The sequence below is a fragment of the Zingiber officinale genome, chromosome 8A, assembly GCF_018446385.1.
Source record: "Zingiber officinale cultivar Zhangliang chromosome 8A, Zo_v1.1, whole genome shotgun sequence".
NCBI classification, from domain to species: domain Eukaryota; kingdom Viridiplantae; phylum Streptophyta; class Magnoliopsida; order Zingiberales; family Zingiberaceae; genus Zingiber; species Zingiber officinale.
In genome coordinates this window covers 3,278,062-3,416,509 of record NC_056000.1, presented here as the reverse complement: position 1 = coordinate 3,416,509, position 138,448 = coordinate 3,278,062, and the positions used below count along the sequence as shown (strand labels likewise).

The window sequence follows — 138,448 nt, the reverse complement described above, 5'->3', positions numbered from 1 at the left end:
TGCACTCGCTTTACAGAAGAGCTGACAAGAAAGCATAACTGCCTGCAAAACATCAATCTTCATGGCAATTCTCTCAAAAGATTTTTTAAATTGATTGTTCTTTCAGTGAGGATTTTGTTTCATTAAATACTTCATTAAAAATTATCTGAGCGTTAACATAGTGGACCTTGTGATTCTTCCAGACGATATGGATTTTAAAATTTATATAAAAATAAAATTGTAATTTTAAAAAATTTATTACGATTTTTTATAAAATATTTTCTGGTACTCCGTCCATGTTTAGCCAATTTCAACCGGACTGTGACCGGAAGAGAATCCGAAAAAAGGGAATAGAAAAGGCTGCCTGCTTTTGAGGGAGGTTCCTTTGTCCTCTTGCCGGATTCCAAATCCACGCCCTTTTTCTTCCTCCCATGCCTAGAACAACATAGGAACCCCACCGTTCTACTATAATCCTATAAATATGCTGTTAACTATCCAAGTCCATCGTAGTGAAGTAAAAACGCATCTTGCTTGAAACAAGGTTCTTTCTGTAGAGGTGAGTATCCAAGCCTGTCTGTGTTCTTGTCTTGGTAATTTGTTGCTTTGAATGATTGAATCTGATAAACTATAGGGGAAAATGTAGTCGAAAACCCTACAAAGACAAAGCCATTCCAATTTTGCTTGCATGTGCTAATGCTAGTGCTTCTCGTTCCTAACGTTCACTGTCATCCTCTGCTCACTCGTGTACTAATTTAATGTCCGCTGCTACTGTCCGCGCTGCCTCATCCTCCAGAGTTTGAAATTTGAAGGAGGTCTTTGAAATCTGTGCTCTTTACTGGCCGCTGCTTCTTCCTCTCTGCAGCTATTTATTTTGACCGTTGATCGTCCACCACATGGGCAGGGTGGAGACAGACAGCCTTGGGAAGGAGAGGAGGAGCCATTAAAAGCTGGGGTGACTGCAACGCCTGGGTCCTGGTGAGGGGGACTTTTCGTCGAACGCCCTGTCTGTTGCGCTGCTGTTTGATGCGGAGTTGAGCGAGCGAGGAAGGAGTTTTGATGGGAAGTAGGGGATCGTCGGACGCGCCACAGAGGCCGTCTCCCCGCGCGCCGCTGCACCTGCGGAGCACCGCCTGCTCCGAGGCCAACAGCGCGCGCCGCCGGGCGGTTACGGCCGTCGACGGCGGCGCAAAGGTGTCCCCTCGCGGGGGACCACAGGAGGTAAGCGAGGAGGAAGGTTGATCCTTGCTCTGCGTTTGCCGTTTTCTGACGTAGCTGTTGTTGTTTGCAGCAGAGGAAGCGGACCACGAGGGCGGCGGAACTGGAGACGAAGCTGAGCAAAGCGCAGGTGGAGCTCAAGAAGCTGAGGGAGCAGCTTGCCGAGGCGGAAGCTGCCAAGCGCGAAGCGGAGCGAGCCCTTGCGAAGGCCAAGAAGCGTGTCCCTGCTGCTACCTTGGCCAAGAAAAGAAAAGAGGAGCAGCTTGCTCTTTCTCGGGATTCTCAACCGGAAGGTGTTCGAAAAAATGACACAGTAGAGGAGAGCGTCACTTCGCCGGCGACGATGGATGTGTTTGAAGTGGTAGTGCCGTCTGAGTCCGTTCTCACAGAGGATGAAGCTGACAGCGAGCAAAAGAAAGAGGGGGAGAAGAAGGAGAAGAAGGCAATGATCGACAAAACAGAGAGAAGCGAGAACAATGGAAGTGCTGCTGCAGCAGTGGAGGAAGCAGAAGAGCGGAAGAAAGAGGATGAGAAGAAGAACGAGGAGGATGAAATCGGCATCTGGAAAGCCAAGCTTTTGGAGAAGGAAAAGGAAGTGGCAATCCTGCTGGAAGAAAACGCAATCTTTAAGACCAGAGCAGAGGAGGAAGCCAAGCAAATTGCAGACTCTGCTCGATCCAAACAAGAAGAAATCACGGCAAAGCTGAATTCAATGGCGGAACAACTCAAAGAAAGTAAAACCAAAGAGAAGCAGCTGGCGGCTCAACTGGAGACGGCTGAAGGAGCCAAAGCAACACTGGAGATGGAACTGAAGCGGCTGAAGGTGCAAACCGAACAATGGCGGAAGGCGGCCGAAGCCGCGGCAGAAGCTCTGGCAACTGGAGATGCGGTCGGAGGTGATGAAATGGGTGGGAGGAAGGTGGCGGAGCGCTGCAGGTCTATGGACAAACACGTCGGAGGTGGCGGCTACGGCATCTGGGGATCACCGTTGACAGATGGAGATGACGTGGACGACGAGGATGGCGGCGGTGGGAGAAAGAAGGGTACGGGCGTGCGGATGTTCGGAAACCTTTGGAAGAAGAACCAGCAAAAGTGAGGCGACACCAGTTTGTATCATCAGTCCCTTACTCCCTCGCTCTGTTCTTCCCTATCAGTTCGTTTGCTGTTTGTGTTACAGAATGTTTTTTTTAAGGGATTGCCAATGTGTTGTTGGCCTTTGGAACTCATGGATCACATTTGGAGCTTGTTTGTAGTATGTAAGATGAGGATCTTTGGATTCGGTTCCATTGGTAGCATGTATCAGTTTCCAACTTTGTGAATTCATCAGCAAAGTGATATGTACTTTAATCTCATGATGTGTGTAAACAATTTGCTTCAGCACTAGGAATTGAGTTCAAATAAAGCAGGTTTCCAACCATTGCAGATTTCTTAATCTACTCATCGCAATTGCCTTTTCTTCTAAGAAAGTATGCGAAAAAAGAACTGCAAGTCAAAAAAAAAGATAAACCATATGCTGCATTTTGTAAGTTGGACCTCTATTCAATAAATATATAAGTATGATTGTCCTAAGGACTTAAAGGTAGGTCTAAGATGTGCAGGTTTAACCTTTACTTCCAGGACTGTGAGTTTCCATTTTGGCATGTACAACCATTAGGACTCGAATACACGCCCTGATTTAGGTGATAATTTAGGATTCAGTGTAAGCAATGAAATGTACTAGAGATTTGGAAACCTTGGTGTTGTACTCTTATCGGAATCTCATCTGCAAGTTTCCTTAATCATCAAAAAGAGTGGAGAAAAGTAGGTCTTGCACAAATGTTGCTCGAACTGTGGCCTGTTTTCGCCTTTGTTCCTTTTGCTCGTGTGTTAATGAAGAGTTCAAACTGTTAAGAAAATTTTTCAATGAGAACTAATGATAACATTTGTTAGCATTGTGCTGCATAATAAAATCTTCTCGATAAGGACAAGCTAACAATATACTTTGTAGTTTCTATGAATAAGAATCAGAATACAAATGAATAACGTTATATAGCACTACATATTCTCATCCTCGTTCAACTATTTATAGTGTTTCAGGAGAGAAACGCTTCCTCTGTTACCTAACAATGTTATGTAGCACATCTCTAACACAAACGGTTCAAAATCTATCTGTACAAACATCTACAATCTTATATTTGAACCACACATTAATAATGTCAATATATGCCTTCTATGATGTTGAAACTCAATATGCTCGTCAACTTTTTATGCAAATTCTCTATTCCTCAATTTCATCAAAAACCAATCTATAAGAAGTGAACAAAAGAATATTCATTTTATCATGAATTATGGGTAAACTAAAATAAGAATCATAATATAGACTTGAATCGTTATGCAGTTGTTTTTCCAATCAAGAACAGAAAGATGGAACTCATTTCAAGTTGAAGTACCATCCCTGAGATTTGCAATCCAAATAGTATTAATTGACAAATAAATTTCACAACAGGATCTAAGCTAAACCATTATTTTGACCAACCTCACATTTATTTGCAATAGTATTTAAATGTCCACCTTTCCACTATAATTAGACCATATGCCACTAAGAATTAATTTGGAGATAAAGAAGTGAAACTTAAATCAGACATAAAAACTACAACAGATAAATGTAATAATTACCCGGATATGAAAGAGGGTAGATCTGATTCCGTTTTCAGAAATGCATTGTCATCAGTGGATGGCTTTGATGATTCTTCTACCTCAGATGTTGGAAAGTTCATAAAAAGTGATGAAAGAAATGAATCAGAAGCTATGTTGGACTCCTCATTGTTGTTTGTTCTACGACCAGCATTTCCCAAAAGAATCTGCAGATGAGCCTCACGAAGGTCCCTCCCCAAAAGAGAAAGTGTCTGATTGCTAGGGATGGCAAATCTGCGTAACCTTCGACGTCTCTGCAAGTAATCCTTTGTTAAGAGAAACAAATGCAAAATCTTTATGATAAAATGCCACAGATGCAATCAAACAGGAAGGATATCTTGAATATGTGCCCATGTTGAAGAGTGATATGATTCAGCATGTCTTTTGCAACCTTAATAGAGCAGATCGGGCAAACCTGTAAAACGGAACAGATATAAACAATTAAATACTTCAGATCAGACCCTCGAAGCATAAGCTGCAACATCTACAAAAGTGAAACAATAACCAACATAATTGCCCAGTAGTTATTTATTTATTTATTCAAACATTGAGTTGACAACCACATTTAGACTTGTAACAAGAATTTATTGGGCATAATATATACCAGATAAAGCATTTCTACTTGAAAAAGTTACAAGCAAACACTAAATGCATATAGAAATCTATCAACTCAATTTAACATTACCTCTTTTCTACTTTTTTTTCTCCTTGGTATTTTCACTAACAACGTGCATACAATCAATTTTTGCAATAATATCTAATTTCTGATTATAAATGACTGGAATGGTTTTGTTGAACCCTATAATAAATTGCATTTAAATGCTTATTTGCAGCATCACAAAAATGCACAAAAAAAAAAGGTCTTTACTGATCTGCAGGCTAGTCTTTTTTTGTCTTTTGATGCTTACCACAGCAATAGAGGCAAAAACAAGTTCTTCAAGAAAGGAGCAGGAAAGATGGTGTGAGGTTGACAAAGGCACTGGGATTTATCAGGCAAAATATGCGGTAGACAAATCATTTGTAAGGTCAAACATACAATAAAAAGCTCATATCATAAGAGCAAACCAGAAATTACATAATCTGACATCCCATACCATATCCATTCATTTTTTTCTTCCTACAAAAGTGTTGTCAGCTAACATCTGCATATGACCAAATCCTGCAGTTATATATCAAGGGAGTACTAATTCCAGATGTCTCATAAAGTTTTATGTATCCAACTATTGCATAAATCGCCTATGATTATTGCCTATCCACAGCATGCTTGCGAAAATGGATAAGCATTCAAGGGAAACTGAAAAAGAATAGCTTCTCTGTTCAAAGGCTATGGCTTTCGATGCTCACAGCAGCAGTAGATTCGAACGCGTGCTCCTCTTCAATATGGGAACACAGGGACGAGATGTCGTGATCCTCGTAGCAATACGGGCAGGTGAAATCGGGACGGAGCTCCTCCTCCATCTCAAATTCGTCGATGCTCAAACGATCTATCAAAATCAAATTTGGATTTCTCAGGAGGGACAAAAACAAATACATCAAAGAAGAAAAAACCCCCATCAGACAAACAATTTCTACCCCAATCCGATGAAGAAAAGTAAACAATAAAAAGCAAGAGCAAGGAAGAACGATCCGATGATACCTGATTGAACATTCTGTTGATGCTGGGTCGAGTAATGCCTCTTTGCGGCTGCAAGGCGAGAGATCCAGAGATCGGAATCCATCGTTTTGGGAAAACCGGAATAGTTTTGATTACAAAGGCGTCGGACCTCAAAACCAAACACCCAGCAATCGATTTCTCCCTTCCTCCCGACAAAACCCCTCCCAACTCAGATTTGCTCGCTACCTCTGCTACGGATTCGTTGGCGGAGAGAGAGAGAGAGAGAGAGGGGAAGAGGTTGGAGAAGGAAGACGCAGGGGAGGGGAGAGGCGACGATAGAAATGGGACCATTTCTTTATTTTATTTGACCACGTGTCCCGAGGAGGGCGTCAGGACGCGCGTTCCCATTTGTCCCTCTGTTGGACGGTAAGCACAAAGCCTTTCAAGATTTCAAAAGCTGCTGAGCCCAATTTCCGATCCGATCTCGGCGTCGATTTAATCCGACGCAGACAAACGTTAGCGAAGACAACCAATCAAAACTCGACAAGTCAATGGATTGGAGGACGCTGTTTCAGACGCTCACAGTTTATCGCCACGTTTCGTTTCTGGGAAGAAACAGCGTGGAAAAACTTCCATGAGTCAGCCAAGCTCGCGTCGCCTGGTCCTTCATCGTTTCAACACATTTTGGGTCCAAATGTAGAGAAATCTTTTAGAAAACAAATAGTACAACCTACCAAGAGGAATCTACGAAGAGGAAGATGTAAAGGTCCATATAATATGATATCAACATACAAACAAGATGTTTTTTAAGATTAAAAAAAAATAATAAAGTTTCATGTTGAAAATGATACAAGTTGGAAAGACTTAACATCAAGCAGACCCTGGGAAGGTCTTAACATGATACATAAGTTGCAGGATTTTGTGTTGAGTTGGCATCAGGATACATATTACAAGTGCACCTTTAACAACACAGATGCTATGTTCATTAGTATAAGTCTCAGCAGCAAGCCAATCGTACCAAATCCAAGATAATGTGCACTCCTTATTTAGAGGAAGTTAAAAATGGATTGGTCGTGTACTTCATCAAAAAAGAAAAATTCTCAATTGGAAGACTCCGCATTAAGAAGTTACTGATCACTGCCATCGTTATTGTCATTCGCTCCCTCGGAAGCAGCATTATCTCCATCTGAAAGAGGATGTTATCAGTTACAAGATTGCAGCTGGACAGCAAAAAATAATGAGATAGACCAAAACACATACCTTCAGTTTCACTTGAGGCATAAACTGGGCGTCGGGAACGTACCTGCTGCTGAGGTGTGGGCTAGAGATTGGAGAAAATTACACAAATAAGAAAATAGAACTATTGATTAAATATCAGTTGCTAGTTCAATGATCAGAGCATCCTCCAATGTAAAATTTTATTCATTTCTTGACAAGGAAGAGTCAGACCAACTTGAAGACTTAGTATTACAGTCTTTGGTAATATGGGTACCTGCAGCTTGGGTCGAAGTGCCTCAAGGGGACCTTTGGGTTTCTGAGCATGCCCTCCCTGCTGTTGTGAAGCACAAGTAAAAGATGAAAATCAATATCACATGGATGAGCAGTGAGGACATCGATATCAGAATGGCTGACCGCTGATGTTCCTCTCTTAGAAAATGAAAATTCAAGATGATAATAATACCTTCCCTAATGCCCAATCAGCAGAGTCAAAGAAAGCTCGCTCGTGATCCTACAAAAAGAAATCTTTATTTTGTTGAATTGTTATCCACAGGAAAATTTAAAAAATAATGTGTACTGTTAAGCAGGTTAATTCAGATTGTGTTCACTTGAAACATTTAGTTGTGCTCCCTCAATGCCACCTAGAAGAAAGGCTATAAGGAAGAAGGGGAGGAAAAGAGAGATTTGTAAAATTTCATATCAAGCAGACAAGCAGTACATTTTTTTTGTAATTTCCTCTTCCCTTTGTTCCCCTTGGATTTTTCCACCCAAGTAAAACCAGCCTAGTATTCAGATCAATTTTTGACACCTAGAATTCTTAGTTGAACCATCTTGTAGTAGTTGGTCTTACAAACTTTTTCAAAGATTGGAGTGTAACATTTCAGATCTCAAAGCAAACTTATAAATGGCTTAAACTTCAAACCAGGAAGAAATTTCCAAGCATCAACATGCAGTAACTTTTTCTTAATCTGCAATAAAGATTTGTTTTTCTTATTTCTACTGTGAACTATAGTCAGAACCAGTATCAGCCACAATGATAACTATTAATGGACTCAAAACTCGAGTCATATTAACAATACCAAATTTACTCATCATTTTAAAAATAAAGAGATCATACCTTGGATATCAATGGTGGCTTTTTGGGTACAATTCCTCCATATTTTTTCTTTATCACTTGCTCCTGCAAACAAACAAAGCATTTAAGCAACACAATAATGTCACATTTTAACAGCTAAATGCCACTTCAGTAATAAAAATAATAGCAAATAAGTCCTCAGGGTTTAATAATATGCATAATCTCATCCATCATTTTAGGCACTAAAAAGGAACAAAATGTGAGCATAATATCACCTCTTGTTCTGCAGAAGGCATGGTATTGACCTCCTCATTTTGGTTTAATTCAGTATCCTTGGAAACATCATCAACCTTTATGTCTGACATGATGCCCTTGGAAGTCTTTTGCCTGCAAGGGATGAAGGTTTAATTAGAACATATAAAGTCAAATAAAAAAGGCTAAAACAATAGAAATGTAAGATAGAGATAAAGGAAATATCATGGAAACGAGTACAGCGAATCACAGTGAACTGGTCTGGAATGTTAAAATATGAGAAAAATCACTGTCAGGAAAATGTGCAGCTACTATATATAATCTCTTTTATCAATCAACTCCAGAAACAGACACTTAAAGAAAGAAATAAGCTGAGTATATATTTTTATAAAATATATTTATAGTCTTGCAGATGCCTGCATAAGAAGATTTTCATCAGTTTATAAGGCATAGTGAATGACTGTGAAACCTAAATTTTTAAAAATATTCAGATGGCAAGAGGTCAACACACTACATAGTCCATATGCAATATGTGGAGGCATATGCAATCAGCACAAAAATAATATTTAAGCTTAAAAGTTACAATGACTATATTTGATCAATCAAACTAACTTCACAAGTAATTAGTTGATGAGTAAATTTTGACACATACAATTTCATCATTCACAATACAAGAAATCACATAACATAACAACTATAACAATTATTTTAGCAGCAATTTTGAAGGAAAACAATTGTAATGTTTAGAAGATTTGAGAACTAGAAAAGAGAAAAAAGATGGAGATTTATCTCGGAGAGCAGAATATTTTTGTAAACTCTAGCAACTATTAGCAGCTGATTTTAAAAGGAGTTGTAAATATGAGAGGAGATGGAAAAAAAAAAGATGGAAGACATTGCCGTGACAGACAAAGAAATCACAGCAGTAGAAGGAGAATGAAGATGAAGAAACCTGCTACAGGTTATCTGCAGCCTAACTGCACGAGAGAGAATGAAGGTTTTCATGTGAGAAAGGGATGAAGGGATAGAAAGGGGTTTTGGTATAAGAGAAATCAATTTTTATTTTAGAAAAAGAAGAAGAAAAAAAAAAAAAAAAACAAATTTGGTTTATTTCACTCGTTTAAATTGGCTATGCTCTACATATATTCGCCTAACCCACATATATTGTACACATGGATTGATTGAATGGCTAAATATAGGAACTATGTATGGGATAGAAAAAGTGGTCCCTTGGCCAAACCTCCTAAACAGCCAGATAGACTTCTTTTTAGACCATGGTTGAAACAAATTCAGACAGTTATTCAAGAAGCTAGTAAAATTAAATATTTTTAGTTTAATGGGTTCCCTGAGATTTGAATTTATTTCCTGTTACTTACCAATACTTAATGTACTATGAATTTAAAGGATATCCTAACAGGAATAAATGTGCTAGTAATAGGGATATTAATCTACTAGAAAAATTATACATGATCTTACCTCCGGATTACATCTTCCAATTCTGAGGGGTTTGGTAAACATACTGGTACGAGACATGAAGTTGAGGTTCTGAGCTGAATAAGGCAACTAACTCATTTTGACAATCATGGGGAAAACAAGACATGGAACACATGGGTGGAGAGATCATGAAGGAGAGAAGTCAGATGTCCGCCATGAGATCAGTGAGTTTTCTTTGACGAGCTCACAAAACCCCAATGCCACACATGAAATGCATCCTTTGTCCATAATAAGTATCAAGGATGAACCATGAGTACTTATCTCAATAACAGATATCTCCTTCCTTCGAAGTATGATGAAGGCGTGTGTGCAAGACTTGCTCATGTGTGAGCACTTTTGAGTCAAATATATATATATATATATAAGATCTAATTCTCGTGTGCGGCTAGAAGAACAAAACCATTTATGTCTATGGTTAGCGGGGTTGCTGAGGAACATTGTTTAAAAAACAACGACAGCTGCAATTCCAATTTGCAACTTCCCCTGCGTTACTGACATAAATGCATCCAATTTGCAACGGCTATAGGCATTGCTAGCATCTAAGTGAAAAATCAAGCAAACTAGTCAGTAAGGAGTGATCCGGATTGGAGGTATCATTCAACAGAAGCTGTGGAACTTCATATTTGCCCTTGACATTCTGTCAATCTATAATGAATGGTTAACGTCAGGCAAAATATTATTTGACACAGTGTAGCGTAAATCAAGACAAAAAAATAAAAATAAAAATTAAAAATAAAATCAGATACACAAGAAAAAGCATATTCAAAATCAGTACTAAAGGAACTTCCATTTGACTTCATCGTGCTCCAAATAAAACTCAGGTGTAAGCAGACGCCACCAGGTAATTCCGCAAATCGCAACAAGTAATCAGACGAATGAACAAAAAACAAGGAGAAAAAAAACAGCAAGCTTGAATTCCATCAAAAGAATCATAGAAAGCGGAAGAGCAAATGAACACGAATACCCGGTGTCGCCTCCCTCCGGCGTCGAGGTTTGCGTGGCGATCTCGATTTCCTCGGCCATGTTTGCCCGCCGAGATTCCCACCGGATTAAAATTTGGGGATCCAATCGCAGAACTAGGGCTCGAAATGGGCTTGTTTTATATCTGTCTCAGCGAATCGGAATAACTCTTCACATGGCGATGGGCCCCTGACAAGACTTTGATTCAAACATAAGCGTGAAGAGACAATTTGGGGGTCTCTTTGCGTTCCAATATATAACGCCTTGGCTGCTACAAAGTCCATAACGCCTTTCTATGAACACACTTTCATGCTGGAGACTGGAGTAGTTGTTTCTCTCGTGGCGATACGTTACTAAACCATAATCACATTACATTAGTCACATTATTTGCGACTTAGTCACGTGTCTCTCTTCGCAGCTCACGTGGTGAGGGTGTCGACCTTGGCAATGATCTCGATAGCCATCGCAGTCGATTCTGTTATTCGTATTCGTTAGATTTGCAGGAGTTATTACGTGGCAACATCCTGCAGGCTTTCGGTGCAGCTTGCGTTCGCAATTTGATGCGGGAAAAAAATGACGAGCGTAAGGCAACAACGATTTCCGATGCCCGCGCTCAAATGATGGTGGATCCTCTCCAAATGTGATATTATTATGCATGTTCCAATGCTTCCATCTGTGGTCTTGAGTGGGATAATTTAAATACGGACGGTCAGAACTGAATCTAGCTACGGAACAATTGCATAGGATCCTGAACCCATTATGGGAAGCACCTAACCAGACGGAACGTCTGTCGTTGCGTCAATGGACGGCTCTCGCTCTATATAAGTGCGTGAAGATCTGATGGTCTTCTGAGAACTTCGGAGGGTTGAAAGATCGAGAAGCTTTTTCTCTTTGCGGAGCCGATCTCTTCGTCTCGCTAGCCTCAGCGATTTCTCTCATCTATTTCGATCCTTTCTTCGATCGGTAAAGGTGTGTATTATTCTGGCGTACGAATCTCGTTTTGCATTTTCTTTTTGTTCTTTTCGTTTTTGTTTTTTTGCCACTATATCTATCGAGGATATTTTCTTAGGGATGGTGTTTTAGTTTCGATTCCGCTTAAAAATCGAAGTTTCTTTGATAAATTCTAAGGTTTATCCATTATATTTGGATCTGTTGTTGGGATTCGTCAGCAATAATGGGGATTGTGCGTGGTGGCCTTGCGATTCCTTTGATGCTATCGATCATTTCGCTGCATCTGAGTTCCCCGGTCTCGTCCGCCTCCGATGGATTGGTTCGAATTGATCTGCGGAAGAAACCATTGGATGAAAATAGCAGGCTTGCGACGCGGTTTTCGAAGAACGAAATAAAGGGTTTGATGTGGCAGAGATTTGGAGTGAGGAGTAGTGTTGTGAGTAACGGAGATGAGGATATTATTTCGCTCAAGAATTATATGAACGCGCAATACTTCGGGGAGATTGGCATTGGTACTCCTCCGCAGAAGTTCACTGTGATCTTCGATACCGGTAGCTCGAATCTATGGGTTCCATCTTCTCGGTGCTACTTTTCGGTGAGAGTTGTCCTACTTCGGTTGATTTTTTATTTTTGTTTGTTTTTCTTGCGGTTCTTGAAACAATCCAAATTTCATGGTAATCCAGCTCGCTTGCTACTTTCATCCGAAGTACAAGTCAGAACTATCGAGCACTTATCAGAGGAATGGTATGTCGTTAGCATGAAAAACATTTCTCTTGAACCATCATGCTTTCTTAGTTGCTTATGGCATTTTGCATCGCTCCACTGCATATCTGCTTAGTTATTCTAGCGTAACTACAATTGGCTGCTGTGGAAATGAAAATGATATACTGTGTAGTTCATGCATATGAAGAAACAAGTGGAATTTGATTTTTTTTTTTTTTTTTCATATATTAAACTGATTATAGCTTCAAGAATTATTATTCTGGGCATTGTAGTCGAGGAGCACACTAAACGAGAATTCTTTCCAGATGGATAATGTACAATAGCACATATTGACTGCATACTAGAAATCATCTTCACTGTGTGTTTGGAATAGCCTGGCTCAAAATAAGTCTTTTAAGAGTTAACTTCATAGTATTTGGAAGCATTATCGTGGTTTAATTTGTTTTTTCCAATATGGAATAAGCATCCTATGATGCCAGAGCTGATTCTATCCTTTCCTTATCTCTCCTGAAGTCACCTGTGACAGCACTGTAAAATTTGTCTACCTTTTCCTCCTCTTCTTCTTTTAATTTATTCAATTTTGTTATCATCTGCATGCATCGGCTGGTTGGTACAATTTGGTTTGGATCTTGAAGAGATTCTAATTCTACATTGCTTTCCATGAATAGGTAAATCTGCAGACATCCATTATGGAACAGGAGCAATATCAGGTTTTTTTAGTGAAGATCATGTTTCAATCGGTGATCTAATTGTTAAAGATCAGGTTCATAACCTTTCTGTATTTTCTTTAACCGTTGCTTTCTGTGGCTATTTTTCATAGATTGTGGACTGTGATATTATTCATCCAGGAATTTATTGAAGCCACAAAGGAGCCAGGTCTCACATTCCTGGTTGCAAAATTTGATGGCATACTAGGACTTGGATTTAAGGAAATATCAGTCGGAGATGCTGTGCCTGTGTGGTATTTTGCCTATAACTCACTTCCTGCTCCCAATTACAGTGTTTGGTGATTATTGGTTGGCATGGAGTTCATTTTTCTCGTTAACTATTTCTAAATTCTGATATTTGTTTCTGATCAAACCAGATAAAATATTGAAACAATTTTTTTATAATTAAAATCAATTAGCACAATCAACTTTAGTTCACTGTTCTATTTTATAGTAGTTTTAATCAAAATTACTCTACTTGCAATACTTTTGGTAAAAAAAATTACTCTACTTTTAATTTTTTTGCCATATTTTGTTTGTTAATTTTATAATGCAAATGTTTTATTTGATCACTTTTTGCTGGCAATGCAAGGCTATGCCTAAATTTGTTTAATTGCCCATTCTATTGGCAGGTATAATATGGTTGAACAGAAACTTATCAGAGAACCTGTCTTCTCATTCTGGTTTAACCGAAATGCTGAGGATGGTGAGGGAGGTGAAATTGTGTTCGGGGGAGTAGATCCAAATCATTATAAGGGTGAACATGTGTATGCTCCTGTTACTCAGAAAGGTTATTGGCAGGTGCATATCTCAAACTCTTCTCCGTTCAGTTAGCTTTGTATTGAGTCGGAATTATGACATCAAATAGTGCAAGTATAGTTATATGATGCATTACATAACTCTTGGCAGTTTAAAATGGGAGACCTACTTATTGATGATGAATCTACTGGTACAGCAAATCAATTGAGTTATCTTATTGTTAATGGGTATTGTAATATCAACGGCTTATTTATCATGAAGTGCCTTTTGTTGGTCAGGCTATTGTGCCGGTGGTTGCGCTGCAATTGCAGATTCTGGAACTTCTTTGATCGCTGGGCCAACGGTATGATAGCAATAAAATGCTTGTTGAGTCAATTTTGTCCATCAATTATCAACCATTAATTTCTGTTCTTTGCGTTCATATTTCCTTGATTACTGACGGAAAGAATGATTGATTATGATGATACCATTTTTTATGCAGACTGCCGTGGCAGAAATTAATCAACAAATTGGAGCTTCTGGTGTTGCTTCTCAAGAGTGCAAAACAGTAGTTACACAATACGGGAAACAAATTATTAAACTGCTGATGTTACAGGTCTGATAGGATTAACCGAGTTGCATGATCGAGTTATCTTGTGTCTCGTATTAATACTTATCTGTTTGGCAGACAAAGCCAAACAAAGTTTGCTCTCAGATTGGTCTGTGTGCATTTGATGGAACTCATGGAGTTAGGTTAGTGGTTATTCCTTGGCGATTTTGTATTCTAATAATGCATAATATTGTTCACTTTCCCATTGTTATTCACATAAAATCTTGTATTTTATGTACATTCTTTACGCAGCACTGTCATTGAGAGTGTAGCCAGTGAGAATGCAGATGCTTCAGCACATTTCAACAATGAAGCTATGTGCAATTCTTGCGAGATGGCAGTCGTATGGATGCAGAACCAGCTACTGCGAAACCAGACAGAAGAAGGAATCTTGAATTATGTCAATGAGGTCAGGTTCTCTCTTTCATCCATGTGAGCCTCAATTTTAAAGTTGTTTGTTGTATTCATGTGTTCAAGCAACGTTCAGCTCTGCGAACGCCTGCCTAGTCCCATGGGAGAATCATCAGTGGATTGCACCGCTTTAGATTCCATGCCTGTCATCTCTTTCACTATCGGTGCCAAGACATTTGATCTCACACCAGAGCAGGTATAGTCATTCTCAATGGTTCCACACAAATTTCAGTTATGGTCATTCTCATTCTTATGGTCACTCATCATGCTGCAGTACATTCTCAAGATTGGCGAGGGGGCTCAGGCACAGTGCATCAGCGGGTTCACAGCCTTGGACGTTCCTCCACCACGAGGCCCTCTCTGGTACATTCTTTTGCATTTATGGCTCAAGTTTTGGGTGTCATGGGTTCTCTGACCTGCGACTGCTGCAGGATTTTGGGAGACGTCTTCATGGGAGTCTATCACACAGTGTTCGACTACGGCAACTCGAGGGTCGGATTCGCACCTGCTGCGTAGTCAGCAAGTTATCGTTTGGCACCATCACCCCATGAAAACAGTGTATTTAACTTTTAAAATTCTGTGATCCAATGTTTCGATATCCAGACGAAGAGAAACTTTCGTGAAAGACTATATTTATTTGCTAAATCCAAAGCTAAAACAATACACACGCTCGCACGACTACTTGAAGTAGATGAAGGGCCTCTCAGAGTTGGGCTCCCACGTCCCACCCTCCTTCAAGTACTCCAAATACCTCAAGAACTCCGGCCTCGACGTTGCCTTCTTCGATGGCGCCTCCAGAATTCTAATCACAGGGTGTGCGTCGATCTCCTTGCTGCCCTTCCTTACCCTCTCTGCCTCGTCCTTTCCATCCTCCTGCTGTATCTCCTTCGTCTTCGAGGGGGAGTATCGCCGCGAGAGGAGGCGACGGTACCCTCCTCTTAGCCGCCACCTCTTTTGCTTCTTAGAGGCTTCTTCTTCCATGGAGCGTATTCGTATGGCTGCCAATGCCACGGAAGATGATGGATTATATAGAGTTTTAATACAGTTGAAATCTTCAAAATAAGACTCAGCACGTTTTTTTTATGTTTCCCCTCCAACCACTCCAGTGATTTAATGCGTCAGAACTGATGCGAGCACCCTGTCATGAATGGTGAATCCTGAGCAGAGTTGACTTTTCGAATTAGTTGCACAATATAAGGGTAGAGGAGGAACGGTCGGAATACGTTTCCGGGACTTCGAAACTTTCAACCGGCATTGTTTCAACGGGAAAATTTTTAAAATAGATATAAACAGTAAAGTTATTACAAAAATAGGTAAAATTAAAATTTTTTACAAATATAGGTGAGAGGGGGTCATATCCAGGATTTAAATCCCGGTTCTTTTTTTAAAATTTATTTTATTAAATTTCGGGATTTAAATCCCGGATATGATGAATATCCGGGATTTAAATCCCGGATATGATGAATTACCGGGATTTAAATCCCGGTAATTTTTTTTAATGTCATTTGCTTAAATTTTATTTTTTTAAAAAAATTATAATTATTAATTTTATATTGTGCCGCATCTGGTTTCGCACTCCGCTTGTGGACAAGTTTAATTTGCATGACGCGGCTACATGCAAAGAGAAATCAAATCGAATCTTAATCGCGGAAATTTCGCTGACATACAGCGCGTGGAAATTTCGCTGACATATTACGGGAATCCTGCTGATTGATTAAATGAGCCGGAATCAAATTGGCAGGACAAATTGATTAATTGAGGAACAGTGATTAATTAACATGCGTAGTGCATCAATTCTCTTTATAAATGTGAAGCGAGGCTCTGAAGCGAAAGCTTTCAAAGCAATTGAGGCTGCGAACAAGCTAGGAAGAGCAAAATCATGATAAAACAGGTAATTTTTTTATCTCGAGAGCATTTCTACAAGTAAATTAAAAATTTATTTATCTTCCGGTATCGGTTGCTTAAATTTTAAATAAATGAATTAAGAACCGGTAAGGATGTTTCATGTGCAATATCCGTAAGCAGATGAGTTCTCAATAATTGTTGCTATTTTTCGCTATGCAAAGGCATGATTCTTATAAACCTAACTCAGAGGGTATAATGATGTAGCAATTTTAGTGAGGAGAACTTGCTTCATGTCTTAATTGATTCTACGGTCTGTTGAGTGATTGAGCAACGTTGTTTTCATAATTGGCATGATGGATTTTTCTGTTGAATAGTTAATTTCATAAATTGTGCTAATCAGTTATGCAAGGATGCTAATAATTTTATAAGTCTTTTTTTTTGTTTTATTTTATAATCGTTTATTATAAATTCTTTATAATGTTCTGTTCGTTCTTACTTTTCCTTTTTGGCTTCCTATAACAAGATCAAAAGTATTTAATAAATGCTTATGACAATAATAACAAAAAGAAATAAAAAAGGATGAAACGAACATGATAATTGTGATCATGAGCTTCTTGTTATATTAAAATTTAGCAAAAAAAAAAACCAGAAAATCATAAGTTGTAAAAAAAAATTGTATTCATATCGAATAACGTTTCCCTTATAACTCAATTAAAACAAGCTGTGTAATAAACAAATGTTATTTTACCTTGGACGAATGCCTCTTTCTTAACATATAATGGGTTCAAAATTAGGAAATTTCTCAGGATCTATCAAATAATCTCAGTTGAATAGGATTTAAAATAATCTTGATCAAGAAAATCATTGCCTTTCAAAAAAGTCTTGTTCAAGAACATCCATAAAGCTCAGAAAAAACATATTAAATAATGTAGTGAAAATATATAGTGTTTGTATCCTATGTAGTTTTTATATTAGATTTGTATTATAACTCGTTAGTAATTTAGTTGTATAGGTTTTTACTTTTTTTTTTTAAGTATTATTAAGCATAATGTAATTAGTACATTTAGTTTATTATTAAATAAAATTTTGATGTGTTTAAAATAACCTTATCTTGACAATAAATTTGAATTTTAAATTAATGAAAAATATTAATTGAAGAGATGTGAAAATAAAAAATAATGTATTTCATTAGTTTAATTAAAAAAACGTGTTATGATATTTTGTTTGTTGAGAATTTCTTTATGTTTATAAATTATAGTTTATTTAAAATTCGGTGTACCATTACTTATTTATTGTAGAATGAATTCAAGAATAAAAGTCCTTGTTAGCTATGGAGGCAGGATCGTTGAGGGTGAGCACGGTGCAGATTATGAAGGAGGGTCGCATCGGTAGTGTTTTTGCAAGAGAATTTTGAGTATAGTGACCTTGTTGAGTCCATAAGCCAGAAATTGGAGCTCCGATCAGATGATATTATATCTGATATAATATACAGATTGCCTTGTATGTCAAATGGAGTCATCCATTATTATTGTATGGAGGTCAAAGATGGTGATGATATACGTGCCCTTGTTGATAGTATTGCTGTTGTTGAAAGTACAAGTTATCCTCAGCTATATGTGAAAACTAGAAAATATCGAGTTAAGGGTAGGAGAAGTGTATGTACTCAGGAGGCAGAGCTGGGTGGTAGACGAAGTTTTTGTGATCGTAGTTTGGGTCTTCTGCATGAACCTGTTATGCAAAGTGGTAGGCATAGTGTATATGCTCCTACTTCAGAGCTAATTGGTGATCCTTTTATACTGCCTAGTCGTCACAGTGTATGTGCTCCAAGTTCTCAACCGTTTGGTGATTCAACTCTACAATGTGATCGACAAAGTGTGTATGTTCCGAATCAGGCATTGTCTGAAGCTCCATTCGAACCAAGTCTCGGCGCAAGTATTTATGATGAGGCTGGTCCATCACATGAAGTTATGGAGTCTTTTCGTGTATTGAGTCATTCAGATGTCCCACTACCTGAAAGCATTGACATACCGATAGCAACAAATGATTGTCAGTCCAACCCTTCAGAAGAGGAAGATAGTGATGGGCTACTCGGTCAAGACGATTGTGAGGAAGAGGCAATGATCGAAGTGCCTGAAGCATTTCAGTTTACTGTGGGAGCCAACTACCCTGTTTCAGCAGATTGGATCGGATCAGTGGGTAACACAGTTGGAATGGTAGGTGGTACAGAATTTAATACAATATTGGAGTTTCAAGAGAAGGAAGATGTAATTAATGCAGTTAAACAGTATTCTTTGAATTGCAGTCGAGAATATGAAGTTGCTGAGTCAAGTTCGCGTGTTTGGTCAGTCGTATGTAGGAACACTAAATATGGGTGTAGTTGGCAGTTACGCGCGGCAAGGCTAAAGAAACTTGGTGGAGGATGGGGCATAACACGATATAAAGGTCCACACACATGGGTTGCGAGGGCTATATCGCTTGATCATAGACAATTGGACTCAAACTTTATATGCAACTGCATATTGGAAGGGGTGAAGAAAGATCCATCCAAGTCAGTTGGAAGTATTATTGTTGAAATTCACAATTGGTTGCATTTCAAACCCTCCTATAGGAAAGCATGGGAGGCTAAACAGAAGGCTATTGCTAGAATTTGGGGTGATTGGGATGAATCATACCAACGTCTACCAAATTTCTTTGCAGCTCTGCAACAGACAAATCCTGGAAGTGTTGTATGGTGGACATTCGATGATCAGACTCATGTCAGGCATCATGCAATTGAATTCAACAAAAAAATTTTGCGTCGACTATTTTGGTCATTCAAACCAGCTATCGACAGTATCGAGTTCACAAAGCCAGTGATCCAAATTGATGGAACTTTCCTTTATGGTAAGTATAAACATTCACTCCTAATTACAATAACCATTGATGGAGATAACTCTGTGATTCCACTGGCTTACGCGCTGGTAGAATCGGAGAATGTGGACAGTTGGGGATGGTTCATGATGCTCCTTCGAACACATGTAGTAAGGTGTGATGGTATATGTGTCTTTTCCGATAGACATATTGGAATTATGCAGACAATGAATAACTAATATCTCGGTTGGGATGAAACTCATGCAAAACATCGCTATTGCCTCCGTCATGTGGCCAACAATTTTAACACACACTTCAAAAATGTTGGACTCAAGAATTTACTCATAAAGGCTGGTACGGTTACAAAACTTCGCAATGCTATTAATACTTATGCATACATGTTTTATATACAACATCTAACCGATGTCACATTATAGGGAGGACGTGTCAAGTAAGAAAGTGTGAGCGAGTTTTGGAGCGGCTAAAAGAGAGGAATGATGAGGCATGGAATTGGATTACATCGCTCCCAATAGAAAAATGGTCAATGTTCCATGATGGGGGTCACAAATATGGGCATGCGAATACAAATGTAGCTGAGTGTGTTAATTCAGTTTTGAAAGATGCACGTCGTTTACCTGTTGCTGCCCTTATCGAGCACACATTTTATAACATGGTCAAGTACTTTGATAACAGAAGAAATGTGTACTCTGATCAGATGGCCAATGACAAAGTGTACACTTCGCAGTGCCTCAAATTGCTTGATAGACGTTTGAAAGTTGCGTACACCCATCAGGTAACCTCTTTTAATCGTGAAGATGGAGTTTTTGAAGTGAAGACTGGATACTCCCGTGAAATGCGAAAAGGAGGTAATAAGCAAATGGTACATCTTCGGCTTCAACATTGTAGTTGTGGAAAATTTCAGGGGACGAAGATACCTTGTTCGCATGCAATAGCAGCATGTATGGCAACTGGAAGAGATTATTTTATCTATATAGATGCTGTGTATTTATTGTCAACTGCGATCAAATGCTATAGAAGTAGTTTTCATCCCTTGGGTAATGAGGTCTATTGGCCAATTGTGGAAGGTGATGATGGTCGATGCCTAATACCTGACCCAGACACGAAGAGAAAAAAGGGTAAGCCGGCGGGAAGAAGGAGAAATGAGATGGACGTTGGACCATCCACAAGCGGAGTGCAACATTGTCGACGGTGTGGGCAACTTGGACATAATAGAAAAACTTGTCCACGTGTTTAATTCTTTTTGTGCGTGTGTAACTTAAAATATTTTATAACTTTGTAAGACATGTGGTTTTTAATTAACTTTGTAAGACATTATTGATATTATGTATGCCGTACTTATATTTATAAAGATTATGTGTGTAAGTATGATATAATATTTGATATATATATATTCATTTGTATCTGTGTATATATATGGACCGCAGGCCTGGACGTGCCGATTACCTTAGACATCCAGGTCCAGTTGATGGCGAGTTATTACATCTGCAGACGTCGCATAGATCCGAAACAGTATGGGATAATGTGGTAATAAAATAAATTGTGTCGTTATTTTTTTTGTTATTGTATTGTTCACATATGTTATGGTTATGATAAAATTAATTTGTTGTACAATGTTTCTTCAGGTTAGAGCAAGTCGCGGAGAGTCATATGACACCAGTTACCTTGAACCTTTACTTGTGAAGCGAACCAGTCTACATCAAAATGAGTATAATATTCAAAATGATCGTTTTATTTATTGGATGAGCGTAGCGGGATTCTTAGGGGTTTTCCAGGTTGGATATCGTCGTATTGATGGAGCACTTATTACTGCTCTTCTTGAGAGATGGAGGTCGGAAACACATTCATTTCACATGTCCGAAGGAGAGATGACAGTAACTTTGCAAGATGTTGCAGTTCTGTTGGGTCTACCTATACATGGGTCAGCGATATCTGGTAGAGCGAATGTTGACATATATGACTATTGTTTAAGATTCCTTGATCAAGTTCTACACCCCTCTAATATGAAGCCGAGACGTCTTTCAATTGGGTGGCTGGCTAAAACCTTCGATCTAACGAAACTTCCCACCAATGCAACCGACGAAACTATACAGTGTTATGTTCGCGCCACTATATTGCGAATGATAGGTGGTGATCTGATGGGCTCTAAAACAGAGGGTTATGTGCACGACATGTTCTTTCAATTTGTTGAGGATTTACATCGCATGCAAGAGTATAGTTGGGTAGCGCATGCCTTGCATACTTATACCGCAATTTGTGTAATGCCGTTGACCCATATATTAGTCAGATATCGGGTCCCTTATTGCTTCTGCAGCTATGGGCATGGGAGCGATTCACTCAATGTCGTCCTATTATTAGGGGTGGGATAGAGCACACACCCATGCTTCCGCTCGGGACTAGGTGCAATAGTTATTTGTTCATATTATTTTAGATTAAAGTATTATATGCTCATTCACTTAATAAAATTATGATTTCAGGTGGGCAGGTAAGAAAGAAGCGCGACAATCACCGCGATTCACGTTGCAAGGATGGAGATACGAATTCGACGTTCAAACACACCACCAAGTAAGATCTTTGTTATTTTAACTTTTGTCGTTTATAATGTTAGCTATATTAATGTAAAGACTAATTGTTATGACCTTATGTAGATCTCTTGGGAGCCATATGCTCAATTTATTCACCAGTTAGATCCTATTTGTCTATCCAGGCAGGACATTTGGACAGCTCGAGTACCCTTGATATGCTTCAATGTCGTCGAATGGTATTATCCAGATAGGGTACGACGGCAATTCGGCTGGCTCCAGTTTATCCCTGTTCCTCCTTTTCGTCATTGTGGTTATCATTCAACCAGTCAAAAGGGAAAGTATGAGGTTGATTGGAGAGTTGAATGGGCAAAAGAGATTAACATCTGGAATAACCGCCAACAATTTGTGGTTCACAGTAATACTAGTTTATTGACCCAACACTATCATAGTCAATATGGAGACTGGTACAGGCGAGTAACACGAAGATTTATGACAATCGAGGGGGCCACTCATGTAGGAAGTGTAAGATATTACAAAATTCTCTAATTGTTTCATAAATTAATATTCAATTGTACTTTAACAACCATTATATTTATTTATTTTTTTTTTCTGCTAGATTGATACTCACGAGAGAGCATAGATCTCATCATGCTCAGATAATGCTCCGATCGGACGACAGCATAACCGGATGGCTGGGGCTATTCTTGGAGCTTTTGGAGAGCAACGAAGATACATGGACTACCCAAGTGAATATATCATTCAGGATGATATGCATATTCCTGATTATTGGTTCACTCCTACCGCTAATGCACCATCAGGTAGAGGTCCGAGAACTCGTCAACCAAGGCAAAGGTATGTCGATCCTCCTCGTATGAGCTGTGATACTATTTATGAACCGCCAGTCTGGAGAGACCTATCAATGCAAGCTGGCTCATCTTCATTCACACAAGCCCGAACAAGTTTTGGTGGTTATCCCACATCAGGTGGGTTTGGCCACTACTCCGATTCTCAATCATCTTCAGAGCCATTTCCGAGTTCATCATCGTTGCCAACCGATAGAGATTTTGGCCACCCGACCACTTTAGATTTTTCAATGTTTGAATCAGGCTCTCACTTTCAGGGTAGTTTGGGACCTGATTATTTTACTCTTTCTACAAATATTTTTGCTCCATTTCAAATGAAACGCATGTCCACAATGTCTAACCTCCAATCAGTAGATATATCTAGTATGCGTTCCCATTTATCTGAAGCTAATGATGATGATCCACAAGAGGGCAATCATGAGGATGACGAAGAGGCTGGAAATGATGCACATAACGACGCTATAGTCCAACAATCACATGAGCAGAATATGGGTGGTAGAATTCCTTTTCTCAGACGATTCCTTCCACACCGAAATCGTCGACGTCCGAGATGTGGTACCGATTGAATATAATTTGTAACATAAATGTTTTTATATTTAGACGTGACAATCTTTCTACCAATAATATAAATGTCGATTTTTCTTATATTTAGATGTGATAATCTTATATATATTTGCTAAATCTCATAATATCTTTTATTTTCAGTTTATTGAAATTATTTTCTAATATAACTTATAATATATTTAATAAATATAATTATAATTTATTATTATTATTTAAACATTTGTTAATAAAATAAATTAGTTTTGTAAAAGAAATTATAAACAATTATTACGAATTTAAATTTTTTTACAAAATAAAACTTAAGCATGAAAAAAGCAATAAGGTGTTCAAAAAATTAAAAAAAAATACCGGGATTTAAATTTTTTTACAAAATAAAACTTAAGCATGAAAAAAGCAATATGTTCAAAAAATTTAAAAAAAATTACCGTGATTTAAATTTTTTTACAAAATAAAACTTAAGCATGAAAAAAGCAATATGTTCAAAAAATTAAAAAAAATTTACCGGGATTTAAATTCCGGTAATTCATCATATCCGGGATTTAAATCTCGGAATTTAAAAAGAACCGGGATTTAAATCCCGGATATGAGCACCTCTCACCTATATTTGTAAAAAGTTTTAATTTTACCTATTTTTGTAATAACTTTACTGTTTATACTTATTTTAAAAATTTCCCCTGTTTCAACATCGCATTTACTTTGTAAAACAAGGCCGGTGACGATCTCTTTTTTGTTAAAAGAAAGTCTGAACTTAAAATTATATTTATAACATCCTAAATAAATAAACTATACCAACTATGCACTTAAAATTGAAGACTATAATTTTTTAAAAAAAATCTTAATTCTTAAAAAAAATTATAAATTTATTATAACTGAATCCTTAGATTTTAAAATCTTAAACCTTAAATATATATCCAACATCTAAAATTTTTAATCTTAAATATTATAATTTAAGATGAAAATCTGAATTCCAGAAAAAAAAAATTTATTGACTCAAACTCAGTTATAACACAATTCTTATATCTTAAAATTTTACCTTAAATACATATAATATATTTCTAAAATAAAAAAAATATAAAAAATTAAGAGAAAAATCTAAATGTCTAGATTCATTCTAGACGTCTGGACTAATTCACAACAACAACACGTGGATCAATTTCGGGTACCCCAATTTCAGTCTGAGACTAGTTCAGAACGACACCTAGATCAATTCCATTACCTCAATTCTAGTCTGGACGATTGACAAGTTAAGATCCGCACGATAATAACTGCAGTTCAATTTTTAAAAAAATTATATTTGTTTGAATTCTTTTCCACTTAAATTCTTATTTCAATGTCTCCCTCATGTTAATAATGGTGGATAAATTCCTCATTTTATTTTTATTCGATTGACAAAAAAAAAAATAATAAAAAAAATAATTTAAAAGAATTTTCAAATCAATGATGTTTATTTCATACCCATCTTAAATATTCTAAATATTTCTTCAAATATCCCCTCCTCTTAAATATCCCTAATAAAAAAATATTTTAAAACATATTCAAAATAAAATTAGATATTTATTTAAAAATATAGATAAATAATAGATGAAATAGGTTAAATTGAAGAATTAAAAAATATAATTAATTAATTTGAATATAAAATTAGATATAAATTAATAAAATGATACTTATAACCATTTTGTTAATAAAATATTTAATTATAAAATTAGAGATATTTGAAAATAGAATATTTAATGAATAGAATCTATAAATATTTGATTGATTAAATATTTAATTATAAGATTTAAAATATTTGAAAAATGAAATATTTAAAAAGTGACGTGGAAGTGAACACAAATATTATCTACTGTGGATATGGATGATATTTAAAAAGTGACGTGGAAGTGAACACAAATATTAGCTCTTGTGGATATGGATGCTCTAAGAAGTAATAACCCAGGGAAGAAAAAATATTAAAAAAATATTTAAAATGGACTCCTACGTATTGCCAGCAGAATATTTTCATCACTCAGGATTAACGCTTCAATGTAGACAGATCAACAAATAAGTCCATGGACAGTAGTCAAACAAATCTTGTCCAGTAAATTTTTTCTTAAATCGTTAACGACTGATCAACATCAGATAGGAACACCAATAACTGATACAAAATGATATTATGTGTAATTTATCTTTTATGGTTCACCGTTATATTCTCAATTTCCCATGACAAGGATTTAGATGCATACTGGAAAGAAATAACACAACTGAACAAAAACTAGAAGTCGATCAAATAAATTATGCATTGCTTCTTTATCCAAAAAAAACATAATTATTCCTTGACAACATAAAAAAAAAAAAAAATAGCATCTGAATCCACAGTTCGACATTTGGAAGGATCTGCAAACTCTACAGATGGCTCCATGCATGACTAGTTTTCATGACTATAATCTTGCTCCCTAATATCTCAAGAACAACCTTTCTTTAGGCTGATGCAATTTTCTTAAGGCAAAGTTCGTCACTCAAGTTTAAATTTTAATGTTTAAATTTTAATATTTGAATTTTAATATTAGATAATATATGAAAATTATAGGTATAATTGTCCATATGAAATATTGACAGTAAAAAATTGATCAGCAGAGTCAAGTAGATTAAAATTGATCGGATACTTATGGAAAATCCTAACTGGAGGTTAGACAAGGACACAACCAACGAGAAGGTTAGAAGAAGAAAGAAAATCTAAGTGATTCACCGAACATTTGATGTGAAAAGTTCTGGTGAATGAAGCCAGGTGAAAAATACTAGTGAGTGAAATTAGGCAGAAAGAAATCTTGGTGAGTGAAGCCAGGTGGTGAAAAGCTCTGATGAGTGAAGCCACATGAAGAAATCTAGGTGGATCAAGGCTGACCGAACATCTGGTGTTTGAAAGTCCAAGTGAGTCATAGAGGATTAGACACTTAGCACGAGACGATAAGTCCAAGAGGGTCAAGGTTGACCAAACACTTAGTACGAGACGGTAAGTCCAAGAGGGTCAAGGTTGACCAGACACTAAGAGGAAAGTCCAAATGGATTAAAGGATTGACCGGACACTTGGTGACGAAGTTTCAACAGGTCAAGGTTGACCAGATGCTAGACACAAGGAAGTCCTAACAGGTCACGGTTGACCGTATGTTGGGCGTAAGAACCCTAGACTTGATTAAAGCAAGTTAGGGTTGCTCGCCAAACAATCGATTAGCAGTGCTTTTGACGCAAGGAGCTCAATCGATCAACTGATCGATTGAGAGGAAATCGTGTGAGCACATAAAGCCTCTCAAAATTGATCGATTGGGACTACTCCAATCAATTAGTCAATTGATTGGAGCTGATTTTCTCGCAATGACGCAAGGCAACCGGAATCAATTGGTTAATCGATTCCAGGATCTTCTGCAAGAGCAGAGAAGACATCTGGATCGATCAATTAATCAATCTAGCCGTCCCAATTGATCAGTCGATGATTGGGATATGACCGCTACACAAGTTGCGAGCCTTGGGCGGTTGGGATCGGCTGGATCTGACGTGACAATCAATTGGGGAGTAAGCTCAATCAACTGGAAGCCCTAAATCGTGGAGTATAAAGGCGACAACGAGGTTCAAACACAATAACTCTTCACACGATTCTTCTCCAACACATACTGTCAGTTCTGGAAGGTTCTTAGAGCAAAGTACTCCTGCATTTCCAAATATCAAGAGATGTTTCCAAACAAGAAAAGAGCAAGTTTGGATTTATTGTTGTAAATCTTGTAAGATTCCATTGTATTAGCTTTTCCTTTTTTTCTTGTTGTATGTGAGCTTGTACGAGATTTCTCCGTCTCCGGATTATTCCGAGAATGATTGTTTTCATAATGAAGAGTGTGCTAAGGTATATATCCTTGAATTAGTCACCTCTTCTTAAGATGGATATCAAGTAAATTCTTGTGCTAGAGTTGAGGAGTTCGCTTCGAATATTTCTGCTGCAAAAGATCATCACCAACGAAGCGAGCGAGCTATTCATCCCCCCACCCCCTCTAGCTCCCGGAGTATCCCAACCCTCTGCTCCTAGCTCCCCCCACCCTCTCTAGCTCCCGGAGTATGCCAACCCTCTGCTCCTAGCTCCCGGAGTGTCCCAACCCTTTGCTCCTAGAATCTTAACATGCTACACTCAGCACAAAGATGTGCTATACCCCAGCGATAACAATGGCCCATTGGTCCACAATACTACTCACATGATTCTGGTCAGAGTACCACTAACTGTAATTGAAGTCTCCAACAGGATCTAATACCATTATTCTGCACCGGCATTATTCCGTGTGCATGTGCAATTTGATGTAATACATACTACTTAGGGAATTGATTGAATCGCCTAAAGTGGCCATTGTGTTTGTAACATTTTTAAGAAACTGTCTACAATGATCTCCTCGTTCTCTTTGGTAGTAGATTTAGTAACTTCCATGTCAGAGCCTTCGCAGGAGTGATCCAAAATACTTAAGCCACAGAACTTGACCAATCTAGCTTCAAAAAACTATGCTAAACAGAAGTAAAATAATTTGAGACGTTTTAATTCTACAGAAAACAAATTAACAATGAAGGTGTATTAAAGTTATGGAATGGGCATAGGCTAGCCATTGCAAGAAAAACAATATTAGTAACATAAGATATTGCCAGATGATAAAGCACAACAAGGAGGCAATCAAAAGGCAATTGCTAAATTCGTACAATACATACACAGACAATGATAAAGTCACAAGATCATTAAGTAGACAATGCATGTCTACTTGCATTGTTGGATAAATCATCTATGCAATAAATGCTAGCCAAAGTGTAGTCAAATTATAAAAAAAGAAGTAAATCAAGTCAATAAAAATGTCAAACAGCGACAACTTGTACAAATTTAATAAGAATAATCATTAAACTGAATGCTACAATGAGGATGAGAAATGTATTATGCACAATCAACATCCTTTAAGAAAACAACAAGAAACATGACATGGCATAGTGAGTAGAAGGAGATGTAGTTCATCAAAGAAATAATGGGATGTACTGGAATGATACCTACAACCTTCAAGAAAACACTTCAACCAAGCATTTAGTTCACCATGGAAGGCCAAATTAGCTGCCAATGGAAATGTTATAGGCACCAAGAAAGGCTAATTATAGTTACTTGATATCAAATCCATTTTCTGATACACAGATTTTTACTCGATGTGGTTGCTATTCAGAGATGAATCAAAGTGTTTGCTCATCATTTATTATAATAAAAAACATTAGTGGAGATAACGAAGTTGAGGTTCAAGTGGTACTGATAACAGATTCAGTTAACACTATTCTGACTTTGTAATGAAACTATAGATGCACATTTTGTTCATATTAAAGTATGAATAAATGTGCTCACTCGTGATTATTGTTTTATAAAAATTTAAAATGCAAAGCATCAATGGGTTCATCTTGGAATAGGATTTGGTAGTCACAGTCTCATGATAGTCTCGTCTTTGTTTTGGATGGACAAATATAGAACAAAAACTTGTGCATTGTTGAGACTTGAATGCTAGATGAACATGAATGATTATATCCATGATAATCAATTAATTACAATTGAAGTGTTGACCTATGAGTACAGAGACTGGCAGTAACATAGCATTGGCATGAAAGGTCAACCTATAAGAACTCCAAGAACAAGGTGGTGCAGCATGTTGAGTCAATGAGCAAACATAACATGTGTACGACATAAATTACAGAACCAAAAAGGAATGCGTTTTGGCACTGACAACAGCTCATTAGATGTAGAAACTAGGAACGTAGTAAGCTAGCTCTTTTTCTAATAAGCTAGCTTTAGGCGAAAATCTGAAACATTACCAGTTGGAAGCGTATGGCTTTCATCCAAGACTAGGAAGTATCTGAATTGGATCAATTAACTGTGGCTGCGATATTGTTCCTCCTCCCACGGAAGTGAAATCAAGGGCACCATCTTCAGCGTTTGATGAAGCCAAAGGGGGTGCACCCTTGACCTCCCCAAGCCTCCACATGTACCAAGACCCAACAGAACGATACGGTCTCCACCGTTCACAAAGCTGCTCCATCTGTGAAGGCCGTGGGACCTCCTCGAGACCATACAACAATTGCACCCCCTTGCGAACACCAAGGTCGCCGACGGGGAGTACATCAGGTCGGTGGAGCGAGAAGATCATGAACATATGAACGGACCATGCACCAATGCCTTTGACCATGGTGAGCATAGTGGAGAGCGACTTGTCGTCCATAGCAACGATGGCGGCATCAGAGAGTATGCCGCTGTGGTACTTCCGGGCTAGGTCGTGGAGGTAGGAAGCCTTGCGGCCAGAGACACCGATCTGGCGGAGTTGATGAGGGGTAAGGTCGAGGACAACCTCAGGAACAACGCCGGACTCGCCACCACAAAGAGAGATGAATCGGGCATAGACGGCAGCGCCGGCCTTCATGGCCAGTTGCTGGTAGAGGATGCTGCGGGCGAGGGCGTGGAAAGGTGGGTGGAGACACTGGAAAGTGGGAAGCTCGTGTGCGTCGATCACGCGGGCGAGATATGGGTCAGCGGCGCGGAGGTAGCGAAGTGCAGCGACAATCTCCCCATCAGAGGAAAGAGGGCGGGGGATCACGCGGACGGCGAGGCCGCCGGCGGCAGAGGCGACCCTCTTGGAAGCGTCCGAGGAGGAGGAAACCTTTCTGTTCTTTCTGGGTCGAATTGAGACTGCGGAGGCAGCGGTGAGGGTGGCGATAGGTAGGGCAGAGGAGGAGGAGGAGGAGGCGACGGAGGGGTCGGGAATCAGAAGATGTTTAGGGGAGGAGGAAGAAGATGTAGATTGAATAGGGTGGAGGGTCTTCCCATCCATGGAAATGATGATAGATCTGGGAAGAAAGCAAGCAGCGGCGGCGGCGGCAAGCTGACCTCAGGGACAACGGCGGCGGCGGGGGTAGGCTCGGGTTGCGGGAGGCGGTCAGGGATCACACCTCGTTCAGTTTAGGGGTGAGAAAAATAATTGGAGAAAATAGATGTGTAGAATTGTGAACGACGTCGGCCGTCGAAATCCCGCTCCGAGATTCGTGAAAACACTGCCAGATCGATACCGAGAGGATTATTGTACATCCGTCCATTTGCCGCCACGTATATTTCGAGATCAGGAACCCAGCGGATTCAAATCCGTTTTCCAGCTGGTGCCCGAATTCGGTTTCCTCCGCGTGTCTTCGTTCTGCCGAATCCGAATCCAAAGTTCATTTTGCTTTATAAGGAGGAGCTTCGTATTAAATTTTTTATAAATATGCCAGCCAAAATCTCTATTATTGTGAGGTTTTGGCAAGCGATTGTCCATCAATATCTGAGTCTTTGATTCTTAAAAATGGAAAGTTCAGGTAGCTTAGTGCAATTGTTGATGATCATCCGGTTATCGTCAGCGCCAAGTGTTAAAAAGATATATATCAATGATTAGAGCAGCAAATAATTAATCGTTGAATTCCTGTTTGAGGATTATTTTTCCTCTCGATTGCGCACGTTCCTCCCTCTCCGATCGCTTGATTTCTCCTCTTCTCTATTTCTTCTGGTCCGCGGCAGATAGGCAGCCAGCGGAGGGGCAACGGCAGGGCAAGATGAGCTTTAGAGGTGAGGAGAGCGGCAGCGAAGATGGGCGGGGCAGCGACCTCAAGAAGCCGTTCCTCCACACCGGGAGCTGGTACCGGATGGCCGGCACGATGGGGTCGCGGCAGTCTAGCATGATGAATTCCTCCACTTACGCCATTCGCGACTCCGCCATCTCCGTCGTCCTCTGCACCTTAATCGTTGCCCTCGGTCCCATACAGTTCGGCTTCACTGGGGGCTACTCCTCGCCCACCCAGGACGGCATCATCGCCGACCTCAACCTCTCCCTTTCCGAGGTTAGTCTATCATTATCCTTCTCCTCCCTCCCCCTGTTTTTGGACTGATTCCTGTGATCTGTGCTTGCTTGTTGGTGCCAGTTCTCGATCTTTGGTTCCCTGTCCAACGTTGGAGCCATGGTGGGCGCGATCGCAAGTGGGCAGATCGCCGAGTACATTGGGCGCAAAGGGGTGAGGCAGATCTGTCATTTTCCTGTTTCCCTTCTCCGTGTTACCATAAAAGAAATCTGATCTGGATAAGCATTTGAGCTGATTGAACTATTTGCCTTCGCGTAGTCGCTGATGATCGCTTCAATCCCTAACATAATTGGCTGGCTGGCAATTTCCTTTGCAAGAGTGAGTATTTTTGGTCTCTTGCCTAGTACGTTTGTTTCTCCTTTCGGAATTAATCTTCTTCTTGTTCTTCTTCTCTATGAAAATTTCGAGATTTGTGATGGATTGTATTGTTGAAGGACTCTTCGTTCCTATATATGGGTCGGCTACTGGCAGGATTCGGCGTCGGTGTGATCTCATATACAGTTTGTTATCGCACTCTTCAGCAATTTGATGCTAATCGTTAAAATCTTATAAAGTCTGACTCCGCTGATCTTATGTTACCTTAGGTGCCTGTCTATATAGCAGAGATATCACCTCAAAACTTAAGAGGAGCGCTCGGCTCTGTGAATCAGGTCAGTTCATGGTTCGATGCCCCAAGTTTCTCTTATTTCTATTTAATGGTCATAGACTGTTTTTCCCCCTTTGATGTCTCATTGTGGCCTCCTTATTTGGTAGCTTTCTGTGACTACTGGCATTTTGATGGCTTATCTATTGGGTATGTTTATCCGTTGGAGGATGCTTGCAGTGATAGGTAAGCTTCATCCATCAAGTAGGGTATATATCACAATTCTTTTTTCTTCTTGGACAAAACTTCATAAAATTCTCTTGTTATTCATTACACAATTGCTATCTTCCCTTTAAATAGTCAATTAAATATCATTGAGTTGCATATATGTAGTGATTCATCTGACATCAATTTTTGTTCCACTTCAATATGCCATGGCTATTAGGAATCTTGCCTTGTACAGTCCTCATTCCTGCTCTGTTCTTCATTCCGGAGTCTCCAAGATGGCTGGTAACTTTGTTGGGATAATTGCACAATCAACAAAACATCAAAGTAATAATTCAGCTTTTCCCCCTTCCCCTGCAGGCAAAAATGGGGATGACAGAAGATTTTGAAGCTTCACTACAAGTTTTGAGAGGTTTTGATACAGATATTTCTGCTGAAGTAAATGAAATCAAGGTTCAAACTTATTTAAAGTCTCAAGATTGTTTTCTTAAGAGTTAGTTATTCATTTGCATTTTTCTTTAAGTAAATAGACATGTATAATCGGAAAACGTACTACGGTTTGGTTTTAGCTTCAAGTTTTCACCATTGTAATGGTTAGCTTGCTTTAATTTCTTGCAGAGGTCTGTGGCATCATCGACCAGAAGGACAGCAATCAGATTTACACAACTAAAACAAAAAAGATACTCACTTCCTCTTATGGTAAAACAATATAAAAACTGATGATTGATTATATGTTCAAAAAATCAATCACATTCTTCTCATCCTGAGCATGTTGGCACTTGCAGATAGGTATTGGTCTACTGGTACTGCAGCAGTTAACTGGAATCAATGGCATCCTATTTTATGCCAGCAACATTTTCAAATCAGCTGGTAATGATAGTTGAACCTTGAAAGTGGTTGCTTATCTTACCTTACAACCTCTATTTATTTTCAATGTTCTCCTCTGCATGTGATATATTTATTGATCTACAATATCTTGGATCTTCAGATGCATTTTATTTTCAGCTTTTTACCGAATCACGTAGGTAAGTTTATGAAATTATCAAATCGCGTAGGTTAGTTTTAAAATTACCAAATCACGTATTCATTTTCCATTTTACTCCTATCAGTCAACTGATATTTTTGATCAGTCGAATCGATTTTGTTCTATGTGAATTTTTTAGTAAATCAGTCGACTGATTTGTTTTTTTTAATCAAAGTTGATTTTAGGTAAAATCGGTTGATGGAACAAACAACCTTGTATTGACAAGAAACTAGTTTCTATGTATTCGTCTACCTCTCTTGATTTTAGTCATATCCTCAAACGTAAATTTGACTCATTGAGAGCAATAATTTTTTGAACACGAATTGATAGTGTTCAAAAAATTAGTGCTCTCAATATATTGGGTTAAATTGATATTTGAAGGCATGGATATAATCAGGAGAGGTAGATGAACACATACGAACTAGTTCATATCAATCCGAGGTCATTTAGTCCATCAACCGATTTTGCCCAAAATCGGATGATGGATCAAATAACCTCGGATTGACATGAAATTAGTTCCTATCTATTCGTCTACTTCTCCTGATTATATTCATGCCATCAAATACCAATTTAACCCAATATATTGAAAGCACTAATTTTTTGAACACGAATTAAATTTTTCAAATGTTTTTGTGTTCAAAAAATCATTGCTCTCAATATATTGGGTCAAATTGACATTTGAGGGCATGAATATAATCAGGAGAGGTAGACGAACACTTAGAAACTAGTTTCGTATCAATCAGAGGTCATTGGTCCATCAGTTGATTTTGGGCAAAATCGATTGACAGACCAAATAACCTCGAATTGACATGAAACTAGTTCTTATGTGTTCGTCTACCTCTCCTGATTATATCCATGCTCTTAAATACCAATTTGACCCAATATATTGAGAGCAATGATTTTTTGAACACGAATTGAATTTTTCAAATATATTCATGTTCAAAATTTTATTGCTCTCAATATATTGAGTCAAATTGACGTTTGAGGGCATGAATATAATCAGGACAGGTAGATGAACACATAGGAACTAGTTTCGTGTCAATCCGAGATCATTTGGTCCATCAGTCGGTTTTGGATAAAATCATGGATTAAATGACCTCAGATTGACATGAAATTAGTTCTTATGTGTTTATCTACTTCTTATGATTATATCCATGCCCTCAAATACCAATTTGACCCAATATATTGAGAGCAATGATTTTTTGAACATGAATTGAATTTTTTAAACATATCTGTGTTCAAAAAATCATTGTTTTTAATATATTGGGTCAAATTGACATTTGAGGGCATGTATATAATCAAGAGAACAAGTCAAACACATAGGAATTAGTTTCATGTCAATCTAGGGTCGTTTGGTCATTTTACCTAAAATCAACTTTGATAAAAAAACAAATCAGTCAACTAATTTAAAAATTCAATTCAGTTGACTGATTTGCTCGAAATTTTGACATTAAAAAAATTTTCAAACACATCTGTGTTCAAAAAATCATTGCTCTCAATATATTAGGTCAAATTGATATTGAGGGCATGCATATAATCAGGAGAAGTAGATGAACACATAAGAGCTAGTTTCATATCAATTTGAGGTCATTTGGTCACATCAACCGATTTTGAGTATTCGTGTTCAACAAATCATTGCTCTCAACATATTTGGTCAAATTGATATTTGAGGGCATGGATATAATCAGAAGAGGTAGATGAACACATAAGAGTTGGTTTCATGTCAATCCGAAGTTGTTTGGTCCATCAGCCGATTTATGAATTGAATTTTTCGAACACATTCGTGTTTTAAAAATCATTGCTCTTAATATATTGAATCAAATTGATGTTTGAGAGCATGGATATAATCAGGAGAGGTAGTTAGACACATAGGAACTAGTTTCATGTTAATCCGAGGTCGTTTGTGCATCAGCCGACAATAATTTTTTTGAAAACGAATTGAATTTTTCAAACATATTCATATTCAGAAAGTTATTGCTCGCAATATATTAAATCAAATTGACGTGAATGGATATAATAAGAAGAGGTAGACGAACACATAAGAATTAGTTTCATGTCAAACCGAGGTCGTTTGGTCCATCAATCGATTTTACCTAAAATCGGCTTTAATAAAAAAAAATAAAATTCAGTCGACTGATTTGCTCAAAAATTCGACGTTTTGGCACAAAACAAAATCTGATTTGACTGATAAAAAAGTCAATCGATTGATAGGGGTAAAATGGAAAATGGGTACGTGATTTGATAATTTTGAAACTACCCTACGTGATTTGATAATTTCATAAACTTACTTACGTGGTTCGGTAAAAAGCTGTTTTATTTTGTCATATTGTTGGCTAATTATACTTTCAAATTAAAGATAAATATTATCTAATTACTTTTCTGAATTAATCTGGTATTCTATCCAAATCAGATGTATCTACCATAAGATTTGTTTAATTTAACTTTCACGATTTTATCACATGTAGATCAGCACATCAATTCGTACATATTTGTGCACAGCATGCAAACAGTTTCTTGTAAATGTATAAGCCCTTGAGATTTCAGTATTTAGGACTGACCTACCTAGACATGATCTTTTACTTCCTACATAAGTTTAGTTGTTTCTATGTGCCCACCCCAGAACTGTCTCATGCAATACCTGTGTTCTTTTCTCCTGGTCACTAATGCAAAAATTATGGCATAATATATATGAAAGGCAAAGGAAATACTGGTAAGATACTGGAATGAAAATAAGATGGCAAGTGATGCAACACCAAATCGAATCAAACTCAAATAATTGATATTGAAATTGATGAAATTTTATTAATTGAAAGGTATTCAATTTATTAAAATGAAAACTTTTATAGACTTAATTTTAACTAAACTAAAAGAGAAAATACAACCTGGGAAACAAAATAAACCCATTAAACTACTACCAAATTGATAGATACTTATACCAAATTAAGAGATACCAACATAGAACAATTATCAAATTCAATTACAGTTCAAAATTTGCATTGATGCTTTTTCTCCTTGTTTGCACTAGCAAGTGAAAGGAAAAAATAAACTATGATAACCTGAAGATCAAGGATGTCAGGAACAACCTAGCCTAGGAAGGAGGAGAGGTCCTTAGCTTTCGATCATGGGATCAAAGTGTAGGAAAATAAGAATCTATGGTTTAATTAAAATATTCTACAAATAGTATTCACAGTTATATGAATCATATATATTAAGTTTCAATATATAATGTATTAATATAAACATTTTAAACACTATCATTCCAATTTCATGAAAGATAATTAATATAGTAATACAGTATTATTTTTAAAATTGTTCCATGTTTATATAATAAGTCACAGCTGCTATCAGTTGAATGATAATTATAAGATGGACCACGATGACAATAATCAAAAGGATTCTTCTACTGGCTGTTTTCTCAGATGGTATGAGATGAAAACAATAATCTTCTTTAATAAATGTCAACATTTAAAATTCTAACTGAATGTAAATTTATTTTGACTACCATGATCAAGATGGTAGGTCAAACAATGCTTAAATATAATGTCATAGTCTATTTATGTTGAAGCAACAGATTGTATGTGTATAGATGGTACTCTAGAAATAGTTTCCCTTTCAGCTGGAACACTTCTTGTTGTCTACTCAGGCTGACCTTTGAGCACTTTTCAACTTAATGAAAGTATTCTCAAGCAACTTCTGATTTGTAAATTTTCCAGTTTATCCCTTTGATACTAACGTAGCTGCAGCCTTTTACGATTCAGTTTCACTGTGAGGGTGCTGTTAAACCATAGATCTATAAAATTTCCATTTCATAATAGCTTGAACTTTGACAGTAAATGGCCATCCAATTAGATTGTAGTCAACAAAAGTATAACACTTGGATTTTTAGACCTCACCTGCTGCATCTTGCATTACTTATCTCTTAAAAAGAGGGAAGTTAGATTGAATATAGACTGGATGTATTTACATACTTTAATTTGGAGAAGGAATGATATTAATAATCTGTTAAATGCAGTCTTGCACCGGAAATACTGCCTGTGAATACTTTTTCTCTTGATCAGTTATTATTGAGTTCATTCAAATTTAGATTAACTGTTCTATCTTAAACAGGACTTACAAATGGTGATTTGCCAACATTTGGTCTTGGAGTTATACAGGTAGTGATAACACATCTTGGGCAATATATGTTAGTTTTGACCTAAAATTACACCCCGTAAATACAAATATGCTCATTATCATTCAGGTTCTTGCTACTGGAGTTACTACTTGGTTACTCGATAGAGCTGGTCGAAGAATTCTTCTCATAGTGAGCAATAACTAGATTATTTTCTTTACACATTAAAAGGTTATATAATAATTAAAGATAAATTATATTTGACTTGTTTTTTCCTGTTTCACAGGTCTCTTCTGTTGTAATGTCTCTCAGTCTTCTTTTAGTCTCCGTTGCATTTTTTCTGGAGGTTAGCTCATTGCAGTGATTTTTTTGCCTCTTCCTTGCTTATTTTTTTGGTTTTCTGTATCAACTAAAATTTGCCAATTTCCATTTCTCTGTTTAAATTTTGTTCGGTTACACCTAATCTGTTTTGCTGACATACTGGAGTCAGGGTACTTTTTCTGCAGACTCTAATTCTTTCCACATAATGAGCATTCTCTCATTGGTTGGACTGGTGGTATGTACCAATTATGAAATTGCGATTTTCTTGATAAATGTTCACTTTTTCAAAGTGTTGAGCTATCATATTTGTTTAGGGTTATGTGATTGGCTTCTCTCTTGGAATGGGAGCTATTCCATGGATCATTATGTCTGAGGTATGTAGTTTTTTCGTCTTGTTTTTTTCCTATGCAAGCTACAAAGTTGAAACAACTTTTAGAGTTCTCATGTGAATAGATCAATCCTAGCCCAAGCATGTTATTAACTATTTTAATTTATCAATCATTAGATGAGAACTTGTATGACAAGATTGGTTTGTCGAAGTGTATATATCACCTTCTACTTTTATCAGTCACTGTGTGTTATCCCATTTATACCTTGTTGCTATTTGATATGTAAGCTTTCTTTATTATGCAGATTCTTCCCGTCAACATTAAGAGTCTTGCAGGTAGTGTGGCAACATTGGCTAACTGGTTGACATCTTTTATAGTAACAATGAGTGCCAACTTACTTTTGAACTGGAGCACTGGAGGTTGGATTCTCTTTCTCAGTATGTTACCTATTTTCTTTTCCATAACATCCTTTTTGTGTCTAATTTCTCATCTTCACCAGGGACCTTTGCCATCTACACTGTTGTGAGTGCTTTGACTCTGGTGTTTGTGATCATATGGGTGCCTGAGACCAAGGGAAGAACTCTTGAAGAAATACAGTGGTCCTTCAGATGAGATCTCTGATACTATGATTGATATTGTCGCATTTGTCTGTGTCGAATAACATCTCTTTCATTCATATTGCTTCAAAATATCCTGAAGAATTTCCTCCCCGAGCAAGATCCAAATCGTGACATTTAAATTGAAGAGTAGCAATAAGCGACTTGAACACCTGTTCCACAGTAAAAATAGGTACACATATTTAATAAGCTATTGGTTGTTCGTGTCTTTATGTTGGAGTTTTCATCCGAAATGTAAACTAGAAAGAAGCGGAATGTGGTTTGTTAAATTTGATGACAATGAATTTGTTTATTCCTTGAGAGTGCAGGGAATTTTTTATTCAATTTGATAACGATGACATGGACAACTTAACAAACCACTCAATCGAGTGAAGGGTAATTTGAAAGGAAAAAAACAATAGTACGAAATGTTGTTTGATATTTTTTAAAAATAGTGTTGAGACTCTCTGGCCGCGGTATGCAGAGCGCCCACGGTAACAGCACAAGGAGCCAAGCATTGATGCGCTGATGTTCAAAAAGTGAAGCCAAGTACAGATAGTACTCCCACACATAAATATGATGACCACTACTTGTTAACAGATGATAGCAGACGTGAAGTCAGTGTACTGGCTGATTCGATCATCACTGCGATACAGATTATCGGATCGTCCAAAAGTCACTCATCAGCAAAACTCAATTGAAACTCTCAAGCAAACAAAAACCACGAAGCAATTGAAAACCATCATGCATGCATGCCACCATGCATGCACGGAAACGTGATTTACTTTCCTCGTGATGATCTGAGATCGGTTGCGACAGGAGCGATGAGGCTAGCGATGACAGAGAAAGTGAGCAGCCTGTTTTTCCGCCCCGCCCCTCTCGCTTTCCAATTCCCTGCTTAACATGGCAGCCCGTACGTACTCCCCAATACAAAACACTGGGGACACCAATCCAGCGAACCAGATGCAGTCCCTGCTGCCACTCCTATTGAGGGCAAGCAAAGCCACAAAACTACACATTGCACACCTCCATTTTAAAAGAAAAACAATTAAAATACATATAGTATTATTGGAAGGAGAGGAGACATGGTATAAAATAATGAAGAAAACAATAGACAGTGAGAAAGATTGATTAGTGCACGAAATCATGGGGTTCACGAGACTACCAGCAATCACGAGCCCTACAGCCAACGCTAGCGGACGTCTTCTGTGTCTTCCAATCCTCGCAGAAGCCCAAGGAGGGGAAGCCGTGGAAGAAATGTTAAAATAATTGTTAAAACAAGACAAAACAAATTTGCATGATGAATATTAATATAATTTACAGCCTTTTTCTAAAATAAATCTAAACCAGATTGTGATATGATATCATCATACAAGACAAATTCTTGATTGCCTTCTTCCACTTGTCATTAACGAACCATATAATACACATGGCTTAACGATGCATTGAGTGAACCATAAGAAACTCTGAGATTTAACAGTGGTGCTTAATTATATATCCTTGTCATGCAATTGCTATTTCGTCAAGAGAACAAAAACAACCTACTGAGTTTCTCGATTCCTTGGAGTCATTGCCATGCTGACCATTCAGTGAGAGTAACTAGCTAGAATTTCTGCCCTTTGGGCCCAACTTTTGTTTTCTCTCCATCGATGGGTCCCCTCAAAAACTAAGCCAGTGAATGTTTGTAAAATTTTCTTGAAGAATTGGGTTGTGGCAGCAATACTGCAATCAGACTAGAAGAACAGAAGTGTACTTGAAGAGTTGTATCTTTTATTTTCTTGAGAGTAAAACGAAAGAGGAAAAGTTTCACCTGAGTTCATTCATGATTCAAGTTACTGAGATCGACTGATCAAACAAACAAGAGAGTGCGCATGACATGCAAGCAAGAATGTACCCGCACAACGTACAAAAGTAATTGAGAGAGGTTTCGATTAGATGAGAAACTTCATCTTAAGCAAGATTTGGCGCCATTTGATAATTCACCAAAAGGACCATAGAAGATGAGGAAGGAATCTGATGAACCTATAATTACGTGTGCTCTGTCTGTTATGTTAATTTGATTTGTCCCTGAAATTTGTTACTGAATTCATCCACCGCCAGCGTTATCAGAAACGATACAAAAGAAATGCACAATAATAAAACTTTATATCTACTTTTCATCCCACGTAAATCCAGAAAAACTCCGGGAGGAATGTAAAGAGGCATTAATTATAGGGAGAGAAGAGGGGTCATTTGGTTTTTGTTTTGTTCCTCTACTTTATCAGGCGGTTTGGAGTGGACAAAGCAGCATATTTGAAGCCCGTGACCGAGCTGCATGTGAAGAAGAGGGAGAGCTGCTAAGCTCGCTGCCTGCTCACCTCGTCCATTAGGCTCATTCACGTGTTGAGAGCCAAAGGCCTTGGCTTTTGCTCCCTTCGAGCTACCATCCACGTACCGCAGATTAAAACTAATAAGAAAGGTACCGATAAGACAGCGAATGAGAAGAGAGTGTGGTTGGTGACAAAGGTGCATGCAAAAAAGCTTGAAGAGGACATTTTAATTCTCTCTTCTTCATTTTTTTTTTTTTACTGATTACCAATATATTCAAGGCACATCTCTGCTATTTAAACCTAAGCTTCCCTCCTCGCTCTTGTCCCAACTAGCTAAGCGAGTGTGGTTAGAATGAGGTGCTTCGGGTTGCTCCTTTTCCTTGTCCTGTTCTTGTTGTGCTCAAATTTTGATGGTTGTGAAGGGAAGAGAGGAAGGCATTGGAAACAGAGGAAGACTCCTCCATCCTTGGTCAGGAAAAAAGAAAGAGCAAAGAATGGTAGTCGACATGGACATAGTGGTGGTGGAGGTCTTGGAGGAGGAGGAGGAGGAAGTGGTCACTTGAGTCCTCCACCGGCGCCTAGCCCAAGCCCGAGCCCGAGCCCGAAAACAGGGTCTCCAGTGCCGGCGCCTGCATCGCCGAAGAGTGCTGGCGTCTTCGACGTGCTTGACTTTGGAGCGAAGGGAGATGGTGTCACAGATGACACGAAGGTTGCCGTCGTTGTCTTCTGCTCTTGTTTGCCCATGGAACGCCTGCATTGCTCTCTGTTTTCTAGCAATTCTGAAACTCGAAATTAAACTTGCTTCTTTTTCTTCTCTCCTCCATTTCGTTCGCGTGAATTCTCAGACACTCCAAGAAAATGTTTCTGAAAGTGACAATGATTTCCGTCCTCGTTCATGAATGCTGACTTACGAGCAAATTAAACGCAGGCTTTTGAGGCTGCATGGGCTGCTGCTTGCAAAGCTGGTGACTCAGTCATGGCTGTTCCAGCAGAATTCGAGTTCCTTGTGGGTCCCATCTCCTTCTCTGGGCCTTACTGCCAGCCCAACATTGTTTTCCAGGTAAAAAAAAATACAATTTTTTTGATGGAAAGACTAAAATTTAGAAACACAAATTTCTCAAAACATTCAAATCTGCAGCTAGATGGTATGATTATTGCTCCAACAAATGCCAAGTACTGGGCGTCTGGACTTCTATGGTGGATTGAGTTCACAAAACTGAAAGGCATAGTAATTCGAGGGAGTGGAGTAATCGAAGGGCGAGGAAGTGTCTGGTGGACGGACACTGACTCTGATGTCGATCCAGTAAGTGTTTCATCTTCTTTCAATCTCTCTCAAATCCATCAGCTCAAACAGATTGCCCATCTTTGACAGACACATGATGAGCTGAGCTCCAACCTGCCTCAGATTAAGCCTACTGTGAGATCTCCTTCCTCATGATCCGCAAAGCAAAGCTGCAATCTCGTTCTAACATTTCTGCTTCGCAGGCCTTGAGGTTCTACGGGAGCTACAATGTGTCAGTGACTGGCATCACAATTCAGAACAGCCAGCAATGCCATCTTAAGTTCGACAACTGCGAAGCTGTTCAGGTCTACAACATCACGATTGCTTCGCCAGGCAACAGCCTCAACACGGACGGAATTCATCTGCAGAACTCGAGAGATGTCATGATCCACCATGCCAACATGAGCTGTGGTACATATCGCACTATTCTTTACTGATGAATGACGACCCTAAAGGAAAAGTTACTGACACTTATAACAAAACACAGGGGATGACTGCGTCTCAATCCAAACGGGCTGCTCAAACATCAACATCCACAGCGTAGATTGTGGACCTGGCCATGGAATCAGCATCGGTGGGCTCGGAAGAGACAACAGCAAAGCCTGTGTGTCTAACATCACCGTGAGGGACATCAATTTGCACGGCACCATGACCGGTGTCAGAATCAAGACCTGGCAGGTACGTTTGCATGTTTACTACTGATACATCAAGCAGTGACTAAGTTTCCTTGTGTTGTTTCATTAATTGCAGGGCGGATCAGGTTCGGTAGAGGGCATAAGATTCTCAAACATAAGAGTTTCGGAGGTCCAGACTCCGATCGTGATCGACCAATTCTACTGCGACCGGAGCTCTTGCAAGAACCATACATCAGCAGTGGCCCTTTCAGGCATTGCATATGAGAACATAAAAGGGACTTACACCGTGAAGCCAGTGCACTTTGCTTGCAGTGATGCCTCTCCGTGTTCAGATATCAGCTTAACCCGAGTAGAGCTTCAGCCTCTGCAAGAGCGTTACCACATGTATGAACCCTTCTGCTGGCAGACCTTTGGGGAGCTGTTTACCCCAACCGTCCCGCCGATCGCCTGCTTGCAGAATGGAAAGCCGGCGAGCAATCGTATACTGTCCGACCATGATTTGTGCTGAATTATACACTATACCTACAAGGTCGATCCAAGTGTTGCTGGTGCACATTCATGTGCGGTCGTTGTAATTCTTGCGACCCCTTAGCACCATTGCTTCAGAGTAAATATATTGTTTAATTTGGTTGTTAAGAGCCTATACAGACGCTGCTGCTGCTCCTCCTCCTCCTCCTCTCGAGTGCTGTTAAACACATGGTTATATCATGAAAATAAACCTCGGTTTCCTGCTAGTGCCATTTAAGCATATATTCTGATTCAAATGTTGGCAATTGTGAAGAAATTGTAATAAACGTGTGCACAACTCTGTTATGCACATTTGGCTTGAGTGCTAAAACACAATTAACTCCCGTTTGGCAATTGTATTAGTTGAACCGAAATAGACTGGTTCGAAGTTTACGCCTGTGATATTTTTTTTAACTTTAAAGGTTATTTCAAAGAATTGTTAAACTTTGGAGGTCATTTTAAAAATTTACCTTGTATTGAGATTAGCTGCAAAAGTCGCTCTAACGATAAATTGTCTTGGCATACGTGGTGGCTGCTTGGAGGAGCATTTAAAGCGTACTATTTGAACTGACTTTGGCCCGCTTGGCCCGCTTATCTTCCCGGAGAGGTGCTTTTCGCACCCCCTCTGACACGCTCCCCTCCCGGCCCCATCTTCAATCTTCCACTTATACCCTTCAATCTAGAGGTGAATAAAAATTCGAAAAAATCGAATTAACCGAACCGAACTAACCGAATTTAGAAATTCGGTTCGATTAATTCGATTTTCGGTTTTTTCTTTTTGAAAATTTAGTTCGGTTTCGATTTTGAATTTTGTAATTCGGTTAAACCGAATAAGAATATTATTTTAATTAAATTTTATTTTAAAATATAATTAATTAAATAAAATCTTTTTTTAAAGGTAAAACTGAATATGGTTTTAAAATTCGGTTAATTCAGTCAATTTGGTCGAAAACCGAATTAACCGATATCTTATCGGTTCGGTCAGTTCAGTTTCATAGGGAAATTCGATCGGTTCGGTTGGTTGAAAAGAAATTCGATTTATTTGATTTTCGGTCTATTCAATTCGATCGATTCGATTTTGACCGAATGTTCATCCCTACTTTAATCTCACTTTTGTTAGATTTTTTGGGGTTTTTTTTTAAGTTTTGTTTATTTTTTTTATTTGTTTTGTTTTATCATATTTTTTTTTTATTGGAAGAGGTAATGTAAAGGGAGGAATGCCCTTGTCAAGGGTTAGAGAGTGTAGTTTAAAAGAATAGTGGTATTTTGATATATATTAAAGATTGAAGAATGAATAAGTTAAGAGAAATAATTTTTATACCCATATATTTTTTTCCGACCCTATCTCAAATTTTAATTTTATTTACATTTACACTTTTTGATTGGTTTAACTAGTTTGTTTAATTTTTTTAATTATGTGTTTGTAATCTTTAGCGTAAATTTTAGTAGTTATTATTGGTAAAAATTTTAAAAAAATATAATATATATATTTTAAAACTAATAAAAATACTAATAATTAATAGTAAATACATTAACTTATAAATAAATGTTTTTTTAAAATAAAAAAAAATGATAATTCTAGTTTGTCTCATTGATTATCCCTGAGTGATCGATCTAGTCCTACGGAAGCTTTCCACCGGCTATCAGGATAAATTAAGAAGCCAGGAATTGAACTGCGGGTGCCTAGGTAATAATTTAAATATTCTACCGCAGCATCTTAACCCCGAGGACGGAGCCAGATCTCCTTATCCACAAAAAAGTTGACCAAGGGATGAGCCACTCTTAATTGTGGCTAGATCGTGATCACGATCCAGCCATAATTGATTGCAATACTTTCCTAGGTTCACCGTACCCTCTAGGTTATAATTTGGGTCGGAGCGGGCGACCAAAGACCGCTTGAAAATCGCCAAAGGTGGGTAAATGGCCAGGTTGCTGGGCGTCGAGCGTAGGCGGCTTTCGGACGGCCTCCAGCCGCCCGCTCCGACACAAACTATAATCTAGATGAGACAGTGAATTCAAAAAGGTATTACAATTAATTACGGCCAGATCACGTTCAAGATCCGACCGTAATTAAGGGTGGTCTATCCCTTGCTCTATTTTTTTTAACCAGAAGATCTACTCCTCTCGGGAACATATAATAATACACACAAAAAATACCAAAATATATAAAAATAAAATTTTTAATTAATATTGTCTTTAAATTTTGTTCCTACATATTTGAAGATGTACCTATTACTTTGTACCATAAATAAACATGTGTCATATAATGAGTGTCATATGTTAAAAATTATATAAAATAATAAAAATTGATTAAAAATAATAAATAAAATTGATTAAAAAAACTAAATAAAAATTAAATAAAATTGAAAACAAAAAATTACAAGTAAAAGAGTTCAAATAACTTGTTATTAAGGAAGAGGGGTAGAAAGGACATTTCAAAGGAAGACAAAAGAGGGGTGTGTGTAAGAGGAGGGGGAGAAACAATTTACATCTTCTCGTGATCATCTGGGTTCCCTGTTTACTTGGGATGACAGATTCAAAAACTAAGGAAAGTTATTTGCACGGAAAGTTTTCTGGTGCGGGAAAGCGACAGTCGTCGGCCCTACCCCCCACATGGCTATCTCACTCGACCATCGTGCAAGGCTGCCTCGCACCCATCGTGAGCAGGGAGCGATCGTGCAACACGACCTTCTCAACTTCTCTGCCTCTGTTTTCTTTCTTTCTAGGCAAAAGGTGGAACTGTCACCCTAGCGGCCCCCTGGCCTCGACCCCACAAGATTTCAGAGGAAGTAAATCACGGTTAATGCTGGGCAGGATAGGTGACTGGGGGTCAAAGGAATTTTTGGCGCAGTAGGCCAGGGTTTTATCTCCGAGTGCAACTGGCGACCTTCGACCCCACGACTTCTTGTTTTCTTTCTTTCTTTGGGCAAAAGGCGATAACGCTCGCCCCCAGCGCCCCCATGGACCTCGCCCAAGGCTATCACGAGGGGGGTTAATCACGGTAGCCGAAGGGGTTAAGGGCGCAGTGGGCTGAGGTGTTGGAGCAATCCCAATGGTCCGCGGGACCATGTGTGTTTGGTGTTTGGGCAAAAGGTTTAAGTTAGGTTTACCCTTGTTATTTGATATGTGTACTTGAGTTGTGCAGGACTGCAGGTGACACATATGACTCAGGTTGACGGCTTCGGGTCCGGTGAAGGATGGAGCATCCGAGGGACCGTGGACAAGGCAGCGAGGACAAGGGCCGAGGGAAGCGACTTCGAGGCATACGTGAAGGATGGCATTGGGGACGAGCCGCAGGCTTGGATGCATCCGAGGGACGAGAGCCAAAGGAAGTAGGCTTGAAGGCAAGAGATCAAGGCTGCAAAGAAGAGTCAAATGAGTCGTGAGGGTACGAGTGCATGAGAGATTGTACTCGGAGTAAAATCCTAGTTTTAGGGTTTTACTGCAGCGGCACTGTAGCAGGTACTGTAGTGTAATGTAGCAGTTACTGTAGCGTACTGTAGCAGTAGACTGGTGTATGGACCAGTCGACTGATGCACTGTAGCAGAGAGCCTTTGAGATAGCCGTTGGGCTGGCACCAGTCGACTGGTGCATGGACCAGTCGACTGGTAACGGGCAAATCAGATTCTGATTTGTTCCAAGCTCTATAAGAAGGAGCTTGGTATGGCCGGCCAAGGCGACGAAATTAGACTTGGTTAAAGCCTAATTAGTAGTCACTAAGTGCTCAAAGGTTCCCTTGTGTCCAAGTGTTTTTGGAGAGTGTTGTGGTGAGGTTTCTCCATCCATAAGGAGGTTGAGCTAGCCGGAGTTTGCCGGGGACTAATCCACCGACGGATTGAGAGATTGTTCACCTTACGGACACGCCGTGGAATAGGAGCAAGTTATCTCCGAACCACGTAAACGAACGTGTTAGCGGTTTGCATTTCCATTCTTGTATTTAGTGTTTAGCTTTCTATTTGTGTTTGTTTGTATTCCGCTGCGCTAATAGTGTAGGAAGCTAACGATTTGGGGGCGCCGTCTATCCAACCCCCCTTCAAGCCGGCCACCGATCCTCCAACAAGTGGTATCAGAGTGAGGTCGCTCTCCGTCGGACTAACCGCTGAGGAAGCAAAGATGACCGGCTTGATAAATCCGCCAAAGTTCGAAGGAGGAAGCTTATGGGACATCACCTTTTGGATGGTGAAGATGAAGAACTTCTTTGAGACGGATTGGGACACAATGATGGTGGTAGAAGAGCCATTTCAAATCCCTAAAGATAAGAACGGGAAGAAGCTCCGACCACGACATTGGACGGAGGAGCAAACGACACGATCGGAGGCAAATTCAAAGGTAATATCAATATTGATTGAAATTTTGCCTTCTAACGTGATAAGTCGTGTAGGTGAATACAAGAATGCCCACGAGTTGTGGAGCAAGGTAAAGAAAGTTCCATGGGAGGAATTTTTGCCTACACAAGAAGAAGAAGAAAAATTTGAAGAAAGTGATGAAGTGGTCCAAGAGGAGAAGAAGGACCAATCGGATGTGGAGCCCAAGGAGTTGAGCTTAGTAGCTCAAGAAGAGGAGGTGGAGCAAACGGAAGTTGAGTCACGCTCAACATTCGAGGAGGAGAAGGAAGATGAAGCATCATCAACATCCTCAAGGGTTGAAGAAGAATCCAAGACGGATGAAGAAGAGGTCTTGGAGGTCAACCTAGTGAGCACCTCCACCGAAGCTAAGTCAAAGGACCACATTGTATGCTTCAGGTGCAATAAGAAGGGACACTACAAGAGTAGGTGTCCATTGGGTAAGAAGAAGGTAACTCCTAAACTCAATCAAGTTATTTTGAATACTAACATGGATTATAGGAATAAAGAAGCCCAAAAGAAGGAGAAGAAATGGCACATAGTGTGCTTCACATGTGGTGAGCGGGGTCATTACCACACCAAATGCCCAAAGGAGAAAGAAATCAAGAAGTTGGCACATTTGAAGAAATGGGAGAAGAAGAGAAGTAAAAGTCAAGGGGGAGCTTCAAGGGTAAGGGAGGTATACCCTAACTTGAAGGTTAATTCAAATTTAAACTCCTCCATGCATGCTAGAAAAAATAATGTTAATCATTATATGCCCATGCAAAATTTTGGTTTTAGATATCATGATAGGAGTAGGGTAAATGTGGATCATAACCCTAGGAAATCTATGCATGATAAATTTAGAAATGGTAGACCTAAGGAGACCCAAGACATTAATCCCAAGAAGGGGAGACATATGCCTAGAAAGGGTAGGTCTAGGAATGTCCAAGGTGGACATGTTGACTCTAGGGTTAGGAACCTAGAAAGGGAGAATCAAGCTTTGAAGGCAAAGCTTGATGGTTTAGAGAAATTCCTTAAGAGATTCACTATTGGATCTAAGGGACTAAGTATGGTGTTGGGGAGTCAAAAACCCAACAATGATAGATCGGGTTTGGGATACCGATCTAGTGTCTCCAAGGCCAATGAGAGTTCATATGCTAGGGTGGCAAATGATCATGGCAAGGGAGAGTCCTCCAAAGCTAAGGGAAAGTCTTATGCTAGGGTGACATATGACTATGGCAAGGAGAAACCAATAAATGGCAAGGGAAAGTCATTTAATGGTAAGAAGAAATTAACCAAGGACAAGGTGTCCAAGGTTAAAAAAGTTACGTTTGTAGGCCAAGTGTCACCGGGGGTAAACCGATGTGGCCTAGCCATTGTGGATGAGTCACCTAGGGAGGTGACTAAGGTTAAGAGCTCTAGGGGGAGCTCAAAGAGTCAAATTGAGACCCATGGCCAATGGATCTCAGGTGGGTACCACTTGGGAGTCTAGAGGAGTCATGAAGTGTGCCAAATGGTTTGGAGACGGACTTGAGTCTCAAACCTAGGGTTTTGACACAATTGGATTGTATTTCATGCAAGAAATATGATAATTGGGGTCATATAGCATGATTATTGGTTTTGGATGTATAGATGACATATAAACCAATGCTAGGGATGCATTGTGGGTTGGTATGGACAAATACATCAAAAGGAAGCCAAAACTATGACTTTAGGTCAAGGTTCAAATTGAACCATTTAGCTAGTTTTGGATTTTGTTTCAATCTTAGGATTGGTGATAGATATATTTTTTAATATATTTTTCCTAGGTAGACAAGGGTACAATAGACCTCTCCACAAAATTTGGGAATTTTTTGAGGTCTAGGGAATTTCTGGTGCATTTCTGAAGTTGGCCTGAAAAGGCTGATTTTTTCAGAAATAGGGTACCAGTCGACTGGTACAGATACCAGTCGACTGGTAACAATGTTTTTGAGGCTCATTTTGTCGATACCAGTCGACTGGTAACAGTGTTTTTCGACCACAGAATGGTTCTGTAAGGTTGCGTCGAAGGGGACAGTCGACTGGTACTTGGGGCAGTCGACTGATACCAGCTTGAAAGTGCTTTTCAGCACTGTTCTTGACCGTGTCAGCTTGTTTAGATGTATGGGATCCATGGGGGATAAATACATGAGTTTAGGGTCAATTTAGATGACAAGTTTTCAACAATTGGGATATTGTTGGAGAACTTTTTGGATGTTAGGCAAAGGGGGAGAAGTAAGGTTTAATTGGGAAAACCTTAAGTTCCTTTGCGTAGGGGGAGCCTTGGGATAGGTTCTTAAAAAGCCTTGTGATAAAATCATAGCTCAATGGGGAGCTTAGGTGTAGGGAGAGCCATGGGATAGGTTCTTAAAAAGCCTTGTGATAAAATCCTAGCTCAATGGGGAGTTTAGGTGTAGGGGGAGCCTTGTGATAGGTTATAATGCATGTTTGCATCTTGTTTCGGCGGTTGTCAAGTGTGTAGCCTTGGCAACGTAAGTCCATTCGGCGGTTGCCAAGTATGTAGCTTTGGCAACGTAAGTTCATTCGGCATTATAAGTCCAAGTGTGTAGCCTTGGCATCGTAAGTCCATTCGGCGGAGTAAGTCCAAGTGTGTAGTCTTGGCATCGTAAGTCCGTTGTATTAGCATGTTTATTTGCTATTTATTTTCCCTAACTTAAACGTATTGCCAAACACCAAAAAGGGGGAGATTGTTGGAGCAATCTCAATGGTCCGCAGGACCATGTGTTTTGGTGTTTGGGCAAAAGGTTTAAGTTAGGTTTACCCTTATTATTTGATATGTGTACTTGAGTTGTGCAGGACTGCAGGTGACACATATGACTCAGGTTGACGGCTTCGGGTCCGGTGAAGGATGGAGCATCCGAGGGACCATGGACAAGGCAGCGAGGACAAGGGCCGAGGGAAGCGACTTCGAGGCATACGCGAAGGATGACATTGGGGACGAGCCGCGGGCTTGGATGCATCCGAGGGACGAGAGCCAAAGGAAGTAGGCCTGAAGGCAAGAGGTCAAGGCTCCAAAGAAGAGTCAAATGAGTCGTGAGGGTACGAGTGCATGAGAGATTGTACTCGGAGCAAAATCCTAGTTTTAGGGGGTTACTGTAGCAGGTACTGTAGCGTAATGTAGCAGTTACTGTAGCGTACTGTAGCAGTTGACTGGTGTATGGACCAGTCGACTGATGCACTGTAGCAGAGAGCCGTTGGGCTGGCACCAGTCGACTGGTAAAGGGCAAATCAGATTCTGATTTGTTCCAAGCTCTATAAGAAGGAGCTTGGTATGGCCGGCCAAGGCAACGAAATTAGACTTGGTTAAAGCCTAATTAGTAGTCACTAAGTGCTCAAAGGTTCCCTTGTGTCCAAGTGTTTTTGGAGAGTGTTGTGGTGAGGTTTCTCCACCCACAAGGAGGTTGAGCTAGCCGGAGTTTGCCGGGGACTAATCCACCGACGGATTGAGGGATCGTCCACCTTACGGACACGCCGTGGAGTAGGAGCAAGTTATCTCTGAACCACGTAAACGAACGTGTTAGCGGTTTGCATTTCCATTCTTGTATTTAGTGTTTAGCTTTCTATTTGTGTTTGTTTGTATTCCGCTGGGCTAATAGTGTAGGAAGCTAACGATTTGGGGGCGCCATCTATCCAACCCCCCTTCAAGCCGGCCACCGATCCTCCAACATGAGGGACATAGGGATAAGGGATTTACGCCCTTGCTGTCGCCGCGATTCGAACTCACGTGCTTATTGGGCAAACTACTACGCCTTAACCACTTCGGATAATCCCGTGGGACTTGTTTTCTTTCTTTGTGCAAAAGGCGGGTCCCGCCGCCCAGCGGCCCCTAGGCCTGGCCCCACAGGGATCCTAGGAGGAGGTAAATCAGCGGTGAATGCTGGCCCGGGTAAAGCGTGGTGTCTCCGGAATTTAACACAGCCGGCCCAGATTATTCATCTAGTGCGCGTCCGTGGACCTTCGACCCTACGACTCATTTGTTAGAGTGTATACTAAAAGCCTAGCTTTTGGTATAAACATTTATCTAGAAATAAGAATCACATTGGTCAAATGTCTACATTTATGATAAATGTAGTTGTTCAATTAATTTATATTGTAGATAACATGGTGTGTGGTGTCACACACAGAAGATCATGTTATCAGTACCTTATAAATTATAAACAGTAGCTCACGACCATAATGGAAAGGAACAAACCATTGGAAGGTCGTAGTGTAATTAGGTATTAGTTTATCTTAACTATATAATTACACTAGTACACTTAGAGTGTATTGAGTAGGACCATTAGAGGTCGTTTCTTTTATACTGACTTTATAAAGAAACAAAGACCTCAGTTATTATGGAAGTGTGTGCTCTTAATCCTAATATAATAACAAGCACATATATTTGATATTTATTTCTTTAATTTATCAATGGGTGAGATTTAGTTCGATGAATCAATAAGCCCGATAAGTTGGGAAATGATATCACTTATAGTGTGTTGTTGATTATAGAAGGAAACTGTGTCCTAGTGATCTAGGTTGAGAATGTCCCCAAGAGGAGCTCATAAGGATTGTCATGTTAAACCCTGCAAGTGGACTTAGTCCGACATGACGATGAAGTTGAGTGGTACTACTCTTGGAGCTAGATATTAATTAAGTGAGTTGTCAGTAACTTACTTAATTAGTGGACATTTGTTATCTTAAACACATGGAGACTAACACACTCATAATAAGAAGGAGCCCAAAATGTAATTTGGGATTGGTGCGGTAGTTCAATAATAGTTCTTTAGTGGAATGAATTATTATTGATGAAATTAAGTTGTGTGTTCGGGGCGAACACGGGATGCTTAATTTCATCGGGAGACCAAAACCAATTCCTCCTCTCGGTCCCTATCGTAGCCTCTAGTATATAGAGATTTATACCCACCGCATACCCACCTTCTTACCCATCCAATGGGGCCGGCCAAGCTAGCTTGGAACCCAAGCTAGGGCCGGCCAAGTCCAAGTGGATGAGCCATGTAGGTGGCCGGCCAAAGCTTGGGTCCCAAGCTTAGGTGGCCGACCACTAGAATATTAAAAAGGATTTTATTAAAATTATTTCTTATGTGGATATCATGATTTTAAAGAGAGTTTAAAAATTAAAAATTTCCTTTTATAACTTTCTACAAGAGATTAAGAGAAGAGATTAATCTCTTTCCTTATTTGTAGATTAAAAGGATGGTTTTAATTTTTGGTAAAAACTTTCCTTATTTGTAAATCATCTACATGTTTAAAAGAGAGTTTAAAATTTGAATTCTTTCCTTATTTGTTGATTAAAGGAGGATTTTAAATTTTAAGAAAACTTTCAATTTTAATCATGTTCATGATTTAAAAGAGAGTTTAAAATTAAATATTCTCTTTTATAAGTTTCTACAAAAGATTAAGAAAAGATTTGATATCTTTCCTTATTTGTAGATTAAAAGAGATTTTAATTTTTAGAGATAACTTTCTTTTTATCCACATGTTTAAAAGAAATATTTTAATTTATAAAATTTCCTTTTTATTAACCACCATGAAGGGAAAAATTATTTGAGAAATTTTTATAAATTTCCGAAAGCAAATTAGGAAGTTTTATTTCTTGTGTGAATTAAAATTTCCTTGATTTGTGGAATGGTGTGGCCGGCCATTGTATTTGTAAAAAGGAAATTATTTTTAATTAAATAAAATTTTCTTTTTCATGGCAAAATAATTAAGGAAGTTTTTAATTAAATTTCCTTATTTGCCAAGACCAAGGATTATAAAAGAGGGGGTAGAGAAGGCTTCATGGTAAACAACTCTATTCTATTCTTCCTCTCTTTTCCTCCTTGGTGGCCGGCCCTAGTTTCTTCCTCTTCTCTTCTTCTTGTGGCCGGCGGCAATCCCTCTTGGAGCTCTTGATGGTGGCCGGTTCTAGCTAGGAGAAGAAAGAGAGAAAGGAGGTTTTATTTCTTGCATCCCTTGGAGCTTGGTGGTGGTGGCCGGACCTCTACTTCTCTTGGAGAATTTTGGTGGCCGAAACCTAGAAGGAAGAAGAAGATGCTTGGTGGTTCTCATCTCGGAAGGTCGTTGCCCACACAACGTCCGAGGTTAGAAGATGAATACGGTAGAATATCAAGAGGTCTTTCTAAAAGGTATAACTAGTATTTTTCCTTTCCGCATCATACTAGTTATTTTTGGAAATAATACCAAATACAAGAGGCTTACGATTCTAGTATTTCGAATATGTTTTTCGAAGTTGTGTTCTTTTGTTTTATTTTTCCTTGTGATTTGATTGTTCTTTTCGGTTAACCTAAAGTTATTTTAGGAAATTAAATATTATTTTTCTATAAAAGGTTTTGTCTAGTCGGTGGTGGTTGCTCCCATATCCAAGAAGGCCATGTGCCTCGCCACGTCAGTACTGGGAACCAATTATGGAAATTAATATTTAATGGAATTAATAACTTAAGGTGATTTGGGTCGAACGTGTTAAGTTCCGCAGGAGATCCAAGTCAAAACCTAAAAGAACAAATAGATTAAGTTTTGGATCAAACGTGTTAAGTTCCGCAGGCGATCCAAAATTTAATTTAAAAGAACACATGGTAGCTAGGAAAAGGTTCAGACCTTTGTACAAAATTTGTGTACAGTGGAACCTCTAGGCTTTCCGAGTAGCAACCAACATCATTGTGCAAGGATGCCACGCCTTAACCGGTTGATCCAGCCCGCGGGGGGACTTGTTTTCTTTCTTGTTGCAAAGGTTGGAACCGCCAACCCAGCGGCCCCCTCACCCCGGCCCCACAAGTATGAGAGGGAGTAAATCACGGTGAATACGGGCCCGGCTATGACATGGTGGTCTCAGGTGTTTAGCACGGACAGATATTGATGTTATCGCATTTGCTGCCGCAGACCCTCGACCTCTTGACCCATGTTGCAAGAATCCATGTCATAACCGGCTGATCCCGCCCGTGGGGGCGACTTGTTTTCTTTCTTGGATCAATGGGAGGTGTGTTGAACTGTTTTTGATTCCCGTTGGAATTTTTGTGATCACGTTTGTTGAGACAAAGTAGCAGAGGCTTACCCTAAGCTATAATTTATATGATTTATGGGAGATAAGAGAGCACAACATCAGGATTCATCTTTTGGATCATAGAGTAGAGAAGATGCATTCCTATTGTTAAGCTGAGTTTTGTGAAGGGAAGAACAAAAAGGAGACGATTTTGCAAGAAAGGTAGGGTCTTGGTTGAGTGGCGGAGGAGTGATGTTGCCTTCTTTCGATTGGTGGAGGAAGGACACCCGCTGCGGAATGTCCATGGTAATGAAGATGGAGGAGAACCCTAATTGGTCCACCGCACCGTCAATGATGAGGATGACAACGGTGGAGGGGAGTTATTGTGAGACGAGACGAGGAAAGGCGGTAGAGGAAAGAACATCAAGCATATTACATAAGTGTTCCTCCTCCAGGCCCACCGCACCGTCAGATGCTTCTCCAGCTTGTATCCGCCACAATCGACCTCACATCCGCAATGCAATGGCAAGTGGCCATCGGCCGGACTGACTCTGAAGCCGCTGCGCTCCACCAGACGAGACTCTCATGGTGTGCACCCGATTCTACTCCATCAAGGTCTCCCTTATCTTTCTGTTCTTTTTTTTTAGTTCGAGGTTTGCTGCATTTGGGAGCGAACTAGCTGCGGCATTTGCTGATTGTGCCCTCCTTCCTACCGTTTCCTTCTCTTTCTCTCTTTCTTCTGAGGGACGCTTTTCTCTTCCCTTATGTTCTTTTTCTTTTCTCTTCATTCCCCGTAAGGATTTTTTTCCCTTCGATGATTCCTTTCCTCCCTCAATCCACGCCTCCGAGTCAACTGAGGAGCAAGAGGGTCGCGGATCAAGAATCGAGATGCTCAGCTACACAGCGAAGAGGATTCTAGGGTTAGGGCATGGGTTTGCCGAGCGCAGACTTCACGCCGCCTTGATGGCGGTGCGAGGTTACCATGAGAGGGTGGTGGACCACTAAGATAATCCCCGTAACGTCGGTACTTTCGACAATAACAACCTGACGGTGGCGACGTGGCTGGTTGGTGACCCGGCCTGCGGCGACGTGATGGAGCTCCAGATCAGGGTGGACGAGGCGACCGGGAAGATCACGGACTCCTGCTTCAAGACTTTTGGTTGTGGTTGTTGAATATCTTTGCCTTTTTAGAGTTGCTTCTTTTTATTACTGCCTACGAGGATTAAAAAAGTTATTGGAGAATTCTAAATTGATTCGATAACATGCTTGGTTCTTATTTTCTCCCGCGGCTTAGTTCTTCAATTAGAGAGAAAAAGATTAGAACATACTGCTTTCTATTGTTTGCACGTGCCTAAAATTACAACATTTAGGATCTAGTTGCTTGATGACGGCAATCTTCATAATTTGATTGTTCAAATTCTTGAAATAAGATTTTATGTTCTAATTATTTGCTTGAGTGCCTAGAATGTACAACATTTCGGATCTGGTTGCATGATGATGTCAATCTCAGTAATTTGAGTGTTCAAATTATTGGAAGATGAGATTTGCTTTAAGTGGAGATTGATTATCTAATCCCTCAAATTAAAAAGAAATTATGCATATTTATTGTCAAGATTGTCATTCTAATGTTGTTTTAGGTGGCTAGTTTTTCTTATGTTATTGTACATACACAATAATGTCCATATCAACTTCTCTTATGCCCTATCTATAGTTACACCAAGACTAGAAAATTTTCAATCTTTGTTCTGACTCCGATGACAATGGAGCTAGGGCACCGTGATCGTGGCCTTCATGAGCTAGGGTTATGATGATGGAGATGGATGCAACAAGGAAAGCACAGACAAACTTCTTCATTCCAAGCATGATGAAGGATCATGGCGAGAGGGAGAAGATAAGGGGGAAAAACTACAGTTGTGGGTGAGAGAAGAAGAAGAAAAATTCGTATTACTCTTGGGTAAAGAAAATGAAGAAAGGAAAAGAAAAGAAAGAAGAAAGAAGAAAGAAGAAAGGAGAAAGAGAATTTAAGAAGAGGAAGTAAGAGAACGACGAGAAAGGAGGAGATGACGACAATTGTTTTGGCTTTTTAAAGGAAAAAATACATAAGAAAGGGAAAAGAGGGGAGAAAAATGATAAATTTTCCTAAGGAAAACAAAAGACAGTGCATTATAGAAAAATAAAAAAAAAAAGAAAAGAGAAATAACATTAAAATAATAGAAAAGAAGATAGAAGAGCAAGGCACGTTGGAAAGGAGGAGGTCCAGGCCCGGCTCAAGGCATAGGCCACTAAGGCCTATGCCTAGAGCCCCAATTTAATTGGGGCCCATTATTAATTAAAGAATAGATTTATTATTTAATATTTACATTTAATAGTTATATTGTCTAGTTCCAAGGTTGCATTATGCATGCATGCAGATTTTGCTTAGATTGGGCTTGTTTCGAATTCCGTTATAGTTGTCTTTAGATTTTGCTAGCTTCTAATGCAATCGATTTTATTTTAGATTTTGTTGTTTCTATTTTTATAGTGCACTTCAATTAATTCCAATGACAACTATATTTAATTACATATTAATTATAATTATTATAATTTGATGTTAAAATTATATCTAGAGCTACAATTTAACTATTTAAGACCTTACATCTACTTTCTTTTTTTTTTCATCTCATTTTATAATTAGTTCATCATCTATTCATTATCTCATTAATGTCCATGTATTTTTTCCTCTCTTACCATTAGTTCTCTAAGAAGACATCCTTTTTCTATCTCACTCAATAATATTTTTTTCACTTTCTTTTCCTCGAAATGTTCTTTATTATTATGCATAAATAAATTATGGAATGAATGAACCTTGAATCCAAATCTAGATTATTAGTAATTGTATGAGAATTTTTTTATATATTTGTATCAGTAATAATCGAAGTTTGAAATATTATCAAATTAAAATTACATGGTGTGAATTTTTAAATCTAATTATTTAAAAAATTTAAATACGCCGTTGTCAATCCCAAGTCTAAATAAAAAAAGGATAAAAAATTATTTTTTTTAAAAAAAATATTATTAAAGACTTTTTTTTTCTTCGCCTAAGGCCCCGTAGAACTTTAAGCCGCCTTGAGGAGGTCTACTAGGATGGAGAAGAGAGAGTGAAGGTTGCAGGGGAGGATGTTGGACTTGCTTTTACGGGAAGAGGAGATTGGCGTGCATATGGTGGTAGGGCTTCTGCTGCATGGGTGGAAGAGAAAAGGGGAAAAGAAAGGAAAGAGGAACGTGTGAAAATTCTTGGCTATGATATCATGTTGAAATAGAATCGGGGCACATAAACGTAGAAAAGAAAGAATTGAGAAAAATAAAAAGAAGACAATTGCTTCTTTATTATTATTGATAATTGTTATAGCTAACAAACCTATATAGTCATCAGTAATTCAAAGCTACAATTCTGGTGGTTGGAATTTGCTAGAGCAGCCATTCTTGGAAATATATTGCTATGTGCCGAGCAAAACTTGGAGAGAAAAAAGAACCTTGCTATTTGGCCGATTAGAAGATGGTTAAAAAGAGACAACACCTAATGGAGGAAAGGCAGCTATAATGTGGCTGCTGTTGTAAAGTAGGAGAGGAGGAAGAGAAGGAGAAGGTTTGTTGACTCTGAGGAAGAACAGGAAGAGGGAGAAGGAGATGAAAGGGAGAAGAAAATAAAAAGAGGGAAGAAGCTTGTTGTCCTTGAAATGAAGGAGAAGAAAAGAGATGTTGCTCTTGCTACGGAAAAACCGGAGGAAGATAAAAAGAAGAAGAAGTGGAATGTGCTACTGCTATTGAGAAGAGAAGTTTTCTAGATTGATATTGAAAGAATGGGGAGGAGGTGACAAAAGAAGAATTGCTGCTTTGAGGAGGGATTGAAGCTTGCTACTGTTGATGAAGGAACAAATTTCAACGGTGCTTCTTTGGCTTAGATGTCGTGGTTGAATAGCTTCACAATTGATTTGAAGGAAGACGATCGATGCTTTGCCACATGAAGATCTTAGAAAGTAGGGAAGAGTGGGGATGTGAATGATTTGAGAAGCTCAATTAAATAGGTGAAAGAAATAGTAGTAGAGAAGAATTAAAAGTAAAAAAGAGAGAAAAAAAGAAGGGGAATTAAACCAAAATTAGAAGGGCATAGGACAATCCAAACAAAGTAGAGGAATGAAATAAATATTTTTTTGTTTGTTTTGGTGGCTTCGGTGGCTCAAAGGAGTGGAACTGTTGACCTATTGCAGGAAAAGAAAACAGCAACAAGCTGTACTGCATGCTCGAAGAAAAAAAAAACATTAAGGGAGAAAAAGAGAGGAAGAAATTGAGGTGGGGAAGAAATTGAAATTGACGAAGAAGGAAGTTGGTGGGAAGATGTTGTTACTGGAAAAATTAAGGGAGAAAGAGATTAAGAGGAAGAAATTGAGGAAGAAGGAAGTTGGTAGGAAAATATTGTTGCTGGAGAAAAAAATGGCAATTAAATTGATGATGCAGCCGTGAGGAAGAGAAGAAAGAGACTGGGAACCAACCCTATTGCTTGTTGGAAAAAGAGAAAGGCAAAGAGACTTACTACTCATATTGCTAGAAAACAGGAAGAGGAGAACATTGGACTGAACATTGGACTGAAAGAGAAGGAAGTTGTGCATGATTGTGAACATTGGACTGGCTCCAGTGACAATGGGGCTAGGGCACCGTGATTGTGGCCTTCATGAGCTAGGGTTGTGATGATGGAAATGGCTGCAACAAGGAAAGCACAGGCAAATTCTTCATGCCAACCATGATGAAGGATCATGGCGAGAGGGAGATGATAAGGGGGAAAAAATTTCTGTTGTGGGTGAGAGAAGAAGGAAAAAAAATCAATTCGTATTACTCTTGGGAAAAGAAAACGAATAAAGAAGAAGAGGGAAAGGAGAAAAATAAATTAAGAAGAGGAAGTAAGAGAACAGTGAGGAATGAGGAGGTGACGGCAATTGTTTTGGTTTTTTTTTTTTGAAGGAAGAAAAAAAAACAACAGTTCACTATAGAAAATTTTTTAAAAAGAGAGAAATAATATTAAAAGAATAGAAAAGAAGATAGAAGAGCTAAGGAATGATGGAAAGGAGGCCTACTAGGATGGAGAAGAGGAAGGTATGTTGTTGTTCCTTGTTGAAAAGAGAGAGTGAAGGTTGCAGGGGAAGATGTTGGACTTGCTATTACTAGAAGAGATCGGTGTGCATATGGTGGTGGGGCTTGCTATGTGTGTGAAAGAGAAAAGGGGAAAAGAAAGGAAAAAAGTAAGGTGCAACAGATCATGACTTTGATACTATGTTAAAATATAGAATCGGAGCACATAAATATAGAAAAGAAAGAATAAAGAAAAGACAATTGCTTGTTTATTATTGATGATTGTCATAGCTAACAAGTCTATTTATACATATTGTCAAGATAATATATGAAAAATGGATGTGAATGCAATCCAAACATAGTAAATTATCAATAATTGAAATTAATTTATAATTAATATCATAGAAAAGAAAGAATAAAGAAAGATAATTGCTTATTTATTATTGATGATTGTCATAGTTAACAAATTTATTTATACATATTGTCAAGATAATATATGAAAAATGGATGTGAATGCAATCCAAACATAGTAAGTTATCAATAATTGAAACCAATTTCTAATTAATATCCTCGACTGCTATTTTTGTTGTCATCACTATCTTTGTTGTCATCACCCTCGACAAACTCGACGGGGAGATATCGAATGTTGAATTTGGTTGCCAATTTATTGAAACATCTTTAATTATACGACTAATCAAATTTTCTAAAACAATGACCACTAGTAAAAAAAGAGCTGCAAAATACTATAGTTTTGCTGTTGTTGAATTTCTGGAAGAGGGCAATGATAACTAGCAATTTTTGCATTATTTTGACTCTTATTCTTAGAATTTTTATTTTCTCGCATGCTTAATTGTGTATTTATATTATGTTTTGTTAGTAGGATCTATTTTAGACTTAATTGTAAATTTTCTACACATTGTGGTATTTAATCTCATGTTTTTATTATGGATTTGTAGGAAATCAAAAGAGTCATCGATTGGAGTCGAGTCGGATCAAATTTAACTTGATTTGGAAGTCAAATGAGGGAGATCAAGTAGAATTAATATGAACCGTTGATCCAGATCTAGAGAGATCTCGTTCCTTCATTCAGATCTAAGCCATTCAACCCTCCATCCAAATTTGAAACTATGTTAACCGTTAAATCTAAAGAGTAAATCAACCTCAATTTAATCTCAAAATGAACAGCTCAGATGTACATTCCTTTCATCACTTTAATCAAATGGTCAGGATCCATCTTCATCAAATCGGACGGCCGAGGAGAAAAACCCTCTATTCTTCGCACGGCACAATACCCACGGGGTCTTCTCTGTTCGCGACTTCTCCTCGAGCTAGGGCTCGCGACGCCACCGCCCTTTGTCTCTTCCTCCTTCACCAACGGCCGGCGGCCACTTCTCATCATTCATCGCCTCCAGCCGGACTTCTCCTCCACCTCTTCACAGCCGCCTGTCGGAGCTTCCCCTCACTTCCTCCATCTGCCGGCCATTGATTTCCACTGCCGGCTCTTCCACAGTTCTTCTCCTTCTTAGATTTCGGCGGCGAGCGACAGCAGTCTTCACCTCGCCGGAGAGGGTTTCTCCGGTGTGACCTCCACTTCCGACTCCCTTCCGATAGCTTCTTCCAACTGGGGTTCAGGCGGCAGAGCAAGAAGGAGCGGCAGTTCATCCAATTTCACAGCGCCTCACAGCACCTCCATTACTTCCGTTCAGCTTCCATCCGAGGGGGGTTCTTTACGAGGGAGGATGAACGGTGTCGGGCAAGAAGGCAGTGACGAAGACGCCGACGGCGACCTTGTGTGGGAACCTGTCCATGGCGAAGGCGATGTTGAGACCCCCGAGGGTATGGCTGACGAGGACGATGCGCTCGCCCTGGGGCAGCGCGGCCAGGAGGTCGATCAGGGGCTGGTTGTAGTCGGCGAAGTTCCTGAGGTCGGAGAAGCGGCGCTCGTCGATGCCGGAAGCGGCGAGATCAAGCGCGGTGACTCGGTGCCCGGCGGAGCCGAGAAGGGAGATGAGCTTGTACCAACACCAGGCGCCGTGGGAGACGCCGTGAACGAAGACGATGTGGTGGCTGCGGTTGCTTCTGGCGTCTGCCATGTGGCTGTGGGACCTTGAAGAATCAGCTTGCCGGTGGCCATTTTATAGAAGGCGGAGTGAGGAGGAGCTGGCGTCGGGCCAATTCGCGTGCTTCTCGTGTTGCTTTCTTTAGGGTAAAAATCCCTAAAAAGATGAATATGTTCGTTCCAGCGTCTTCATCAATTCATCTCAAAGTCAACACGAAGAAGATAAATCATAGACGGCTACTAATCTTTGGAATAATGATTAACACATAAAGGAGATTAGTTATCTCGATTTTACCGAGATTCAAAAGGGAAGTTACTTTCGTGAAGCATCTGGTTGGCCCTCGCGTAGTTAGATCTCTAGATCAGTCCTTGATCCATTTCTAGGCCAAAGATTATTTATAGAGTAGATTTATATAATAGATGAGGCCTATAGAATATTATTGATGTTGTTGTTTTTATCGGTCCAGGATGGCTCTGATCGGTCAGGGGACCGATCAGGCCCTAGGCTGATCGGTCCCCAGACCGATCCCAACTCTCACAGAGAGTTGTTGCCGCGATCTCTGATCGGTCTGTGGACCGATCAGGCCCTAGGCTGATCGGTCCCCAGATCGATCCCAACTCTCACATGATCGGTCTGTGGACCGATCAGGCAATTCCTTCTCCCAATCTGTTTGGTTACTGATCGGTCACCAGATCGATCAGATGACCCAGTGTATCACTGGATCGGTCTGCAGACCGATCCAATTTCCCAGCCTTAAACCTAAAGCCTTCCTGATCTAGAGAACGAGCTACCGAGCCCTCTCTGACCTAGTCCGGAGAACGAGCTACCGAGCCCTCTCCGACTTCCACGTCCGGTCCAGAGAACGAGCTACCGAGCCCTCTCCGACTTCGTCCGGTCCAGAGAACAAGCTACCGAGCCCTCTCTGACCTAGTCCAGAGAACGAGCTACCGAACCCTCTCCAACTTCGTCCGGTCCAGAGAACGAGCTACCGATCCCTCTCTGACCTAGTCCGGAAAACGAGCTACCAAGCCCTCTCCGACTTCAACGTCCGGTCCAGAGAACGAGTTGCCGAGCCCTCTCTGACCTAGTCCGGAGAACGAGCTACCGAGCCCTCTCCGACTCCATCCAGTTCAGAGAACGAGCTACCGAGCCCTCTCCGACCTCCCATGCCAAGCTTCCATACTTGGATTTTTCCCCGTGCCAAACTCCCTACTTGGACTTTTCCCATGCCAAGCTCCCTGCTTGGACTTTTCCGTGCCAAGTCTCCATACTTGGACTTTTCCCGAATCAGGTCAACTCAAGTCGGGTCAACCAGGTCAACCTTGACCAAAGGTTGCACCCACAATCCCCCAAGTTCCTATTCTTGTCAAACATCAAAATACAACTTCTCTATTCTTGTCAAACATCAAAATATACCTTCTCTATTATTGTCAAACATCAAAATACACCTCGAGTCAGGTCAACTCGAGTCGGGTCACCCAGGTCAACCTTGACCTAAGGTTGCACCAACATTCTTAACTGTCTAACTATTAGTTACTAACTATCAGAAGATAGCAGTGTTCACTTGATTAGTCAGGTTAAGTTTAGTTGATTTAATCAGTGTTTGGCTAAGCCGAACAACTTAACCTGATTATTATTAGTGTGGTTTTTAACGCCCAGACTTGTATTGATACACTGATATAAGTATCTTAAGTCCAAGTAATCTGCCTATGCATCTCACCCCTTTCTAAGTTTAGTAATATACAAGCAAGGTAGTCCTACTGTATTGGTGAGATGCTCAAGTTCTAGACCTATAGGAGCATGCATTCTAAGGATTTGATCAATACTAAGGCTAAAACTGATTTTGAAAATTCTAAAAATAGGAAATTTTGAGAAATATGAATACAAAAGTTTTATCCTAGAATTTTAAAGAAAATTTTTGAAAATAATTTTGAAAGTAAAGGTCATAGTCTATTAAGCATATTCCCAATTTTAACAATCAGACTAAAAAAGAAAAACTAACTGGAAATTGTGAGTCAAGTCATATACAATGCATAAAAATGTAGGTAATATAATCAGGTCTGATCATCGTCAGCAGGTGGTGGTGGTGGTCGCTCGGGAGCGTGCAAATCCTGAAGAATCTGTTCAAATCTGGTAGTCATGTCATCTCGAAGAGCAGTGAATCCGGAGGTCATCTCCTCTCGGAGTGCGCTGAAACCATCCGAGACTGACTGTCGAATCTGCGCGGAAGACTCCTTGAGACGAGCAAGTCGATCCTCGATGGACACTGAAGTCGAGGGCTGAGTCAAACTCGAGGGTTGTGCTAGAGAAGGAGGATGCTCAAAGATCTCCTCAGCCATGAACTCTAGCCACTCCTCTCCCTTAATTGGAACAAAAAAACTCATCCTCGACTGGAGCAGCGGCTACGGCCCACCTCTCTAGGTTAGGATCCCCTTAGCGGTAATGTCTATATGTACTAATGCTAGTTGACGCTGACCAAACTTGTCATATGCACTAAGGGAAGCAATCCTTCCCTGGGTCATGTCTATCTCTAAGGTCGAAAAGAGATATGTGAAAATATGACAATAAGGCATGTGGACCTCAAGTCTAGTGACAAAACCGGATTCATGAATGATATTATAGAACATATACAATGTAATGTCTATATCTAAATGCTGACATAGGGCATATAAAAAGAAAGAGTGTGAAAGACGCATCATTGCAACGTTGCGAGATGTGATCGACAAAATAGTCAGGACTCGATACAGGATATAGTCCTGGACCCTAAGAGAGAGCGACCTAAAGTCAATCACTACAGGTGCTCTCTCCTCCCCAAAAAAATACATGTAGCGTATCTAATGTAATATGATAGTAGGGCTCGCCAAATGACATATCCCTACTAGGGTAACACAAAAATGGACATGTAGATGTCCTAAGTCCTAGGGTGGTACGTAGTAGGATAGGAGAAAACTGGAAATCCTTTTCACCAACTCTGGTGGAGTAAGTCAGGTCATCTATTTTTTCTAAATTATTATAAAATTGATCACACAAATCGTGATTTACTTCATGACTACAGTAAACCAGCCTGTCTAACCGGTAATGCTCAATTACTTTATAATGGGGGTATAGTACTGAGTAAAGAAAGGTCTACTCAAATATCTACATTTTAATGGAACATATGAATGGCTAGTAAAATCTATCCTATGCCACTCAGTAGGAAATCTAGCGTCAGTAGATGGGGCATTACTAGAAATAGGAGCAACATGTCTTTATTTCCTAATAATAATTTTTTTTACAAGCAGATAAATACAAAAATGCAAGAAAAATGCATATAATCTAGACATTGAAGCAATATACTAAGTTAAAGTATACCTAGGAGGCATCTTATGGTTTTGAGAAGGATGAAGACGAGAAACCTGAGCTAGAAGGCGCCTTGGTGTGGTATTTTTCATGGAAAACGACGAACAAAGAAGCCTCTGTTCGCTGGAAAAAACCAGCCTAAGGGCGCCTCCTATAAATATGGAGGGTGCTCTCCATGGGTTATGGAAGGTGCCTTCTATTTGTGGAAGGTGCCTTCCACCGCATTGGCGGGACTTTTTCCGCCGCTCCTGATGGCGCCATCTTTCCATGCTGGAGGTGTGCCCTCTTGGGGCGTCTTCATTTTTTTTAAATAACTCTTAAGTTAAAATTATTTTTTTAAAATAACTTTTAATCTAAAATAATTTAAAATAATTTTTAGATTAAATTTAAAGTTAAAATAATTTTCTAAAATAATTTTTAGAAAAATTTTAAAGTTAAAATAATTTTTTTAAGTTAAAATAATTTTTAAAATATTTTTTAGAATAATTTTAAAGTTAAAATAATTTTTAAAGTTAAAATAATTTTTAAAATAATTTTTAAGTTAAAATAATTTTTAAGTTAAAATAATTTTTAAAGTAATTTTTAAGTTAAAATAATTTTTCAAAATAATTTTTAGAATAATTTTAAAGTTAAAATAATTTTTTAAAGTAATTTTTAAGTTAAAATAATTTTTAGAATAATTTTAAAGTTAAAATAATTTTTAAAGTAATTTTTAAGTTTTTTAAAAAATAATTTGAAATTGAATTTTGAATTTAATATAATTTGATTTATTTTATTTTAATTTATTTTGATTTAATTTTAATTTAATTAAATTTATTTAAATTTAATTTAATTAATTCAATTTATTTGAATTTAATTTTGGTCCTTAATCATCTCCCCTGATCTAAGTTTTCAATCAAGAAATTCTATAATTTTTGTGAGATGAGTTAAGTTCAATTTCCGAGTTTGGTTTAACTTTGTGTTAGATTCAGGTTTAGCTTTGGACTCAATAAACAAGCATTCTCTAGATAAACTTCTGGGCTATGGTGAGTCACCTAGATATCATTAGAGTACACATACCTTTGAGATTTTTCAAATAGTCCTATCAACTGAACTTAGTATAAAATCTTGGTCTAACTAGTTAGGATCCGTAAGGGTAGTTTCAGTTAGTTCCACTAAGTCAAATGCACCAGGTCAAAGTTATATCTTCTTAGACATGCATAGATAGAGCTTCCCTAACCTACTATTATCCAAAACTTCACCAGTACCATAGGTCAAGTTAAACTTTGTCCCTTTTTAAGCTAATCCTAATTACCCTGATAGATAGATTAGTTTTGGAGGTGTCAAATAGTTTGGAGCCTCCCCCTGAATTATTGATCAGAATTTTTAAGTTTTAGGTTTATGTCAATTACTTTTATAATTGTAGTAGACTTGATGATAGTTTGAATTTGATTTAGTTCTGTATTTATTATTTGATCTTGGTTTAGTTGATTTAGTTTTATGTTTTGGATGACTATTTAATTTTACATAATATATTTTATTTTTAGGTATGTAGTATAGGTTTATTTCTACTTGCGTGGCTAAGCACACTTTTGGAACTCAAGCTTTAGTTTATGTTTTATGTTGAGTTATTAGTGACATAAATGATTTATTTGTTGAATTTGGCTTGTAACCAAGCCCGGATTTGTTGTATACTGTTTTTTGATTATTTAATATTAGGTCCAAATTTTTAAATCTAGTTGTAAAGTTTTCTAACAAACCTTTAAGTTTGTTAATTTCAATTTTTAGTGTCGAATTTTCCTCCTCAAGTTTTACGACTTGATTTGGGTTTGTCATTTCAATTTGTTCCTTGAGTTGTTGGTTTTCCTCAAGGAGCATTTTATTTTGATTTTCTTGTTCAGTTAATTTTCTATTTAAACAAGAAATGACTTTGAAAAACCGTTTGCTTAAATTAAAATTTACCTCCTTGGAACCTTCGGAAACGAGTATGGACTCATGGCTCGATTCGGGTTCGGACCCATCTTTCGATTCGTCCTCCGATTCTGATTCGAGGGCCATCAACATGAGGTAGCTTCGGTGCTTCTGCTCTTCGACTTCCGATTTCTCTGAAGACGATTTATCTCACGTTGCTTTGAGTGCCTTCTTTTTAATTGTCTTGGTTTTGTCATTCTTCAGCTTCGGGCACTCGTTCTTGTAGTGACCCTTCTTGCTTCATCCGAAGCAGGTCACATTCTTTGGTTCGGTAGTGGAGTTGATCTTCTGTAGGTCTTTTCTGCTAAAGTTCTTCTTTCTCCTGGTGAACATTTTCCTTACTAAGTTCACTAGGTGTTCTTCGTCTTCTAAGTCTCACCTTCAGATTCAGGTATGATTCTTGATTTTTCCTTGGAGGAACCTGCAAAGAGGGCAACATCTTTCTTGGTTCTAGTGTTAGTTTGCTCGTGTAGCTCAAGTTCACAAAATAATTCATCTAACTTTAACTTTGAAAGATTTTTCGAAATTTTGTAGGCATCCATGATGAATGCCCACAGTGCATTTCGAGGAAATGCGTTTAGGGCGTACCTTATTAAGTCACGATTCTCCATTTAGTAGTCGATGGTGTGAAGCCCGTTGAGGATATCCTTTATTCTTGCGTGGAGTTGACTCATCAATTCTCCTTCCTGTATTTTTATATTAAATAATTTGTTTAAATAAAGATCTTGTTTAGTTACCTTAGCATCACTGGTTTCTTTTTGCAGTTCGATGAGTTTGCCCCATAGTTCTTTTGCATTTTTGTGCGGACCCACTTAGTTCAGCTCTTCCTTCGTTAGCCCGCATTGTAGTGTGTTGAGGGCTTTGAAGTCTATCCGGGCTTTCTTCTTCATCTCTGGATTCCAATGTTCCGGGTCCATTAGATTTTCGGAGTCTTATAGCCTCTGGTGACGCTGAACCACTAATTGAAGTCTGTCTTCAGGTAGACTTCCATTCACTTCTTCTAATATGGGAAGTTATCGCCATTGAATAAGGAAGGTCGGACGGTGCTGTAACCCTCGGTCTGGGCCATGAATTCTGCACACACAGAAAGAAGAGAGAGAGGGTCCCAAGACTGAATTGGTGTTGCACCAATTCAGATTAATTTGCTACAAAAAAAAATTTCCAAAGAGGTAATTATACCAATTTGGATTATGTCGAAAAGCTCAAAAAAAATGAAAAGAAAAATTATCCCCTTTGCCTGATTGGTGGTTGCACCAAATCAAAGCAGTACCTGCTCTGATACTACTTGTTGGATTATGACGCACGTGAGAGAGGGGTGAATCACGTGGTTTTTAAAAATACTTCTTTTTCGGTTTTAAAAACTCAAGTACGCAACGGAAAGTAAAAGACAAGAAACATGAAGAACACAAGCGATTTTTTACTTGGTTCGGAGCTTTCGGCGACTCTTACTCCAAGGCCCAGGTAGCAGACCTATCAATGGGCAATCTACTAAAAATCTCTTTCGGTACCTCCGGAAGAGAAAATTGAGTACAAACAGTTAGGCTAAGTGCAACAGCCTGCACTTGTCCTTTAATAGTAGATAGATACAATAACAAAAGTTTTACCAACACTTCTTAGGAATCAAACCAAGGCGCTTTGTGTTGATATTTGTCTGTCGGGCATGATTAGAACTCCTCGGAGCAGTCGTCAGGCTTAACAGCTTCGTAGTAGAGTCATAGCAGCAACCGGAAGTGGTCGGAGGCTCAAATATGTGCGCAATAGCTCGTATGTAGTTGTTGTCCCAATGCCTAGCCTCCTCGAGACTACCTTATAAAAGGCTTGAAGGGCACCTCCCATAAGCATGGAAAGCACCTCCAATGGGATAAAATTTTATCCCGGCTTCGCTGTGCCTTATCTGCGAACCAGTCAAATTTTGTCCATGGAGGGCACCTTCCATGAACAGTACCGAGGTGCCTTCCATAGCCATAGAGGGTGCCCTCAGGTATTGCTCGCCCGACGGTAGCTTTTCTTCCTTGATTGTTTTCTTGCCCTACAACAAATGTGTTAGTCCAAATACTCTGCAAGACAAGTGTTAGCACAAATATAAATGGAGTAATTAGTTCATGTCCTCCCAGAACCAGAAACTAGTCAATGTCTCAGTTTAGGGATCCCAAATGGTCCTAGACTGGACCGACGCCTACTGTCCCTCACAACTGGGATGCATCCTCACAGTCACTCTTCTCCAGTGACTTACCTTTACTTACCTTTTGTCAGACATCTGATCAGCCCGTCGACCAGTCTGGACTTCGTGTCAGCTATCCGATTAGCCCGTCGACCTAGCTGGACTTCGTGCCAGCTATCCGATCGGCCCGTTGACCTAGCTGGGCTTCGTGCCAGATATCCGGTCAGCTCGTCGACCTATCTGGACTTCGTGCCAGCTATCTGGTCGGCCCGTCGACCTAGTTGAATTTCTCCTACACACTCAGTTAAAGTGTTAGATCAGAACAAAATTAACTTAACCTACTTTGTCATTCATCAAAACTTGAGTTAGACCATTAGTGCTAACCGCACCAACAACAAGAAAACATACACATTAGAAATATGAAAATAGCATGTAAAAGAAAGAGGCCAAGTGTTTACTTAATTTGAAACTAGGAAGTTGCTAGTTCAAGACTAAGAAGCGCACTATCAAGATCTCCTTCTTCGAACACAAGTCAGAGGTAGTGAAACCTCTTATAACAGTTGAGCACAGTACAAATTTGAAAGCATAAAAGAAAGAGTTAAACATGTCTGTTGTATTGAACTTCGAGCATCAACCCTCCTTTTATAGCCTTCATATTCGATATGATCGTTTGTCGATGTGGCATATTTCGAGAGTCTAGATTCTCTGGATGATTTTTTTTCAATTAAAGTGTGTAGAAGCAATTCGGACGTCTGGAGTCCACTGATGTGGTCATCATCCTTATCTATTTCAGCAATGGGTCTTACTAATGTGGCCACCCAATCTAAGCACTGGAAGGGATCCAAGCGCATGGAATCCATGCCCCTAGAATGTTCAACTTTAGGGTTGACCATTCTTTGACCTCCATTCACATGGGTGATGATTCGGTCGTCCAGAGTTGAGCTCACTCGGACTCAATTCCGGCCTTCTCCTTGAGCAGACTTCCTCCCAACTTCTCGTCCCTCAGATGCGCTACATGTGCCCTTCTCACTCCACCGATGTACTATTCCGCAACTTCTCATCCCTATGATACACTAAACCCGTTGACTCACTTCTCGTGTCATTCTTTTTGCTTGTTGTGTCTTCCACTCAACATTTTATATTCCTAAGTCCCTGCACACTTAGACACAAGGAATTAAATCCGTAAGGCCTCTTTAACTTGGTTGATCACATCCTATGGGGTACTTACATTCTCTAGGTTCATCAATGAGTTTTGATCAAACCCCATTGATGGACCTAGAAGACTTGAATTTCTAAAATCTTACAATGAGATGGAAGTGTGTTGCTAATTTTTAAAGATCAACACTATAATTTAGGTTCTGATCACATGCTGTGGTGCTGGTTTCTGAAGATCAACATCATAGTGTTCTGAAGGTTTCAAATCATTTTAAACACTACTAGGAGGGATTTAAAAGAGTAAATGAGGGCATATTTGGACTCAAGTTCACCTAATAAATCCATAGGAATTAGAATGAGTCTGATTAGAGTTTTCTAGGTCCATCAATGGATTTTGACTGAAATCCATTGATAGACCTAGGAGATTCAAACTTCTTAAATTTTATAATGAGATGGAAGTGTAGAGTATGTAGAAGGGATATATGGTGAGAAATCCTAGTCCTTGGTCTATTACACGAAGTTATAGGCCCGTGCCAATTGACACAAAGTCTTAAATTTTCTAAACCTTTTGAGAAATATTGGGAATCCTTTATGATGATAATGGAGGGTATATTTAAACTCCTGGGCACTATAGAAATCTACATGAGTTGTAAATGAGCCTGATCAGAGTTCTCTAAGTTCGTCAATGGGTTTTGACCGAAACTTATTGATAGACCTAGGAGACTTGGATTTCTAAAAACTTGCAATAAGATGGAAGTGTGGAATATGTAGAAGGGATATATTGTGAGAAATCCTAGTCCTGAGCGTTCTACACAAAGTTATAGGTTTGTGCCAATTGACACAAAGTCTGAAACTTTATAAACTTTTTGAGGAATGTTGGAAATCCTTTACTATGATAATGGAGTGCACATTTAGACTCCTAGTCACTATGTGAAAATCGATAATAGACTTCGGATATTAGCTAAAGTAATAGGTAGATAATTACCGAAGTAGACGCACGTGAAGTAAAAGGGTCAATTTTTTACTTCACCACACTTTTACCGAAGTCTATCACCGGTCCAAAACCGGTTCAAAATCGGACCGTTTTCGAAGTAAAAAAACTCTATTACTTCATCGAGACCAGTAAAATGACTGAAGTAGTTGATGATATATTACTTCATAGGTTTCGTTGTTTGATGAAGTAAAATAGGTATACAACTTCACAATTTTTGAATTCTGGTGCTGTAAAAGTTTAATTTTACTTCTGCATAATTTGTCTTGGTTGAAGTATTTATTATTGTATTACTTCATCGTAGTATAGCAGTAATAGAGTATATTTTACTACAACAAAAAATTCAATGTAGCGAAGTAATTTATACAAACTACTTCATAAATTTGATCAATAGTGAAGTAAATAGTTTCTTTAACTACACCACTATTTAAATTTAGCGATGTCTTGTTTGTCGTATTACTTCATCATTTATTTATAGTATCAAAGTAATTGACCATATTTTACTACAATATAATTTTAATTGACAAAAATTTAGATTATAATATTTTACTACAACACAATATTTTTTACCACCAAAATTAAACAAATATATCACAAAGATGTATCAAATACAATCCAAAAGTGTATTCATAAAAGACATGTTTAACCATAACCCAAAAACTTTTGTATCCAAAAATCTCTAAATACATGTTTAAAATTTATATCATAGCCTACACTTAGGCACCCACATAGAAGTAGATGAATTTGCTCCATTCACTTCTGACTTCATCATACTGAGATTGATTGTAATACTATTTATTTTTTGATGCTGCAAACTGAAACATTAATAGAAGTTTGAGGATCAATAAAAAATGACTCAATATTTTATAAAGAAAATATTTCATAAAAAAGAAATTCACCTTTCTCTCCAATTGTGGATCTTCATCCAAGACTATCTCTTTCATGTACCGCATCACACAATATCCACATTTAACACCACCATTTTGTTTAAAATTACCCTAATGAAATTGAAAATGTCATGCAAGAAGTCACAATCCAAATAATAAAAATTATTAATTGTTGTCTAAATACATAGTCACAATACATACTGTCAATTGTTTAAAACTTGGTCCTTTTGAAATACCCCTTGATGCATTGTATATTTTGATTCCACTACATTTTAAACAATAGAAAATTATTTTTACAACCTATAATTAATTGAATGCATTTAAAATCAGTCTAATATACTACTTACTTGGTCACAAAAAACATAAGGCGAAGATTGATATGAGCTCAATAAATATTGGGTACTAAAATAAGCTTCATCTTACAGAAACCTTGAACACTAATGAGGAAAAGTTCCTAAACCTCTAGGAAGCATTTATCTGGAGAAATCATCCAAATAGATTGGCAATCGAAGCAACACAAGACGACCATAGAGTCATCAATGACCATGGTATCCACTCCGTGGCCTTGACCTGTGCCAGATTTGTAGCATCTCATACAATTGCAAAAACAGGGACGAATGGATGGATTAGGGTTACAAACCTAGGATGAACTACATATCTTGAAGGGAAGGGGGCTTGAGAAGTTCGGTGGCCTCTAGCTCTAACTGCTACAAAGCACTTGCCTTCTTCCCATGGCCAGGAAACCTCAAAGAGGATGACCAATCGAAGGTCGATTCTTCGGTGGCATTACAGAGAGGAAGAACACTAATGGCACAACATAGAGGAAAAAAAAGAAGGGGTGGAGAGGGAAGAAACCTACCGAGCAGAGAGAAGAGGAAGTGGAGGTGTCTCAATGTAAAGGCTTTGTGTTGGGGATAAACAAGAAGGTTGTCTGTCGTCAGGTGAAAACGCGAAGGAGAAGGCTGCCGTCAGGGGAAAACACGAAGGAGAAGGCTGTTGTCGGGGGAAAATGTGAAGGAGAAGGCTACCATGGGGAAAACGTGAAGAAGAAGGTTGCCGTCGGGAGGGGGGACGCGAAGAAGACTATCGAGGAAAATGAGAAGGAGAAGCTGCCGTCGGGGGAAAACGTGAAGGAAAAAAATGCTAAGTGATTTCAGCAAAACTTAGGTTTTAGTAGAGAACAAGTCACAGTAAAGATTTTATAAGAATAATTAACGGTTCAAGTCATACTAAAATTTTAAACCCATTTAAACTTATTACTTCAGTACATATATATATATAAATTTTATTTTATAACTTATTACTTCATCAAATATATATTATGAATATCAAACAAAATTAGAAGTGAGACTCACATTTTTAAACTTACGAAGTCTAAAATCGTATTTACTACATCAACGTTATTACCGAAGTTGATTATCATTTCTTACTTCATAATTACTAATTGCCGAAGTAAACAGTGGTGAAGTCTATTGTCTATTTTCACATAGTGAGTCACTGCAAAAACCTACATGAGTTAGAAGGAGTCTGATTGGAGCTCTCTAAGTCTATTAATGGATTTTGATCAAAATCCATTGATGGACGTAGGGGACTTGGATTTACAAAAACTTGTAATAAGATGGGAGAGGTTAGTGTGTATAAGGTATATATGGTGTCCAATATCAGTCCTAAAACATGTATGTAAAATTATGATCGTGTACTAACCAAAACAAACGTTGGTATTGGTTTTCGAAGATCAATACCACACTGGTGTTGGTCTTTAGAAACCAGCACCATAGTTTTGATTCTGATCACACACTTTAGTGTTGGTTTCCAAAGACCAATATCATAGTGGTGTTGGTCTTTAAAAATTAGCACCACAGTATGATAGATCGGATGCGAGCGATAGAGGGGGTGAATATCGCTTCTTTTAAAACTCTTCTTTTACTTTTAAATAAGAATCGTGTAGTGGAAAGTAAAAAGGGAGATAGGTTCATTTACTTCGTTCGGAGCCTAGCTCGACTCCTACTCGAAGGCCCGCGGTCCTTGACAGCACCGATGGGCAATCACTATAACTCTTCTTTCCGAAACCTTCGGAAAGAAGCAGATCGTACAGATACAAGAAGTATAAGATAGTAACAACCCTACAATCTTATTTAAAATTAAGTGCAATACAAAATAAATATACCGACAATAGTATGCGTAGGATGTAGCTTGGTCGGTACTTCCGGACGGAGTGACTTGCTGAGTTATTGAAGATGTGTAGCATAATCCGTACGCGAAGAAGAGCTTTTGAGATGATCAGAAGAGTTGTTCTGGCCTCAGACTTCGAGTCTCATTTTATAGGTGTAATGGAGGTTCGGTCGACCGATCCCTCTGTTCGGTCGACCGAACCAGCTCCCATCCTTTCCTGGCTGGAGTCTGACGCTGGCTCGATCTCTGACATTAACTGATCTTTAATGATTCGGTCGACCGAACCCATTTTTCGGTCGACCGATCATCTTCCTTCCCTATTCGTCGTGATTTGCCGAGATCAACATTCAATGCACCATTAATGCTGATTGGTTCGGTTGACCGATCCATAGGTTCGGTCGACCGATCCGCTTCTTTTCCTTTAGCTGCAGATCAGTGTTGAGTCATCATGGTTCGGTCGACCGATCCTCTGGTTTGGTTGACCGATCAAGCTTTGATCGGGCTGAACTCTGTTTTGGTTTGAACTGATACCTGCTTTGAGTTAACCTAGTTCGGTCGACCGATCCTCATGTTCGATAGATCGATCGGGTCGAACCTGCAAAATAGTGTTACAACAATAATAATACAGAAAATAATGGTAAACCTAAACCTAGATTTACCGAGATCCGCTGGTCCGGTCGACCGCGTGCGGTCCACCGGAAACCATCCGATCAACCTTGCTTGGAGTTCACTCCTCCAAGACTTCTCGTTACCTAAGGTTATCACCCCCTAGGGTTTTCTCAACCTGGCTTCACTCACCATGACCTAAGGTTACCACCCCCTAGGGTTTTCTCAACCTGGCTTCACTCACCAGGACCTAAGGTTACCACCCCCTAAGATTTTCTCCACTTAGCTTCACTCACCAAGACTCAGTATTCGGCTACCCAAGGATCAAGTCCTCCAGACCTATCCACCTGGCTTCCACGATATACCGAGATTTCTCCCCTTGCCTAGCCTACAACTAGGACTTCCCTTGATCAAGCTTCATACTTAAACATACTTAAGCATACTTAAACATATTTGTTTGACATTAAAACCTTGGAGGTCGATTGCACCAACACAGTATTATAAAGAAAGCAAATCATTTTGAGCACTACTGTGAGGGATTTAAAAGAGTAAACTAGGGATTATTTGGACTCAGGTTTACCTAATTAATCCATAGGAATTGGAATGAGTCCGATCGGAGCTCTCTAGGTTCATCAATGGATTTTGACTAAAACTCATTGATGACCTAGGAGACTTGGATTTCTGAAAGTTTACAATGAAATGAAAATAAGGAGTATGTAGAAGGGATATATGGTCAGAAATCCTTGTCCTGGGTTTCCTACATGAAGTTATAGGCACATGTCAATTAGCACAAAGTCTGAAATTTTCTAAACCTGTTGAGTAATATTGAGAATCCTTTAAAATGATAATGGAGTGCATATTTATATTCCTGGGCACTGTAAAAACCTACATGAGATAGAATGAATTCAATCGAAGTTCTCTAAGTTCATCAATGTATTTTGACTGAAGCCCATTGATAGACTTAGGGGACTCAGATTTTTAAAATTTTATAATGAGATGGAAGTATGAAGTATGTAGAAAGGATATATGGTTAGAAATCCTAATTCTCAGTTTCCTACATAAGTTATAAGCCTATGTCAATTGATATAAAGTCTGAAACTTTCTAAGGGGGCGTTTGGTTCTCTCCTAGAAATCGGAATGGGAATGGGTATCATAGTATTATGGAATGGGAATGGGTATGAGCTTGGGTATCATTCTTAAAAATGATGTTTGGTTAGTTAAATATTTTCAATCGGAATGAACCTAAATTTCCTTTTTTACCCTTACAGGAAAATAAGAGAAAAAAGTAGATGGGAGAGAAAGTTGAATGTGAGAGAAACATATGATGAGAGAAAATGATGAGAGAGAAAGTGTGTTGGGAAAAATAAAGAGAGAGAAAGTATGATGAGAGAAAATGAGGAGAGAGTGTATGATAGGAGAGATTGAGAAGAGAAAAAGTATGATCAGAGAGAAAGAGTGATGGTAAAAAATGAAGAGAGAGAAAGTATTATGAGAAAAAATGCAAGAGTGAGGAGAGAGAAAGTACGATGAGAGAGAAAGTGAGTTGAGAGAGAAAGATTGATGGGAAAAAATGAAGAGAGAGAACATATGATGAGAGAAAATGAGAGATTGAGGAGAGAGAAAGTATGTTGAAAGAGAAAGAGTGATGGAAAAAATGAAGAGAGAGAAAGTATAATGAGAGAAAATGAAAATGTGAGGAGAGAGAAAGTGGATTGAGAGAGAAAGAGTGATGGGAAAAAATGAAGAGAGAGAAAGTATGATGAGAGAAAATGAGAGACTGGGGAGAGAGAAAGTGTGATTTGAGAAAATAAAGAGAGAGAGTGTGATGAGAGATAATGAAGAGAGAGAAACTATGATGAGAGAAAATGAGGAGAGGGAGTATGCTAAGAGAGATTGAGGAGAGAAAAAGTACAATGAGAGAGAAAGTGCGATTAGAGAGAAAGTATGATGAAAAAATAAGGAGAAAGTGCGTAATGGGAGAGAGTGTGATGGAAGAGAATGAAGAGAGAAAGAATGAGGAGAGAGAGTGTATGATGGGAGAGAATATAGAGAGAAAATGGTAGAGAATGTGTGATGAGAGAGAATGAGGAGAGAGAAAATATGTTGAGAGAGAAACTGTGATGATAAAATAAGGAGATAGAAAATATTATGAGAGAGAACAAGGAGATAGAGTATGAAATTAAAAAGAAATTGAACAAATATACTAAGGGTATTTTTGTCTAAAACTTAATTCACATTCCTATTCCATCAAAAGTCAAAACCCAAGGGAGGGGGTGAGTTTCATCCATACCCAAGTTTTTGGGTTTCATTTCAAAATTTGATTCCATTCCCATCAACCAAACACAAGGTTTGGGAATAAATCCATTCTCTTATTCCCAAACCATAAACCAAACGTCACCTAAATCTTTTGATCCATGTTGGGAATCCTTTATGGTGATAATAGAGGGCATATTTAGAATAATAGGCACTGCAGAAACTTACATGAGTTGGAATTAGCTCGATCAGAACTCATTAACACTAAAGTGATTTTTTATTTTATTTTATTTTATAATTATTTTTATTAATAAAATTAGTTCATGTTATTCATTTTGATTTTATTTTATTCTTTTATAAATAGATATTAAAAATAGGAAAAATAATTTTAATATTTTATTAATTTTATGTTAAAAATAAATAAATTTAGAGAATAATATAAGTTAAAATAAAAGTGAAGAGAAAAAAATATTAAACTAGATAACATTGAATCAACCAGTAAAGAAGAGATAAAGAAATGATTAATTAAGTTAGATAATATTAAATTTGAAACGATCGACCTCATTCTATGAAAAGAAAAAAGATAGTGTATTAGTGTTGATAGAAAGTGAAAGAAAAAAAACTAAATGTAGCTTACAAAAGAGAGAAAAAAAATTGTTACGTGCAAAGTTGAGAAAAGTTTGTTAGAGGGTAAAATTGAAATCAGGTATGCTTTTTGAAAATTATAAAACTCGATTTCTAAAAAATCTCTTTAATATTTGCATTTAAAAAATAGTAAATTATCCTAAAATCCCTAATAATAAACTATATCAGAAAAAATTTATTCTCACCTAAATACAAATTTTTCTTTATTTTAACTTTCTAATGCATACCTATTTACCTAATTATCCTCATTTTTAGGTAAATAAATTATCCAAAATGAGATATAATTAGTTCTAAATGTATCACATTTAAATTAGAATTTAATATACTTTCTATCAAATTGAGATATACTTGATTTTAATTAAATAATATTGAATTTAAGATGAATTATACCTCATTTTAGACTTTTTGTATTTATAAAAAAATAATAAAAGATTATGTTCTATACAAATAATAATATAACTCTTCCTAGATTCAGTATTATTTAATTAGAATTGAGTATATCAATTAATTGGTCATGCAAAAAAGAGTTATACTTAATTAATAGAAAATATATTAAATTCTAATTTAAATATATTAAATTTTAAAAAAATTATATCTCATTTTAGATTTTTACATATTTTTAAAAACTAAGGGTAATTAAATAATAGATGTGTATTAAGGAGATGGAGTAAAGAAAAATTTATATATGAAAATTGAGAATAATTTTTTTTCGACACATCAATTAGGACAAAACTAAATTTACATGTAAGGAGTTTAGAATAATCCTTAAAAAAAAAAAAAACTCATCCTTTAATAATTTGATTAAAAAAAGGGTATGGTTGTGTTTATTTTTGTCCATCCTCAGAATCCAAAAACAGAGGGGAAGACGAGACCTCTGCTTCGAAGGCGACGTGGCAACGATTCTATCAACAAACGTGGTACCGCCTCGGAAGCACTCCCACCGATCTTGGAGTCGAATCTCGGGATTACACGTGGTAACGCCTCGTAAGCAATTCTATCAAGAAATTGATCGAAGGCGATAGCAAAGTGAACAAGAAGACGCTAGATTTGCCCAGTCAATTGGACAGTTCCGCTAGATTACAGAGATTTCTCTCGATCAAGACATTTTTAATTTTTAATCTGAACGCCAGCTCTTCCGATCAATTAATACGGAAAATAACTGACCAGCCTTCTATTCTAGACTTCTAGGATTGCCTTTTCACTTAAACAAAAAATTTAATTTGGCAATGCACCGTGTATCTTAAGAATCGATCAATAAATATCTAATTAATTATGAAAACACCTTACCATTACGCCGAAATCGCAGATCATATTTATTGCTTTTTAATTTTAAGAAGAAAAGTCAAATTTTCCGCTCATCCCTGATTTACTGATTCCTTGATTTTTTTTTTTTAACAATTAACGTGTTAAAATTTTACTCGATTAATTTTAAAAATAAATGATTTTTTTAATAGTAATTCTAAAATACAATTAAATATATATGATGCAAGTAGCACCATACAATTAAACCTAAATTTTAATATTGGCAAAATATTAAAAATAAGTCTTGTGGCATTTTAACATGTTGATCAAGTTTACAAGAAAATCTTAGTTGAGACTAGAGAAAAGAAATCTTATTTAAGAGTAGATAAGAGAAATCCAGTTGAGGTTAGACAAGAGAAGTCCTAGTTGGAGGTGTTGAATAAGTGTGAATGAAGAAGAGGGGGAAGAGAAAAAACTCTATTGTGCATAGGACTTTAGTCCCACATTGGGAGTTTCTTGACATCTTTGTTAGTTTATATTGATTGACATACATTGAGGATGTGAACAAATACATGGGGAGAGATTCTCTCTCACGCATGGGTGCGTAGGGGGGGTGCAAATCCAGGGCCCGGATTTGCACTGAACCAAGTTGACTCGTGTGCGAGCACGACCTGCGCACACGAATGTCGGATCGGTCGGAGCAAAAATTTGCCAAGCTCTCCATAGCATTCGGGTACCACTCAGCTCGTCATGACTACCAGTGCTTGGTCGGATTCACGGTCGGTCGTTGTATCCTGGGAAATAGACGTCCCTTGTAAGCCTCGAAGCACAACTGGAGGTGGGTGAATCTGTTTCAAGGAAACTGCACCTCGTAGGTGACAGCTTGACCTATCTGCTTCGCCCGATCGGCTAGTCCGCGCTCGGCCTATCTGCTCAACCCGGTCGATCTCTTTGACAGCCCGCTCGACCTGGTTCCTTCGATCGATCTGCTAATACCCCATATATCTCTAGCTACAGATTGTTTGTGTCCAACAGGAGGGACTAGGTAAGTAAGTTTTGGTCAAAAGGACTAAGCAAATAAGTACTAGTTGGATGGATTAGGCAGGAAGATTTGGCAGATTAAGAACATCGGAAAAAAGTCCAAATAAATCAGGTGGGCCAAAGTTTAGCATCAAGTAATTAACTCTCCTGAGTAGAGTGATGAGGATGTGTTTTTGAAAAGAGAGCAGTAGACGTCGGTCCAACCTAAGATTTCACGGAAAACCTAAAGTTGAGACTGGATAGTACAAAGTGTTATCAAGCATAATCTTATCATATCTATGCTAACACTTTGATGTAAGCAACTGACTATGGGAGCTAGCAGGAAAAAGGAGGTTTTGGTGCCCTAATCAGTTCCAAGCAGCTTGAGGTCCAGGCACTTGGGTAAACAAAGCGCAGATAGAGCTTCGATCAAGTGCTACCACATCAACTGGTTAGGTGTCTGGAAGGGATTCAGGCGTCTGAAAGGGATTCAGGAGCCTGGAAGGGATCCAGGTGCTTGGAAGAGATCAAGACACCTGGATTGACCAAGTCAACATCGGATTAGGATTGGATAGGGGTTGTTAGAGGCTCCCTATGTTGATCCAGGTGCCCGGATGGTGCTATAAAAGAAGATCATAGCCAGAGATTTCACATAACTGATTCTGTAACGACCCAGCCCCTCGACCCCTTATGTCGTCGACCGACGACCCTCGGCCGTGCCGTTACTCACTAGGTCTTCCCACCCCTTGCCAGTGGATTTTTGCCTTCCCCAGGATTCGAACTCTAGACCTCCAGGCTAAGTACTGGAGTTTATGAATCCTGGTAGCTAAGTGAGTGGGAAGACCTAGTGAGTAACGACACGGCCGAGGGTCGTCGGTCGACAACATAAGGGGTCGCCAGTTGGGCCGCCCAAGGGACCGCCAAGGGGCCGCCAGTTGGGCCGCCCAAGGGGCCGAGGGGCTGGGTCGTTACAGATTCACACTCAATTCTACACTTCTGCTATTGCGAAAAATTGTTGTGCATAAGCTACAATGATGCAACAGCACTGTGACGCCGCCATGAGCTCAAACGAGCCTAGCATCTTGATAACACTAGTTGTTTGCTTACTTTGCTTATTCATGTCTTTGTACACTCTATCTTGAGGTTTGGTAGGATTGTTACTGAACCTGATTTTTGTAAAAGAAATGGATTGATAGTGATTGCCACAAAAGTGGTCAAACTGACTATAGGCCATGGAGTAGTAGCCACGAGACTGCAAACTAAGTAAAACCAAAGTGCTCTTTACTTTTTGCTATTTACTTTCCGCTGCACGACTTTGGTTTTTCGAGCGAATTCTGAACACGTGCAAAATGTGTTATTCACAACCCTCTAGCGCTTTCTCGATCTAACAATTAGTATTAGAGCGAGATCATTTTGAATTGATGTAACTACAATTCGATCAATTTTTTTATTTTTTTACATATTTCTTTTTCCGCACCACTAATCCAAGACTAAGTCTTGGTACATTTTTTTTCTTGTTTTTGTCATGCAAGATTTCTTCGTGATGGTCCTCCAAGAAGGCTATAGTAGTGTCCATGCCCCTCTATTCAGTGGTGATGATTTCGTCTACTGGAAGGGGGGATGAAATATTTTTTGAAGATCCACATAGACTCGTGGATCATAATCAAGACCGGGTTCATCCTACTAATCAACAAAGAAGGTTACGAGAGCTAGACTCCCAAAATAAAGAGATAATTTGAAGCTGACATCAAGGCAACTCAGATACTACAATGTGGTCTAACCAAAAAGGAACTTAACCGCATCAGCCATTTTATCAGTGTAAAAGACCTCTGGAACAAGCTAGTCAAACTCCATGAGGGAACCGTGAATACAAAGGTAACGAAACATGATCTTAATTTTGTTAGTGCAATATCCCCTGAGTCAGGTTGACCAGGTTGACTAAGTTTGAGTTGACTCAAGTTTGAGTCTTGATGTTTGGATTTCGATGTTTGACAATACACGGAGATTGCAAGTGTAATTTCCCGTTTGGGGGAGATTGTTGATACAATTCCCCTCTGGTCAAGGACTAACTAGTTAGATATGAAGAAGAGTCGAGTAGGTCAAGGCTGACCGGATACTTGACTGGAAAGTCCTAGTGAGTGAAGCTAGGCAGTTGGAAATCCTGGTGAGTGAAGTCAATTGAAAGTTCTAGTGAGTGAAGCTAGGCAGTTGGAAGTCCTAGTAAGTGAAGCTAGGCAGTTAGAAATCATGGTAAGTGAAGTCAGGTGAAAGATCTAGTGAGTGAAGCTAGGCAGTTGAAAGTCCTAGTGAGTGAAGCTAAGTAGGTGAAAATCTCGGTAAGTGAAGTCGGACAGTGAAAAGATCTGGTGAGTGAAGCCAGATACGTGGAGATCTAGGTGGGTCAAGGTTGACCGGACACCTAGTGTTGGGAAGCCCAAGTAGGTCAAATGATTGACAGGATACTTAGCACAAGGAAATCTAGATGGGTCAAGGTTGAACGAACATCTAGTGGAAGTTGAAGTGGGTCATGGTTGACTGAACACTTGGCGAAGAAGTCTCGGTAGGTTAAGGTTGACCGGATACTAGGCATGAGGAGTTCCAACAAGTCACGGTTAACCAGATGTTAGAATTGGAGACCCTAGACTTGAGTTAAGAAAGTCAAAGGGAAGTCAATCGATCAACCGATCGATTGAACTATGGTTCAATCGATCAACCGATCGATTGAAGGTGTGCTGAGAAGAAGGCTAGCCTAATCGATCGACCGATCGATTGGGAAGTGAAATTGCGAGCACAAAATGCTCCCCAATCGATCGGCCGATCGATTGAGCTCCCCAATCTATTGGGGCAAATTTTCTGGCGCAGGCGCGAGAGCACAGAAGAAGGCTAAATCGATCAGCCGATCAATTCAGCCTCCCCAATCGATCAGTCTATCGATTGGGAGGCGACCGTTGCGCAGGATAAAGCCGTTGGCGAGCGTCTTTCTCCGCAGATCTTCCTCTCCACTTCTTACGATCACTCTCAGTTGTTCATGCTAGTTCTTGAAGCTTTCTTGGAGCAAAGTATTGGAGCACTTCCAAGATCAAGAGGCGTTCCACACAACAAGAAGAAGCTAGGGTTTAGGTTTCATGTTATAAACCTTGTAAGATTTTACTTATATTAGCTTCCCTTTTATTTCTTCTTGTATCGAGAGTTTGTATAAGGCTTTTTTGCCTTCGGTAGTTACCGAGAAGGAGTGTTTTTATTAGTGGAGTGTGTGTCGCGTGTGGATCCTTGGATCAGTCACCTCTTCTTGAGGTGGATACCAAGTAAATCCCTAGTGTTAGCATTGGAGAGATTGCTTCAAGTTTTATTCCATTGTAAATCATCATGAAGCAAGACAACAAGTGCGACGTGCTATTCATCCCCCCCCCTCTCCTAGCACAAACCGACCCTAACAAATTTGAATAAATTTGCTAACATTAATATGTAGGAGTATGAGTCATCATGGGAAGAATCGAAAGAAGAAGAACGAGCTCAAACGAGCTTCCTTGCACTAATGACAAAAGATCATGTGACCAAGACCGACACCGAGTCTGAATCTGAAGATGAGTCTGAGAGAAGCTACGGATCTATATTTATTTCTGAATGGTCTAATCCCAATGTAAGTTCAACTGAATAATCTAATTTGTTTAGCATAATTTCTTACTTGAATCACAAATTAGAAAAATCCAACCGTCGGATTAAGTCACTACTAAAGGAGGGAGTTCAGGTTGAACTCCTCAAGGAGTAGACTAACCCAAGTTTAGTAATTGATCAAGTTCAAGTTAAAACCTCAACTCACATCGAACAATATGAGAAAGAGAATTCTAATCTAAAAGATCATGCTACTGATGCAGGGGAATCTACATATTATTATTATTACAATTATTATTATTATTGTTATTATTAGTAATAGTAGTAATTTTGTTTTTTTTTTTCAGATTTTTTAGTATTTAGGATATTTTTAGTCTTTAGGATAATTTTGGTCATTTTTATTTTTATATTTTAGAATTTTAAGTCCATTTAGAATTTTCAAGATTTATTTTTAGGATCTCTTTCCATCCTTTATAAGATAAGAATTAAGGTATAAATATTAAGATTTCTTTTCTTTTTAAGTTCTAAGGTTTAAAATCTATATAAGAGTCATATTTAGAGCATCCATATTAGTTTTCCTATCAGAATATATAATTTAGGATAAATATATTATTTTAATAAATTTAGATATCTATTTTTTAATACATCATATATCAGTTTTCATATTTCTTCTCTTTCATCTATAATGTTTAAGCAATGAAATTTATTTTTTAAATTTAAATAATGAAATCCATTCTCTAAGTTTAAAGAAATATTATTCATAAATATATAATTTAGGAATGAATAGAATAATTGATGAAAAAACTTTTTAACTATCCTATTCAAAAATTAAGGTGAAATTTTTTAATAAAGTATCTGATATTGATACTCTTAGTTGATTAAAAACAATCCTCTATTATTGAACAATATTTCTTTTTTGGAGTAAACCTTTGAGGGCATTGATATTTCTTCTTAGCTTTTCCTTAATTCCCTTCTTCTTGTTAACCCGTAACATAATCGTTATTTTTTCCGACGTCAATAGGTACGAGAGCAAATAAGGTTGGTTGTAATTGTATCAGGGGATGGAAACAGGTCCTGACGGCGTTCTTCCAAACGCTATCACCATGCTGGGCGTGTTGCAGGCTTGCTTCGGCTCGTGAACCTAGAATTCCGCTTAGAAGTTCATCGCTTTGCTGAGGAGAATGATGCCAAGATGAACCGCGCCAGCTGGCATTCGATCATCGGTTTCTATGCTAAGTGTGGGTGCTTGGATTTTGCCTACCAAGTGTTCGATGAAATGAGCGACAGAGATGGTGTCACAAACAAAGCTATGAACTTGAGTGGAGGTCAGAAGCAAAAGATCCAACTATCCTCAGCCGTGTACAACAATTCAGATGTCTATTTGCTAGATTATCCCCTCAGCGCAGTCGATGCACACACAGGGGCGTACCTCTTCAAGGAATGCTTGATGAGGCTGCTGTCCAGCAGGACTATCATTTACGTCACGCATCAGTTGGAGTTTTTAGCTGCGGCAGATCTTATTCTGGTATTGAGAGATGGAAAGATGGCGCAGTCTGGAAAGAACCAAGAGCTGATGGAGGAGACCGATGGGGAGCTTGTGCAGCAAATGGCTACACACAACGAGACACCGAGGAGGGTCCTCAGCTTGTAAGATTGGCCGTCTCCGAGATTAGCATCCGATTCAATAGATGAGGGATCTTCTGCAACATTTCAGCTTTTTTTTTTTTTTGCCATCTTTCGGTTCACATAGCGTAGAAAGAATAGATTGTAGTTTTGATTCAAGTAGTAGTGGTCACTTTGCTTTGGAAAAATCTGTTACTTGTACCTACCAGGAGGTTTTTGATTCAAATCACGTTCAAGAATGCCAACCAAAATTCCAGTTTGTCGACATATCAGGGATTCTTGGTGAAAGCTGGGGAATTAATCTTCCGTATGGAAGTGCAAAGAAGATACAAGGGGAATTCACAGCAATTACTTTGTAAACATTGTGCTAAGCCTCCTGAGTTCAAAGCAGTATTGTGGGATTTGCAAGAAGATTTGGCATCACATAGATGAGGGAAATTGGATTTGTTGTGATGGGTGTCAAGTGTGGGTACAAGTAGAATGTGACAACGTGTGGTAATATATGGAGAACGTAACAGTGATTATTTCTGCCCTGATTGCAGGGCTACACACAATTTTGAAGTGTCATATTTAGATATTGATTTGGATGATTTATTAGATGCAGACGATCAGAAGATTGAAACCAATGAAATAATCAACTTGGTTGAAATACAGTCGGTCGATAGAATTGATGGGTGTAAAATTGATTTTCAGCTTCTCAAGTTTGAAAAATAGAAGCATTGGGATCGTTGAGGAATCCCAAAGTCTAATAATTATTATTAGATTTTATCGATTTAGTATGAAAGAATCTTCCTCTAGGTTATCATCAAAAATTACTCTAATGAGTTTTTTTAACTCAGGATGACGCTGGAGAATCTACATAGTATTATTATTATTATTATTATTATTATTATTATTATTGATAATTTTAAAAAAAATTTGGTATCTAGGTTATTTTTAGTTATCTTAGATATATATTAGGATTTTAAATCTGTTTATAATTTTTTAGGATTTGTTTTTTTTTCTTTTTTTATTATAGCTTTTTACCAAATCCAGTAGATAAATTTCCAAAATATCCAAATCAAGTATTATAATTTTAAATTTACCAAATCATTATCCACTTCCCGTTTTACCCTCATCCTCAAATCAATTCAATTTCTTTCTGTGTGTTTAAAAAAATTCATTATCAATTTCGGTCAAAATCGGTTGATGGAGCTAGAGACCTCGAAATGATATAAAATCAACTCCTATATGTTTGTCTAGTTCTCCTGATTGTAAAAATGTTATCAAACATTAATTTGACTTAATATATTGAGAGCAGTTATTTTTTTAAATATGAATGTGTTCGAAAAACTAATTCATGTTTAAAAAATTACTGCTCTTAATATATTCTGTTAAATTGATATTTGATAGCATTTTTACAATCTGAAGAACTAGGTGAACACATAGAAACTGGTTTCAATTGATGTTTGAGAGAATTTATATAATCATAAGAACTAAAAGAACTCATAGGATCTAGTTTCACTTCATTCCAAACTCTCTAGATTCATCAACCAATTTTGACCGAATGAACCTATATTGATTTTATTTAGATTCATTCGGCCATAGTTTCAAAAAAAATAATGCTCTCAATATATTGCATCAAATTGATATTTGATAGTATTTTTACAATCAGTAAAATTAGACGAATATATAGAAATATGTTTCATGTTATTTCAAGATCTCTAAGTCTAAGCCCGTTTCAGTCAAAATCGGCTGATGGACCTAGAGATCTTGAAATGACATGAAATCAATCTTGAAATGACATGAAATCAGTTTCTATGTATTCATCTAGTTCTCCTTATGTAAAAATATTATTAAATATCAATTTGATGCAATATATTGAGAGCAGTGATATTTTGAATACGAATATATCCAAAAAATTAATTTATGTTCAAAAAACCATTGCTCTCAATATATAGGATCAAATTGATGTTTGATAGTAATTTTACAATCAGGAGAACTAGACGAACATATAGGAATTAATTTCATATCATTCCGAGGTCTCTAATTCCATCAGTCGATTTTGGTCGAAACCGGCTGATGGATTTTTCAAACAGAATGAGATCGATTCAACTGATTTGTTTTTCCAATCGAATTGATTTGAGAATGAGAGTAAAAAAGGAAGTGGGTACGTGATTTGGTAATTTTGAAACTATAATATGTTTTGGGTATTTTGAAAACTTATATATTGGATTCAATAAAAAGTTATTTTTATTAGGATCTCTTTCCTTCCTTTAGAAGATAGGAATTGAGGTCTAAAATCTTGTTTAAAGTCTATATAGATGTAAGATACTATAAATAAAAAATAAAAAATAGTATTAATGGCGAAAAAATAGCGAAATCTTGGTCAGAACAAATTCTTGTCTCGATTAGTATTAGTAGCGAAAAAATGACGAAAAAAAATCAATCAAAATTGTACGATTCACAATAAATAATCAATGAGATTTTCTTCATATAAAAAAGAAAAAGACCGATCAATTCATTAAAAAAAGAAAATTTCTATTTCTTATTATTTTATCTATTCTATAAATTTACCTATGATAAATTCAAGGAATTTCAATTCCTTTTGAAAGTTCGAAATCAAAAGTATCAATCGGATCGAGTAATCAGAGCGAGCGGAGAAAGAGGGATTCGAACCCTCGGTACGAATAATTCGTACAACGGATTAGCAATCCAACGCTTTAGTCCACTCAGCCATCTCTCCAAACTCCAAATGGAAAAGAAAATTGAAATAATTTAAATTAAAGAAATTATGGAGACTCTCCTCTTATCGCGACTCCCCTCCTCTCTGTTGCTCTCATCGCTCTCCCTGCAACCGACAGCCTTGCTCTCACCTTTTGAATTCTAAGCGTCAAAGCCCTGGCCTGACCTCCCTAGCTCTTGCTTCCTCTCCCTTCCTGCAGCTTGGCTTGACCTCAGCAGCTTCGGTGGGCATCCTCTCGCCGGAGGACCTCTCCTGCACACCTTCTCACTGGAGGTAGGGCGACATGTCATGACAACGCCGAAGGCAGGAGTCAAGAGCGGCAAGGTTCACGGGGTTCAGGGGGGTCATTGGTGGCAATGCCCTTTGGTCCTTTCTTCCCTAATTTTGAGGGGAGCAATGACGCCCTTCTGCCCTAATTTTGAGGGGTCCATGTCCCTTGTTTAAATGAGGCTTCAAGCCTCAAGTTTGGAATCTTTAATAGTTGTTATTTCCTTAATAGTTCAAGTCCTTGTTTGAATGTCATTGCCTAATTTTGAGGGAGTAATTATAAGTGTAGTAGTTGGACTTGAACTCTAGCCGGATGCCCCTTCTTTGCTACGATCTTTCAGAAAAGACCAATAAATGCACTTTGTGTCGATGTGGCGATGTAGGCGATAATGACACTTTCCTCCTCTGGTGCAACAAAGAAGTTGAATCAACGACGACCTATCGAAGTCCAAAGTCAATCCTTCATCCAATTCCTGAGTAGAGACCACTCCTCGAAGTCCTAGGCTCTTACTATATATTAGAGATTAGCTCTCATCTCTTCCGACTTCTATTGGCTCAAGGTAACAAGTGACGTAGCTCATTTCGTGGATCGTTGCTTTATTTGTCAACAATCTAAGGGAACCTTCACCAATACTGGTTTGTATACTCCCTTACCAATTCCCGAAGCCCCTTGTTATGAGGTTAGCATGGCTTTCGTATTGGGTTTACCTCGCACCCAACAGACCGCAAACTCTATTCTAATTGTGGTGGATCGATTCTCCAAGATTGCTCACTTTGTGGCATGCAAAAAAATCATGGATACTATTCGGATTGTCACCCTCTTCTTCAAAGAGATTGTGTGTTTACATGGTATTCCTCAAACTATTACTTCAGATCGTGATACTAAATTTGTCAGTTAATTTTGGAAGACTTTATGGGAAAAGCTAGGGACAGAGCTAAACTTCAGCAGCGCCTATCACCCTCAGACAGATGGTCAGACTAAGATAGTGAATCAGAGCTTAGGAGATCTTCTAAGATGTCTCACAAGAACCAAACCGAAGCAATGAGATCTAGTTTTACCTCAAACAGAATTCGCATACAATAGATCAAAGAACATGACCACTGGTTTGAGTCCTTTCGAAGTTGTTTATCGACGAAACCCATCTAGGGTACTGGATTTAGTCCCTATTTCGCATCCCGGACAAACTAACCCCAAGGTTGAGGAGATGATTGAGCATCTTCGAGTTATTCATGAGCAGGTTAAGCAAGCTATTCAAGAAAGCAACACTGACACTACAAGAAAATTGGGATTCTACAACACTTAAACGACAACGCTTTTTTTAAAAAGCGTTGTCTATTTTTTTTTAACAACGCTTTTAGTGAAAAGCGTTGTCTATTTCATTATTTTGTTATTAATAGACAACGTTTTTCTAAAAACCGTTGTCTATTAGTGATTTTTATGGGTCAAAGACAACGCTTCGTAAAAAGCGTTATCTATTAGTCTTTTTTTTTAATGTGTATGACAACGATTTTTAAAAAGCGTTGTCTACTGTCAAGTTATCATCTCAATCTTAAGTGATCTAGACAGCTTATCTGAAGATCTGACGGCTGGATCTTCATCCATCTTCATCACAATATGGACGGCCCAGATTAAAGGAGAAGAAAACTTCGTTTCCTTTTACCCATGCGAAGACACAGTGCTGGTGATTCCTTTCTGTTCGCGACATCTCCTCTCTCGCGGCTAGGGCACGCGACCTCCTACTGCCGGCCGTCTCTTCTTCCTCACCACCGGCCGGCAACTCTTTCTTCTCTTCACTGCCGCCGGCCGGACCTCCATAGCCCATGCACCCTTCTTGATTCCAGCGACGACAGCAGCAAGCACCGACGATGACTCCAAGCATCCATCTCACCTGTACGCCATGTGGTTGAAGCACATCGATGCATCATGGGGGTTCTCTGTCTCAGGTCCGAAAGGCTATTTCCTTTTCGCTATTCCCCGTCCTTTCCGTCTCCTTCAAAGTTGGCCTTTTGGTTGAACATCTCCCGCTCTCACCGACAACACCGTCTCGTCTCCTGCGCTTCCAATCCACCCGACTACAGTGCCGCCTCGGCGCAGGTGGACATGTTCCGCGGCCGGGACGGTGTCTAGTCCTCTCGCCAGCAGACCGTGGTCGTCCTCTGGGACCTCGACAACAAGTCGCCCCGTGGTCCCCCGTACGAGGCCGCCCTCGCCCTCCGCCGAGCCGCCGAACTCTTCGGCCGCGTTCTCGAGGTTTCTGCCTACGCCAACCACCACGCCTTTGACCACCTCCCCCAGTGGGCCCTCGACCAGCGTCGTGAGCGCCGCCACCTTGACGTCCTCGAGCGTAAAGGCCTGGTCGAGCCCGCCGAACCCCTACACCTGCGGCGTCTGCGGCCGCAAGTGCCGAACGAACCTCGACCTCAAGAAGCACTTCCGCCAGCTCCACCAACGCGAACGCCAGAAGAAGCTCGACCGCATGCGCTCCCTCAAGGGGAAGAAACGGCAGAGATACCGGGAGAGGTACATCGCTGGAAACTACAAGTACGAGGAGGCTGCCCGGTCTCTGCTTGCCCCCAAGACTGGATACAGCCTTGCTTCGGAGCTTCGGCGGGCAGGTGTCTTCGTTAAGACAGTCGAGGACAAGCCGCAGGCCGCGGACTGGGCGCTCAAAAGGCAGATGCAACACTCGATGTCGCGTGGGATTGATTGGTTGTTTCTGGTGTCGGACGACTCAGATTTTTCCGATATGGTCAGGAGGGCGAGGGAGGCTGATCTGAGGACGGTGGTGGTTGGGGATGGACGGACAGCTCTCGGATGCCAGGCTGATATTTTGGTCCCTTGGCTACGGGTGGAGAATGGGGAGGTCGGGGAAGAACAACTATTGCAGTCAGGATGGAACACAACCTTCTCGGAAATGGATGATTATGACGATTTTAGCGACAATGATCAAGGATCATTTTCTTCTTCGAGTTTCTATGAGGATGAAATGCCTGATTTAGACTTGATTGTCGATGAGATCGTCATTGGGAATTCCAGATTAGGTACTCTTGGCTCCTCAGCTTTCTCAGAGGAGGTGGTGGAAGATGGTGAAGGATTTCAAATCTTTGGATCACCGAAGAGTAATGACCATTTGTTCTTCCATAGCGAGGAAGAGGACAGTGATCCCTTCATCTGATCAACAAAAGGTTAACAGCAGAGAGGAAATAAACATTTCTTTCCTAGATGTCTAACAGCTGCCATGATATTCATCCATTTCTTTCCTAGATGTCTGACTCATTTCTTTCCTAGATGTCTGACTCAATTATTTTCCTGAGTGAGAAATAAACATAAATCTGTTAGTGAATTCTTAACATTTGTCAAGCTCTTTTCATCAAACCACGCAATAGTCTATCAAAGGTAAGGATAGCTGAAAAATGAAATGCTATTGTTCATAGGAAAACCATTTGGATGTTGATAGGTTAGCTGATTGAGTCTTTGCTATTTTAGAGCTTTATGTAGATTTCATTTCATGCTTTAGGTTTCATTCTATGTTTTTCTTCATGTTGTCTTTCATATTGAGTAATGTTTTATGTGAATGTTAAGTGCTTGTATTAATTTGACCTCCTATGTTTCAATGTGCACACATTATGATTTCATTGACTCATGCCCATCAAGTGTTTGATTAAATGTCTCTACCATTATATAGATTTTAGTTGATACATTTTCTTTAGTTTAATTCCATGTAATACTTGTTAGTTTAGTGATTTATGTTCCTATGATGTTTGTTCTTTATTTGAATGCAATTAATTTAGGTTTTGTTACATGTTCTAGTTTTTGTTTCACTAGATGTTTACTTGATGTGTTTTTACTTTCCATGCTCTAGGTTAGGTTGGATCAAAAATCCAGACTACGAATAAGTGAGTTTCCTACTTTTCCTTGCAAATTGTTGACATGCATATATAGTTTGTCATTGGATGATTATCTCATCTGTAATGAAAATATATCTATTTTCATTTATCTTTTATTTGTCTTTGGTATTAAAAGACAATAGCTTAAACTTCTTATCTTCTACTAAGAAAACAACGCTTTTTTATGCATTGTGAGACCTTACCATATGTTCAAAACAATTTGTATTGATGGATGCCTAGTGAGCATAGCTGGTGAATGTACTAGAATGTGTTTTATGCTATATGATTTGCCAAACAAAGAATGATATGCAATGAATGACAAATAATATAGTCTGTAGATGTATCTTACTGTTGCTTGTTCAATAGACGAGGACTACTTATTATCTTGTCAAACATGTGACAATGAGAAGGAATTTCAGTAATGCGAGAAGAATATATCTATGTGATTTATAGCATTAATATGCCTATTAAAGAAATGTAGCCAGTAAAATATAAAACCAATCCAAGATATCATTCTAGGTTCTATGTATAGAATCATGTGTGTCTTTGGTTGCCTTTTTTTCTTGTGCACTAATTTACCTGCCAAATTAAAGATCCATTTCTTTCTTCTGTCTTTCTCAATCCAAATTTTCTCATTATTGTATGGTGTGAACTGTGACATTTGTTTTCAACTTTAAGAGTGAAAATTTCTTTTGCATAATACTGATGGTATTGTTTTTTGTGGCAGATACACAGTGGTAGGTGTTTTGTCCCAGTCTCAAGCCGACAATCCTTTTTGATCAGTATATCTAGTAGAAGTAAGCATGCAGATCGTTGTCTTCGAGGCCGACTAGCTATTTTGTGTTTTTTTTTGTTTTAAATTCGAATGTCACTATCTACTTTGAAACAGAACTATTTAGTCTTTGTGTATAGTTGAATTCTCCTGTAAATACTAATACTTTGTAATTGAATTCTATTGTTTTGGTACGAGTTTGAAATCATTAGCCGAGCTAATTAATGTTATTTTAAATGTCAAATTCAAATCTAGACATGGGAAAAGAAAATTAATAGTTTTGTAAATATAAAAAAATGATTTTGTAAATAGATTTTTTTTATTTTTATTTTAAAAAGACAACGCTTTTAAAGCGTTGCACAAGTGTTGTCTTTGCCAAATACAACAACGCTTTTAAAGCGTTGCAAAGATGATGTTTTTGCAAAAAATACACAACGTTTTTAAAGCGTTGTTTTCGCTACAAACGACAACGCTTTAAAAGCGTTGTCGTTGAGCAGACTTTTAACAACAGTGCCTTTAACAACGCTTTTTCAGGCACAAAGACAACGCTTTAAAAGCGTTGTCTATTAGCTTTTTTCTTGTAGTGTGAATACAAGATCAGGGCAGATCGACATCGATGTCAGGTTCTTTTTGGCATTGGTGATATGGTTTGGGCTGTATTAACTCGTGACTGTTTCCCTATTGGTGAATACAACAAGCTCAAAGATCGAAAGATTGGACCTTACGAGATACTAGAAAAGATTAATGACAATGCCTACATGTTGCGACTTCCTAGCCATTTAAAAACTTCTGATGTTTTTTAATGTAAAACACCTAAGTCATTGTGCTCGGGAGCCGGATACACCCACCTTAAACTCAAGGATAAGTTCTCTTCAACTCCAAGCGACTGATGCAAGAGATAATCCAAAATTAAGATTTTTTTAAGTAGTTATCCGTTAATTAAATTTAGTTTAGTTTTTATATTTAATTTTATTCTAAATCTTAGGAACCGAGTCTTGATAGTTAATTTATCCTAAATCTTAGAGAGTAAGTCTAGTTGGTTATTTTTCTGTTTAGATTTTTTTTTTAGGATTTTGAGAGCTATATAAACCGATGCTTAGATGATGTTTGGGGACAAGTTATTTTGATATTAAATCAATTGGTTTCACTTAAGCCACGTTACGACTACATCTCTTTTGTTCTTTATTTCCCGCTCTTATTTTCTCAAGAAGGTTTTGTTTTTTAAATCTATCTTGTGCTACTTCTTATTTCGTTATTTCTCTCTTGTTTTTTCTTAATCTCTCTGTAACTTCACGCCTTAGAATAATCTGTATTCTACTCGGTGTCAGTTCGTTCTATATATTTATTTAATTCTCCTAATTATATTTATTCTCTCAAATATTAATTTAATTTACTATATTAAAAAATAAAAAAAATATGAATTCGAATTAAAAATTTTCAAATACATTAGTTAAAGAAATCAAGAATATTAGCCATCAAATACATTTAATGGTTATTTGTTGACTCACTAATGTGATTTCAAAAGTACTTTTGTATAGTATGTTTAATAAATAACTGTTTGTCTCATGGCGTAGCGAGACGATGGATGTATAATATTTTTAGCGTAATAGTCAGAAGTTGATTTTCAGAAATTGATGATCTGAGGTTTATCCTACCATGTGCCTATGACTTGTATATCTATATGTACCTCACTTCATATCCATAGCGTCAGTACTAAAAGGACCATTAATGTAGCCTTGTACCTCCCTCCATATTTATAGGGTCGGTACTAAAGTGGTCGTTAAGGTAGCGGATTTATAATTTTTTTAATAAACAATTTAAGCATTTAAAAAGAAAAATAAAGAATAATTAAATTGAGAAAAATAAAAATTTTATATAAATAAATAATTGCATTTATTGCCCTAATAAATAGCACATGTGCAATACTTAATCGATGTATTTAACCATGTTACAAAACTGTCGTCTGGTGGTCCCTTTTGAGTTAGAACAATACAAGATTGTAAATTTTGAATAATCATATAAAATAATGAAAAATTAATTAAATGTTTTCCGATTGAATAAGAATAATTGTGCGAGTTTTAGAATATAATAACTGTGGCTTCTTTAATTCAAGGTGTTTCATCAAATAAAAGGTCTCCTAAAATTTTGATAATCGAGTAAAATACAAGTCATCTGATGTAATTGTTATATATTTTCAAAATATTAGTATTGATAATAAATGTAAAGAAGATAATCTCTAATAAAATTAATATCATGTTTTGAATAAACTCTAGGGCAATTTATTTAATATTTAAATTACACATTTTATATATATATATATATATATATACAACAAAAACAGTAAAAGATGATTTTATTTATTATTTTAGATTGTAACATCTACTTTTATGCACTTTAGATCCTCTATCTTTATTTCTTTATTCCTCATGTCTTATTATCGATCGTACTAATCAAATTAAATTTCAAAGATACTTTGTACATCATAAGGATACTGTATATATTTTAAAGATGTCATCATGCTTTAAATTCGATCGACAATGGGACATAAGAGAGAAAAAAAAAAATGAGAAAATGAGGACCGAGGATCTGAATTAGCTTTTATGGTATTATTCATTTATGAAGCTAGCGTACTTGTCGACGATCTCCGAGATGAACTGGCTCAGCTTCTCCGGCGTCGACATCATCGCCATGTGGTCGGCCTCCTCGATCACCCTCACCTCGTTCACCGGGTAGTTCTCGATCATCCACCGCTGGAAGCTCGCCTGCAGCCCCTCGTCCTTCTCGCACACGACGAACACCTTAGCCACCGAGCCATACCCCGACGCCGAGAGCGGCGACAACGAGTCCAGTTCCTTCGCGAACAGGGAAGACGGCCTCAATTGTTCTTCGGTGGAAGATCGTTCATCATCGCCGTTGTTGAAGTGTGCACAGCCGGTACCTATGCTGCTGTCCACTGGTTCTGGGGGTTCTGGAGCCGGAAATTGTGACGGCAGGGAGAATTAGAAGAGGAGAAGTCATCACCCATTCCGCCTCATTTCAGTCAGCAATTCTTCATCTGTTCAGTACAATTGTTGGGTTGTTTCTTTCCTTTAAAGTTTTCATGTGTTGGTTGATTTGTTGAGTTAATCATTTGGTTGTATGATTGTTGGTTGTTGAGTATGTTAAATGCTTGTATCGAATTGAACTCCCTTGTTAAGGTTTTATGCATTAGTTTCAATTTGATGAATGCTCACAACATGTTCGGTAAAATGCCTCAACCAATTGTGCTATTCTAATTGATGTTATTTCTTTAGTGTAATTCCATGCAATGCTTGTTAGTTTAGTGATTTATGTTTCTTTAAGTTCTAGTTTTTCATTTGAATGCAATTAGGATAGATTAGCTTAGGTTTCTTTAATGCTTCGTTCCATGCTTAGTTTTGTTATTGTCTTACTTCATGTTGACTTTTAGTTCCTTGTAATCGCAGTTTAAGTTAGACTTAACTCTCATTTATGCATTATCTTTTGTCCATTAGGATTAGATTTTATCATTTGCTTGCTATTTCGTATCATAGTGTTAGAACTCAAACCCAAACCCCCAGTTTCATATCAAAAATCCAAAAGTCATAACCAATCCTGAAGTTGTCATCCTATCGTTACATTCTTTGTGAGACGACCCGAGTCATTTCTATACTACTTTAGTGTAGAGGGGTTCGGTAACTTTAATTGTAATTTGATAAGCTCCCGTAGCACGACACTCGAGCTCATATCAGGCAACGAACTTGGTGACTTTGGAAGAAGAAGAGACAGCAATTCTGGTAGCTGGAATTTGTAGGAGCAGCCATTCTTGGAAATCTGTTATGTGCCGAACAAAACTTGGAAAAAAACTTGCTATTTGGCTGGTTAAAAGATGGCTAAATAGAGACAACACTTGATGGAGGAAGGCAGCTATAACGCTGCTGCTGTTGTAAAGGAGGAGAGGAGGGAGAAGGTTTGCTAGCTCTAACATTGCTGGAAGAAGATAAAAAGAGGGTAGAAGCTTGTTGTCCTTGAAATTAATGAAAAGGAAAGAGATGTTGCTCTTGCTAAGGGAAAAACAGGAAAAGAAAAGAAGAAGAAGAAGAAGAAGAAGAAGAAGAAGAAGAAGAGGTGGAATGTGTTACTGCTATTGAGAAGTTTTCTAGATTGATCTCGAAAGAATGGGGAGGAGGTGACAAAAGAAGAATTGTTGCTGTGAGGAGGGATTGAAGCTTGCTACTATTGATGGAGCAAATTTCAATAATGCTTCTTTGGCTTAGATGTAGTGGTTGAATAGCTTAACAATTGATTTGAAGGAAGACAAATGATGCCAAGATGTTGAGGATCTTAGAAAGAAGGGAAGAGTGGCGATGTGAAGGATTTGAGAAGCTCAATTAAATAGGTGAAAGAAATAGTAGTAGAGAAGAATTAAAAGTAGAAAAAGAGAAAAAAAGAACGGGAATTAAATCAAAATTAGAAGAGCATGGGACAATCCAAAACAAAGTAGATGAAAGAAATAGAGAATAGAGATTTTTGTTTTTGGTGGCTTCAGTGGCTCAAAGGAAAGGAATTGTTGGCCTATTGCGGGAAAAGAAAACATCAACAAGCTCTGCTGCATGCTCGAAGAAAAAAAATTAAGGGGGAAAAAGAGGAAGAAATTGAAATTGACGAAGAATGAAGTTGGTGGGAAGATGTTGTTGCTGGAAAAATTAAGGGAGAAAAAGATTAAGAGGAAGAAATTGAGGAAGAAGGAAGTTGGTGGGAAAATGTTGTTACTGGAAAAAAATGGCAATTAAATTGATGATGCAGCAATGAAGAAGAGAACAAAGAGACGGGAAATTTGTTCCTATTGCTTGTCGGAAAAAGAGAAAGGCGAAGAGGCTTACTGCTCATATTGCTAGAAAACAAGGAGAGGAGAGAAGAGGAGAGAAGTGAGTTGTTGCTGGAAGCTGGGCTGATTTGGAGTGGAAAAAGAAAAAAGAAACTGGAAGAAATAGGGAAGAGGAAGGGTGGTGCATGGAAAATAGAAGAAGAGGAGACGGCAGGTTGGGCATGATTGTGAACATTGCGACCGATGTTGGTGGACTGGCTCTAGTGACAATGGGGCTAGGGCACCGTGATCGTGGCCTTAACACTTCTTCAATTATACAACCAATCAATTATTCTAAGACAATGACCACCAGTAGAGAAAGAGAAGACTATAGTCTTGCTGTTACTGAATTTTTGGAAGAGCACACTGAACTTGGTGACAATGGAAGAAGAAGAGTCAAGCTGCAATTCTGGTGGTTGGAAATTTTTGCTGGAGCAGCCATTCTAGGAAATCTGTTTCTATGTGCTGAGCAAAACTTGGAAAAAGAAAACTTGCTATTTGGTCGGTTAGAAGATGGCTAAAAAGAGACAACACCTGATGGAGGAAAGGCAGCTATAATGTGGATGCGGTTGTAAAGGAGGAGAGGAGGAAGAGAAGGAGAAGGTTTGCTAGTTCTAACATTGCTGGAAGAACAGGAGAAGGCAGCAGAAGAAAAGGAGAGGAAGATAAAAAGAGGGAAGATGCTTGTGGTCTTTGAAATTAAGGAGAAGGAAAGAGATGTTGCTCTTGCTACGGGAAAAACAGGAAAAAGAAACAAGAAAGAAGAAGAGGTGGAATGTGCTACTGCTATTGAGAAGAGAAGTTTTCTAGATTGATGTTGAAAGAATGGGGAAGAGGTGACAGAAGAATTGCTGCTGTGGGGAGGGATTGAAGCATGTTAGTATCGATGAAGGAGCAAATTTCAACTGTGCTTCTTTGGCTTAAATGTAGTTGTTGAATATCTTCACAATTGATTTGAAGGAAGACAATTGATGCCAAGGTCTTGAGGATCTTAGAAAGAAGGGAAGAGTGGCGATGTGAAAGATTTGAGAAGCTCAATTAAATAGGTGAAAGAAATAGTAGTAGAGAAGAATTAAAAGTAGAAAAAGAGAAAAAAAGAAGGGGAATTAAATCAAAAGTAGAAGAGCATAGGACAATCCAAAACAAAGTAGATGAAAGAAATAGAGAATAGAGATTTTTTTTTTTGTGGCTTCAGTGGCTCAAAGGAAAGGAATTGTTGGCCTATTGTGGGAAAAGAAAACATCAACAAGCTCTGCTGCATGCTCGAAGAAAAAAAATTAAGGGGGAAAACTAGGAAGAAATTGATCTTGGGAAGAAATTGAAATTGACGAAGAATGAAGTTGGCGGGGATATGTTGCTGGAAAAATTAAGGGAGAAAAAGATTAAGAGGAAGAAATTGAGGAAGAAGGAAGTTGGTGGGGAAATGTTGTTGCTGAAGGAAAAAAAAGACAATTAAATTGATGATGCAACCGTGAAGAAGAGAAGAAAGAGACGGGGAACTTGTTCCTATTGCTTGTTGGAAAAAGAGAAAGGCGAAGAGGCTATCTGGTCATATTGCTAGAAAATAGGTAGAGGAGAGGAGAGGAGAGAGTTATTGGAAGCTGGGCTGATTTGGAGTGGAAGAAGAAAAAGAGACGGGGAGAAATAGGGAAGAGGAAGAGGTGGCACATGGAAAAAAAAAGAGAGGCAGTGGTGGGTTGGGCATGATTATGAATATTGCGACCCATGTCGGTGGACTGGCTCCGGTGACAATGGGGCTAGGGCATCGTGATCGTGGCCTTCATTAGCTAGGGTTACAATGATGGAGATGGTTGCAACAAGGAAAGCACAGGCAAACTTCTTCATGCCAACCATGATGAAGGATCATGGCGAGAGGGAGAAGATAAGGGGGAAAAAACTATTGTTGTGGGTGAGAGAAGGGAAAAAAATCAATTCGAAAACGAAGGAAGGAAAAGTAAAGAAAGAAGAAAGGAGAAAGAGAAATTAAGAAGAGAAAGTAAGAGCGGTGAGGAAGGAGGAGGTGACGACAATTGTTTTGTTTTTTTTTATGGAAGAAAAAAAAACACATAAGAAAAGGAAAAGGGGAGAAAAATCATAAATCTTCCTAAGGAAAAAACCGACAGTGCACTATAGAAAAATGAAAAAAGAAAAGAGAAATAACATTAAAAGAATAGAAAAAAAGATAGAAGAGCAAGGCACGATGGAAAGGGGCAAGGCGCGATGGAAAGGAGGAGACCTACTAGGATAGCGAAGAGGAAGGCCTGTTGTTGCTGCTTGTTGAAAAGAGAGAGTGAAGGTGGGGAGGATGTTAGACTTGCTATTACTGGAAGAGGAGATTGGCGTGCATATGGTGGTGGGGCTTCTGCTGTGTGGGTGGAAGAGAAAAGGGGAAAAGAGAGGAAAGAGGAAGGTGCAAAAGATCATGGCTTTGATACCATGTTGAAATACAGAACCGTAGCACATAAACATAGAAATGACAAAATATAGTGAAAAATAAAGAGATGACAATTGCTTTTTTATTATTGATGATTGTCATAGCTAACAAACTTATTTATACATATTGCCAAGATAATATATAGAAAATGTAATGATGAACATGGAATATTATGATAAATATGATAATATTAAATATAAAAATAATTATAAATATGATTGTGATTACAATCCAAACAAAATAAGTTATCAGTAATTGAAATCAATTTGTAATTAATATTCTCGACTGTTCTTTTTGTTGTTATCACTATCTTTATTGTCATCACCCTCTTGAAGTTATTGCATTTAAACATTTCTATGCTATCACAAATACAATGCTCCTTTTATTATTTTTATTAAGTTGAAAAGCCTTAAGTGTTTAAATGTTTGATCGTTGCAGCTACTGAATGGGTAAAAGGGAAGACGATGGATGAAGTTTTATCTATTAGAAACACGTAAGTAATCCGGTCTTACTAACTCATTCTATTTTTTTACCTTACTATATGGATTGGTTGTTCTTGAGAATATATCACATATGTTTTTGAATTATATTCCTTCCTTAGTAGTTGATATAATACAATTTTGGGTTCTCTAATCCATTTGATTTTTGATATATGTTCATGCTCTGAACCAGAATTCTATCGATTATTTTCTTCTTGAATGCATGGTTCAAAAGTTTAAGGTTTGATTGCAAATCAAAGTGTTTTTAAGTGCTACCAAAAACAAGTGGAGATTATCAAGCTTGCCTACGGATGCTTGTGATTTGAGACTTGGTTCCACTTGCTATGGGCTACTTATTGGGGCAGGGTTTTTTTTGTCAAGTATTCACTTATTAGTGCTTAGAGGTAAATTCTTATGATTGTTAAGCTAGATAACTTTTAAAGAATCATCCTGCGTGAGAATCTTAGGATGTGTGTTTATCTGGAGGATCAACTAGTTGGGGGAATTCTAAATCTTGTATTGACTCATGTAATTGATTATTTTGCATGCTTGTTCATATAGTTGCATATCATCCATTTCCAGGTTGTAGTTGATAAGCCGTAACTTAATAGTTGAACTAATCAAAGCTGTCTTAAGCTTTAGGGAGAAGTTGACACTTGGACCAAATAAAATTTAGGTCATTCACAGTTCACACCCTCTTGGAATGATTTCGGGAAGTTGTTTGTCTTTTAACAGTTCACTCCCTCCAGCCTTGTCTGTTTAAATTTTTCTTCTTTTCTTAGAAAATAAAATTGAAAAATAAATAAATATTAAATTGATCCAAATTTTGGTGCCAGTTTGAATTTGGCATTTTGAACTTATTTCAAGGTTGGCAATCAATTCTAACTGAGGGAAGCTGCTTCCATATTGGTTGAATCCCGAGACCATCAGTTTTGTTTAATTTTCTTTATACAATTCCTGATAGATACCACACTTGCACTGATTTTGGATCTGGCTCTGTATTCTGCTTAACTATGCCCCAGCAAGTTCGAAATGTTTGAGACTCCCAAGTACAATTTCTGTATTAGTACAAGAAACCACCCCAGATGTGCGCATACGCTGACACTTGGGATTCCTACAGGGAAATTGCCAAACACCTTTCACTGCCTGCAGTTAAGCTGCACTGCAAGCATGCTTGGTGAAGATGCAATCAAGGCCGCAGTGAGAGATTATGAAGCAAAGAAGTCCAAACACTCTCAGTATGTTGAAACCGACCAAGTTGACAGTGCAGCTCAGCCTTAATGCATTGGCAGTGTACATCTTAATGGAGTGCTGTAGGTTTTTTTTTTTTCTTTTTCTTTTTCCTTATCTTTCCCCTTTATCTTTGTGCAACAGTTGGGTAATGGCTTCCAAATCTACTAATGTAAATTTCAGCTGTTTTAAGAGTTTTACTTTGTGGTATATGGTTATGATCCACATTGGTGGTTTTCATTTGAGTTTTATAGATGGATAATACTTTCATTTCCATAACTTCAACTCGCTTAAGATTGAGTGGATCAACTAACGAGATGCCCCCAAAACTCGTGACTTTCAGGCTGGTGCGGGAGCTTTAAGGCCCGATCTAAGCTTGTTACTAGATGAACCTACCAGAAGGAAGTTGTAGAAGTATGAAAAATGGGAAGTGTGAAATGCAGTTTCAACGATATAAAAATGAGTGGCGTTGCTGAAATTGACAGACGCGAAAGTCTTAAGAGTTTCAACGGTGCAGGTACATAATTGATCAGGAACATGTGGGTGGATCAATTCGCCCCTTGCTTAGTGGTACAAACAACACAAACAGTCCATACTGACTGCTACATCACTTCAAAAGCAAGCATTCATGCAATGCAATGTAATGCAAGTCTTGTCCTTCCTGTCCCTTTCGTTTGCAATCAATCAATCCCTCATCCATCCTTATCCACCCTGCCCCTCTCTAGTCTGCACATTCCAATTCCCCTCTCGACAATCCCTTTCCGACTCTTTTCCCTTTTAGCTAACAAAACGTGGCCTTTATCCCCAACAACACACATTAAAAGCCCTGCCCGGCCACCTCATGATCAACTCTAACCATGAAACTTCACTTCCTCAGCTCAAAAACCCTGCCTGACCCTTCCTTAAATACCCAAATCCCGCACGTGCCGCGCCTCCAATTCGTGGCCACCGCGAGCTTACCCTCCCGACCGAATCCAATTTGTGGCGGATATCGACGACGTAAGATGGCGGGAGGATCTACAAACTGGAAAACAGATTCGCACGTGGTGGATTAGGCGGCGGTCGGCAATTAACCGCATACCTAACAATTAGGCTCACGTACGTTCATCGACTCTATGCGCCAAAACGGAAGGGGCCCTAAAGACGGATTCGGGTTTGCTCCAAATGGTTGGGTTCGGTATCGGCTCCAATCAAACTGGGATTTGGAAGTGCCGCCGTACGCTGCTACATCCATTCGCCAGTTGATAGTTCGAATTCAAGACTAGTTCACGTGCATTGTTTCTTTCATGGCCTACATATAATTATTCCTAGCTCATAGCAAATACAACGTTAACATTTTTATGATATCAAACATTAATTTTAGAGTAATTTTTTCGGCCATCAACACATTTTAATTAACACGCTGCGAGGATTTCAACGTATACAAGGATCGATAATAAGACACATAACAAGTGTATTTTAGAGCAATTGTCATATAGCAAAAGCTTAATTACAAAGCTAGCTAATTTGTACAACATCAAGTCGCTAGCTAGCTAGCTAGCGATCGTCCACTTCTAGTTTAATTTATATATGATCGATATATAATTCGATCTCTCATTATGGATTAATTGGCGCATTAATATATATTGTCTTCGTATTAATTTAGTAACCAGAAATCCTCCACGGACCAAAAGTTGAAGTCATCGGAGTCGTCCATGTACTGAAGATCGCTGTCGATGATGTTGCCGTTGCAAACCGGTTTAGCGCCGCCGCCCACATCTCCGGCGGCGTTGACTTGAAGTGCGCTCGTGCTGGCTTCGTCTCTGAGCATCAAGTTGTTCTTTAAGCACTCACCGTGTTTGAGCCTCTTTTGCACGCGGGTCCTCCAAAAGTTCTTTATCTCGTTGTCAGTCCTCCCTGGGAGCTGCCTCGCAATTTTTGACCACCTCGCAAGTTTGCAAATTAGAACAAAATCTTAATTAGTAACTTTATTAATTCCTTCACAGTAGAACTTGGTAATTGACATTTGATCATCTTAATATTTAATTTGTTGGTTCCTTAATTAAAATTGTAATCCTTAACGTACAAAAATCTTCTATCTTTAATTGAAATTAGTAAGAAAAATTAATAGGAACTAAATCTATCTACACCAATAGAATAAATAGAATTCCATGCACGTGCTCAATCAAATTGGTGGTTCTCCTGCGCCGGAACCCGCCGCCGGAGAATTCTGGCCACACATCGCCTCCCATTATTTTAATACCGCGCGCCCTGTCTAGCTAACCCACTCATTATATTAATACAGCGCGCCCTCCTCTTCTTGCTGGATCGCTCACCTGTTTCCCCACCTCGCGTGAAGCTCCATGATCAGCTGCTCCTCCTCCGGCGTGATGTTGCCCCGCCTCACGTCCGGCCGCAGGTAGTTCAGCCACCTCAGCCTGCAGCTTTTCCCCGTCCGGTTCAACCCTAAAATCGCAAAGAGCGGCAGAGCAGGCACATCGAGATCGAGCTTCCATTTTAAGAAACAAAAAGCTGTAAAATATATATATATATACCGGCAGAGCGAGCGATGTTGTTCCAGACGCCTTCGCCGTGGTTGGAGATGTAGTTGACGAGGGTGAGGTCTTCCTCCATGGTCCATGGGCCCTTCCGCACCTCCGCCTCCTCGCTGCTGCTTATTCTCTTGTCCATCCCGATGGCTTCCTCCACCATGAATTCACAGCTAGCTGAGATCAGGTAGATACTCTGCAGTGACAGAGAGCAGTTGTGGTAGTTGACGAGGTGCAGCATGAAGAGATGTATATACACATGCTGATGAGAGTAGTGAGAAGGAGAGGTCAGTAAGATATATGTATTTATAGGGTTAATTTTATTGTCTCATTCGAAGCTTTAAGCTCTCACTCTGATTAGAATGCATGCTCCAAGTTAATTAAAGGTGTGGTAATGCTCTGAGAAGAGAAGTTATAAGTTTTAGTCTCAATGAAATATCTTTCGAAGTTTGGTGGCTGTCACTTGTGAGGAGGAGATTCCTCTTGAACTAATTAAAGACCACTTTTTAAGAAGTACTTTATATTGTGTACGCGTATTCGATATGCATATGGTTTAACTGTGGAGTTTTGAGAAAAATAGTTGACTTTTGTTTAGTGCAACTAAAATCTTTGAACTCAACATTCAGAGTTAGCCGACGAGTGTAATGTTTTAATTAATTTCAACATGAAGACATGTGAGAACGTACGATTGTCGTTGGCTGATCTGTCTGAAAGTGAAAAAGATTATGTGCTGGCTGAGTCGACCGTGAGAAGATGAAGGCCTTAGGAATCTATGCACACCAAAGAATCAACAAATAATGTTAGAGTCAGAATTAACAAGTAGATTTTTATAGAGGCATTCCGACACAAGTTAAAATAATATTTTCATGAGAAAAGTGGAATTGAAGATGAATAATAGAATAATAGTCCGGATATATGACTAGGAATCAGTCTACTTGATTAATCAAGATGATCTCTTTTTATACTCTCTCTCATAATCCTGCAATAATGAGATGACAAAGAATATCTAATGTCAGAATATGTCGAGTAAAGAAAGGGTGCGACTATCTTTAGAGGAAGGTTCCATTGTGTGCATATGTCAAGATAGAGGAATATTTTTTTAGAGACAACCGTTATTTTCTAACAAATTGTTACGATTCTCTGACACTGTTATCTCCTGAAGGAAATACGACTGACCCTAGGGTCGACCGACTGTATATTGGGAGACTTACACAGAGAAAGTAAAGAGCTAATTAAGTCCCGAAGGCCCAATCAATTATGGGGCCGACCAATGGTATACTGAGAAACTTACCTTTGAAGAGTAGGAGCTAAGTCTTAAATGTCCAACTTGCTTTGAGGCCGACCTGCTATATGCTGAAAGTCACGTCCAGGAGAAGTGAGGAATTGAGTCTATAGATCTGTCCGGCTATAGATCTAACCGGATGGGAGATTTGCGCAAAAGAAGTAAGGAACTTAGTCCCGAAGGCCCAACTAGCTTTGAGACCGACTAGCTGTATATTGAAAGACTTGTTCTTGAAGAGTAGAGAACTAAGTCTCGAAGGTTCAACCAGCTCTCGAGTCAACTGGCCTGTTATATGATAAGAGTCACACCTAAGAAAAGTGAGGAACTTAGTCTGTAGATCCGACCGGCTCTCGGGCCAGACAGATTTATTCTAGAAGTTGTGCCTAGGAAAAGTGATTCGCTCGATCATGTATCCCTTAACTTTAATCACCACCTCACCTTAACTAGAACTACCACTTCATCTTAACTTCAACCCTAACTTTTGAAACTTAGCTATCTTATTCACCGCAGCTATTAAGTAGATGCATGACTTCAATCAGCAAGAGTGCATTGTTAATTAGTATATATGTTTATTGTAGATAAGTGATGAACATGGAAAGGGAAAACAATATTATGGAATGTCTCTTCCATCCTAAACCATCTTCTTTTATTAGGTGGATTGTTGCTTTGGGCCCTCAAACGATGAGGCATTAAGTGTGTGTCTATATATATATATATATATATATATCGACATTAATTGTAGATGAATGTAATGTAAGGATGTGTAGTTACAAGGTAGCGGATATTTCAATTCTTTGGAGGTGCTTTTAGGAAAAGTGAGGCAAAGGAATTTTCGATGAGAAATGATATAAAAATATATAATTAATTTGCATCGTCGTCTTTCCCCCGCTAGTTGACTTGCTGCGAAGATGGATCCCCTCAGCCTGTTCCTGTCCATTGGATTGAATCAGAGGACGGCGGAGAACGCCCTCGTCAACCGAAAGGTGACCGCCAGCCTCACCGCCGTGATCAAGGAGGTCATTTCTTCTTGATTATCACCTTCTTGTTCTGTTTCGTACGTGAAGTTGTTTAACCGCGGTTGTTCGGATTTTTGTGCCGTATTTTGTCTGTCGGGAAGTTTGTAATCTTTCAAGAAACTTACCGATTTCGTGCCTTTCATTGCAGGCCGGCGTTGATTGATGCAGCAAGACAATCGGAAACCTTCTTTACATGGTATTTCTTCTCTTGTTTATTCTGGGAAGTGTTTGAGCAGCTAAATAGGGCTTTCTGTATGCGATTGTATTTTGGATTGTTTTGTTGCGCGAGATAGGTTGCGACGAAGTGCCCAGCTAACGCACTAATTCACCGGCCTACGCTGGTTCGGTATATAGTTTCATCAAAGGTACTGCTCCTTGGCTCTGTTGCACGCAACTAAATCTCCAGTGTGAATTATGGGCTGCAAGGCTGCATATCCTTAGTTGATTTTTTTTTTCATATGTTCATGGAAAACAAGTATTCATATAATAGAATGATCTTATTTTTTATTTTTCTTGCAGATTAAAAACCAGGTCCAGCTAGATGCAGCTTTAGCATTTCTAAGCAGTATTGAACCTGAAACTTTCAAGTTGAATGAATTTGAAGAAGCTTGTGGTGTAGGTACTAGTGTTATTACTTTGAATGACGTTTGACCTGAAATCCTTTTGTAACTTTTACAGTGAATTTCTACATTTACATAGCAATTTTCTCTTTTCCTACTTTGCATTGTAATTTGGAAGAGACTTTTACTATCAAATTTCTAGAAACATTAAACCAAAATCTATCTTGACTTTAGTATCCTTTGAGGAATATTACTAACGGTGATATATTACCGATCTTTCTTATGATACTTTACCATTAATGATGTATTGTTTTGCTAAATATAACATGAATCAATACGGTCTTGTTGGTTACTATCATGGATTCCTTTTCACTGTTTATTTCTATTGGGTGTATTCCCGTCAGTCTGCATCTTTAAAATTAATTACTAATTGTCATTTCCTAATTTCTTTCAAAGGTTTAAATATGTTTACCTTGCTAGATTTCTTGATTTTTTTCTCTTACAATTTCTTAAATTAAATGATTGCACACTAATACAAGTCTCAATTGTTATGACTGCTCGTGTTCTCATGCAAATTGTGATCTGAGAAGTCAATCATAGTATGTTTTTCTTATCAGACACTACAATTTTACATGCTCAACAACTCTCTCTTATGGATTAAAGGTTGACGTAGGAAACACTTGAATTGAGTTCAATTGTCTGTTTGACTTGATGAAAACTTAAAAGAGTTGGAAGAGTATTTAGTCCTTTTAGATGTATTTATTATTTTGGCACACTAAATATTCTTATACTGACTGAAAAGCTAGAGTTAGAAGCACAATTAAATTTCAGATGCTTTAGTTTTTTGTAAGACCAGTCAACATATGCATATTGACTGACAAGTTATGAAGTTGAAAGAGTAGTTAGACTTTCATCTCTTTTAGGCTTTTTTTCACAATCAAAATATCCATAATTCCAAGCAATCAATATTTTTTTTAGTTGTCCAACCTTAATTAGTTTACTCAGAATATATAGCAAAAGATCATTGTAGCCAACATGTTGTAGTAGTTTATAGTATTTTCATCACTTAAAATTTCTTGAGGTAATCTTTGCTCATAATGTATATTTTTCGTGTTATATCTTTATAAAAGAGTATCTTTCTGGGTTTAGCTTGTGAATTATAACTTTTTGGTGGAAGTAGAATTTTCAGTTTCTAACTATCCCCCCAATCTTGCTGTGTGAATCAATGCAGGAGTGGATATTTCGAGTGAAGAGATTGAGTCATCAGTTAATGCTGTCGTTGAAGAAAATATGAATTCGATATTGGAACAACGTCATCGTATCAATGGTTTGTTCTTTTTTCCATCTTAGTTTTTCCCCCTTCCAGTTATTACCTTGTACAATTATTTTTATAATTTAAAAAGATATAAAAATTTCTGAACAGAAAAGGTATAAAAGTTGATCTAAACAAGTCAACTCATGATTGCCATAAAATCCTTTCTTATGAATTGCTGATTCTTTTCATTGTGCGTCTCTAGTAATGTGATTTAGCCTGCCATGTTAGTGAGTACCTATATCCACTTAATGTGTGCTGACTCTGTATGCATTATCATAGAAAATTATCTTTCCATAGAATTACTAGGCGTGCCTATTCATTTATATACATGTATATTTTCATTTCCATTTCATGAAATTTGTTGTTTTTCTTTTTGAAAACTTTCTCCTCAAATTGTTACCATGTACATTTGTGATTTTGTGTTTGATTGCTTCTTGTTCAAAACCAGTCGGCAATCTATGTGGTCAAGTCAGAAAACATCACCTGTGGGCCGATGCCAGAATTGTGAAGGTAAGGAATAGAACACACAGGTCCTTAGCAAATTTTATTTTAATCATTAATGTCATTATATTTTTTTTCTTAGTTCTTTTTGATAAATCAACAGGAATTGATTGATCAGAAGCTTCGAGTGATTCTTGGTGAGAAGACAGCTGAAGATGATAAGGAACCTCTAAAAAAAAAGGAACAGCCTGTGAAAGTTGAGGTAAGAATGCTATTGGCTGCTTAAAAAGAAGCATATTGTGGTCCTTGGATGATTTTTGTAGCTGTGTGCATATACTTCTAGGAAAAAGCAAGTGATGCAATTGCATGTGCTCCAAGTGTGGAGGAGGAAGTGAATCCATTCTTGATATTTCCAGAACCTGCTGAAAACTTTAAGGTAACTTCCTCAATATCTTTCTGATCAAATATCTTGAATCAATATCTAGTTGCATTTTCCTCAGCTTAGCTGTTCATATCTGATCCAAATTTTAATCTGTACATGATTGTTTAACTTTTGTCTTATCATGTGCTGCATCTGTATTCTAGTCCTTTCTATTTCATTGCTAGACGAAAGGTGATAACTAGGCCCATTTTTCTAATCTGATATGCATAGTTGTACTAGTCAGAAATAGTACTTTTCTTGTTCTTGTGCTATTCTGTCAGTATATTATCTAGATCCATAAATGAGTTATCTCTGTCATAAATATAAGCATTGCATTACGAGTGAAGAATTATGGCTAGAATTTATGTTTTATGCCTTTTTTTCTGATCATAATGAGAATTTTCCTTTCTTATTTTAGTAGACAACTACCAACAGTACTTTATGAGGAAGTTGAAAGATCTGCTCAAGCTTTGACTTCTTTCTTCCACAATTTGCTTCACTGGTGGCATGATAAGTTCTCTATGGTTGCTTTTCTGCTTTGAAATCGCAGGTTCACACACAGATATTTTTCAGTAATGGAGACATCTGGAGAGCTTACAATACAAAGGAGAACCTGGAAAGACATCTTAAGTTTACTGGTGGGAAGGTTTTCACTCGTTTCCCTCCCGAACCTAATGGATATCTACATATTGGCCATGCTAAGGTAGAATAATTCTGCTTACTAAGGTATTGTTTGGTGTCTATTTTTATATTTATGTTTTGCATCTTCAGGCACTGTTTATTGATTTTGGTTTAGCAAAAGATAGGGGAGGGTCATGCTACTTAAGGTAAGGAATACATCTCTTCACTTTTATATAGTGTTAAACATTACTTTGCTTTTCTGCTTCTGCATTTAAAATAACAATTGTGGTCCTGATAAATTTTTAGGTATAATCTGTGTCAATTTTGGGTGCCTCTTGTTTGTCTTCCTTGAAATGAAAATTTGGTTTGTAAATTAACCACTGTTTATTTGTATGTGGTGGTCGAACAAATTCTAGTCTGGATTAGAATAGTAGCTACATATTAATTTTCTGTTTGATGTAGATATCATGTGTATATATCCCTAATTCATCATAGTAGTTTTGCTTGCTGTTGTGCCTTCTAGGTTCGATGATACAAATCCTGAAGCTGAAAAGAAAGAGTACATGGATCATAACCAAGAAATAATACAATGGATGGGTTGGCAGCCTTTCAAAGTTGGTATCTAGTTTCTTTTATTATAATTTTCTACATTATCAAACTGGTATTTGTTTTATCAGGTTACCCACACGAGTGACTACTTTCAAGAATTGTATGATCTAGCAGTGGAATTGATACGCAGAGGCCTAGCATATGTTGATCATCAGGTATGTTTATATTTGTTTGCAATATGCTTGCAAAGTATATTAACATTGTTACTGAAGAAAGTATAATATTTCTCATTACTAGATTGTGAGGAGTGAGATAAATATGTACGAAAATAACTGCTAGTTTTACTTTATTTTTCTCTCCAGACTCCAGAAGAAGTAAAGGAGTACAGAGAGAAGAAAATGAACAGCCCATGGAGGGATAGACCTATTGCAGAATCTTTGAAGTTATTTAAAGACATGAAAAGAGGTTTGATTGAGGAGGGAAAAGCTACACTCAGACTGAAGCAAGATATGCAGAGTCATAATAAGAATATGTATGATTTGATAGCGTATCGTATTAAGGTGAGATATTTTCTCTTAAACACAATTGATACTTTTAGACTTAATAATACTTAATTTCTATTCCGCTAACTCTGTACAGTTTGTTCACCATCCTCAAGTCGGCGACAAGTGGTGTATATATCCTAGTTATGACTATTCTCACTGCATAGTGGATTCACTGGAAAATGTTACACATTCAGTAAGTGTTCCTTCCACAATCTATTCAAGCTTTACCATCACAGAGTATATTGGATTTGTAATTAGTAAATCATAATGGATTGCCATTGATTAATCTGTCTGCTACGCTTAAGCATTCCATATGCCTTTTAATACTGACATTTGTGCAGTGGACTATTATTGCTTTCATGATCATATGAAGTTCTATTTGGTTGGGTTTATGTCTTTGAATGCCCTATGTTGCACCAATGATACCTGATGCTCACTGAATGTAAGAACATTAATTAAGATCCTCTATCAATTACCCTTTTCAAATTTGGTTGATATCTTGAGGGGAATCTGACCTTGATGCCCTCCACTACTGAAACAAGATAAGACAATTTAGAAATTAAAAGAGTAACCATTGACTTGGTAGCACATGAACATTATATGGTCCAAATAGTGAAGTAGCATCTATCAGGCTACCTTATTCTATGTCCTATTAGTGACAAACCCTTTTCTCTAATGTCTTGCTACATTGTTATATGAAATGTTTGCTGTTTTGTAGCTTTGTTCGCTTGAGTTTGGCATCCGCCGTCCTTCATACTACTGGTTACTTGTTGCTTTAGGCCTTTACCAACCATATGTATGGGAGTACTCACGTTTAAATGTTACAAATACTGTCATGTCTAAGCGGAAGGTCCGTTGATTTTCTGTCCTCGGTGATTAGCACAATTTACTTATGTTATCATCTAGTAATGAATCATCCTATTGCAGTTAAAGCGACTGGTAACAGAAAAGTGGGTTGATGGATGGGATGATCCCCGTCTAATGACATTAGCTGGGCTGCGACGACGAGGAGTCTCTTCAACAGCAATCAACTCTTTTATCAGAGGAACTGGAATTACTAGAAGGTTTAACTTGAATTTCATCTACTAAACTTCCTGTCATTTGCAGCTTTAATTATGCTGTAGGCCTTGTGTCTGACCTTCTAACAAGGCAACTGTTAGTGGATTTCATTCAGGACAGTCATCAGTAACTGAACAATTTTTATGATAATGTTGTACTCTCAGTGGAATATGTATGATAATCAACTTAAAATTTAGTGTTTTAATGGCTTGGCAAATCTTAGTAGTTACTCTCTAAATATTACTATACAGTGATAATAGTATGATACGAGTTGATCGCCTTGAATACCACATTAGAGAAGAGCTCAACAAAACTGCACCTAGAACTCTGGTGGTTTTACATCCTCTAAAGGTATTCCAATTCCATTGTGAGAGTCTTTCTTGTCGTATATTATATCATTAATCCTTGATTTTGGAATCTTTACTGCAGGTGATGATCACAAATCTCCATCCTGATTCAGTAATAGATCTTGATGCAAAGATGTGGCCTGATGCTCCATCAAATGATTCTTCTTCATATTACAAGGTATACCATTAGTCAGAATGGATGCTAACCATGAAATTCATAATTGTTTCCAATCTTTCCCTCTGCATAATGTGGACACTCTCACAACAGGTTCCGTTTACAAATGTCATTTATATAGAGCAATCAGATTTTCGTCTCAAGGATTCAAAAGATTTCTATGGCCTCGCACCTGGAAAAACAGTTCTTCTCAGGCGAGTGTTAAAATTTTAGCTTTGCACTCAACAAAATGATACTATAAATTGATATGAAGTTTAAATTGCAGATATGCGTTCCCTATAAAGTGCACAGAAGTAATACTCGGGGATAATGGCACTGTCCTCGAGATTCATGCTGAGTATGACCCTTCAAAAAAAACAAAACCAAAGGTTTGCAAACAACATGCTTTGGTTGTTGTCAGACTTAACAGCAATGGACTGAGTTTCTTCTTTACCCCAAATGCAGGGTGTTCTTCATTGGGTTGCTCAACCTTCCCCTGGTATTGAACCTCTCAAGATGGAGGTCAGGTTATTTGAGAAATTATTTCTTTCAGAGGTTAGTTTCTGTTCTTCAATCGTTCCTTCTATGCTCTTTTGACAATTTTCTGCAGTAAGTTAGCCCATCTTCGTTACGCATGGATATTTAGGATCCAGCCAAGTTGGAGGACTGGTTAGCAGATCTCAATCCACATTCAAAGGAGTTGATTCCTGAAGCATATGCAGTCCCTTCTCTCGCCAATGCTGTTTTGGGTGACAAGTTCCAGTTTGAGAGACTCGGTAAGTTCCAGTGTTGTTGTTGTTGTTGATCATGCAAAGAATTGTCACTTCATTTTAGTTCGTTTTGAATTATTTTTCATGTTCATTTCTCAGGCTACTTTGCTGTTGATCTGAACTCTTCTTCCCCTGATAAACTGGTATTCAACAGAATCATCACCCTCCGGGATTCATATTCTAAGTCTGGAAAAAGAGTAAATCTCAGTGTTTCTTACTAAATCAGTTTATATTTTTGAAATTGATTGTGTCGTTTTCATCTTCCTGTGTAAATCTGCTGGAAACGTAATGTTAAAATATGTCTGGTGTTGCATATCTTCTGGCTATTTATGTTAGATAATATAAAATAGTATAAGACTAAACATTAATTAAAAATAAAATAAATTCAAAAATAGTTTTAAAAATAAAAAGTAATTATTTCATATGATTAGGAGATTATAAATTTGCGAAAGATGATAATTTTGACTATCATGATAATATTTAAAGAATTAATAAAAAAAAATATTTTTGATATAATTTCCTTATCAAATAGTTGAATTTATTTTATTCAAATTATATATAACTTTGTGACTCCTCGTCTACAATGCTCATGTATAACTGAGTGTGCAGAACGTCCAGAGGTGATACGGACGTCTGAGTGGGCAACCACTCAAGGTATCCGAATCACTTCCAAGCGCTCTGACTACTTACTCGTCTGCAGGCTAAAAATTTCTTATTAGATAAAAATCGAAAGGGCATCCTAAATTAAGAGAAAGTGTTTCTTTTAATAAAAAAAAAATAACCGGATGTCTTTCTCATAATTTTATTCCAAAATTATTCCTGACCTAGTACTATTGTCATAGTTATCGAGTAGCTTCTATAACATCTAGAAATTACCTAGTAGTTATTACAATATATTTAGAGTGAATTTAAAATTTAAGATTTTATACTATGTAGAAATTACATAATAGCTACTAATTACTACAATATATTAAAGATATTTGGTAGCTACGGCAAGATAAAAGTTATCCATTAATTGATACAATTTGTTTAATGTGGATTTAGGATATTTAAACATGATTATTATAAAATATTATTGATTAATTTAGTTAAATTTATTTAAACTAAATTGAAATAACTTGTAAATAGTGTAGAAACTATTTTGATTCTAAATCTTAAACTTACACTATTTTGAGGAGAAACGCACTTTTGATTTTTGATTTTTTTTTAAAAAAACAAAGGCATGCGTTTGATGATTTATAAAATCGAAGGAAGGAATTTATAAAGAAGACGGGGGCCGATATGTAAATAAACCACGTTGTTGGAATCGAAATGAATAAAGATCAAAAGCGATCCTGCTAAAGTGGATCCACGCGGGACGAGGGTTTTAAACTCCGCTCCCCGTCGTTGCCGCCGCCGTTCGTGCTTCGTTCAGACAAGAAGAAGGCTTGTTTCCATCTCGGTGTCTTTGCAGCCATGCACGCCCCAGTCCTCGTTCTTAGTAATTATCTCTCCTTGCTTTTAGAAACCTGCAGATAGTAGGGGTTTCTGATCTCGTCTTTCTTTTTCTTGGCACCAGACTGGCGGTCATTTCTTTTATGTTTGTTTTCGAGGCGAAAGTTCTGTTTTTGGTCGGTATTTCATTTTATTTATCTTGGAAAAGAATAGCTATTGTTCTTTTTAGTCCTCGGTCGTTCACTGGGGGTATTCGACTTGAATAGTATGGAAATTAGAGAAGAGCTGGGGTGGCTTCGACTTTCTTGTCAATTTTGGTGGTTGTGTATATGTTGTATTTCTAAATGTTTAGTTGATCCCAGCAAGATTAATGATTTGGAGGTCGCTGATATTTACTGTTTTCCCTTGTTTTGCCTGATCAAAAAAGCCTGTAGCCCTTATGTGATTCATTTGGAACAATGAAGCTTTTCTTATTTTCATAATGCTAGATTTATTTTCTGTGCCTTTGCCATTCAAGTTATCTGACAATTGCGCTTCTTGTGAGCAGAGGATTCCTTAAAACGGGAATCTGGCACTAAGGTCCATCATGCTAATATCCAAGCATCCAAGGTGAGGATATGTGCCATCTGTTATGATAGTTCTCTGTAGACAGAAACATGCTTTACTATGTATTTCAGTGTCTCCAATCTTAATTTGTGCTAAAATAATTATAGAATTTGCTTGGAAATTTTTTATCTTGCAAAAGCAATATTTATAGTTGTTAGGTGAACAAATATCAAAATAAAGATAGATGGAAGCTCTGTTTTGTTGGCCCACTCCTAGTCACTTGAATTAGTTCCTGCCTCTCAGTGTCAATGTAATTCAGTAGTTTCTGAGACAGACTAATATTTTTCCTTTTATCTCATCATTGTTGATACTGAATGTTAGTCGGTAATCATTTTCATTTTCATTTTGTGCACAGGCTGTGGCTGACATAATCCGAACTACTTTGGGTCCTCGATCGATGCTTAATATGCTGCTTGATGCTGCAGGAGGTCTGTTTGAAGATATTGTTGCTGACGTAAAGTAGATACATAATTCTAATGCAAGTTATTGCTCATGTCATAATGTTAAGTGTTCTTCTCTTGTCTGACTTATGGAGCTCAAGTTATTGTGCATAATCATATCATATTGTTTAATTGTTTAGATAAATGCAAACTCATTAGGATATTATTGATATGCATCTGCTTGCAAAACTATCAAGTTAGATTTGTTAATGCATATTAGTTGGATAGACATATTGCAGCATAATTATGTCAGTAGAGTATCTCTTCCAGTTTGTATTCACTTCCTTTTAAGTTGAGTTAGAACAAAGGGATGGTGTGAAGTCATTGATCATCGTTCGCTTTTGACATTATTTCAAATGGAATCATAGATTGTGAAATCTGAATTGTTATCAGACGATAGTAGTAACTTTAATCAACCTCCCAAAAATCTAAACTTTAGATGGAATGGGGAAATTATTAGTTTTATTCTCCTTAGGTACTCTCTGTACCTTGATATAGATTATTGTTATTGTTCTTTTTGCATATATTAAAGTTAATTGGTTTACCAATTATCACCAAAGCTCGAGCCTCTCAATAATGGACTATCACGCTTGTCCAAGTGAAACTAATGGGCACAGACTATAGGCAACCCGGCTTCAACAATGTTTACATCCCTCATTTGGCCGTATTCTATTTACAATTTGATTCTCATTTCTCAACATCCTTCCTCGACCATTAAACTCTCCATTGACCTGTTGAAATGGTTTTGCCAGGTATCGTAGTCACCAATCATGGAAATGCTATTCTACGCGAGCTTGATCTTGCTCACCCAGCTGCTAAGGTACGAGTTATAATTTTCATTGACCTTTTTACTTTTTACATCTCTAATGTCAATGATTTGTTAATAGTGTTATAGTAAAGATTCTATCAGATCTTTCATGGCCAGCATAATCTTACTAATGATAGTTTCTGAGCTGGTAGTCAATGATTGAACTGAGCCGCACACAGGATGACGAAGTTGGTGATGGCACGACCTCTGTTATTGTTTTAGGTGTGTCCTGTGATCTTTCTTATCTTGGTATGAGTTTGTGTTATTTCTCATTATGTCTTGATGAGGCTTAACTATGGGCATCATAGAGTTACTCTGAGAATGTACAATTTGGATTCTTCCTTCTAAGCATCAGTTGAATAAGACATTATTGTGTAAATTATCTTCTACATCTTCATTTATTATTATTTTTTTGTTGTGATTGCATTTTTTTTCAATAAAATTTTGCATTGTGTATTTTGTCTTATGAGGCCAAATATAAACATCTTTGGGTGTAGTACTGACTTTTCACATCATTTTCTTTAAGCTAGGGAGATGCTCCATGTTGCTGCAACTTTCATTGACAAAAACTATCATCCTACTGTTATATGTCGAGGTGATTTTTGATAAAATTTACATCTGCAGAAGCCTTTTGTTTATTTAGTTTTCTCTAACAGTGTCTAGCCTCTCTTTTCAGCATATAATAAAGCTCTAGAAGATTCTATTGCTGTTCTTGACAAGCTCGCAATGCCTATTGATGTGACTGATCGTAAGTACTACACTGCATCTGATATTTTTGCATTGCAAAACAAATTGATGTTTGTGACAATTGGTTGAATCATTGTCATATTAGTCCCAACTATCAGGGTGAACCATGTAGATCTTACCTTATCCTTTCATTAATTATGTTAGCAAGAGTTTCTTTACCTATTCTATCTTTGAATCTAATAGATACAACTTTGCAACTATAAAAAAAATGTCGAACCAAGTAACACCGAACTTGGGGCGACCGGTCCGGCCCCACGGAAGTTTTCCACCGACCGCCAAGGTAAATTGCGAAGCGTCTGTGGCGGGCGGCCGTAGTTAGGGATCGAACCGCGGATGTCTGGTGATAACTTTACAACTATAGAATCTATTGGTAGTCTTTAATTTAATTTGTCTGGACTTATTCTCTTATTTTATCCGGTATCAGAACTACACAAATTGCTCTTGAATAGTACTATTCTTTTATTTAACAATTCTAGTAACTACATACACACATCCATTATAGCATTCTCAGTTTGCTACACTATTTTTTGTGCATATTGTTTTCTAACTATCCTGTACTCAGGTCCATAAAGTATGCTCGGTTGTACCACTATGTTATAGAATATCCTTATAGTTTAAACGACACGCAACAGCCACACAAGATTTAAGGATCTCTTCAGTTCAACCACTCACCTTTTATTCTATTATTGTTATCTCCATCGCTATCTCCTCTTTGTTAAAGATCCAAGATATCTAAAACTCTTACATGACAATTGGTTAAACATCTCGTCTTCATTATGCTAATATATTTTCTGGCATGAAGTCTGAATGGAGTCATTCCCTTGGATGCTCTTCACAGGTGCTGCAATGCTGGACCTTGTTAAGAGTTGTATGGCACAAAATTTACTGGACAGTTTGGGGACTTAATTGCTGTGAGTATTTTTTTAAAGGTGTCGCCATTTTTTGTTTTCAATGTGTAAGTTGACCATCTGATAAAGAATTTTGCTTATACCAGATGAACAAAGAACTTTTGTCGTGAATGTCTGTTTGTTTGTAATGGACATAGATGATCAACTATTAGTTGGTATCAGTTCAAATTCAGCCTGTTATCTGTAGTTTGAGATTTTAGATCATGGTTCGTAGTGTGTCATATATGCATATGACTTTATTCTACACCTAAGAATTCTAACGTTCTTTACATTTGTTTCTAGGATCTTGCTATTGATGCTACGACAACTGTTGGTGTGGACCTTGGTCAAGGTGTTCGTGAGGTTGACATCAAGAAGTATATAAAAGTCGAGAAGGTTCCTGGTGGTCAGTTAGAGGATTCAAGGGTTCTCAAGGGAGTAATGATTAATAAAGATGTAGTGGCACTGGCACCTGGGAAAATGAGGAGTAAGATATTGAACCCTCGCATTATCCTCCTTGATTGCTCTCTTGAGTACAAAAAAGGAGAAAATCAAACCAATGCTGAATTAATAAATGAAGATGACTGGTAGGAAATTAATTTGATCTTCACTTGCAACATTTTGACGAACAACTTCTTTCTGATTGTAGTGTTAAGAAATGTGTGACTGGAGAAGAGAGAAGATAAAGTCTTCATTTTGTCAGCTCAAGGCAAGCCGGGTGTTTAAAAGAGGCTAGTGTTAGGGGGTCATAGGTCTTAGGCGAATGCTGAAGAATAGTGAGTTACAAAGATGTATATTAAATAATATCAAATACAACTGATTCAAAGGAAATTAATAACTGATTTAGTAATAGGTCAAAGGAATGACGAGATATGAATTGAAGAAAAGGAGTCACTCCCATGTTATCCAGGTAGGGAAGAAAATTGTTAAATTGAAAAAAAAAAAATTGAAGAGAAGAGATATATTACCTTTTGCAAGTGCAAGTTGAATTGCTGCATACTTACCGATACAGAAATTGTGCAACCTGTGTTGCTTTTTTTTCCCCACTGATACAGAACTTGTGTATCCTCTTATCTCTTTATTTCTCACTTCTTTGATCTCCTTTTTGCCTTCTATATTCACAGTTTAAATATCTATTTTTGATCTTCTTGTCTTAAGGTGGTGAATAGTGTGTTGGATTGTATACAAACTTTCTTCATTTTTTTTTTGTATCAAAACCATGCCGGCAGAAAACACAGTAGATGTTGAAATGGGGGAGAAAAAATGAAAATCTACTTTTAAGTTGCTGTATTGAGTATGTCTCACCTTTGATACTTCAATTGCACCAATCTATAATTACTTTGCCTTAGTTCCTCTAGATGTTTTAGGTGTGGTACCTTAATGCCTAATCATGCGCCTATTGTGTACCCATCATAAGCAGCCAAAAATTACTTGTTCATATTTTATTAAGATGGCTATTATATGGATAACCAGCAATTCCTCTTGAGGTGAAATGGCTCTGCCATGAAGTTGGTTTTCCCGAGTATGCCAGTATCTAGTCAACCTGGCATGCTCACAGTCTAACAGAAATCTAGGTATATAGAGTTGTGTTCTGTCCATTACCTAAAGATAGCTTTTTTTTAGGCGGATAGTGGAGCTAATTTATTGATGAACCAATAGCATCTTTTCAATTCTCTGACCTCGATGTCTGACTGGTATCAAGAAATTATACCTTTTATTGTCGAAAGCGAAGGTCCTCCAAAAATCCAGTCATTCATCAAGATGATACCTTCTTTTCTCTGCATATGCTTATTGAAGATGAACCAGCATTTCTGCATTTGTCAGGGAAGTACTGCTGAAGATGGAAGAGGAATATATACAAAATATGTGCATGCAGTTACTAAAGTTCAAACCTGATTTAGTGATTACTGAAAAAGGGCTCAGTGATCTTGCGTGCCATTACCTCAGCAAGGCTGGAGTTAGTGCTATCCGGAGATTGAGGAAGACAGACAACAATAGAATTGATAAGGCTTGTGGGGGTGTTGTTGTAAATAGACCAGAGGAGTTGCAAGAGTCTGATGTTGGAACTGGAGCAGGGCTGTTTGAGATCAAAAAATTTTGGTGATGAGTTTTTTGCATTTATTGTGGATTGCAAAGATCCGAAAGCTTGTACTGTGCTTCTGAGAGGTGCTAGTAAGGATCTCCTGAATGAGGTTGAAAGAAACCTGCAGGTACGGTTCGACGTCCCCACCAATTAATTTAAATTATTTATGCATCCTTCAATAATAGTAGATGTTGACAGGATGCAATGGCAGTTGCCTGAAACATTTTGAAAAACCCAAAACTTCTTCCTGGTGGAGGTGCAACTGAGTTGACAGTATCATCTGCTTTAAAACAGAGGAGTTCCTCAGTTGAAGGAATAGAAAAGGTGGCGACCTTTATTTACTTATCTAATTTGTTTATTGTGCAGTTATTTGAAGTGTACCTGCATTGGCATTTGACACCAATGTTCAGTTCATTTATGTGCCATATAGCAGCTAATTGATCCTTCTATGTGGTTCTCATTAGTGGCTCTATGAAGCTGCTGCTATAGCTTTTGAAGCAATCCCACGGACCTTAGCTCAGAATTGTGGGGTAAATGTAATTCGTACAATGACTGCTCTCCAAGGAAAGGTAAAGTTAGCCCTACTGTGATCAGTTAGTTGGCCGAGTCTTACTCTGGTGTGATGGATTATGCCAGTTAGATGCATTGATCAACCATAGTCCTCAACTGAAACGAGCAGTTTCATTTGTTTACTTTCTATGCTGCAGCATGCTAGTGTCGGAAATGAATGGGTTGGCATTGATGGAAACACAGGTGAAATTGTCAATATGAAGGAACGGAAGGTCTTGTTTATGCCTCCCCTTTCCATCCCATACTCCTGTTTTTCATTTTTCTCTCGTTTAAATATTCCTGTTGTCCTTTTCCTTCAGATTTACAATGTGAAGGCCCAAACGTTTAAGACAGCCATTGAAGCAGCTTGCATGCTTCTGAGGATTGATGATATTGTGAGTGGTATAAAGAAGAAGCAAGCTCCTGGGTCCGGTCCAACCCCATCTAAAACCAAGGTAGAGGAGGAAGGAGGAAGGAGAAGCAGACAACGACCAGCTAATTCCAGAATAAACTGAATTGTTTGGTTTTTCCTCAACTTGAAAGACCTTCTGGGGCTTTAACAATGGTGTCTTGGTGCTCTGTCGCATTCACGAGATGAATTCACTTGCTAAATTTTGTTTTTTACTAGAGAAAGTAGACATTTGGTATTCTTCTTTCACCAGAAGTGTATGTGAAACAATTGTCGGTTCATACTTCATGCTTTAACGGTCAGGAATTTTTTTTCTTTATCCACAGAATGCATGGAAAGATTCTGAGCTGACATAATATGTTTTATCATTTCTCCAGATCTGGGTCTAGCATCATACATATTTAATCCAAAATGTTTTCATTTTTTGACCATTAAACTACTTGCAATTTCAGGGGCCATTATTGAAGTTGAAAAAAAAAACAGAAGAAACTGTTGGATCTATTTCGAGTCTTTGACACTTCTCATCATCTATAAATGGGAGCAAATAATGAGAACGTTTATCCCAAGCGGTTACTTTATGTTCAGAGCTCGTAAATGTACTCAATAATGAGATTGATTTGATTTCCAACTACTCATGCATGTTTGAACACACGAAGATGATGAGAGATCGAGTTGAAGCTTAAAGTCTTCGCTTGACCAACCAAAAAGGGGACCAAAAGTAGCCCATTAAATGTTAAACGTGTAAACAGCCCACACCGCTCCACGACTACATGCTAATTGCATTTATCATGAATTTAAATAGATCATGAGACCAGTCTAACTCTCAACGACTCAGGTTAGACTATTGCTAGCAAGTTGCATCAATTTCAACCAGTTCTTTGTTCTTTGTGTGTGAGCGTGTGTGGAGAATCTTGGCACAAGGGTTTGTGGCCTGCTTACTCACAGTCAACAACTGTGGCACATGATGTTCTCCACTTGCTCTGCAACAAAAACCAACTCCACTTGCTTGTGGAGGAAGAAGGAGAAAGAGGAGGACAAAGGCAGTCAGCATCCACTCGTTTCCTTGGTGTCCTTTTTGTGGACCTCGAACTTTGACTGATGTCCTTCGTTAAGAATTTTATATGGTGTAATACTTGTTTATTGTTACGAAACGTCAGGCAGGGTGGCAAGGATAACCGAGTTTAGCTGATGCGGTCGAAACATGGAAGAAGTTAAACGGTGTTCTGATTGATTGGATTAATTCGAGAAGCGGGGCTCACCAGTGGACTCGTTAATACGTACGGCAAAGACACCGACCAATCGGAGTAAAAGGAAGGTGTAGTTTTCCCCTATCTTTACGGGACAGGAAACATGATTATAGCTTATCCGAGTGGTCGAAGGCAGTGGCGTACGATTAGTTAGATAAGGAGTTGTGGTCCCTGTCTTGGTGATGATGGCAGAAAGATCACAGGATGGGTGAGGGCAAAAACGTCATTTAGCCAGCAACAGAGCTTCAAAAGGAGCTGAGAGGACCGAAGTTTCTCGTGAGGAAAGGCGCGAGAGCGAGAGAAGAGAGAGAGAGAGACACGACATACGTTACGGGTTGCGCCACAACGTCGTTGTAGATCGCGAGAGGTAGACAACGGCGGTGATGGCGCCGAGCGCTGGCCGAGGCCTCCTCGAGCACAAGCACTTCGATCGGCAGATGGGCTGCATGTCCGGTTTCCTCCACCTCTTCGACCGGCACCAGATCCTTGCACGGAAGCGCCTCCCTCCACCGCCAATGGTGAGTATGCAAAATTTGGCTGCCATTCGTCTCCCCTTTGTGCCGTTTTTGTGATGCTGGCTTCTGATCTCAGGTGATGGGTTCGTTCGCCTCGCCGTCGGAGATATCGGATGCATCCTCAGGCTCGATGAAGGACGGTCTTCGGTCGCCGTCGCCAGATTTTCGTTCTCCGCCACCGCGGCCGCACCGTCTCCCGCTGGTCGAGGTCATTGATAGTTCGAGGTCCTCGTTACGTTCCAGAGATACTCAGTGCCTTTCTCTCGACGGCGAGAGCAGACACCGCGCGCGCGGGGCCTGGTCGGCGGCTGTGGTTGTCTCGCCCGGCGAACAATCTGATGCCTCAGAGGCGGCGGACGAAATCAATCGGAAACGTCGCTCTCCTAGTGTCGTAGCGCGGCTAATGGGGCTGGATGCTCTACCGGATTCTGCGGTCGACGAGGGCGGCTGTGAATCTGGCCGGCCTGAGCTCCGTCGATCCGCCTCCGAGTCTCGCGTTCCTGGACACGCAACATCCTACCGGTTCCTCGATGGGGACGTCTACCCTAAACGATCGCCGGCGGAGGCGGACCGTGTCTCCGTCGAAGAGTGGATCAGAAAGGCAAATCTCGGTGACATTCGTGTTCCTGAGGCGAGGAAGCCTAAATTTCAGGCGAAGACACCTCGCCTTCCACCGCTTCAGAGGAAGAGTTCCTTTGACGCGGACGAATTCTTCCCCGAGCCGAAGAGACGCGGATTGCTCCCAATTGAACTCGAGAAACGGCATTTGATTCGAGGAATGGATGAAGCGCCGAGGGATTTGGAGACGCTGAAGCAAATACTGGAAGCTCTTCAGCTCAAGGGACTTCTCCACTCCACGCCATCTGATCACCAGATCAGTGATCGCCGCGACCTCTATTCTAGGTTTTCCAATTACTCACCAATCGTCGTCATTGAACCTGTTCCCTCGCCGCCCAGGCCACCATCAACAGAGCCTCGTCCGCAGATGGCTTCCAAATCCATCGCTGGTCGGAGGAACAACGTAGAAGAGGCAGCCATTCCTTCGCTACGGCAAAACCGAAGGGTAGAAAATGGGGCGAAGGAACGGGCGCCGAACTCCTCTGCCAAGCGGAGGATCTCAAGTGCGACGGATTCTGTGCAGACTCTGCTACCACGACCCCGAACCTCAGCCGCAAATCCACCTAAAGCCCCTCCTCACCGAGTTGCAACTGTTCCAGCATCTGGTCGACCACAGTCGAATCGGCGACAAAAACTAGAGGTAGCACCGAAGCAGAGAATAAACTCGCCGGCGCATGGCGATACGAACGCCACCGCAGCCCCTCCCACAATGGACGTCGAGGTATCCTTAATTGGCAACATGGCCATTCTTTGTTTACAATTTTCTTTGGTCTCACGTGATTTGGATTTGGGTGGTGATGCAGAAGTCTTGGGCGGAGGATTACTGGGCGGGACGGCAGCTGCTGAAGCGGTGTGACCAATTGCTGAGCAGCATCGCGGAGTTTACTACGGCGGCGCAGGCTGCCGTCGCGGTGGATCCAGTTGCTAATGCAGCAGCGGAGCAGCAACCAAGTCCCGTCTCGGTCCTCGAGGTAGCCTCGCCGCCGCGCTCTCCGTTAACGAAGCGCGCCATCGATTTCGAAGGAAATCAGTTGCCTGGTTGCGAAGAGGAAATGGTTGCATCAAATGACGGAGACGATTCTTCGGCGCGAGAGGAGGAGGGAAAGGAAGATGTCCAGAGCAACGACGATGATTATGCGTGCGTGGCGCAGATCCTGCGATCTTCTGACAGCCCCGCCGGCGCTACCGACGTGTATGCTCGACTCGAGAAGCGGCGCAGTGCATTCAAATCCTTACCTCTCCACCGCCGCCTCCTCTTCGACGCGGTGGCGGAGATCCTCGACCGGAAACGCTGCGCATCGCATCCGCCCTGGGAGTTCTTCGTGCGCCCAGGCTCCCTCTCCGCCGCGAGCCAGAGTGCGGGTGCCGGCCCGATGCTGCCGGAGGTTTGGTCGGAGCTGCGGCGAGCGCGTGAGCCAGTGTTCGCCGACGACGTCAACGTCGTCACGTGCATGGCGGCTCGCAGGGACCTCGAGCGGGAGGACCACGACGGCTGGGCCCGGCCGTCCGCCGAGGTGGCGGAGGCCGCCATTCAAATCGAACGGCGGATATTCAAGGACCTCGTCGACGGCACCATATGCGACCTCGTCGACGCGTGCCCGCCGCGGGAGCCCAAACCGAGCAAATCGAACGGTCGGCGTGGTTCAATCAAGATCAACAAACGGCAGTGATGGATCGCGGTACTTCTAGGCCCAGTTTAAGCTCAATTGGGGGCCAACATAGCGTTTTCTGAATGATTGCGATTAGGAAGGGGGACAAGGCACATGGTGAATGGTAGTGAGGGTTTGGCAGATAGCAGGAGAGGCGATGCGAATGGACAATATCGATCAAATTCAAGAAGGAAGAGATCCTATCGGATTCAACCTATTACTAGCAATTTAAAGGTAAATCTGATCAGATCGATCAGATTTTTTTTTTCCGTTCCCAAAACAGTGACGGTTAAACCACTGATTCAACCAAGTTCAAATTGGCGATTTTCTACTAATCCTCTCTTTTTTATTTTCATTTAGGACAAAGACAGAGACAACCACTAGCTGTTGATTTTGTGAGGTATGTTGGCGAGTGTAGTAAGTTTTCCAGAGGTTCTGGCTCTAATCTTTTCTTCTTCTCAGCTGTCTTTTAATAGAAGACAAAAAAATTAAATGTTTCTATTATAGATATATGTGCCTTAGTGAGTCTCATTGGCTCATTGCTAGCTGAAACTTAGTAAAGAGTTTAAAAAAAAAACAGCCACATTAGCGTCCCACTCTAATAGAGGGAGGTTCAATAGGAGTGGAGGTGTTAAACGCATGATGAGATACTCATAGGAGATGAAACCTTGGAGATCGACCTTGTTTGATCTGGATAGAATATCATGTGCTTACCCTCTAAGTCAAACCTTGAGGCAACTTAGTGGAGAGTTAAAGCAATCATTGTATATGACTATAGGCTGACCTAACGTCGTTATTTGTCATGACAAATTGTTTCCATGTGATTAATCATTGAATTAGGTACACCGGATCTGTGATTGAAAAGTCCTGTGTCAACGAAAAAATCTAAGGGAAAAAGATGCTTAAGAACTTCATATTGTCTTAACTAACGTTGAAAATATCATTTCTTGTTTTGAATCCGTAGCGTATTCAACAGAAAATTTACACTAAGCAAGATACCAGTTAATTAGGAAAATAATATAGATACTATGTAACATATTTTTTAAAATATTGTATTGAAAACCAGTTGATTATTTTTCAGAAAATATATTTTATCTGAACAGCTAGGTCACTAGGACATTTGCGCAATATATATCTATTATTGCAATTTAAATTGGGAACTGTAAAAAGTATCAGAGTTATTCTCATATGTTTGTTTTTCCTGCAAAATAATTTACTTATTGAAAAAAAATAAAAAAAATACAGAGAGAATATAGATATTTTCATTAGAGAAACGATATGCTCAGCGAATACAAAGCACGAAACGCTCAGCGAATGAGTCAGCACATCTTACGTGGAGAAAAAAAAACAATAAAAAAAAAACGAGGTCAAACAGCCAAGCCCTAAATCGCACGGAGTCAAACAGCAAGCCCTAAATCGCTACCTCTCCCTCCTCCTCCACTGTCGCCGCTCCCGTGTCTTCTCCTTTCTCCTCCACCTGCAACGCGACGCGGCTCGGCTTCGCCCCACGGCCGCGGGAATCGCTGCCTCTCCCTTCTCCTCCACTGTCGCTTCTCCTTTCTCCTCCACCTGCGACGCGACGCGGCTCGGCTTCGCCCCACGTCCGTGGGAATCGCTGCCTCTCCCTTCTCCTCCACTGTCGCTTCTCCTTTCTCCTCCACCTGCGATGCGACGCGGCTCGGCTTTGCCCCACGCCCGCGGGAATCGCTGCCTCTCCCTTCTCCTCCACTGTCTCTTCTCCTTTCTCCTCCACCTGCGACGCGGCTCGGCTGCGTAAGGTAGGCTGCATAAGCAAATATGCTTCCCTTATATTACTGTCATTGTCGAAGTTACTAATTTTCCGCAGTTCTTTTAAAGCTACTATAGCTCTTCCCTAACCTTTAACAATGTTGCTTGACAATGGTGATGATTGAACAATTCATGAACTTTCTTGTCTATTTCTGATGAACCAACATAGATGAATAGACATAGCAGAATCTATTACCTTTAAGATTTCTTTCTATGCAAAGAGTTTCCAATGTATAGGAAGTGGATTCATTCATTGTATCTTCTCCTGTATTTTAGTTAAATTTCATGATTTATTATCCTGCTTAAAGCGGAACCTTGATTGATACTTTGTTGTTTCTTCACAATTCCGACTCATAGTTCTCATTTCAGTTTTTTTAATGACGTTCTTAAACATATCTTTGTGCTATTATTTATTTATGTTTGCTAATAACTATTTTGTTTGAATTTAGGTTGTAAAATTGTTATGGAGCAAGAACTATTAATTGAGGGTGATGTGTAAGTGTTGGGTGATTCGTCAAGCTCAAATACACTTGATGCTCCACAAGTTGGGATGTATTTTTCATCTGAAGAAGAAGTCCGTGCTTTTTACAAATCATATGCCCAAGGTCTTGGTTTTGGTATTTCAAAGTTGGGTTCCAAAAAAGGAGATGATGGTCAGATAAAGTATTTTTCATTCGGATGCTCTAAAAATGGTAAGACCGTTCTTAGAGTGAAAAATTCCTTTTATCCTAGAGCTTGTAGCAAAACAGATTGCAAAGCAAAGATTAATATTACAGTTCAGAATGATGAATTATATGTCATTACTAGTATTCAACTAGAACATAATCATGCATTAAGTCTAAGGAAGTCAAGACATTTCAAATGTAATAAAGTGTTAGATTCCCAAACTAAGAGGAAATTAGAGTTGAATGATCAAGCCGGAATAACTTTGAGTAAAAGTTTTCAATCATTTGTTGTTGAAGCTGGTGGTTATGAAAATTTATCGTTTGATGAGAGAAAGTGTAGAAATTATGTGGCTGAAGCGCGGAGATTAAGGCTCGGGAATGGTGATGCAGAAGCCTTGAATAATTACTTTTGTCGTATGCAATGTAGAAATTCAAATTTCTTTTATGTAATTGATGTAGATGAAGATTCTCGCATAAGAAATATATTTTGGGCTGATGCAAGATGTAGGGCTGCATGTGATTCTTTTTCTGATGTCGTTACATTTGATACCACATATCTTACTAATAGTTATGATATGCCATTTGCTCCGTTTGTTGGAGTAAATCATCATGGTGAATCTATATTACTTGGTTGTGGTTTGATATCTAAAGAAGATTCAGAAACTTTCATTTGGTTATTTAAATCATGGTTGGCATGCATGAGAGGAAGAGCTCCACGAGCTATTATTACGGATCAATGCAAAGCTATGGAAATTGCAATTCTTGAGGTATTTCCCGACTCTCATCATCGGTTATGTCTTTGGCATATTATGAAAAAACTTCCAGCTAAGTTTAGTAGTCATGCCGATTATAAGTTGATAAAGAGAAACTTGAAGAATATTGTTTATAATTCTTTGACATCTACAGAATGTGATAACAACTGGAAAAAATTTATCAAAGAATTTAACTTGGAGAAAAATGATTGGTTGAATTCTTTATATGAAATTCGTCATAAGTGGATGCCTGTGTATGTGAAAGATAAATTTTGGGCAGGGATGTCGACAAGTCAAAGAAGTGAAAGTATGAATGCTTTTTTTGATGATTATGTTCATTCAAAAACAACTTTGAAGCAGTTTGTTGAACAATATGACAATGCTTTGAAAAGCAAGATTGAAAAGGAAGATAATTCTGATTTTGCATCTTTTAATTCAATAATTCCAGTTATCAGTGGCAATCCAATTGAAAAGCAGTTTCAAAGTGTTTACACTAACAAGATATTTAAGTTGTTTCAAAATGAACTACGAGGTTTGATGTTTTGTAATACTTCATTTGTGAAGGAAGAATGATTAACATTGTTTTTTGAGGTGATGGAAACTGTATATGGAAAAGATGGAACAACTCCAAAAGAGATTTCCTTTTGGGTACAATATAGTGAGTTACAATGTGAGATGAAGTGTTTGTGTCGTCTCTTTGAGTTTCGTGGAATTGTGTGTAGACATTTGCTTTCTGTTCTGGTAAAAAGAAAAGTCACTACAGTTCCAGAAAAATATATTTTGGAACGATGGCGCAAAGACATTAAACGTGGATATCAACGAATCACCAATATTTATGATGATTCTTCTCAGCATGCAGAGGAAAGACGAAGATATAATAATCTTCAACCATTGTTACAGGAAGTGGGACAATTTGGGTCAAAAAATGATGAGAGATGTTTTGTTTTAATAGGGATATTAAAAGAAGCAAAAAAAAGGTTTATGGATACCAATATTGGTGATTCATTGGATGGTGTTCAGGATAGCAACATAATACATGAGGAATCAAGAAATGAGAGCAAAAAGTTTCACAGCCCACTGAAAGTAAGGTCTCGTGGACGTCCACCCACGAAAAGAAAACAATCCAAAATTGAACAAATTGAGAAAAGGGCAAAGGCAAAGTCTCGAAAAAAGGTTTGGTTTGTATATTTGGGTGTAATTTGTTACTTTGGTGTTATGTTATATTGATAATTTATATAAGTACATTTGTCTACAGGGTTCTATAATTGATAGAAAGCAAGATGACTTATCAAACATTGAAGAAATTGATAAATCTGCAGGTTTGATTGTAGATTCTTCATTTATTGTATTTCTAGCTTTTTTTTTGTTAAATCTAAGTGACGATTTTGTTCTTATAGAGAGTCAGAGATTGTTTAGATTGGATAAAGAACTGTTGGTTCCTAATGATGTTGTTCAGGTATCATTATTTCTTTTTTCATTGTAAACTTTCTAATGTTTGACATATTACCATCATGTAGCCCTTCTATTATCGGTAACTATCATGTAGCATCATTCTTTATATCAAAATTCTGTGTTTTCTATGTAACATTTGGTTTGGAAAGAAAATATTCAAGTATGTGGACATATGTGCAGACAATGGAGAGAACAAGGTCTTTTGAGAAACCTATTGATTTGTTACAAATGCATACTGATTTGTTGAAGGTATCTTCTCTTATCTAGAAAGACACAAATTTTAAAAAGAATTGTTCACACTCCTTGGCTTGATGGTAGATGCTCATGATTCTCTGTTTGTTCCAGGAAGGTAAAAGTGCAAAGATGAATTTTGAGATTAATGATTATTCAGGATCGGGTGGGAAATGATCGCTATACTTCCAAACCATCAGATTATGAATGGAGATGAAGTATTCCATGAAGACATGATAGTTAAAATGTTGCTACTGGAATGTAATAGAAGATTGTAATGCACTTGAACTTCTAAATTTTGTGTATTCAGTTTGAAATGAAGCATAAATCTGGTGAACAAGTTATTTCCTTAGGTGATTCTAATTCTTCTTATTTTTATGACATTCTAAAATGTTGGCCTATCATCAAGGGTGATACTGTTAAATCCATAATGGATTTTTATTTTATTTTACTTTTCAGTACGTCAAGGTTATTGGTAAGCACTACATCTATTATCTCTATTGAAGAAGAAAAAGAATCCTTATTTCATAGCTTTCTCTATTTTGCAGAGTGGTATATCGATTTGTTTTTTAATAATATTGTTAACAAATTGAAGGAGGTACACCCTCTTTACATCAAGAGTAGCCAGCATACTTTTACACAAAAGGGGGCATTCCATTCGTTTAATAAAATTTTCTTGTTGATCTTCTATGACAATTAGGTTTTTTCTAATATTTGTCAACGTTAAAATATTATCACATTTTGAAGATATCATAAACCTTGAATAAGGAACGACAATGAAATCCCAGTTACAAGGGGAGATACTGAATTGTGAAGCTCTCTCTCATTGCAGATCAGATAATTTGAACATGAAGACTTTTGCAAAGGGAGAGTCGAAGTGTGAGCTTCACCACATCGCATTCCCCGGCACAATGAAGACTTGGTTTGCAAAAGGAGTCGTCAAAGTATGAGCTTCACCGGATTGCATTCCCTGAGCACCCAAACGATTTATACAAGCAATGAAGACTTGAATTGCAAAGCAGAGGCATTGATGTGCAATGCTCCACCACGTTGCACACCCTATGCATCAGACATTTAAAGAAATCATACCTTGATATCAAGGACAAATTGTCAAGAATGAAAAATCTTTTCCAATAAAAGATATAATGCAAAACACTTCAAGAGAGAGACACTAAGGACAGCAACTACATTTCATCAACATATACAACTTATCTATCGAAAGAATTTCCCGATACAGAAACTATGTCAATAACCACCAAACGTACAAACCCATAACACTGCAGGATCAAGGGTATGCTTAATGTGCAACACTTTTCTTTTGCAGCTTGTAAAGAAACCATTGTAAGTCAACATAACTGAGAAGGTATATTAAATCATAAAAACACTGATAAGGTACATTAAAAGCCTAGAAACATCCTTCATTACATCTAAAGTTATTTGCTTATAATAAATTACATCAACCACCTCAAAATCATCACAATCCAAGTAAAGACAACTACAACGATAGCAACTCTAAACTTCCTATTCAGTGAACATATTTCATCACTCAACTTTATAGTAACAGAGTTGTTCACATCCTCTAGGAGATCATTGCAATCAATTGCACCCTTGAAACTATTATTTTTCTTCAATTCACTAATCTCCATCTGTAATTTTTTGTTATCCATCTTCAAATGATTAATAATTGCTTTAGTTCTCTCTGACAATTCTGGGTCATGTCATAAGAAGAAGCCGCATCCCCTATCCTGCATATCGAATAAACTCAATGAAAACCCAATAGTTTGATTTTGAAACAATATATATATAAATAAAATTTACTCTAAATCTTGGGCATGAAAAAAAACGCCTTCCTGGATTAGTTTCCTTCCATGATATCCAGAGGGTAGCTCTTAACCCACAATAACATGATATATTGGGAGTTTCACCTTGTTCATCATTCATGGATCTTCGAGTCAAAGATGTTGCTGATGAAGAGCTGGCTTCCATGGATATTTGTTCCTTTGTCCTGCAATTTTTTTTCATATCAATAGTTATCCTTAGTTAACAAGATACATACTCTAATCGTTTCTCACAAATAATTCACATGCATCTTTGAGTTTCTAAACCAAACTCTAGTGTTGTGTTCACATGCAAAGAAATAGGACCATAGTTTCCTTTGATACAAGTGCCTAGCATAAAAGAAAGAAATAATCCTATAGAAGAACAACTCATCAATCATGACCAAAACATGTAATAGGAAAAATACAGCAATATAAGAAGAAATGTCAGCACTCTTCCAATCCTGAGCATATCGAAAAGGATAGCTCTGACATGTCGACTTGTGATGAAACTAGTACATAATGTGGGGCAACTAAGAGACCCGAAGCCAGAGATAAAAAAGTAATAGACAGTTTGCGAAATCTTGGTCAGTCCATGCTCGACAATATTCAGGTAAGATATGCTTACTCCAACATTCTGAATGAAAAAGTCTATAATTTGAACTAAGACAATGATCAAAATACAGACAATGGATATCCGAAATACAGACATTCGATATCTCTCGGTTGTTCTAGGAATATCATCATCACAAAAGCTTGAATTGACTCATGCAGATGATCGAGATCGTCTTCCAGCAAGGCAAAGGCAAACTCAATTCATTGGATAAATTGTCGAGCAACATTGTTAAAGGTCAGGGAAGAGCTATAGTAGCTTTAAAAGAATTGCGAAAAATTAGTAAATTCGACAGCAATATAGCAGATGAATATTTGCTTACACAGCCTACCTTACCTTCCCTCCGAAGGAACTATAAGGAAGAAAATAATCCTTACCTTCCCTCCGAACGAGATCCTCTCCACATTGACCAATTTAGTGTGTCGTTAGGGCGTGGAGGAGCTGTGACAGTGGAAGAGAAGGGAGAGGCAGCGATTCCCGCGGGCGTGGGGCGAAGCCGAGCCGCGTCGCGTCGTAGGTGGAGGAGAAAGGAGAAGCGACAGTGGCCGGTGGAGGAGAAAGGAGAAGCGACAGTGCAGGAGAAGGGAGAGGCAGCGATTCCCGTTGCAGGTGGAGGAGAAAGGAGAAGACACGGGAGCGGCGACAGTGGAGGAGGAGGGAGAGGCAGCGATTTAGGGCTTGCTGTTTGACTCCGTGCGATTTAGGGCTTGACTGTTTGACCTCGTTTTTTTTTTATTGATTTTTTTCTCCACGTAAGATGTGCTGACTCATTCGCTGAGCGTTTCGTGCTTTGTATTCGCTGAGCATATCATTTCTCTTTTCATTATTTGAATGTCATTTTATGTTTTTTTTTAAAGTTTGTTTGGCACACGAGAGAAAATATTGGTTTGAAAAAAAAATAGCAAAGGAAAAGTCAATTGAGTAAGTCTATGGAGCTAAGCTAGGTAGACTAGTCATCACAACTTTTATTACGGTATATCCAATATGATGTCTATTCGCATTATTAATTAAATATCTTATATCTCAAATTTCATAATAAAATATATTACAAATCAAATAATTATGAGTCTTAATATCTCACTTTTAAATATTAAAATTTTATAATTAAATATCTCTTTAATTAAATATTGGTACGTGACTATCATTTTATTAATTTACATTTAATTTTATATTTAAATAAAGTATCCCCATTAAATTTTAAAAAAATAACAAAAAAATAAAGAGCACGTGTATTGTGTACTCACTTTTTTTAAAATAAAAATCAACGAGTAAAATTTTTCGTCTGACAATGTCTAATATTCCTATCCCTTCTAATAGTGGAAATTTATAATTTGAAGATATTTAAAAAATATATCATCTTCAAATATCTCCATTACAAATGCTTTTAGATACAAATAACCTACTTAGAATTATTAGACCCACTCAAAGTATTCAATATTAGCTCCTTCATACTTGAATCCATTAAAACCTTGAAAAGTCAACTTAACTTGGTTTTTTTAACTTTGCCCGCTTGACTCGCCGATTGATTTTGACTAGATTGCTCAACTTATTTTTTGTCATATAATTTATGTCAATCTCAATTTTAGACACAAATATAAATATTTTCGATAATTTATCAAAAGGTACATCCAACTTTCTGAACTGATAAAAAAAGATATAGTAATTATCCAAGGTACACTAATTTAGTTTTTCCATTCTAAGCTCTACCAATCATATGTAACCTTAACATCTCTCCCTTCTCTCTCCACCCGTGAAAAGTAAATCTTTTTCCTCCTCTTTTTTACCAATTGATTTATTCTATTCGATTTTTTTTTTCAAACACCATTGTCATAGAAAACTAAAAATAATAATAAATGATATATTTAAATTTCATGTAACCTAAAAAAATCATAGACTTGAAATAAGTGCTATCAGAGTTTTCTAGGTCAATTAATAAATTTTGACCAAAAACTCACTAATTAACTTAGAGAGCTTCGATCACATCAATTTCATGACATATGGATTCTTGATATTACAAAAAGTTTAAATATACTATCTATTATTTATTTATGATTTTTGGGAGATATTAAAGTGTGATTGAAAGAATTAGTTGAAATCTCATCTGACCTCACGTGAGATTTCAGTTAAAATTGATTAATTAACTTAGAGAGCTCGACAGCATCCCCAACTCGATGGCATATCGAAGAGTCGATCAGTATCCTGCGACACAAAGTGTTACTGGAGTCCTCATCCTTGGCATTGATGCTCCAATATACTTTGCCAATGCAAGCTACTTGAAAGAAAGGTTGGTTTTGCATCGATCATTTAGTATTTTGATGAAATTACAAATACAAAGCATCATCAACAAACTGATGTTCTTTGATTGATAGGATATCGAGGTGGATTGATGAGGAGACAGGGAGAACCAAGGGGGAGACTAGTTTACAGTACTTGATCTTGGACTTGGGTGGTAATTAGCTCAGAAACATGAGGTGACCACAGATGATGTTTTCTGATTTAAACTTATAGATTGGCAACTGGTTTTGAAGCAGAAATAATTAAAAACAAAATCATCAATGTACATAGTAACAATTTGAGTAGAAAAGTTTCAAAAAGAAAAAACACGAAATGAAAATATATATCTATCAGAGCCGGCCCTGGGCCAGGGCTACCAGGGCCCTTGCCCAGGGCCCAAAAATACCAAGGGCCCAAAAGTATAAGTATTTTTATATATACTTTGTTAAATATATTTTTTTTTAATAAGATTTTTATTCTTCTCAATTCTCACGGACTCACCCTCGCGTTTCTCGTCGCCCGTTGCCGAAGTCATCTCCAAAGCGACGAAGGCATGAAACCCTAGCTCTCTCGACTTTCACCTTCACGGCGATTCTCCTCGGCTGCCATCCTCACCGACCCGGCGTCTCCAGTGCCTTTAACCTTACCATCGAGAGGATATCGGCAGCGTCGGCAACCTCAACAGCTCAACTGCTCCTCCTCCTGTCCTCCAGTCACGGTCAGTACTTCGATTTGGGCAACCGCGGTCTGCGACTGCGATCAGATCTCTATTCTTAGCCTAGTTAATTAGGGTTTTGTTGTTTGATTAGCAGATTAGGCAATCGATTAGGGTTTGTATACCTGGATTTTACCAAAATTTTAATTTTTACTTTTTAATTTGCATCGAAATAGTTCTCAATATGCAGATTCTTCTTCTTCTCTAGTACTTATATTTTTATCAATTTTTTTTTTTACATTTTTCAAGTTGAATAGAAATGTTCTTATTATCACAACTCACAAGAAGATGACTTTTTCTTCTTATTCCTTGTTACAAATTAAACTAGTTGGTCACACTTACTCTTTTTGTATTTTGTAATAATGAAGATGTCAATGTGCTCCTCCTTTTACATCAACCCTCTCGTTCTTCTCATAATTCATATACAACCAAAGCACTCCTCTGCACCTTTGGCATGGAATATGATGGACGGACCAGCCACCTCTCTTATATTGGTTCCAGAATGTGTAATTACTAATTAGCCTCTCTTCACAAGTGAGTAATGAAATAGGCCCCATTGTGTTGTTGAAGTTCCCTTCTCTCCTAAGCCAAATTTGCAAGTTGCAACATGTACTTTGTGGTCACATTACAAGCTTGATGACAACCAAAGGTCCATGTTCTCCCCTAGAACAACTTGAACATTGTTAGTGTCGTAAGTCACCATGGCTTGAAATCTCATACTTAAGAAAAACAAGCAGATATCAACAAATGGATTTTTGTGTGTGTGTGTGTGAGATACAAGAACTTTTTTATTGGTTTACTCTAAAAAGTCTTGGCTTCTAGTTGTTTATTCTTCGGATGGATTCTTTTAGCTAGTAAATGATAGGTAGATTAACTAAGTTTTCATGTCATTTAGCTAGTTAGATTAATGTGTTTGTGTCTTTAATTGCATGAATAAGGTCCCAACTTCTAAATAATTAAATTGTTGTGTTTTTTTATAAACTTGCAGGATATCCATGTTAGGTCTTATATAAGTGGATCGAATCAAAGAAAAATTCTCCATATCAGGTTTTATTGTTCTTTGTTTATTGCTTATTGTTCATAATTATCTATCATCATGAAACAACTCTCTGGATATCAAAAAAGACAAAAAAAGAAAAAAGATGAGGAGATAGCCCAAAGCTTAAGAGGTTCATTGAATAAATATTTTAGTAAAGAATCATATAACACATCAGAAAGCTTAGTCCAGATTTTAAGTAATGAATCAAATGCAAATGAAGATTTTGTTGAAAATAATAATAATGAATATGAAGAATTTATAAGAAATGAAAGTGATGAAAATGAGAAATTTGTAGAAAATGAGAATGAAGAGAATACAAATCTTAATGATTTGAATGAAACTGAAATTGACAAAACTAAAGATATTGATAATTGTTGTGATGATGAGCGTATAAATGAATATCAATGTTCGACACCTAGATATGATATAAACATATTTGATCCAAGAGTTTGGGATAACCTTGATACAAAAATGAGAGACTTACTTGTGGAAAGAGGTCCTAAAAGAGAAGATATTCTTAAGTTTCCTTTAGATAAAGAATCTCGACACTTTTCTCATACTTACTATGTTCAAATGCTACCAAATGGTGAAACTCGTGATCGAAAATGGTTAGTATATTCGAAAGAGTTGGACAAAGTGTTTTGTATTTGTTGTAAGTTGTTTAAAGTAATACACACCAAATGTAATTTAGCAAAAGAAGGAGTTAATGACTGGAAACATTTATGTGACAAACTTAAACAACATGAAAATAGTATTGAACACCTCACTAATCTGAGAGCCTTTGTTGAACTACAAATGAGATTAAAGAAAACATTGACAATTGATAAGGAAATACAAGAACAAATTAAAAAGGACACAAAACATTGGAAACATGTTATGCTAAGAATAATTGCTGTTGTCAAATGTCTTGCTATACATAATTTGGCATTTCGTGGTACACATGATAAAATTTATGAAGATGGTAATGGTAATTTTTTGGGTCTACTTGAAATGATTGCAGATTTTGATCCAATAATGCAAGAGCATTTTCGACTCATTCAAGATAAAAAGATTCATTATCATTATCTTAGTCATAAAATTCAAAACGAGTTAATATCTCTTCTAGCTTCTAAAGTCAAGAATGTAATAATTAAAAAAGTAAAAGAGGCAAAATATTTTTCAGTAATTCTTGATTGTACACCGGATGCAAGTCACAAAGAACAAATGACTCTCATATTAAGATGCGTAGATGTTTCAGAGACTCCAATTAAAATAGAAGAGTACTTTTTAGAATTTATAAATGTAGAAGATACAACTGGTTTAGGTCTTTTCAATGAATTGCAAGTTGTTTTACGATCTTTAGAACTTGATATTGATAATGTGAGAGGGCAAGGTTACGATAATGGATCTAATATGAAAGGTAAAAACCAAGGTGTGCAAAGAAGATTGCTTGACATTAATCCTAGAGCATTTTACATGTCATGTGGTTCTCATTCTCTTAACTTAGTTGTTTGTGACATGGAAAATTCTTGTGCTAAAGCAAAATCATTTTTTGGAGCATGTCAATGTATGTACACCGTGTTCTCTAATTCAACAAAAAGATGGAATATTTTTCT

The 138,448-nt window shown here is 38.3% G+C and overlaps 15 protein-coding genes, 2 long non-coding RNA genes, 1 other non-coding gene and 3 pseudogenes across 22 annotated transcripts in view; 13 read left to right on the top strand and 8 right to left on the bottom strand.

Annotated features, from left to right (window-relative positions):
• The first annotated feature begins 397 nt into the window (after positions 1-397).
• LOC122011950 (interactor of constitutive active ROPs 4-like) lies at positions 398-2,546 on the top strand. Of its 2 annotated transcripts, none has more exons than XM_042568388.1 (4): positions 398-535; positions 611-791; positions 881-1,197; positions 1,271-2,546. In XM_042568388.1, the coding sequence occupies exons 3-4, from the start codon at positions 1,036-1,038 to the stop codon at positions 2,288-2,290; spliced, it is 1,182 nt and encodes a 393-aa protein (XP_042424322.1). In that variant the 5' UTR covers positions 398-535; positions 611-791; positions 881-1,035; the 3' UTR covers positions 2,291-2,546. The 2 variants fall into 2 exon arrangements, with proteins under 2 accessions (XP_042424322.1, XP_042424321.1); XM_042568387.1 differs by having other exon boundaries at positions 400-535; positions 1,268-2,546.
• Positions 2,547-2,708: 162 nt separating this feature from the next.
• LOC122011955 (protein DEHYDRATION-INDUCED 19-like) lies at positions 2,709-5,801 on the bottom strand. The gene is made up of 5 exons (XM_042568397.1): positions 5,504-5,801; positions 5,212-5,351; positions 4,205-4,282; positions 3,850-4,127; positions 2,709-3,077 (listed from the first exon to the last, which is right to left on the bottom strand). The coding sequence occupies exons 1-5, from the start codon at positions 5,583-5,585 to the stop codon at positions 2,969-2,971; spliced, it is 687 nt and encodes a 228-aa protein (XP_042424331.1). The 5' UTR covers positions 5,586-5,801; the 3' UTR covers positions 2,709-2,968.
• A 438-nt stretch (positions 5,802-6,239) lies between these two features.
• Positions 6,240-10,650, bottom strand: LOC122012113. 2 transcript variants are annotated; one of them, XM_042568566.1, is made up of 7 exons: positions 10,462-10,650; positions 8,030-8,141; positions 7,797-7,859; positions 7,143-7,190; positions 6,954-7,010; positions 6,722-6,782; positions 6,240-6,647 (listed from the first exon to the last, which is right to left on the bottom strand). In XM_042568566.1, the coding sequence occupies exons 1-7, from the start codon at positions 10,518-10,520 to the stop codon at positions 6,589-6,591; spliced, it is 459 nt and encodes a 152-aa protein (XP_042424500.1). In that variant the 5' UTR covers positions 10,521-10,650; the 3' UTR covers positions 6,240-6,588. The 2 variants fall into 2 exon arrangements, with proteins under 2 accessions (XP_042424500.1, XP_042424499.1); XM_042568565.1 differs by having other exon boundaries at positions 6,954-7,013; positions 10,462-10,644.
• Positions 10,651-11,307: 657 nt separating this feature from the next.
• Positions 11,308-15,157, top strand: LOC122007932 (aspartic proteinase oryzasin-1-like). The gene is made up of 14 exons (XM_042563469.1): positions 11,308-11,426; positions 11,627-12,003; positions 12,092-12,152; positions 12,800-12,894; positions 12,980-13,092; positions 13,471-13,639; positions 13,748-13,787; positions 13,876-13,940; positions 14,079-14,192; positions 14,265-14,329; positions 14,439-14,595; positions 14,674-14,793; positions 14,872-14,960; positions 15,029-15,157. The coding sequence occupies exons 2-14, from the start codon at positions 11,632-11,634 to the stop codon at positions 15,111-15,113; spliced, it is 1,545 nt and encodes a 514-aa protein (XP_042419403.1). The 5' UTR covers positions 11,308-11,426; positions 11,627-11,631; the 3' UTR covers positions 15,114-15,157.
• A 118-nt stretch (positions 15,158-15,275) lies between these two features.
• LOC122009671 lies at positions 15,276-15,578 on the bottom strand. Its single transcript, XM_042565924.1, has one exon. The coding sequence runs from the start codon at positions 15,576-15,578 to the stop codon at positions 15,276-15,278; it is 303 nt and encodes a 100-aa protein (XP_042421858.1).
• Positions 15,579-28,796: 13,218 nt separating this feature from the next.
• Positions 28,797-30,252, bottom strand: LOC122012538 (DNA-3-methyladenine glycosylase 1-like). The gene has a single exon (XM_042569110.1). The coding sequence runs from the start codon at positions 30,111-30,113 to the stop codon at positions 29,124-29,126; it is 990 nt and encodes a 329-aa protein (XP_042425044.1). The 5' UTR covers positions 30,114-30,252; the 3' UTR covers positions 28,797-29,123.
• Positions 30,253-30,721: 469 nt separating this feature from the next.
• LOC122011947 (sugar transporter ERD6-like 4) lies at positions 30,722-38,701 on the top strand. The gene is made up of 17 exons (XM_042568385.1): positions 30,722-31,149; positions 31,231-31,320; positions 31,426-31,485; positions 31,602-31,667; positions 31,752-31,817; positions 31,921-31,996; positions 32,196-32,260; positions 32,336-32,428; positions 32,594-32,674; positions 32,761-32,845; positions 37,107-37,153; positions 37,240-37,302; positions 37,397-37,456; positions 37,601-37,666; positions 37,746-37,805; positions 38,065-38,179; positions 38,260-38,701. Exons 1-17 carry the CDS (start codon positions 30,865-30,867, stop codon positions 38,370-38,372), a joined length of 1,491 nt encoding a protein of 496 aa, XP_042424319.1. The 5' UTR covers positions 30,722-30,864; the 3' UTR covers positions 38,373-38,701.
• Positions 38,446-39,607, bottom strand: LOC122011949. Its single transcript, XR_006120067.1, has 2 exons — positions 39,522-39,607; positions 38,446-39,382 (listed from the first exon to the last, which is right to left on the bottom strand). It is a non-coding gene; the product is annotated as an uncharacterized LOC122011949 (long non-coding RNA).
• Positions 39,608-40,824: 1,217 nt separating this feature from the next.
• LOC122011948 (polygalacturonase At1g48100-like) lies at positions 40,825-43,332 on the top strand. Its single transcript, XM_042568386.1, has 7 exons — positions 40,825-41,374; positions 41,594-41,725; positions 41,804-41,968; positions 42,038-42,082; positions 42,151-42,358; positions 42,435-42,625; positions 42,698-43,332. Exons 1-7 carry the CDS (start codon positions 41,018-41,020, stop codon positions 43,088-43,090), a joined length of 1,491 nt encoding a protein of 496 aa, XP_042424320.1. The 5' UTR covers positions 40,825-41,017; the 3' UTR covers positions 43,091-43,332.
• Positions 43,333-54,946: 11,614 nt separating this feature from the next.
• On the top strand, positions 54,947-102,147 carry LOC122009669 (annotated as a pseudogene).
• LOC122011946 (methylesterase 2-like) lies at positions 60,697-61,635 on the bottom strand. The gene has a single exon (XM_042568384.1). It carries the CDS (start codon positions 61,623-61,625, stop codon positions 61,260-61,262), a length of 366 nt encoding a protein of 121 aa, XP_042424318.1. The 5' UTR covers positions 61,626-61,635; the 3' UTR covers positions 60,697-61,259.
• Positions 87,886-87,973, bottom strand: TRNAS-GCU. Its single transcript has one exon. It is a non-coding gene; the product is annotated as a tRNA-Ser (tRNA).
• Positions 89,906-93,078, top strand: LOC122011945 (annotated as a pseudogene).
• A 1,396-nt stretch (positions 102,148-103,543) lies between the features above and the next one.
• Positions 103,544-104,829, bottom strand: LOC122009668 (MYB-like transcription factor EOBII). Its single transcript, XM_042565922.1, has 3 exons — positions 104,442-104,829; positions 104,223-104,352; positions 103,544-103,832 (listed from the first exon to the last, which is right to left on the bottom strand). Exons 1-3 carry the CDS (start codon positions 104,674-104,676, stop codon positions 103,544-103,546), a joined length of 654 nt encoding a protein of 217 aa, XP_042421856.1. The 5' UTR covers positions 104,677-104,829.
• Positions 104,830-106,599: 1,770 nt separating this feature from the next.
• Positions 106,600-113,821, top strand: LOC122012097 (glutamine--tRNA ligase-like). 3 transcript variants are annotated; one of them, XM_042568546.1, is made up of 23 exons: positions 106,600-106,733; positions 106,882-106,929; positions 107,027-107,098; positions 107,253-107,352; positions 108,525-108,620; positions 109,057-109,118; positions 109,213-109,311; positions 109,393-109,485; positions 110,021-110,173; positions 110,242-110,297; positions 110,615-110,705; positions 110,769-110,855; positions 111,003-111,200; positions 111,280-111,378; positions 111,904-112,035; positions 112,113-112,249; positions 112,496-112,595; positions 112,674-112,769; positions 112,860-112,960; positions 113,032-113,134; positions 113,211-113,300; positions 113,392-113,521; positions 113,615-113,821. In XM_042568546.1, exons 2-23 carry the CDS (start codon positions 106,927-106,929, stop codon positions 113,734-113,736), a joined length of 2,220 nt encoding a protein of 739 aa, XP_042424480.1. In that variant the 5' UTR covers positions 106,600-106,733; positions 106,882-106,926; the 3' UTR covers positions 113,737-113,821. The 3 variants fall into 3 exon arrangements, with proteins under 3 accessions (XP_042424480.1, XP_042424482.1, XP_042424481.1); XM_042568547.1 differs by having other exon boundaries at positions 106,611-106,700; XM_042568548.1 differs by having other exon boundaries at positions 106,882-107,098; positions 107,253-107,348.
• A 1,037-nt stretch (positions 113,822-114,858) lies between these two features.
• Positions 114,859-121,797, top strand: LOC122012634 (annotated as a pseudogene).
• On the top strand, positions 120,121-121,993 carry LOC122009665 (T-complex protein 1 subunit gamma-like). The gene is made up of 7 exons (XM_042565920.1): positions 120,121-120,131; positions 120,262-120,463; positions 120,513-120,647; positions 120,985-121,089; positions 121,228-121,302; positions 121,390-121,464; positions 121,931-121,993. The coding sequence occupies exons 1-7, from the start codon at positions 120,121-120,123 to the stop codon at positions 121,991-121,993; spliced, it is 666 nt and encodes a 221-aa protein (XP_042421854.1).
• A 987-nt stretch (positions 121,994-122,980) lies between these two features.
• LOC122011944 lies at positions 122,981-125,742 on the top strand. Its single transcript, XM_042568382.1, has 3 exons — positions 122,981-123,243; positions 123,317-124,579; positions 124,662-125,742. The coding sequence occupies exons 1-3, from the start codon at positions 123,109-123,111 to the stop codon at positions 125,526-125,528; spliced, it is 2,265 nt and encodes a 754-aa protein (XP_042424316.1). The 5' UTR covers positions 122,981-123,108; the 3' UTR covers positions 125,529-125,742.
• A 2,103-nt stretch (positions 125,743-127,845) lies between these two features.
• On the top strand, positions 127,846-129,285 carry LOC122009660 (protein FAR-RED IMPAIRED RESPONSE 1-like). Its single transcript, XM_042565916.1, has one exon. It carries the CDS (start codon positions 127,846-127,848, stop codon positions 129,283-129,285), a length of 1,440 nt encoding a protein of 479 aa, XP_042421850.1.
• Positions 129,286-129,393: 108 nt separating this feature from the next.
• On the top strand, positions 129,394-130,504 carry LOC122008849. The gene is made up of 3 exons (XR_006119409.1): positions 129,394-130,031; positions 130,110-130,168; positions 130,345-130,504. It is a non-coding gene; the product is annotated as an uncharacterized LOC122008849 (long non-coding RNA).
• Positions 130,505-138,056: 7,552 nt separating this feature from the next.
• The window catches only part of LOC122009638 (zinc finger MYM-type protein 1-like), a 1,493-nt gene continuing 1,101 nt past the window's right edge, over positions 138,057-138,448 (top strand). The window contains exon 1 of the mRNA XM_042565882.1: positions 138,057-138,448. This exon is cut by the window's right edge and continues 733 nt beyond it. Within this exon, the coding sequence (XP_042421816.1) occupies positions 138,057-138,448 (392 nt within the window).

What these genes read in the sequence shown, in the direction of transcription:
- LOC122011950 (XM_042568387.1), top strand. Translation starts at nt 1,036, where the DNA reads ATGGGAAGTAGGGGATCGTCGGACGCGCCACAGAGGCCGTCTCCCCGC. An exon ending in CTCGCGGGGGACCACAGGAG is followed by an intron (nt 1,198 to 1,267) that starts GTAAGCGAGGAG and finishes TGTTGTTTGCAG; the next exon opens with CAGAGGAAGCGGACCACGAG.
- LOC122011955 (XM_042568397.1), bottom strand. Translation starts at nt 5,585, where the DNA reads ATGGATTCCGATCTCTGGATCTCTCGCCTTGCAGCCGCAAAGAGGCAT. An exon ending in TCAACAGAATGTTCAATCAG is followed by an intron (nt 5,352 to 5,503) that starts GTATCATCGGAT and finishes TGATTTTGATAG; the next exon opens with ATCGTTTGAGCATCGACGAA. An exon ending in AACATGGGCACATATTCAAG is followed by an intron (nt 4,128 to 4,204) that starts ATATCCTTCCTG and finishes ACAAAGGATTAC; the next exon opens with TTGCAGAGACGTCGAAGGTT.
- LOC122012113 (XM_042568565.1), bottom strand. Translation starts at nt 10,520, where the DNA reads ATGGCCGAGGAAATCGAGATCGCCACGCAAACCTCGACGCCGGAGGGA. An exon ending in AGCCACCATTGATATCCAAG is followed by an intron (nt 7,191 to 7,796) that starts GTATGATCTCTT and finishes TTCTTTTTGTAG; the next exon opens with GATCACGAGCGAGCTTTCTT. An exon ending in TGCCTCAAGTGAAACTGAAG is followed by an intron (nt 6,648 to 6,721) that starts GTATGTGTTTTG and finishes ATCCTCTTTCAG; the next exon opens with ATGGAGATAATGCTGCTTCC.
- LOC122007932 (XM_042563469.1), top strand. Translation starts at nt 11,632, where the DNA reads ATGGGGATTGTGCGTGGTGGCCTTGCGATTCCTTTGATGCTATCGATC. An exon ending in ATCTAATTGTTAAAGATCAG is followed by an intron (nt 12,895 to 12,979) that starts GTTCATAACCTT and finishes TTATTCATCCAG; the next exon opens with GAATTTATTGAAGCCACAAA. An exon ending in GATGGAACTCATGGAGTTAG is followed by an intron (nt 14,330 to 14,438) that starts GTTAGTGGTTAT and finishes TTCTTTACGCAG; the next exon opens with CACTGTCATTGAGAGTGTAG.
- LOC122009671 (XM_042565924.1), bottom strand. Translation starts at nt 15,578, where the DNA reads ATGGAAGAAGAAGCCTCTAAGAAGCAAAAGAGGTGGCGGCTAAGAGGA.
- LOC122012538 (XM_042569110.1), bottom strand. Translation starts at nt 30,113, where the DNA reads ATGGATGGGAAGACCCTCCACCCTATTCAATCTACATCTTCTTCCTCC.
- LOC122011947 (XM_042568385.1), top strand. Translation starts at nt 30,865, where the DNA reads ATGAGCTTTAGAGGTGAGGAGAGCGGCAGCGAAGATGGGCGGGGCAGC. An exon ending in CGCTCGGCTCTGTGAATCAG is followed by an intron (nt 31,818 to 31,920) that starts GTCAGTTCATGG and finishes CTTATTTGGTAG; the next exon opens with CTTTCTGTGACTACTGGCAT. An exon ending in TTTGAACTGGAGCACTGGAG is followed by an intron (nt 38,180 to 38,259) that starts GTTGGATTCTCT and finishes CATCTTCACCAG; the next exon opens with GGACCTTTGCCATCTACACT.
- LOC122011948 (XM_042568386.1), top strand. Translation starts at nt 41,018, where the DNA reads ATGAGGTGCTTCGGGTTGCTCCTTTTCCTTGTCCTGTTCTTGTTGTGC. An exon ending in AGCCCAACATTGTTTTCCAG is followed by an intron (nt 41,726 to 41,803) that starts GTAAAAAAAAAT and finishes TCAAATCTGCAG; the next exon opens with CTAGATGGTATGATTATTGC. An exon ending in TGCCTCAGATTAAGCCTACT is followed by an intron (nt 42,083 to 42,150) that starts GTGAGATCTCCT and finishes TCTGCTTCGCAG; the next exon opens with GCCTTGAGGTTCTACGGGAG.
- LOC122011946 (XM_042568384.1), bottom strand. Translation starts at nt 61,625, where the DNA reads ATGGCAGACGCCAGAAGCAACCGCAGCCACCACATCGTCTTCGTTCAC.
- LOC122009668 (XM_042565922.1), bottom strand. Translation starts at nt 104,676, where the DNA reads ATGCTGCACCTCGTCAACTACCACAACTGCTCTCTGTCACTGCAGAGT. An exon ending in CAACATCGCTCGCTCTGCCG is followed by an intron (nt 104,353 to 104,441) that starts GTATATATATAT and finishes TTGCGATTTTAG; the next exon opens with GGTTGAACCGGACGGGGAAA. An exon ending in CACGCGAGGTGGGGAAACAG is followed by an intron (nt 103,833 to 104,222) that starts GTGAGCGATCCA and finishes CAAACTTGCGAG; the next exon opens with GTGGTCAAAAATTGCGAGGC.
- LOC122012097 (XM_042568546.1), top strand. An exon ending in GGTATATAGTTTCATCAAAG is followed by an intron (nt 107,099 to 107,252) that starts GTACTGCTCCTT and finishes TTTTTCTTGCAG; the next exon opens with ATTAAAAACCAGGTCCAGCT. An exon ending in AACAGCCTGTGAAAGTTGAG is followed by an intron (nt 109,312 to 109,392) that starts GTAAGAATGCTA and finishes ATATACTTCTAG; the next exon opens with GAAAAAGCAAGTGATGCAAT.
- LOC122009665 (XM_042565920.1), top strand. An exon ending in AGGCTTGTGGGGGTGTTGTT is followed by an intron (nt 120,464 to 120,512) that starts GTAAATAGACCA and finishes GAACTGGAGCAG; the next exon opens with GGCTGTTTGAGATCAAAAAA. An exon ending in AGGTTGAAAGAAACCTGCAG is followed by an intron (nt 120,648 to 120,984) that starts GTACGGTTCGAC and finishes GGTTCTCATTAG; the next exon opens with TGGCTCTATGAAGCTGCTGC.
- LOC122011944 (XM_042568382.1), top strand. Translation starts at nt 123,109, where the DNA reads ATGGCGCCGAGCGCTGGCCGAGGCCTCCTCGAGCACAAGCACTTCGAT. An exon ending in GCCTCCCTCCACCGCCAATG is followed by an intron (nt 123,244 to 123,316) that starts GTGAGTATGCAA and finishes TTCTGATCTCAG; the next exon opens with GTGATGGGTTCGTTCGCCTC. An exon ending in CTCCCACAATGGACGTCGAG is followed by an intron (nt 124,580 to 124,661) that starts GTATCCTTAATT and finishes GTGGTGATGCAG; the next exon opens with AAGTCTTGGGCGGAGGATTA.
- LOC122009660 (XM_042565916.1), top strand. Translation starts at nt 127,846, where the DNA reads ATGTATTTTTCATCTGAAGAAGAAGTCCGTGCTTTTTACAAATCATAT.